At 39.2% G+C, this 144,179-nt stretch overlaps 3 protein-coding genes and 1 pseudogene across 7 annotated transcripts; 3 read left to right on the forward strand and 1 right to left on the reverse strand.

Annotated features, from left to right (window-relative positions):
• Positions 1-365: 365 nt before the first annotated feature.
• On the reverse strand, positions 366-21,936 carry ELOC (elongin C). Of its 3 annotated transcripts, none has more exons than XM_079140742.1 (4): positions 21,859-21,936; positions 8,566-8,618; positions 6,247-6,390; positions 366-783 (listed from the first exon to the last, which is right to left on the reverse strand). In XM_079140742.1, the coding sequence occupies exons 2-4, from the start codon at positions 8,567-8,569 to the stop codon at positions 593-595; spliced, it is 339 nt and encodes a 112-aa protein (XP_078996868.1). In that variant the 5' UTR covers positions 8,570-8,618; positions 21,859-21,936; the 3' UTR covers positions 366-592. The 3 variants fall into 3 exon arrangements, with proteins under 3 accessions (XP_078996868.1, XP_078996869.1, XP_078996870.1); XM_079140743.1 differs by lacking the exon at positions 21,859-21,936 and adding an exon at positions 21,691-21,785; XM_079140744.1 differs by lacking the exon at positions 21,859-21,936 and adding an exon at positions 21,656-21,709.
• Positions 21,937-27,269: 5,333 nt separating this feature from the next.
• On the forward strand, positions 27,270-33,078 carry TMEM70 (transmembrane protein 70). The gene is made up of 3 exons (XM_079140689.1): positions 27,270-27,615; positions 28,999-29,104; positions 32,449-33,078. The coding sequence occupies exons 1-3, from the start codon at positions 27,406-27,408 to the stop codon at positions 32,904-32,906; spliced, it is 774 nt and encodes a 257-aa protein (XP_078996815.1). The 5' UTR covers positions 27,270-27,405; the 3' UTR covers positions 32,907-33,078.
• Positions 33,079-37,725: 4,647 nt separating this feature from the next.
• Positions 37,726-54,733, forward strand: LY96 (lymphocyte antigen 96). Of its 2 annotated transcripts, XR_013765912.1 has the most exons (6): positions 37,726-37,972; positions 41,013-41,102; positions 44,409-44,537; positions 52,962-53,014; positions 53,338-53,419; positions 54,366-54,733. XR_013765912.1 is itself a non-coding variant. In XM_079152128.1 (5 exons), the coding sequence occupies exons 1-5, from the start codon at positions 37,861-37,863 to the stop codon at positions 54,450-54,452; spliced, it is 471 nt and encodes a 156-aa protein (XP_079008254.1). In that variant the 5' UTR covers positions 37,735-37,860; the 3' UTR covers positions 54,453-54,733. The 2 variants fall into 2 exon arrangements, 1 of the variants encoding a protein (XP_079008254.1); XM_079152128.1 differs by lacking the exon at positions 53,338-53,419 and having other exon boundaries at positions 37,735-37,972.
• Positions 54,734-129,063: 74,330 nt separating this feature from the next.
• Positions 129,064-131,320, forward strand: LOC306666441 (PEST proteolytic signal-containing nuclear protein-like; annotated as a pseudogene). Its single transcript has one exon. The product of its transcript is annotated as a PEST proteolytic signal-containing nuclear protein-like (transcript).
• Positions 131,321-144,179: the final 12,859 nt, after the last annotated feature.

A 144,179-nucleotide genomic window follows, 5' to 3' on the forward strand; every position in this document is an offset into this window, starting at 1 on the left:
CTTCCAAAATTGTTTTTAAATAAAGATCTTATAACTGTAGCAATAAACAAAACACAAGATACACTTAAATAATACTGTAGTTTATCAAAAAACACATAAGAAATTTCCACTCTCATTCTCTGAATTATAAAAATCAATTTTTGGCTAAGTTATAAACATGTTTATTATGTAATTATTTGCATAACTCTAGTAATGCTATCAGTGGCTATAGATCAGAATAAGTTTTTTTAAAAAAACCACTAAAACCAAAAATACATAGCCCCATTATTTACCTGTAGAGCATGTTTGTTTATCCCTACATTTCAACATTTATTGTTCTAATTTTAAAAGTCACATCCAAAGGATAAGCAAAAACCACCTACAAATTGGCATAATTGTTTATTTCTCAGTTTGTGAAAATGTCCTTAATTTGTTGATGTAGGAAACAAGTTTCAACTGATTGCTATGCAAAAGAACAGAAGAAAATCTGCTTTGCAATTAAATTTGTAGTTCAATTGCATACAGGCAACATGCTATATATGAAAAAATTACTAACTGAACTACAGGTATTAAATACTGAAAAAAATTAACAGTTTATTATAATTTATTTTATTTAACAATCTAGGAAGTTCGCAGCCATCAGCAGTTCCAGTGCAATTTCAGGTGCAATTGGGAATTCGGGAATCTCGGTGGAGCTGTTAGTGTAGCGAACCTTGTAGGTAAAATACATGCATACTTTTGATAGCACGTGTGAGGGAATCTCTCTAAAATTGACCTCATTGGTTTCATTTTCAGCAAACTGACCTGTAAAACAAAAGGATTGTGTATGTTACGGGCTGTGAATAGTGTCCCCCGCTCAAATTCCTATGGTAGAGTCTTAGACCTCCTAGGACTCAGAATGTGACTATATTTGGAAATAGGGTCTTTAAAGTGGTGATTAGATTAAAATTGGTGGCAATCCAATATAACTGGTATACTCACAAGAGATTAGGACATAGATACTGAGAGAAGACTATGTGAAGACATAGGGAAAAAATGACCATCTACTACAAGGCAAAGAGAGAGGTCTTAGAAGAATTCAACCCTGCCTGCTGAGACTTTAAATTTTAAGTTTTATACTCCAGAATTGTCAGAGAACTAAGTTCGGTTGTTTAAGCCATCTAGTTTGTGGTACTTTGCTATGGCAGCTCTAGCAAACTAATAATTATTTTAACATTCTGATTCTCTCTCCATGGGTTAGAGACTTAAATAGCTTTTCCTAAAATCTTGGTGGCCTGATTACTGAAGGGTGAGAAGGACAGAAAAAGCTAATTCAGGAATCAAGTCTTTACAGATCACCAGGAGTCTCCATGTAAAAATAAAGTCAGGGTAAATCACAGATTTTCTCATTTGGCTCTTTTGGCAGTGAGTGAATACATAAAGAACAAAATCATAAGATAATGCATTTTTAGTACTGGGGAATAACCCTAGTCTTGTGTATGTTCTACCACTGACCTACACCCCCAGCCTGAGAAAATACATTCTAAAAAAATCTTCAGGAAAGGAAATTTATTGTTTCCTCTTTTAGTTTTTTTTTAAAGATTATCATGGTAAGACACTTCTCTTTGTTTATTAGTACTTCATTATTGGTTTTTAGTCATTCCTCAAAAAAATTTTTGACAGTGCTGGGGACTGAATGGCTTTGTGTATGCTAGCTAGGCACTCTACCAACTGAGCTACCTTCCAGGTCCCATTCCTCAGAGAATTTTTAGCCACATAAAAGTCTTTACTCATAGGGACAAGATTTTTAACAATCTTGCACTACCACTGTATATTGTATATAAAAATCATTTCACATCTCAAAATACACTTTCTGAGAATACAGTATTTAAACAAGTTTCCAGCAGGTTTCTATTGGTTGGGAGTGAGGTAGGAAGAAAGAGTAGGACTCAGTAAAATGAATTTTGATGTGTCAAAAATTTAAATCCCCCCTTTTGAATATATGTATAAAATATTATCAATAGGCACTTTAATTCTTTGATATCAAATAACTGTTAAAGGTGAAATTCATATAACATTAAATCATTTTAAAGTGCACTATTCAGTGGCATTTAGTACATTCACAGAGTTATGCAACTATACCTTCCATCTAGTTCAAAACATTCATTCCCCATTTTCCCCAACTCCAACTTCCAGCAAACACCAATCTGCTTTCTGCCTTTGTATTTACCTAGTCTAGATATTTCATATAAATGAAATCATTATATATAATGTGACCTTTTTGTTTAGTTTCTTTCATAGAGCAAATTTTAGAGGATGTTCCCATTGTAGCATGTGTCAATACTTCATTCCTTTTTATACAAATGTTAGTTTTGTTCTAAATGTTTTCCTTCTCCCTCAAAGATTAAAACTCTTGTTTTTAGGGGTTGTGGCTCAGTGGTACAGCGCTTGCCTACCATGTGTGAGGCACTGGGTTTGAACCTCAGCACCACATTAAAAAATGAATAAAATAAAGGCATTCCATCTAGAACTAAAAAATTTTTTTTTTTTTCTTTTTTTTTTGTGCGGTACTGGGGATTGAACCCAGGGCCTTGTGCTTGCAAGGCAAGGACTCTACCAACTGAGCTATCTCCCCAGCCCTAAAAATATATTTTTTTAAAAAAGTCTTGTTTTTAAATTAAAGAAAATCAAGCTTACAAAAAGCCTGGGACGTACGATAAGCCTGGGAAATATTACAGAAAGTAATACAGCTATCTCAGACCAAGGACACATTGTCAAGAGAACACAGGAACCAGGATGGGATGTGGCTCAATGGTAGAGTGGTTGCCTAGCACATACACAGGGCCCTGGGTTTGACTGAGTCCCAGCATCGCAAAACAGAATAAACCAACAACAGCAGCAGCAGCAACAACAACAACAACAACAAAACACTGTTGTGAGCCAAAATGATGTGGCTCTTCGGGGCATAAAAATGGAGGATTTTCAGCATCAGTAAGAAAGACTGCACCAGGCAGAGTGGCATGTGTCTGTAGACTCAGCTACTCAAGAGGTTGATCAGTGGGATCATTTGGGCCCAGGCTGGGAAACATGATGAGACTTCATTACCTTCTATCCAAAAGAAAACATCAAATATAGTAAGTCCAAAGTTCATAATGATATACTGAAACCCAAAAATAAAAACAAAACACTAATTGATTTTTGGAAGGTGATGGAGAATCAATTCACTGATTAACGAAAAATTTTATATAAAGTGAAAAAAATGCAAGCATTTATCTTGCTTTTCCCATACAGACTGTATTTCAAGGTACTGAATAGTTTTCTTATAGAAGAATTCTAGCTAATAAGTGCAGAAGAAATTACAGAATTAGTAAATCACTATTTTGTAATCCCAAATGAAGTAAATTTTCAATAATAATCACAATGAATTCTAAAGCCATTATATGAAAGTCAGAGTAGGAAATTTTTCATGGATGAATCAGCTTGACAACCCTGGAACCCACTGATTTATCCTGACATGTAAAAGGTGTGATATAGCTGGTGTGGTGGGGCACAACTGTAATCCCAGCTACTCAGGAGGCTAGGGGAAGAGGATTCCAAGTTCAAAGCCAGCCTGTACAACTTCGTGTGACCTTGTCCTTATTTAAAAAAAAAAAAAAAAAAAAAAAAAGGAATGTAGCGATAAGGCATTTGCCTAGCATGTGAGAAGCCCTGGATTCAAAACCCAGCACTGCACTGAAGGAAAAAAAAGGCTAGAAGGGGACAGTTTGTGAAATGACACAATGTCAGGGAATTTCTTCAAATACTCTAAAAATAGGGATAATAAGTAAAACAAGATATGATTAGCAAATTATTAATAACTACTGAAGTCTGGCAAATGAAGGTATATTACACCATTCTATTTCTGTTTTTGCTTTAAAATTTTTCATAGTAAAAAATATAGATAAGGAACAAGGGATCCAAGCAACCAAAACAATCTTGAAATAAACAAAATTGGAAGCCTCACACTTTAATTTTAAAACTTATTATAAAGTTGTGGCGATTAAAGTAATATAAGAATAAACATATATATAAACAGAATAGAGTCAGGAAATACACATAAACACCTCTGGTTATCTAATTTTTATAAAGGGTGCCAAGAACATTCAAGAAGGAAAAGAATGGTTTCTTCAACAAATGATAGTAGATATCCACATGCAGAAGAATGAAGTTTAACTCTCACCCCACATCATATACAAATATTAATCTAAAACCAAAAACCTAAATGTTAAGAGCTAAACCCATAAAACTCCTAGAAGAAAATACAGGGGAAATCTAACATAAAATCTTTATGATGTTGGATATGGAAACACAAAGGACATTAAAAAAAAAAAATCAATTACACTTCATCAAAATTAAAAAAAAAAAATATATGCTCCAAATGACACTACAAAACAAACAAACAAACAAACAAAAAACAACAGACTTGATATATAGCTGCCTGGCATATGCAAGGCCCTGGAGAAGGAAGGAGGAAAATAAGAGGAAAGGTGGGCAGACAAGCAAGCAACCCATGGAATAGGACAAATTATTTGCAAATCCATGTATTAGATTAGGGACTAATATCAAGAATGTATAAAAAACTCTTACAAAGCTGGGCATGGTGGCACAGGCCTAAAATCCCAGCAACTCAGGATGTTGAGATAGGAGGATCATAAGTTGAGGACAGTCTCAGCACTTAGTGAGGGTATCAGCAACTTAGTAAGACCCTATCTCAAAATAAGGGCTGAGGATGTGGCTCAGTATAAAGTGCTCCTGGGTTAAATCCCCCGTACTAAACAAACAAACAGAAAAACAAAAACAAACAAAAAACCAACTCAGAGATGCTTGAGTGTGGTGCACACCTATAACCCCAGCTACTTGGCAGACTGAGGCAAAATGACTGCAAACTCAAGTTCAGGCTGGGCAACTTTAGCAAGACTCTGTCTTAGAATAAAAAGGAACTGCCACTCAGTGGTGGACAGCCCCTGGTCAAACAAAACTAAACAGAACAAAACCAATAAAAACTAAGAAAACAAAAAAACTCAACACCAAAAAACTACTCAGTCCAAAAATGGGCAAAAGGCTTGAATAGACATTGACATTCCTCCTAAGAAGATATACAAATATACGATAAGCACATAAAAAGATACTCAACAACATTAACTACTAAGGAATGCAAATCAGAACCACAGTGAAATATCACTTCACACTCACTAGAAAAGCCTATAACTAAAAAGACAGATAACAACATATATTGGCCAGGATACATAAAAACTGGAACTCTAGTACACTACTGGTAGAAATGTGAGATGATTCAGCTTCTGTGAAAGTAGTCTGGTGGTTCCTCCAAAAGTTAAATGTAGAATTACTATATGATCAAACAGTTCCACTCCTATATACACATACAAAAGAACTAAAAGAAAGTATTCAAATGACCTGTATACAAATGTTTATGGCAGCACTATTCATAGTAGCCAAAAAGCGAAACCACCCAAATATTAATCAACTGAGATTAGTGATTTAAAAAAAATTATTTATTCACACAATAGAAAATTATTCAGTCATTCAAAGGACTAAAGTACTATATATGCTATCACATGTATGAACCATGAAAGAATTAATGTCAAGTGAAAAAAGCTAAATACAAAAGGTCACATACTGTATTATTCCATTTATATGAAATGTCCAGAATAAGGAAACTAGAAAGCATATTAGTTGCCAGATTCAGGGAGGTAAGGGAGGAAAAATGGTATTTCGTGACAGCTTAATGAGTATGAGGTTTCTTTTTGGAGTGATGAAAATGTTCTGCAACTAGGTGGAGGTGATGGCTACATAACATTGTGAATGTAGTAAATAGCAATGAACTGTACACTGTAAAACAGTTAATTCTATATTGTGTAAATTTTTTTTTTTTGGTTAAATTTACTTCAAGAAAAAAGTGTTAACAGAGATCTGGGAGGTGTTAACTTCTAGAAATAACCTTAATATCAAACCAGAAAAAAATATGAGAGTCTATAGTTAAGAAGCTGACAATGGAAACTAAGTGCAGAAAAATAAACTTTCCTATTACAATATAATCAATCTGTTTTTGTTGAAATTTAGAGTAAATAAGTGAAAACAAAATGGCACAAAACCAATTTTTCCCCCAATACAACATAATCAAGAAATAACATTAGAAGATCTTCTCTGTAAATAGGCGTCATTTGATTCAACTTAAAAACACATTTATCAAACATTAAAGAAAACTTAAGGAAAAAGAACTGTACTTACCTGGGCCACTCAACATGGCTTTTATTGTTCCTGATGTTAGTGCATGCTCTCTTTTTACAATAAATTCATGACCATCAGAGGATATTAATTTGACATACATGGCATCAGGGCCCTCACAGCCACCATAGGTTTTCTCTTCTCCATCTAAAGTAAAGTAAGTAGCAAAAAGATGTTTTATTTTTTTAAATTAAAAATTTTTTAAAAAATTTATTTGTATTGAATCACCTAACACTAAAACCAAAAAGGTTTACTAAGGCTAATATTTGAGGAATTCAAGACCAGAAACATTTCTTGAAGGTAACAGCCACTGAGACTTTAAAGATTTCTTTTTTTTTCTTTCTTTTTTTCAGTGCTGGGGATTGAACCCAGGGCCTCACTCATGTGAGGCAGGAACTCTATGACTGAGCCACACCCTCAGTTCCAACTTTATAAAGTTGTTTTATCACTCTCTAAATATTTTCCACTGTCAGCATAAACTCCAGATCAAAGGATACATTAGATGAAAACTTACCAGTCTTTTTCAAGGAGGTACTGACAAATTTTTTTGTTGCCAAAGCAGCACAATCAAATGCGAAGATAAAGATAAAATATGAAATAAATGACTTAATCCTATCTTCTGAAATACTTTTTTAGAAATAAGATGCACAGTGTTTACATGCTGAGTTCCAAATTCTACAAGTTAAGCCTTCTATTACTTGGCATTTTATTCCTTATTCATTTTAAAAACAATCTTAAAAGACATTTACTGACCAATTTCAATTATTGCATGATTTAACATAATGAATTTAGACAGAAACTGTCTTTAAAAATTCAAAGCAGAGGGAATGGGGGAGTGCAGTAGCTCAGTGGTAGAGTGCCTGCCTACCATACTCAAAGCCCTGGGTTTGGTCCCACACACAGCAACAAGAAAAGAAAAACCAAAGAAAAAAAAAATTGAAGTAGAGGTTAAAAGAGAGAATGCATACTCTACTACCAGTTATCCCCACTGCTACTGTGCTGGTTTCAGTCACAGTAGTCCACTTGATGTAACTTTTTTGTGATATGGAGATCTCTCTCTCTTTCTCTCTCTCTCTCTCTGTGTGTGTGTGTGTGTGTGTGTGTGTGTGTGTGTGTATAAATAAATATATATTTTTTTGTACATCCCCTTAAGATCTTTTCTCACATACATACCTTTTACAGTTCTGTACTATCCTAGGACTTTTAACTTTTATGGTTACCAACATACCAAAATATCTGAAAGCTTACTCTAAAAATATAGGAAGCCCAAGAAAGGGGAAGGAAGAGAAAGTTTAAATTGAAATGCCATAAACATCCACTTACCGATTTGTTAATAGTTAACTCAGAAATCTCTAAAACTAAGATTAATAAATATCAAAATCACCTATTGCTGTAAAAAATATTTACTCTGAATATAATCACATGGAAACAATCAGACAAATTTAAATTGAGGAATAGTCTTTAAAAGTATTGGCCTACTCTCCAAAACAAAAATGTCATGAAATTCCTTCTCCCTGAACCTCAAAAAGTAGGGGATTGTTTTAAAGACACTAAAGAGACAATGCAATAAGTGATCCCTGACTGGATTAAAATAAGCAAACCTGCTGTGAAGAAACTGTTGGGAAATTCTGAGTATGGACTAAATTAGGAGATGCATGCTGAAGTATTTAGGTATGAATGTTACTATATAAATCTTAAGTGAGTGGGGAAAAAAGCACAGAAACATGCAAAGAAAGCAAGTGAGGAAAAAGGTTAAGCGTCCAATGAAAGCTATGGTAGTGAAAGCTATGGTAGTGAAAGCTATGGTAGTGTAATTAATTTTTCATGATAAAAGTCTGGGGGTCTTATAAAGATGTAAATAACTTCTAAATGATAGACTATTCAAGCATACAGATTTTAGCAGTTATCGTCAATATCTAAGAACAAAAATAAAAAGTTAATTCAATTTATGCTTCTACTTTTTGACAAGTTAAGCCATTTTATATTTATTGGGAAAGTTTCTAATTTCTTTTTTCTTTTTTGCAGTGTTGGGTTTTGAACTAAGGGCTTCACACATGCCAGGTAAGTGTTTTACCACTGAACTACTTCCCCAGTCCTCAAATTTCTTAAGGTACAATTACTCACTAGATATTATCAATTTGATCTAGCAAAATATTGTTACTGATCTTCTTTCAGGAACAAAACAAACAGAAACCTAAACTTAAACAACTAATTTCAGTTTAACCATTTTCTTACTTGCATTCAATGACTCTGAAAGGTCTATCTTTGAGAAGAAAAAAGTTTCTACAAACTGAAACACAAAATTATCTTTATATAACTTACCCATTACGTTCTTATAAATTCTACTTTGGTTCCACAAGAACGTTAGTAGTTTCCTGAAAAATGTAACAACATCACAATAAAATTAATGTTTTAATGGATGTCCTCACCCACTGTTATTAACCGGTTCTCACTGTTAACAGTTTAAGGACTCTCCTCCTTACGCATGGAATTGTAACTCCAACACACAGTTCTATCAGTCAACTCAAGGATATCAAAATGCTTTGTGAATTTGATCAGTTGGGAATTCTGAACTGTAGGAAGATTATTTAAAATTGAAGTATAATAAATAACCATTTTAAATTGGGGGTGAGGGTGCTAACAGGAGGTTGTAAAGAATGTGACATGCTGAGTTAATATACATGTAAGAAAGTTCAGTCCATTAAAATGCCAACACGTATCATGATGATAAAGAAAAATGCTACACTGAGATGTTCTAAGGCAGTGGTCCTTCATTCCTTTTTGGGTTAATGGTCTTTGGTCAATGATCTGAAGAAAACTATGGGTCCTGTTGTAGAGAAGGATTTGGCTGGCCTTTGTTCTTCATTTCTGGGAAGTAGCCTCTAAAGCCTTGTAATTTCCCAAGAAATAACATGTCTTTGTTATTCATCATTCACCTACTTTAAGTTAACCAAATGACTAATAGGCCTCTAGGTAGTTTAAGTTAACTAGAGGCAGGCTGGAAGAATTTGAGGACCTTGGTAACAAAACTTCAGATGGAGGGAGCTGAGTATTTGCCATGATTCCATCAATCACGCCTACATCATGAGAACTCAATAAATACCATGGACACTGAACCTTGAACATTGTTAATATGTCAATGTGCAGGGAAGGTAATTCTTCCTTACTCAACAGGGTAAGGATATCAAAAGCTCTGTATCCTATATTTATTAGATAGTAGACATTAAGCAAATATTTGTTTTGATGAATGACAACATGATGTAACCAAGAACAGGAAGAAGCATCCATAAAAATTAAAAAAAGACAAGACTTGCCTTCTAATTATATTAAGTATGTACATCTACATAATCTTACCCTTTCATTCTTTTTGTATATAGGTCACTTAAGTTCTGAAATTTAACAACAAAGTGGTAAAAATATATTACTTGAGAAATCTTAATATTTCCCAAATAACAGATTACTAAAAGAAAAGGTTGTTTCTCCCCACTAGTAATTTGTACTTTGTGTGTGTATGGTACTGGGAATTGAACCCAGGGCCTCACACATGCTAGGAAAGTACCTTACCACCAAGCTATACCCGCAGTCCTAATAATTTGTATTTTAACGACACGACAGCATCTCTTGAAAGAATCTTTTTTGTACAAATATTATTTGTCACTAACAGGAAAACAGCATATCCTGGGGCTGGATCTGTGGCTCAGTGGCAGAGTGCTTACCTAGCATGCCATGAAGCCCTGGGTTTGATCCCTAGAGGGCCCACACAAATCCTACATATGTTGTTTCTAAGAATTTGCTGAGCAATATTTCAATTCTTAATTCTAGCCTTAAGGAGTCAAGAAAATGAAACACAACATTTTAGAGCAGGAAAAGAACTAGGTGATACCCCGTCAAATACCTCAGTTTAGGAAAAAGAGTATCATTGATGTATAGAAAGTCTGAGTGACTTGTACCTGGTAGTGACAGAGCAGTAGAAATCAAATCTATTGAGTTGGTGGTGGGAGTGCATGCCTATAGTCCCAGTTACTAGGGAGGTTGAGGCAGAAGGATCACTTGAACCCAGGAGTTTGAGGCCAGTTTGGATGATGATGCAAGACCCCAGCCCCCCAATAAAACCTACCTTAGCCTCTAACACTCTAAACAGAAGGACATATTTAAAGTGCTAGTTTTAATGTGAGCTAAAACAGAGAAAAAGGACAAAACTGACATATAATATTATAACCAACAAATTGTGGGTCTCTAATAATTGGTAAACATTGTAATAAATGCCTTACAGATGTATCTTATTTAAAACCAGTTCTTCCACAGAATTATTCTTAATTTAGAGATCAGGAAACAATGAAGAGGACTGCCACTTGCCCAAAGCTTCTACAATATAAGTAACAGGATTTAAACCTAGGCAATTTGACTTCACAGCTCATATTCCTCATATTCTACTTCTTCCATTAGTCCATACCTCCAAGATAAAAACATTTTGGCTCCAGTCAAACTTATTTTCTTCTTCTCTTGGGAGCTTCTGATATAAATCCTTAGTTCTCTAAACTTTAAAAACAGTACTATGCCACTTTATAATAATTAAAATAGTTATCAATTTCACTTTCTTTTTATATTACTTTGTAACATTCTTTTAAAAAGAAAAAAAAATAGTAAAAAGGCTTGAAGGACAAGAATTTCAAGTGCCAACTTTTCTATGTGGATAATTTCCACAGTAAAACATCTAAAATGTTTATTTAACTAGCAGTAGCTAAGCAACCACGCAGTCATCTTAGAAGCCCTTTGGGTAGCAACGGTTTCTCTACAGACTTAATATAGTAAGTCAGTTTCACCATTTACACAACAGGGATTAAGAGGGGAGGGAAAAGCCCCTCATCACTAACAGAAAAGAGAAAATCAACATTAAGAATTGAAACGACCTAATTCTTAGGGAGAAATTAAAAATACTTGAAGTTAATTAAGTTTGTGACCCATGGATTACTTGTAGAAACATAAGTTTGGGGAGGAAAAAAAAAAATCTCAGTTTGAACATTTGTTGCCTGACTAAGCTGAGCTCTGGGAACACAATCTGGACAGTTAAAAGACGTTAAGTCAGGTGTGGGGATGTAGATTAGTGGTAGAGTACTTGCTTGCCTAGCATGTGTTAAGACCCTGGGTCCAATCCCCAGCACCACAACAAAATAAATGAAATAAATAAACAAGAAAGAAAAGAAAGAAAAATTGCTTGGTTTCAATAGTAATTATGGAAAATACAAATTTTAATTTTAAAACTAGCTAAAATTAAGTGGAGGTGTAGATGGATGATACTTTAAAGAAATGGCAATGCAGTCTTGGAAGGCAGAAATAGTATCAATTAAAATTTTTTGACAGTCAGGAAGTTACTTCTTGGCATTTACCTTACAGAAACACCAGCACTGTGTGCAAAGTCAAATAGAATAGTTACCATAATGTGTACACATGAAAAAAACTGAAATACTTTAAAAGATTCACCAAATAGGGAATAAGCTAAATGAAAATATTATACCCATAGTATGAAATAGTGGGGTTGTGAAAAATAAGGTAAAGTCTACATATAACACGAAAAGTCCACAAAACAAACCACCTACTGTTTAAAAAGGAAGTTAGAATGATAAGTATAGTTTGATGTCCCTTAGGTAACAGAAGTGGCTTATCTACTAATCTTTTTTTGCAGATAAATAAAAATGCGTGAATATATGTTCTAAAGTGTAAATGTCTAGAAAAAGGTCTTGAAAGATTCTCCCAAACTGATAATAATCCTTATCACTGGCATAAAGACTGGTAAAGAGAGGCATAGCCAATAGAGAATGTAGGCTTGTTTGAAATATTTTTCTAAATGGAGAATCTATTCATGTATTCCATCTATGATTTAAAATTGATTTTTAAATGTTCCCCAAAGGCTTATATGTCTTAAGTGTTTATCCCCCAGCTGGTGGCATTATTGGGAGGTTGTGGAAACTTTTGGAGATGGCTTTTCATTAAGTTTGGTTTTGTCTTCATCCTCTTGCTCTCTCTCCCTGGTTCTTGGATGATGCCATGATACTGCCTCAAAACAGGCGCAGACAGATGGGGCCAAATGACCATGGACTGAAACCATGAGCCACAATAAATTTTTCCTCCTTTAAGTTGATTTTTCTTAGGTATTTTGTCCACAGCAATGAAAAGCTGACAAATGGTTGACCTGATGATTCTTAACTTGATGTAAAAATGTAATGATTTGGAGCTACACACTTGCAATTCCATTTACTCAGGAGGCTGAAGCAAAAGGATTACAAGTTTGAGGCCAGTTTCAGCAACTTAGCAAGATCCCATCTCAAAAAATGAAAAGAGGCCAAGTATGAACCCTAAAACAGCCAATCATGGTCATGTTAAGTGGTTCTTTGATATACTGTGAATGATGGTCACTGGTTATTTTTGTTTTGGTGGTTTACAGCTGTTTCATAGCAAATTGCAAATTGTAAAAATAAGTACGGTTTTTCTGAATCCTTTTACCAGGACAAAAAAATAATAAAGTAAGTAAATCAAAGCACATGTCTATGGGAAAAAAAAAAAAACATGGCTAGAAAGGAAAATCTCCTCAATATATGAAGCTGGAACAACTGGATAGCCATCTGGAAAAGAACTGTTATTTCACAGAATACGTAAAAATCTATTTGAGATATTTCACAGTTATATGTAAAAGGCAAAATAATAAAGCTATTAGAAGAAAACAGTTTTCGTGACATTGTGTAGGCAAAGATTTATCATAAAAAAGATACAGAAAGCACAAATTTAAAAAACTGCATTCCATCAAAATAAAAAAAACTCATTTAAAAAAAAAACCCAAAATAGAAAAAGAAAAACAACAACAATCAATCAATCAAAAAACCAACATGCCAAGAAGAAATAAAAAAGCAAACCCAGGGGCTGGGGCTGTAGCTCAGTGGTAGAGCACTTGCCTAGCATGTGTGCAGCGCTGGGTTCAATCCTTAGCACCACATTAAAAAAAAAGAATGAAAAATAAAAGTATACAAAAAGTATTCTTTTATTATTTATTTATTTTGATTCATTGTACACAAATGTGGTACAACTTATTTCTCTGGTTGTACATGAAGTAGAGTCACACCATTTGTGTAATCATGTATGTACATAGGGTAATGATATTTGTCTCATTCTGTTATTTCTGTTATTAATTTAAAAAAAAAAAGCAAACTCAAAAACTGAGAGAAAATATTCACAATACAAATCTGAAAAAGGATTTTTAACCAGGTGTGATGGCCCTCATCTGTAATTCCAGCTAACTGGGAGGATAAGGCAGAAGGATGGCAAGTTCAAGGCCAGCCTGAACAATTTAAGGAGACCCTGTCTCAAAGATGTTTACCCAGATTAAAAATTCCTGAAAGTCAATAATAAAAAACAAACTACCTAATTACAATTGGACAAAAGAACCCAACAGACACATTAAGGGCTGGGGGTATAGCTCAGTGGTAGAGCACTTGCCTAACAATGGAAGCAGAGGGTTCAATCACCAGCACCACACACATAAAAGAAAAAAAAAAAAAAAAAAAAAAAAAAAGTGACCCAAATTATCAGTGAAATGAAAATTAAAACCACAATGAAACACGAGTATACACCCACCAGTACAGTTAAAATTAAAAAGACTGAAAAGTTAAAGATGTCTATCTTATAACATCGATTCTATTCCTAGATCTAAGTCCAAAAAATTAGTTTGTCCACAAAAATCTTGTACAAAATGCCCACAGTATCTTTACTCATGGAAAAAAAAAAAAAAAAAAAAAGAAGAAACTACCTAAATGTCCATCACAACAGAAGAATGTATAAATAAGCTGCAATATAATCATACAGAATACCATTCACAGCAAAAAGCATAACTTACTGACACACATAGCATGGATGAACACCAAAAATATTACACTAAGTAGAAAAAGTCAAACCCAAAAGAACTTACAGTAATAGATCAGTAGTTCTTTTTTTGGAAGGAGGGGTGATTAGAAAGAAGCATTAGGCAATTTTCTGGACTGAAAAAAAAAAAAAGTTTTCTAGACATCTGTCACAACTAAATGGTATAATGTAGATTACACTTCAATTTTAAAAAAATAAGGCAAAAGTAAGCATTTAAAAATTATTGATGGCTTTTCTGAAGCTGCAGTCTCTTAACTCCAATGATGTCTTTAATCCAGGAAGGTTTTCTGATTAACCTTTCCAACGACACTCTGACATTAACCCAGATTTAATGGAAACATAGATTTTAACAAAGTCCTCAGGAGGAAGGTTTGTTCCAGAGCAAGTAATTCTGAGGTTACAAGGCTGCAACAGAAAATCTGTTAAGTGAACAGCCATAAAAGGAAAATAGCTTTTGATATAAGTCTCAATGGATGGAGATGTTTTCATTAGGCTAGATTAAGGGGAGGGTGATCCAGGCAAAGTAAACAGTATGAGCAAAGTCTGACAGCTTGGATGGAGGGTATACAGCGTAACTCAGTTTTGTTGGAAACCATTTTACCAATTCATTCCTTCAACAAATATTATTTTTCTCTTTGCTATATTGGGGATTGAACCCAGGAATGCGCTACCACTGAGCTTTATCCCCAGCCCTTTTTATTTTGAGACACTAAGTTGCCCAGGCTAGGCTTGAACTTGCAATCCTCCTGCCTCAGTCTCCCCAGTAGCCTGGATTATAGATGTGTGCCACTCTATGAGGCAAGAGGATTTCTTTTGAAACCTTATGGTACAAATTGGATCCCACTCTTGTGCTCACCTGGGTCCACTCTTCTGCCATTAGTTAAGGGAGACCAGATGGTTCAGATCCCACAGTGCCACTCAGTAGACTTAAGTGTTCCACTTTCTTTAAGTTTTTTCTTTTAAAGAATGAGAATATTAATACTTACCATGTGGGATTGGTAGGAGCATTTAATGAGAATACTGCATTGAGAGATGTCTAGGTTAAGTTGTCTGAGGTTGATTGAACTGCACCTTAGAATCTACTATCTTAATAACTAGATACCCATTACCTTTACTAATAAGTAGTACTTTTTAAAATTAAAGATCTTTGAAGCAGACTCTCCAAACATTCTCCATTTAACCTATTACAACTCATAATTCGATGGTTAAGAAATTATTCCATTGAGCTAAAAATGAACAAGTCTCTTCTACAACAACTCAGGGTTTATACTTTGTTTTGTTTCCCTGAGAACTGGAAAATTATGTTACTTTTAACTACAAAACTCTCAAATATTTACCCTTATCTGGATGCTCCCTGGGACCTTCAGAGTCTAGACATTTTGTTAAAGTTTTCCATAGCTCAGTGTAAGGAGACACTATCCTGTCAAAGAAAATATCGCCAGCTCCCCATTTCTATTTTCATCTGTGATGCCTAATATAACTTTTATGCTTGATTTAAATTAAGACTCATTAATGTGGCCCCAGATCATGTGTGTGGACTGGGTGGGGAAGACAGGTCCTGGGAACTTTTGTGGTACAGAACAGCACAAGTACTAGCCTGGGTGTCAAAGATGAACCCTACTGAACTCTTATTTAAGGGTTCTTAGGCTCATACAAATGCTCGTTCAATTTATGTAATTTTTTTCTTTTCTTTCCTTTTCTTTCTTTTGCAGTGCTACATATAGAACCCAGGACCTCATGCATGCTAGGGACCATTCTAAATATTTTTTACTTTCTACCACTAAGCTATACCCCACCCCCCTTTTTGGTGGTACAGGAGACTGAACCCAGAGGCACTTTACCCCTGAGCTACATCTCCAGCTCATTTTATTTTATTATTTTTTTAATAAGAGTATTTTATTTAAAATTTGCTGTTAGAGAACTTTGCTTTTATTTACCACGAAAAAAAAAGGTTTAAGAAATTATTTTTGAGACAGGGTCTAAGTTTCTGAGCCTGGTCTCAGACTTGGGATCCTCCTGCCTCAGCCTCTGAGGTCACTAGGATTATAGGTATGCACCACCACGCCTAGCTCCTTTAACAAATATTTACTGAGGGTTAGTATGCCAAGTGCTATCCTAGGCACTGGGGACATAGAGAACATAAAAGAAGATTCTCATGGGAAGAAAGGTGGGGACAGAAGACCAAAATAACATGAGATGTAAGAAGAGGAATTAGGAAAAGTAAAGCAGGGTAAGGTAGAGAATGGGCAGAGGGGAGATGAGGCTGCTACTGCACTCAGGGTGAAGACAGGCTTCACCTACACTTGACAGAGACCTGTATAAAGTAAGGGAGTGTGTATGGATATCTGGGGCCTGAAAGTAGGGATCTCTGAAAGAGAGAACAGCAAGAGACCAGTTTGGCCAGAGGAATAAGTCAAGGACAGAATGTAGGACAAGAGGTCAGAAATTGTGGAGTTGGGCCTTATGAAACAAAAGAGTGACTGATAAGGAACACAGGCTGAGATGTGGATTTTCAATGCCTAATTTAAGAAAGAGTACAGGAGAAGACAGTCCTTTGCAACACTATCCTTTCATCTCTCCTACCTAACTATTACGGTGCTGTTTTCTATTATTTCTGAAGAACTGATCTTAGCCCTCCACATAAAATAGAGCTTAAAAGCAATCAACCTTTGCAAATTCCTAGCTATGTCACCTTGGGGGAAATTATATAACCTTGTTATGCTTAGGTTCCTGTAAAATGGGAATAAAGTGTCTACCCCAGAATCTTAAAGAATGAGTTTATATAAAAAGCACTTAGAATGGTGCCTAGCACATAGTAAACACACTGAAACACTAATTTCTTAGATTCTACTTCCAAACCAGAGGTTCACTCATCTGTACCTATTTATACATGAATGAACACACACACACACTTCTAGGTGCTTAAGATAATCTGTGACAAAATAGACTGCCCCCTGCTCCAGTCTGGAAATTACATTTTAGTGTGGGAGACAGCAATCTTTTTCTGTAAAGGAATGGATAAGTAAATATTTAATGCTTAGCAGGCCAGGCAATAAGGTCTCTGTCACAACAACTCCAACTCTGTGAGTAGAGGGCAAAAGCAGAGAGACAAAATGTAAACAAATGAGTGTGACTGTGTTTCCACAAAGTTTTAATTATAGCAGAGGAATTTGAATTTCACATAATTTTTATGTGTTACAAAAATTTTTCTTTGAATTTTTGTTTAACCATTAAAAAATGTAACAACCATTCTTAGTTTTTAATCTTAAGTTCTACAGGCTTGCGGTTGGGGAGATAGCTTAGCTGGTAGAGTGCTTGCCTCGCAAGCACAAGGCCCTGAGTTCGATTCCCAGTACAACAAAAAAAAAAAGTTCTACAGGTTCATGGATAAGAAACATAAGAATCCTAAACTCTTGAATTTCTATCTTGAGACCCAGATAGGTTAAGGGACAGGATTTCTGATTCTTCATCTCCCAAATTAAGGAAATAAACAAGATGTGTGTCTACAAATCTCTTCGAGCTCTACCATTGTAATGCCTGAGTCCATCTTAAGCTCACCCTCCCCCTACAACTGCCTGTAACTCAATTTCCCATCTTTATCAAGCAGTTACCCCCACACGACCCAGAATTTAAGGGCTCCAAAGCACTGCTTGCTCCCACTGAGTGTATGCTTCACCCTATGAACTGCCTAATCCCCCCTTTAAACATCTCCAAGTTCCTGTTTCGGTTTGCAAAAAGTATGAGCAGTTATTTCCAATATATTGTGCATATCTAATTAGATTCTATACATTATAAAATAATTTAGAAGAACCTTTAGAATAATGGGCTAAAAATACACAGAAACAAATCACTTCAATTAAGCTGTCTTCCTACCTGCAGTTTACCTCCATCTATACATTATACAATGTTCACATTTTTGCTTTAAAAGTTGAAAAAACAAACAAAAAAACCCATCCTTCTTGTCCACAGTCAGCTCTTCCATTAAGCACTGAATCCTATACCTTTTCCCCTAAAGACTTGCTCTTGATGTTATTCACATCCTCACCCCCTCCAACCTACCATCCATTTCTTTTTTTCATTTGGTCCTGGAGACTGAACCTAGGGTCTGGAACATGTGCTCTACCACTAAAGCACACCTCTAGCATGCCATCCACTTCTTAACTGACTCCAATCTGACTTTTGGTCTACCAATTTGCTTAAGAATCTCTTCTTATCAAATTTCAACTATTTTGCATGGTCACATGGTCAATTCTTAAACATCATCTTACAAAGATTTATATCACCTATAAAATAAGATTTCCAGAGTATCTTCCTAGATTGGCTTCTCTCTTAAGTGCAAGTTGTAGACATCCAATTTGCCTTTTCACATATTCTCAGCTGTCTTAATAGTCAAACTCAATGTCCCATACAGAACTCCTCAAACTTCTCTCAGAAACCAATGGTCCCTTCCCAGTCTTCCCCATTTTGGTAAATGTTACTGAAAAGATGCTCAGGCAAAACATATGATCACTCATTTTTTTTCCTTCTTTTGTCCCAGGGTGAAAGAAAGACTGATTTTGACTTCAGTTTCAAATTACATTCCAAATCAGACCATTTCTCATTCACTTCTAACTCTATACCTCTAGTTCAAGCTACCATATCTCCAACTGAATACTACAAAAGCCTATTTAGGAGATGGTTTCCCCATTTTCCTTCCAGCAAACTACCATCTCAAGCATAAATCAGGTATCAATTTTCTGCACAAAACTCTCTAATGGCTTGGCTTCTCATTACAGACAGAGGACTATAAGGCTCCAACCTTACTTATTTCATGCTAATTTCCCTAATCTCATCTCATCTTTTTTTTTTTTTTTCCCGGTGCTGGGGATTGAACCCAGGGCCTTGTGCTTCCGAGGCAGGCACTCTACCAACTGAACTATATCCCCAGCCCGCCCCCTCATCTCATCTTGCACCACTCCTCCTTTACTAAGTTCCAGTCACATTGATCTTAGTATTCCTTGAATAGGTCAAGTTTACTCACACTTCAAGGTCTTTTTATTTGCAGTTACTATTGTCTGAAAAGTTCTTCCTTATGACTCAGCTAAAATATTAACTCCTCAGAAGAGATTTTCCCTGATTACTCTATCAAAATCAGACATTCCCATCCCAGTTACACTAATCCCTAATCTTAATATATTTCCTTCAAGCACTACCTGAAACTATTATTTGATTACTTACATATACACTCTTTCCTCAAGTTCTTTGAGGGCAGGCCTAGAACAATGCCTACAATAGAAGATTCTCAATAAATATTTCTTGAATTCTATCATTTTCCTAAATCATTAAAGGTTTAGAATTTGATGCACCACTGTATGGGCTATGTCTGACCTTATGTAATAAAGGAACAACGGAGCACTTAGGATAGCAAGTTAGGTGAAATGCATGAACACATAAGAGCATAAAATTTAAAGATATTATTTTGCAGCACTTGAACAATATACCAAAAAAGAGAGAGAGAAAAAAAAAGGCACTTAATTAATATTACTTTAGAACTCAATATATGGGGCTGACTATAACTACTGCATTACAGAAGTACCATCGTTCTCTCCTTTTGAAAGAAATGTGTAATTTTTTGAATGACAGTTATTAGACAAACCTTCACTCCTTATCCCCATGGTACTGAGACTGAAACCAGGAGTGCTCTGCTGAGCTACATCTCTAGTCCTTTTCACACTTTATTTTGAGACAGGGTCTCATTAAATTGCTTAGGGCCTCTGTAAGTTACTGAGGCTGGCCTTGAACTTACAATCTCCTGCCTCAGTCTTTGGAGTTGCTGAGATTATAGGTGTGGGCCACTGTGCCAGGCATCATCAGACCTTTTATTATTTAAGGCAGGGCCTTGCTAAATAGTGGAGGCTGGCCTCAAACTTGCAATCCTCTTGCCTCTCCCAAGATGCTGGGATTACAGGAATGTGCCACCACACCTGGTTAAACCTTCACATTTAACAAAGAGTTTTTAAAAACTTAAATAGGAGACTGGGGGTATAGTTCAGTGTAGAGCACTTGGCTTGCATGTGGGAGGCTGTGGGTTCCACCCCAATACTGCAAATAATTAAATAAAAATACATAAAAAATATGCAAGATAAAAATTAGAATCCTGAATCATCAAAACAAATATCCATGATGGCAAAAACTACAGCTGTTTCCCTGCCATCGTATCTTCAGAAAGAAGAAATCCACTTTTGACTCCTTGGTATTTATCCAAAAGAATTAAAGTCAGTACACTAAAGCAATACATGCATGCCTATGTTTATAGCACAGGAATGCAGCTCACAGTACCCAGGATCAGTGGTCTGTCAAAAGAAGAATGGATATGGCATAAGAAAATGTGGTATATATTTACTGTGTGTATACATCAAGGAGTTTTATTTAACCATAAAAAAGAAGCAAATTATGTCATTTGCTGATAAATGTATGGAACTGCAGAACATCAGGTTAAGCAAATTAACCAGACTCAGAAATTCAAGGATTGTTATTTATCTCTTATATGTTGGTCAGGGAGGGGAAAAAAAAAAAAAAAAAAAAAAAAGGAATCTCCTGAAAACAGAAGGGATACCAGTAGGATAGAGGAAGAGGACCACTGAGGGGAAAAAGGTAAGGCACGAAGTAGTACTGGGAAATGAAATTAACCAAATCATGTTATGTGCATGTACAAATATGCCACAATGAATCCCACTAATACACATAATTATTATGCCCCCATAATTTTTTTAATCCACGTGTGAACTGTGATGTTTCAACACGATTATATCGTGAGATTAGATACTTATCATTTCAGGTCACTTACAAAAAAGGAAATAACTGGGGATCAAAAAGCAAATTCGGCAGTTTAAAAAACAAGTTTTTTTTTTTTCTTAAGACTAAAGAGTTCAGTTGCTTTCTACACTGAAATTCTCAATAGAAATGTTCACACTAAATAACCCAAACTCCACAGCTAAATGGTACTAAGGAGATTTCGGTTCCGTAAGAGAAATTCAATTTGGCACTATACTTTCAGTCAAGACTGGGAGGTAGATGCACGAAAGCCCCAACCAAACAAGTCAGGCAGAGATCATCCAAGGAGTAGCTGGGATAAACTTTTTTCGGGGTCCCGTTGCTGGAAGAGTGAGGACCCACTCCTGGGACTAGAGACTGACTTCAAGACAAGAACGAATCGAACGCACATGATTAAAGCAAAAAGAAAGAACGACAGAGCTGCCATGCTCCTAACTCCACCCTCCCTGCGCTCAGCCCAGGGAAGGCCCAATGTCGCCGGCAGCCTCTCCTCATACCACATCTTTCCAAGCCCACCGAGAGGCGCCAGTAAAGGTCCCGCCGACCTCCTCTCCCCTCCCCCAAACCAAGAGCTGGGGAGGCCCGGGGAGGTTAAGAGCTTCCGTTCCTTCCCCGCCCAGATGGGAAGGGATGAGATGTGGGACTGTGAAAGCACCCAGTTCCAGCCTCCCTCGCCCTCCACGCGTACCCGCAGCATGGTTCCCGCCTCAACCCGAGACTCACTCGTCAGCCCCGCAGCCACCGCAGCCGAGTCCCCTCGTACCGCCACAGCCCCTACTCCAGGGCCGCCCCCCCACCCCCAGCTGCCTGCCCCTGTGGGTTCCGGGGCAGTCCGAGGAATTACTTCCGCCGGGTCACAGCCGCTTTCTGCGACGCGCGGGAGATTAGTACCTCGTGAGGCTGAGACGCCGGCCGCCGCCCACTGGGTCTGGAGGAAGTGCGTAGCGCCCCCTCCCTTCTCCTTCAGTAACTCAGGCCCTCCTAAGAGACGTCACTGGCAAATCTCCACCAATCCGATTCCAGATCTTTTGGATTCCCAGCATGCCCCGCCAACCTGATCCAATTTCTGCAAAGGCTCTCGGGAATCCTAGGCAGAACCGCACCTTGGGATTTGCAGTTTCTTTGGCGGGTTGCAGTTGTTTGTGTTTGGCCTGAGGCAGCGGTGCATCCTGGAACTTGTAGTTTCTCCTGCTGCACGTTAGGGTTTCGGTGGTGGTAGTGGTGGTAGAGCTTTTGTCTGCCTCTGGTTTGTGGGTACGCCTGGAAGTCGAAGATGGTGCAGAGCAAAGATTGAGATGTGGTAGTGTGTTTCCCGTGCTAATAAAATCATGCTCTTAATGAAGCAGCAGCTGCCCTTTGAAAAGTTGCAGGACATGTTGACGAGCATCTCAATGGCTCGCTTAATCTGCTAGCCTCATTTCCTTTCTTCCCGGTATTCGTTCAGTGTTTACTGAAAACTAACCACGCCCCCACTCCCTCTCTGGGGGCCATTCTCCGCCCTCAGTCTAGTTTCCTGGGTTTGCTCAACTCCCCTAGATTTTGAGCTCATTCATGGAAAGTCTTGGCGCTTTGACGCTCAACTTGGGGGACCATATTTCCCATTCCTCCCCCTGCTTCGCTCCCCCATCTCCGAACCTCCTTCTCTCACTCTCTTTCGAACACCCTATACTGTGGTTAGATATAGGCACCTTTCCAGGAAGTCTGAAACAGCTAAATTAAGTTCACTTTCTGCTGCTTTTGTGGAGTGTGGCATGAACAGGATGTTAGTACCAAGGCACTCACCTTTGCAAGTTACTCGGCCAGGCACTGTTGTACAATAATACCTACAAAAGGAAAGCAGATACGGGGGATTCAGTTTCTTGGTGAATTGATTAATGTCCTCTGCCTGAAAGACTTTTTGTTTTTTGTTTTGTTTTGTTTTGTTTTGTTTTAAGTGGCCGTGCTGGGTATCAAACGCAGGGCCTTAGGCATGCCAGGCAAGCATTATATCACTGAGCTACATCCCCAGCCCTAAAAGGCTTTTAAAAATTCACTTGGCCAGTAAAAGATATTGTATTTTAAAAATGAATTGCCAGACTAGAAATGCTGCCCTGGATTAACTTTTCAAAGCCTTTGCAGAAATAATAAAAGTTTTCGTAGTGCTGGTAGCTCAAAATGGAGTTTGATGTGTGTGTGTGTTGGGGGATGGCGGGAAGGGGAGCATTGGGGTGCAGATGAAACTGAGGGAAAACCTGAATAAACATCTCAGCTTTTAGTTACTTGCTTTTAATCATCAATTTTAGAGGTCCCATAGCTAAACAATATACTTCCATTAGCTTTGTGATAAATAACACCTCTGATATAGGAGTCTTAATGGTAATGGTTGCCTAAGTTGTTTTCCAGGAACTTGTAAGGCTGCTTTTGTCTATCTCCAAATGATTAAAATCACTGACCCTTTGCTTAGGCCTTTGCAGGTGTCCAGTGGGTGACCTTTGATAACAGAGGGGTAGCACTCTCAGATCACCTGAATGCTGCTATTTTCTGGAATGGAGAATTATGGAGTTTGATTACATGTGCATAGACCACTGATTGCTTCACTCTTCCCTGCCCCATGTCTCAGACCACCCTGTTTCTTGAGCCTATAAATACCTCTCTCGTTTGTATATGAAATGTCCCCCAAAGGACCATGTGTTGAAGACTTGGTCCCCAGTGATCAATAGTGGAGCTTTTGAGAAGTGATTGGATCATAAGAGCTCTAACATCATCATGATGGATTCATAGCTGAATGAACTTACTGGGAGGTAGTGGAACTATGAGGTAAAGTGTAGTTGGAGGAAATAGATCACTGGGGGGTGCCCTGGAAGGGTATCCGAAACCACGAACCAAGATAAATCTTTATTCCCTTAAGTTGTTTTTCTCAGGTATTTTTGTCACAGTGACACAAAACTGACTAAGTCTAGACCTTATCCTTGGGGAGGAAGATTTGAATCTAATTTTCCTCTTTCTACATGATTGGTACCTAGTGAATAAATTCTTCTGCAAAATTAATTGTTTTGTTTGCTGCTAGGGGCAAGAACCTGTGCTTGCAGGGGAAGAAGTGATAGCCCTTTAAATGACTGCTAATACTCTTTCAGGATTGTTTTTCATTTTGTTTTGTTTCAGAAAGGCCCTCCAGAGAAAACCACAAAGAACCTGCTTAAACTAGTCAAAACCACTGAGTCACTCTTCTGGATGACCTAGAGTAAGCAAAATTTGGTCATCATAATCTCATATGGTCATTATGGTCAAGTGCAGTGCCGTATGCCTGTAATCCCAGTGACTTGGGAGGCTGAGACAGGAGGATCATGAATTCAAAGCCAGCCTCAACAATTTAGTGAGGTCCTAAGCAACTCAGTGAGACCCTGTCTCTAAATAAAATATAAAAAAGGGATGGGGATGTGGCTCAGTGTTTTGTACCCCTGGGTTCAATCCTCGGTACAAAAAATATCTCATTACAATGCTCATCCAGAGTGGATGGGGGTCTGGTCTGCCATCTTTGAACATACAATGTATGAAGCATGATCTCCAACCGTGCTAGTCAGCTTTTCATGGCTGTGGCCAAAATACCTGACAAGAACAACTTAAAGCAGGAAAGGTTTATTTTGGCTCACAGTTTCAGAGGTTCAGTCCTTGGTTGGCTAACCACAAAGCAGAAACATCTTGGTGGAAGGGCACGGTGAAGGAAAGCTGCTCAGCTCATTTCAGTTTGGAAGGAGAAAGAGACAGAGACAGAGATACATAGATAAAGAAGTCAGAGCACATCCCAGTTACCTACTTCCTTCAGCCATGCCCCACCTGCCTACAGTTACTAGCTGGTAGTCCATTCAAATTATTAATCCATCAAATAGATTAATCCACTCATGAGATTAGAACTCTTGTAATACAATATTTTCACCTCTGAACATTGCTTCATTGCCTACCACATGAACTTTTCAAGGAAGATTTCTAGATCCAAACCATTACACCAACTGAGTATGCTCAGGAATGTACCTGCCTATACAGGTGAAGATAAGACATTTCAAGATCAATATGCATGAGTCTTCTCCATAAAATTCCCTTGCCCTCTATCTTAAGAGAGACACTGCTTTAGGAAGTATCCCTAGTGGTCTTCTTACTTGCTGCAAGTAATAAACCCTTCTTCCCTCTTTTATCTCTTGGTTTTGATTATTGGCTTTGAAGTCACCAAGAGGGAACCCATTGCATTTGGTTATACTGACCAGCAGGCAAAATGGGCCTGGTTCAGTAACAAGGAGAAGCCTGTGGGCTCATTTTCAGTCATGTTTCCTCCTTTAGTGTAGAAGGAAACAAGCAAACAACAATTCCACAAACATGATATACATTACATACAACAGTGGTGGTCATGCTTTCTAAAAGTTATATTCATTTTTTCAATTTTTCCATAGGCTTCCATCTTTGTTTTTTTATTCCTTTAGTGCTGAGGATTGAATCCAGAACCTCCTGCATGCTAGGTGAGAGTTCTATCACTGAATTACATCCCCAACCCTTTCAACTTTTTATTTCATGTCAGGGTCTCACTAAATTGCCGAGGTTGGCCTTGGATTTATAATCCTTCTGCCTCAGCCTCATGAGTAGCTGGGAGTAAAGGTGTGTGTGACCACATGCAGCCTACAGGTTATTTTCTTTTTAAGCAACCTTAGAATCATTCTAAAATTCCTTTCAAATAGCTTATATTCAACAAATACCTCTAATTATAAGTAGGGAAAATCTATGCAACCATAAATAACAATCCTATGTAATTGTATAGCACAGTTTTCAGAATATAATATCATTTTAGCTATTTAGGTACCTTGAGAAGTAGAACAAATATTTTCATCTACTTACAGTATCTGCAGGAAGAAAGTAAACTTGACAGATGATATAAATTCAAATTCAATAACTGATAACATTCTTTGTATGAAAAGAAAAATTTAAATATGTATCATAAGATATTGGGTAATGAATACGAATGACACTAAACTCTTTTTTTTAAAAGGTGGCAGGATTGTGGGTATAGCTCAAGTTCAGTGACAGGGTGCTCACCAAGCATGTGGGAGGCCTTGGACTTAATCCACAGCACCACCAAAAAAGATAATAATGGATAATAACTACAGGAAAATTTATTCACAAAGTAGCATCCCTTAATCCTTCTAGAGATCCTCTCCACCTCCTACCCCAAATAGTTTTTCGAGTTGTCAGTGTGATCACATTTTATTGTTGACTGTGAATTTGTTCCTCTCTTGAGCAAATAAGGTTCCAAATCAAAAACAGTTTTATTCTTTTCCCCCTGTACTGGGGAATGAAACCGAGGTCACTTTACTACTGAGCTACATTCCCAGTTCTTTTTATTTTTTGAGATGGGAACTCAGATTGCCAAGGGTCCCGCTGAATATCCGAGGCGGACCCAGAATTTACAATTCTCCTGCCTCTCAATCTCCCACACTTCTGGGATTACAGGCGGTTGCCACGCGCCTGGCTGAGAACAATCATGGTTCTGAAATAGTGGTAAACACGTATCTCTCTACCAGTCCATTCTTCAAGAAAGCTGAATGGGAAGTCGCTTTGAAGACCTTATGAGGTCAAATTTACCATGATCTCCTTTGAGTTTCTGTAGCAATTTGTATATCATATATCTCAATCATATTAAATTAAACTTTATTTTGGGGTGTTTCCCCACTGTTAGCATTGTGGATTCCTGAGTCATCCTCTGTTCCTACTTAAATCCTGGCAATAGAGGTCAAATATCACTTATTTATTTATTTGCTGTGCTGGGGATCGAATCTAGTGCCCAAGCATGGTTAGACAAGTGCTCTACCAGTGGAGCTACATCCCCAGCCCCACCCAACACCTCTTTAATGGATCATGAACAAATGTGTATATGAATGTGAACGAATACTGAAAAAAAAATTGATAACAAGTATCAATATTACATAAGCATGTCCCGTTTTTCTATCATTTCAATGGCCAAATCAGATTATTCACTTCTGTTCAAATCGCATCATATTCCTTCCGTTGAGATAGGCTAGAATCATTTCCCCAAAGCAAACAGTTTTTAGGACCTGGAAAACGATCTCCATAAGAATGAAAGACAGACTTTGTCCTTCTCACGCGACTCTCCCCTCTGTCCTTCCGCACTACTACAATGAGGGTCAAACCCTAAGATGGGGACGCCGGGCACAGATTGACTTTGTAGATCCTGGACCCCAAGAGAGTGCTCTCGGCTCTCAGCTCGGTCTGCCGGAACCCGTGTGGCAGGTAAGGTTGCAAGCCGGGCTCAAAAATTTGCGCACGCGCGGGTGCCAGTCTGCAGACGCACTGAGCAAGGCGTGCGCCCCGAACCAAAGCTGCCATCTGTAAAGAGCGGTGCCTGGCAGCCCTTCGTCTCAGCTGCAGGGCAGTCCGCCGCCAGTTCCCGTCCGCGGCATGCTGCTGCTAACGTTGGGCGGCCGGTGGGCGGCCGGGCTGAGGCCTGGCGGGAAGAGGACCGCATTGTGGGCGGCTGCCGCGCTCCGAAGTCCCAGCGTGGCGGTCTCGCGGACAATCTCCTGCAGCAGGCCTTTGGGGCCGGTGGCCGGCGGGAGCGCGGGGCTCCAGGGTGCCCATCCCCTTCTCCGGCGTCCTGGGCTAGTGCAGGTAGGCCGTCCGAGGTTCGGGTGACAGGGTGCGGCCGCAGCGTTCGGCCGGGGGTAGCCTCCGCGTCTCTCTGTGACTGCGTTCTCCTGACTGACTGTTCCTGGCTGGAGTGCGGAAGGAGCCTTCCCTGTGCGGGGCTCAGTCCCGGGGTTAACTGCCTCCTCGAGTCTGGGAGCACCAAGGGGAAGTTGAAAGTGGGTTATTTTCTTCCAAAATTCTCTACGGCGATTCCTAATCCAGTGGGTTTCTGATGACATCTTGGCCTTAGCTTCTTTTCTGCCCATAAACAGAAGCTCGGAAGAGTTAATTTGCAAAGAAACTGGATTCAGCACCTGGGAATTGAACTGCAACAACTTGAGTAACCTTAGTTCTATTTTATTAAGTAGGTTGACCCTTCCCCCAGCCCTCGAGGGGGATCGAACCCCAGGACCTTAGCTGGGGAAGGGCTCTACACTGAGCTGCATCCCCAGGCTAGATGGCTCCATTTTTAGGAATGCCTTTGGTCTCAGGGGCAAGATGAGGTGTGTACATTAATTCTTTCATTTTAATCTAAATAAATTGTGTCCTACACTTACAAAATGTCAAGATTGTCAAGCCTGTTTGAAACGTAGAACTGCTTAAGAAATTAGAATCGAATAGAATTTTAGTATAAAGAAACGGCGTGTGGGCGTTGTGTGGAGAACTCATGTTTCTGGATATTTGATATAGGATTTCCAGTACAAATGTTTTCCTTGTTAAGAGGAAGAAGAAATGCAAAGTATTTACAAGGCCTTAGGGGAAGACTTGCAGTTTTTAAAAAAATACTATTGATAGTATAGAATTTATAGAGTGTTTTACTTATTGTATTAAAATTAATTTCACTTTTTTTTTTTGGTACAGAGAATTGAACCCAGTGGTGCTTAATCACCGAGCCACTTTTATTTTTTATTTTGAGACAAGGTTTCCCTAACTTGCTGAGTCTTGCTTTGAACTTGCCATCCTCTGGCCTTAGCCTCCCAAACCTCTGGGATTACTGGCTAATTTTACTTATTTTTTTTTTTTTTTAAGTAATGCATTTAAATCGAATAAGAATGATGTTTTCATTAAGAAACTATCCCGTTTAACTTTTTTACTTATTGAAGGTCACACTAAATCTAAAAAGCTGAGGACTGGATCCAAGCCTACCAAACTCCCAATTCAGCATACTTCTTATGACTGAAATTAAGTAAAGCCATGCTGATAGCCAGTTTGATTTCTTTAGCTCTGTAGATTATTTGGGAGAATTATTCTTGTCACCTCATTGACAAATTCTCATCTCATTTTTATTAAAATAACCTTTAAAAATTAATACTTGATTTAAAATGCAATTTAGTCTGTACTCATAATGGTCTCTTGTTTCAATAGATACCTATTTGTTGGCACAGATATGTTCGATGCTTACATACACAACTTGACAAATCAGAAGATGGAAGGCTGATTTATACTGGGAATCTGGCCCGTGCAGTATTTGGTGGGTAATCAGAAATGAGGGGGTTTCCTTTTTTTTCTTTTATTATAAAAAACATTCTCACCATATGTTAGGTATTATTTTAGCATCTCTTAATTACAGGACATAAAAATTAGATAATTTTTTTCTTGATGCCTGTTGATAAGATGTAGAGGTTGAGATCTTTGCATTTTTAGGAGTTTTAAAAAATATCTTTGAAGGCTTTGTTATAATTTTGTGATATTATGACATTCACGCTTCCATTCTTTGGTCACCTCTTGGGGTATTTAACAAATAACAAGAGTGGAGAAAAGTGGAAAATTACTGCTAAGAATGTTGTTTTGGGGGGGAGTAGAACAGAGGAGCTTTCCATTTTTGCTTTGTGGCTTAATTTGTCATTTAAAATGGAAATTGGGCTGGGGTGTGTGCCTCAGTGGTAGGATGCTTACCTACCATGCTTTTGGCCCTAGGTTTGATCCCCAGCATTGCAGGTGGTAGGGGAAGCATGTAATGCTTGTATAATTCAAAATTATATAAATTATGCATTTGTTCAGGTTATCTTAGAATTTGCAACAGAGACATTTATTTAGTGGTTTCTGAAGTTAATTCATGAATAGGTCATTGAGTCTAGTGTCCTGTCTTGGGCCTGGGATACCTACATTGATGTCATTGAGATATGTTTTAACAGTGATCCCTGTCTGAATACAGATGCTATTTCTTGAAATATAGGAAGTTTTATTAATATATATGTCTTGTTCCCACTTGACTTCTTTCTGAAAAGGAGAAAATAGGAATTAATTTTGGTATGGGTAGATTGTAATATTTGTGGAAGAGATAACTATTTGTGATATTAAAATCTGAGAATTCTAACTTGAGTTCTTTTAATATTATGATTAATGGAAAGTCACTTTGAGATAAAGATAGTTCCTATATGGAAATTGAAAGAGAGACATTAAGATAGTACCATTCTTTTATTTTATTTTTTTCTTTTTTTGGTACTGGGTATTAAATCTAGGAGTGCTTTACCACTGACCTCTGTACCCAGCCCTTTTAATTTATTTTTTTTATTTTGAGACAGGGTCTCATTAAGTTACTGAGACTGACCTTGAACTTGTGATCTTCCTGCCTCCGCCTTACAAGTCACTGGGATTATAGGCATGTGTCACCATACTGGGAAGTGGTACCATTCTTGAAGATTTTCTAAATTACCAAATGTAGACCCTTGAGGAACATTTTAGTTTCAGTTATTGTTATTGGACTGGGGATGTAACTCAATGCTAAAGCTCCCCTGTGTTCTATCTCAGTTCTGCAAATGAAACAAAAGGGCTGTGGATGTAGCTCAGTGATAAGAGTGCCTGGCTTTAACCCCCAGTATCACCCCCCCCAAAAAAAAATAATAATAATAATTATAAGATAAGAGAAAGAACTTCATCAAGATGACATTCCAGTTGGGTCTTTTAAGACAAGTAGAATTTGAATATGAAGAGGTGTGAAAGGGAGGCATCCCAGGCTCAGAAGTAGTACAAACAAAGGTACAAGAGTGGGAAAGCCTGGAATATGTTTAGAAAATAGCAATTACTTCACTCCTGGCAAAATAAAGTATATGCGTGTATTAGTTTCCTTGGGTTTTCATAATTACAAAAAATCCAATGACTTAAAACAACAGGAATTTATTTTTCTAGTTCTGGAGGCTGTAAACAAAATCAAGGTATTGACTGGCCTTGCTCTCTTTAAGGCTCCAGGGAAGAATTCTTCCTTGCCTTTTCTAGCTTTTAATGTCTCCTAGCATCATAGCATTCCTTGGCTTGTTGTGTACCTCCTCTCTGCCTTGGTCCTCACGCGACAGCCTTCTCTCTGTCTCTTGTGTGTCTTTTTCTGTCCTTATAAGGACGCTGTCACTGGATTTAGGGCCCACCCTAAATCTAAATCTCATCTCAGTTTTTAAATCTACAAAGAACATTGGAGAGTTATACAGAACTTCTCATTCTGAAGTTCTGGGTGAACATGAATTTGTTGCGGGGGTGGGTGGGAGTGGAGTGGGGAAAACTATTTAATCCACTACAGTGTGACAGAAATAATAGAGAAAATATTTTGGAAGGGTTGAAGAGACTTCTATGTAGGAGGCAACTTGATTCCCCTTTCTCCCATGTGTATCCATGTCACAGCAACTATCTGTAGGAAGAGGGATGGAAATATTTTTAAATTACCAATGCACAATAATTAAGCCTCCAGCCAACAGCAGTGTTTGAGAGTATTTACTTTGTTAAAGCTTTACCAATAGTATGTTGTGAAACTTAAGGCTTTTGCCAGTTTGGTGGAAAACAGTATCTTACTGTAGGATTTTTGCTTTTGTTTTTGGCAGTACTGGGGATTGAACCCAGGGGCACTCTACACTGAGCTACTGCATCCAGCCCTTTTTATCTTGAGACAAGGTCTTACTAAATTGCTGACGATGGCCTCTTGGAAATTTTTCTGCCTTAGCCTTCCAAATAGCTGGGATTACAGGTGTGTGTTATGGTGCTCAGCCCTGTATGTTTCTCAACCCCTAGTGGTATTTATTTATTTATTTTTAGTGGGGATGATATACTGTTTTAGTGATTTACGGAGCAGTTAGCCTGATAGAATTGCCCATGTTAAACATTTTATGTGTTACTTGCTGGAAAGTTTTATTTGATAACCTGATGTCTGAATCAACTTTTATAGTATAATAACTTTTATAATATAGTAATAAGAGGAATACTAAATCTTTAATGGTTGAGGCCATTTAATCCTAAAGCAGATTTCCTACCTGGTGAGTCAATGTGTTGTAATGGCCAATGGTATGGAGTATAAAGTAAACTTGTCTGGGTTTGAATCCCAGTCCAGGTACTTAGTAGCTATATGCCATGGTACAGGTGCTTCATCTTTCTCATTTTTTATCCTATTTATTTTCTTCACAGTGCTGGGGCTCAACCCAGGGCCTTGTATGTGCTAGGCAAGTACTCTACCATGATCCGTGCCCCCAGATATAATCTTATTTTTTTGGGGGGGTGCTGGGGTCGAACCCAGGGCCTTGTGCTTACAAGGCAAGCACTCTACCGACTGAGCTATCTCCCCAGCCCCCAATCTTATTTTTTAAATGGGTTGATAATAACAATTATACATCTATCTTATAGGACTTTTCTATGAATTTCATGAATAAAAAATGTAAAATATGCAAAGTGTTTAAGACAGCCCATTGTGTAATAAGCACTTTATTTGTATTTTGATTTTGATATTATATTTTGATGATGATATAGAAAGAAGAGGTGGAAGAATTACTAGGATAGCTTGATTCTTTTAAAAAATTTAAAAGTGTTAACCCTCTCCCATTTTCTTTTCCCTTTTAGGTGTGAAATGTTTTTCTTATTCTACAAGTATGCTCAGCATTGCATTTCTACCATACATTTTTGCACAAAATAATATTATATTTGGAAGTCTGCCTTTGCAAATCTTATTTTATGGCATCATAGGAAGCTTTACAGTGATCACCCCAGTGCTGCTTCACTTTGTTACAAAAGGCTATGTTATTCGGTTGTACCATGAGGCCACAACGGACACTTACAAAGCCATCACTTACAGCGTCGTTCTTTCAGAAAAGACTACGGTATTTCACCAGAATGATGTGAAGATTCCAGACAGCACACATCCTTTTACCACATTTTATGCTAAAACAAAATCACTGTTAGTTAATCCGGGACTCTTTCCAAACCCTGAAGACTATAACCATCTAATGGGTTATGACAAACCATTCACTTTTGACACAGAAGAAACCAATGAAAAGAAACAGTTTGAGGATGAGAAATAAGCCTGTTGTTTTTATGTTTGTGTTTAATTGTGATTTTTGTTTCGATGTATAATAAGATTGTCTTTACTTTTGTATTGTTAGTGATTATTAAAAATAATTTAGAACTATGAGATTCTAATTTTCAGAGAATGATGTTCCTTTATAATAAAATAAGCTATGTTTGAAAAACAAAGCATAGTATCATTTTTGTTTTAAAAAGTGTGAATATTTGCTGTTGCGTGGTGGTGCACTCCTGTAATCCCGGAGTTATGCTGGAGGCTGAGATAGAAGAATGACAAATTGAAGCCAGCCTACGCAATTTAGTAAGATCCTTATCAAAATAAAAAAAAAATGGACTGGGGATGTAGGTCAATGGTAGAGTGCCCCTAGGTTCAATCCCCAGTACTGGGAGAAAAAAAATGTGAATATTTATGTACCTGTTGATGTATACCTGGATAATACGTGCCTCTAAATGGGATCAGATGTCAAAAACAATAAGGAGAGTTACATTTTTCTTGTGTTTGGATTTTTCTAATTATATGAATATTCTTTTCCTACTTGAAAAACATTTTGAAAAATTCACTAATGATGGGAAGCAATATTGGTCTGTTCCCTTTGGTTCAGAGTACAGGTTTTTACTTACCTCTTAATGGTTGTCCTGTCCATGTCATGAGTGTCCATGTACAGTTGAGTTTGTGATCAGCTCCAAAATGGTAACCTAAGTAGGGCTGTCTTCAGTGGTGCCATCTGTCTTTCCACATGTGCTCTCTCTTGGCACATTATCAGAATAGCAGAATCACTGATAAGAAGGCCAATACCTTCTATAAAATAACAATCTATGCTAGCTTTATGAAGAATTTGCATTTGGGGCTGGGGAGATAGCTCAGTTGGTAGAGTGTTTGCCTCTCAAGCACAAGGCTCTGAGTTCGATCCCCAGCACCACAAAAAAAAAAAAAAAAAAAAAAAAAAGAATTTGCATTTGAAGATTTTTATCTCTAATTATGAATGGAAGTTGGTTCTTGTAAAGGCTTCAAACCATGCTGTTTGGGTCATAGATGTTTAAGTGCCTAGAATGTGCCTGGTAGTTTGCTAGTTACTAGAGTAATATGAGGAAAACACCCAGTCTGTCTTCATGGAGTTGACTAACAAATGTGTGGCCAGCAATGAAGTAAATTTAACTGAGTCTTGGCCAGGTGTGGTGGCACACAACTGTAATCCCAGCGACTCAGGAGACTGAGGTAGGAGGATTGAAAGTTAGAAGCCAGCCTCAGCAACTAATGAGACCCTCTCTCAAAAAATAAGAAATGGAGATGTAGCTCAGTGGTAAAGTACACCTGGGTTTCATTTCCAGTATTGGGGGAAAAAAAAAAAACCTTTATATGCCTGGCATATATATGAGGGAGACTGTTAGAGGCAGCAGGACTAGGCATAATTAGTTCACAGAAAAAGGTCATTCAAATCTCAGGTTGCCAGAAGCTTATTCATAGAGGATAGCTTGAGGCAGAAAAGTCATCCTCTTGTGACCTAGAGCCTGCCTTCTATTAGGATTGATCAGCTCATCAGACTCAAAATCCCCCACGCCCCATTCCTCTGTGCCATCTTGTCCTCCCTTGGGCCTCTGGTTGATTGCTCTTCAATCCTTGGTTGCCCAGATAAATGATTGTTATTATCCTAGCAGAGAATGGGGTGAAGTATCTTTCTATAAAAAGTTATGCCAGGATCATATATGTTCATTGTGAATGTACTAGAAAGTCAGCAAAAACAACCACCCCCCCAATAACAAACATACAAACCCCCATTTCTACTTCCACCTAGGAAAGAATGAAAAAAAGCACTGGCTAACATTTTAAGGTTTTCTTGATTTCCTCTCATAACTTGTTTTGAGAACAAAATTTCTCAATTGGTACAAAAGTCCTTACTATAATAAACCAAATATATTTATAATTCATACAAATGTAAACATTTACATTTACCTTCAACAAAAATGCAAAGAAGCATGTTACAAGATACAAAACCAGAAAACAAATTAATTGCTGCAGTAGGAAACCAATAACACTCATCTTTGGTCAGCAGAGCCTCTTTAAATTGGTAATCTAATAAAATAAAATGTTTTCCTGGCTCATCTTGTACGTTTTCTGCCCCAGACCTGAAATGGACATTTTTTTCCAAGGAACTATGAATTCTTTTAGAAGGAAATATTTTAAGATCTCTAGGGGGTACTGGGTGTGATGATGCACACTTGTAATCCCAACGTCACTCGAGGCTGGGGCAGGATTGCAAGCTTGAGACCAGTCTCAGCAATTTAGCAAGACTGTGGCAAAAACATAAAAAACAAAAGAGTGGGGGGTGTAACTTAGTGGTAGAACACTCCTGGGTTTGAACCCCAGTACAAAAAGAAAGAAAGATCTCTAGACGTTTTTCATGGATTTTTGCTCTCCATTCCCCCATCTTTTAAATTTATTTTTAAATTTTGGTAAAAATATAATATAAAATTTGTCAACTTTTACAATGCTGGGGATAGAATCCAGGGCCTCACACATAATTTTGTATTGCTGAACTACATCCCAGCCCATAAAATTTACCTTCTTAACCAATTTTAAATGTGCAGTTCAATGGTGTTAATTATATTCACATTGTTATGCAAAAAATCTCTAGAACTTTTTCATTTTGCAAACCTGAAACCCTATGCCCATTTAACAACTTCCCATATTCCATCTCCTATGGGTTCCTTCCATGGGTTTTTCCTTTTTTGGGGGGTGGAGGGTACTAGGGATTGAACCCAGGTATGCCCAGTGACTGAGCTACATCCCTGACCTTTCTATTTTTTTTTTTAAATTTATTTTTATTGTAAACAAATGGGATACATGTTGTTTCTGTTTGTACATGGAGTAACAGCATACCATTTGCATATTCATAAATTTACATAGAGTAATGATGTTTGATTCATTCCATTATTTTTTTCCTTCCCCCCCACCCCTCCCACCTCTCTTTTCCCTCTATACAGTCCCTCCTTCCTCCATTCTTGTCCCACTCCCACCCCCCATTAATTGTCGTCATCCGCTTATCAGTGAGATCATTCCTCTTTTGGATTTTTGAGATTGGCTTATCTCACTTAACATGATATTCTCCAATTTCATCCATTTGCCTGCAAATGCCATAATTTTATTATTCTTTATGGCTGAGTAATATTCCATTGTGTATATATACCACAGTTTCTTTATCCATTCATCAATTGAAGGGCATCTAGGTTGGTTCCATAGTCTGGCTATTGTGAATTGAGCAGCTATGAACATTGATGTGGCTGTATCTCTGTAGTGTGCTGATTTTAAGTCCTTTAGGTATATATTTTTTTTATCCCGAGACAGTAAGAAGTTGCCCAGGCAGGTCTTGAACTTGCAATCTTCCTGCCTCAGTCTCCTGAGTGGCTGGGATTACAGATGTGCAGCACCACACCTAGCTGGATTTTGGCTTTTTTAAAAATGGAAAAATATACAGTTCTATAGCAAAACCTTTTACCAACATATCATTATTTTCCTCTGATATGTACAGATCTCTAAGCCACAACTCTGTTTTGAGTAATGCTACTAACCCTAAACCACTCCCTTTAAACAATTTCTTCAGCAAAGCATCTAAAAGGAACAGATGCTTTTTTTTCCCTTCCTTTATTTCTTAATTTTTTTTTTTGGTACCAGGAATTGCACCCAGGGTGCATAGTCATTGAGCCACATCCCCAGCTCTTTTAATGTTTCATTTTGAGAGAGGGTCTCCCTAAGTTGCTAAGGCTGGCTTTGAATCTGTGATCCTCCTGCCTCAACCTCTTGCGTTCCTGTGATTCCAGGTGTACCCAGCAGGAATAGCTGTTTTTCTAAAATAATGTGAGTTTTGTAATGAAATACATGATACATAAACATACTGACATTTTATTACTGGGACTCAAAATATTCTCTTGAGGACTGGGGGTAGAGGTCAGTGATAGAGCAACTTACCTAGCATGCTCAAGATCCTGGATTCAATTCCCAATACCATACTGTAGGGAGCCTAACCTAACCTAACCAAACCAATTCCCCGTGGCTCTAATTTGTTGTAGGTGAGTGTGCATACTCAAGACTGGTGAGGCCACACACAGAGCACAGACTACAGCTGGTGTCCCCTGTAGGGTGGTCATCTAGCCTGTTCTGTACTTGTGATTGAACCCGCTGCTAAGCAGAAAGAGCGTGTGTGAAACTTTTCAGTTCAGATCTGAAGGTCCAACTCTCTGAGCCATGGAAAATTGTATGAAGAGTTTGTGGGGGCTGGGGGCAGTGGCACATGCCTCGCCTGTGATGCCAGCAGCTTGGGAGACTGAGGCAGGAAGATAGCAAGTTCAAAGTCAACCGTGTAACTTAGTGAGACCCTAAGCAACTCTGTGAGACCCTGTCTCTAAATAAAATACAAATAAGGGCAGGGGATGTGGCTCAGTGGTTAAATGCCCCCGAGTTCAATCCCTGGTACAACAAATAAATAAATAAATAAAAATAAAGAGGCTGTAGGTTAGAACAGCAATGCAGATGGAAAAAGTGCATCTGTTGAGATTTAAAAGGAGCTCAACAGGTGGCTTCTTTGCTATTGTCTGGCAAGTGTCTGTTTGTTTTAAAGCTTTGGTTGCTTTCATTTGCATCAAGTGTTCAAAAAAGAGTACATTTAAATCATTTCCCTCTCTCTCTTTGCAGGAAGGGCTTAAATCTCTCTCTCTCTCTCTCTCTCTCTCTCTCTCTCTTTCTCACAGGCACGCGCACGCGCGCGCACACACACACACACACACACACACACACACACACAGTTGCACATACACAGAGAAAGAGGAAACAGTTGGATAGGAACTCAGAAATCATGTGACTGGTGACTAAGTTAAATCTTTCCTATTTACTGGAAGGAAGAGTCTGGTGATTTGTTACCGATCCTTTTTGCATTTTTAAAGTTTTGGAGCTATCAAATCATGTTGTCATTTATGCTCTTTTCTACCCTGTTTTCTTCCATACTTACTGAACCTGAGGAGCAACACTGGTCCTGCAACTCCTCTGATGCAACCATGGAATATACCTACTGTGGTAAGTAAAACAGCAACAACTAATAATTGTCCCATCAACTGTTTGAAGGAAGTTTTCACAAGAAACTCTCTGCTGCTGGGACACATGAAATGTCCTCCTATTCCAGTAGCCAGAACCGCTGCTGCCCAGAGGAAAAGCATGCATCTTCTTGACCCCTCACAGAGCTCATGAAACTCTGACCTGTTGTGCTTGACCTCCAAGTGCTTCTGTTGTTTGTTCTCTGTGGTCAGTTGTCCCTACCTTGAGCCCAGTTTCAGTTTCTTCCCAGTTTCAGGAGAACTGTTTGCTTTTGAGTTTTTTGCCTCAACCTCAAGAATAACTGTTTTTTCTTCCTGAGAAGGTAGAACAATCCTAGCTGCTTCCTGGAGGTGATTTCTGCTCGAGGGTGTGATTTTAGAGGGCTCTTAGATATCATCTTCCTAATCCAACATAAGCCTGGTCTGTCACTTTCCAGCTGTGTGACCTTGAGCAAAGTACTTAGCTTCTCTATGCCCTAGCTTTTATAGTGAAAGTGATTTTAGAGCCGACTTTAAAAAAATTGCTGTGAGGTAAAGATTTTAAAACAGGGTCACATAGAAAAAGTAATATTGACTTTTTAAAATTGGTTATATCCTGTTGCTGTTAACTGGTGTCTCATTGTTTTCCCTCCCACAATTCTCATCGGCAAGTGTTTGGGATCTGAAGGGCTTGACGGCTGTTTTGGCTTGGTGCTTTCCACTGTGCTGCTCACCATGGGTTGGCTGCCCTCTTCTACTCACTAGTGATGTCAGGATGGTTGGAAGTGATGCTTTCCAAAACACTAGTTCTTTAAAATTATTTTGGGAAAAAAGGATCTGTGACCTAATCATATTAGTCAGATTGACAAAGGCATTTTGAGTTCTGAGAAGTTCTGTAATAAAGAAGCCTATTTAAACACAGTATTTTCTTTGTATTTTAATTTGGGGGAGTGTGTCTTGCCTGTTCTGAAAAGCACTAATGGTAATGTATAAACACTTCTGGGGAATTAGGATAATTGCCCCATACAAGAATGAGATAGAGCTGGGTGTGGTGGCACACATCTGTAATCCCAGCAACTCAGGAGGCTGAAGCAGGAGGATCACAAGTTCCAGGCTGGCCTTAGCAACTTTGCAAGACTCTGTGTCAAATAATAAAGAAATAAAGGACTTGGGATGTGGCTCAGTGGTACAGTGCCTTGGGTTCGATCCCTGGTATCAGGGGGCGGGGGCAAGAAAAGAAATAAAATGAAATAATAAAATAAATAGAAGAGCACACTCTCCTTTTCTTGATCTTTTGCAATGAGATGACATAGCAAGAAGGTACTTACCAAATGCCAGCACCTTGATGTGGCTCCAGACTTCCAGACTTCCCAGGACTTCCCAGGCTCCAGAACTATGAGAAATGCATTTTTGTTCTTTATAAATTACCCCATCTTTGACAGTCTGCTATAGTGGTACAAAAGGGACTGAGACACCTGCGGATGGCTGCTGTTGCTCTGTGTCCTCAACTGGCCTTTGTTGTTTGTGAGCACACCCTGGTGTCTCTTTGTGTGTCCAAATTTCCTCTTATAAAGACATTAGTTTGATTGGATTAGGGTCACACTAATGTCCTTATTTTAACTTACTCATCTCTTTAAAGTCTCTGTCTCTAAATGTAGTCCCTTTCTGTGACATTGGGCATTAGGATTTCAACCTATGGATGCAGGGGGCTGCAACATACCATCTTCCCTGCCAAGCATGTGTGCTTGGTTTCTGGTGCGACCTCCACACCATGCATGTCAGACTCTTCACTAGCCTTTCAGTTATATGTCTATTATTCTAACCTGAAATAGCCTTACCCTCCTTTTGTTTCATGTTAACATTTTGAAGTCTATTAAAGATCCTCTTGTTGTTGCACACCTGTCATCCAAGCAAGTCAGGAGGCTGAGGTACGAGGATCACAAGTTTGAGTCCAGGTTCCACAATTTAGCAAGACCCTGTCTCTGAATAAAAAGAGCTGGGAGTGTAGCTCAATGGTAGAGAGCCCCTGGGTTCAATGCCCAGTATTCCCAAGCCCCATTCCTTTTTGCTTTCTACAGCTTGGCTGAGTCAGTTGAATAAATTTAGCTTAAGGGATCTTCTTTCTTCTTTTTCTTTCTCCTCCCCCTCCCCCCTTCTCCTCCTCTTCTTTTCTCCTGGAATGTTCAAAATTTTCTCTTTAACTTGTGACAATGATTATTATGTGTCTTGTATGAATTTTTTTTTTTAGTCCATTTAATTTGGGGGTCTTTCAGATTCTCTGGATTTTCCTTTCTCAGATTTGGGAAGTTTTTAGTCAATATTTCCTGGGGGCGGGGGTGGCATCTATGAGCTCGAGCAACCCTCACCTTCTCCCAGGTAGCTGGACTGTGCCAGACTTGCCAGATCTCTAGGACTAGTGAGACAGAATCCCCAGAGAGGTTGTGGTGCTGTTTGGTTCAACTCTTTCCCTCCCCAGGCAGAAGCTGAGAACTGGGATTTTTCATCAGCTCGTAATGTTCTGAGCGGAGGGGAGGATCAATAGTATCTACCATCCCAAGCCATGGCCTTCATTTTCTCCTAAGCCACTAGACTATGGCAGACTGATCTATGTGAGCTCCAAGAATCCAGTTATCTGGGGAGCTCCCTGGAAGAAATGGGGTGCTGGATCTGCAAGTCAATTTCTTCTCTCCCCTAGGTGGGACTGGAAGCTAGGAAGTCTCTTCCTAGTCATATAGTGCTGCACTGGGGTAAGGAACTCTGAGATAGTCTGTCCTAAATCTCCCTAATGGTTTTGGTGAGTCTGTTTTTGTGTTCTCCTGGATGCAGGAGAGTTTTAATTAGTTCGTGATTTTTTAACAAATGGAGTTTGTCTGTGAATTGTGTTTGTGGTGGTAAATCCAGGAGTTTTCTACTCTACCATGTTGCTGATGTCACTGTATAATTTTAAGGAAAAGGCATGTTTGTGGGGTATGATCATCAGAATATAAATACTTATTGGAAGTGATATATAATGCTTATTGACATTATCCTTTTTTTCTGTTTAGATGACATTAAATTCCCTATTTTAATTACACCCGAACCCTGTATATCATTGAAAGGAACTGAAGGATTTTTGCATGTTTACTACATTCCAAGTAAGTACAGTTTTTTTTGTTTGTTTGTTTCTGTAGATCAGTTAATGGTTTAAGATATATCAATGATAACTGGGTTTAGTGGCTCATGCATGTAATTCTAGCAACTTGGGAGGCTGAGACAGGAGGATTGCAAGTTTGTGGCCAGCCTCAGCAACTTAACAATACCCTAAGCAACTTAGCAGGAACCTGTCTCAAAATAAAAAATGAAAAGGACTGTTCTTTTTAATTTTTATTTTGATACAGGGTCCCAAATAAGCTTAAGGAAACACCCTCCCTTCCTCCTAATTTTAGCCCTCTAGCATCCAAGAAAAAAAGGTAGTTGAGAACTCAGGAATGATAGACAATTGTGTTTTAGTTCCCCTGAATCTAATTGTTCTACTTGTATTTTGATAGCCTTGTCTTTGCATTTTTTTAATTAAATTTTTTTTTCATTAAAACACCCCTGGGTTCCAAATATACTTGTATTAGTTGTATATTGTTATATAATAAATTACTACAATCATAGTAACATAAAAACATTAAAACAGTACATATCTACTATCTCATAGTCTTTGTGGGTCAGTAGTCTGGACATGGTTTGCCTGTGCTAGCTTCAGGGTCTCCAACAAGCGACAGTCTTCATCTTGACCAGGGCTGTGGTCTCTTCTGTGGGCTAACCAGTGAAGGAACCACTTCTAAGCTCATGTGCCTGTTGACAGTACAGTTTGTGAATCCTGGCCGTTGGCCATCCCTCGGTTCCTTGTCACATGGGCCTTTTCAGCATAGGTTCTTGTTTCATCAAAGCCAGCCAGGGGGACATTCAGGTAACAAAATGGAAGTGACAATCTAAAGTAACCTATTTATACAAGTGATACTTGCCATCTTTGCTGTATTCTGTTGTTTAGAAGCAAGTCACTAGGCCAATTCACACTCATGATTACATAAGGACACAGGGGTAGAACTGGAAATAGAACTCAGGAATGATAGACAATTGTGGTTTTTTGTTTTGGGTACCCAGGATTGAAACCACTGAGTCATATCCCAGCCCTTTTTTAAAAAAATATTTTTTTTAGTTGCCAAAGGACCTTTATTTTATTTATGTATACACAGTGCTGAAAATTCAACCCAGTGTCTCACACTCGCTAGGCAAGTGCTCTACCACTGAGCCACAACCCCAGCCCTGCATCCCAGCCCTTTTTATTTTTTATTTTGAAGCAGGGTCTTTCTAAGTTGCTTAGAGCCTCACTATATTGCTGAGACTGGCCTTGAACTTGTATCCTCCTCCCTTAGCTTCCCGAATCACTGGGATTATAGATGTGCACCACCACATCTCACAAGAATTGTGTTTTAATTTCTGAGTATCTCTCAGTGTTTAATTTCCCTGCATCTAATTGTTTCGTTGTATTTTGATTCTTTTGTCTTTGCATTCATTTTTTTCATTAAAAAATACTTAGGGCTAGTGGTTTAGCCCAGTGGTAGAGCACTTGCCTGTCATGTGTGAGTCCATGGGTTTGATCCCTAGCATCACACACACATAACAACAGGGTCAGGAAAGATACTTAGTAAATACTTGGTATATTTCAAGAATTATATAGACCTCATAAATTTATTGATAAGACATTCTCTTGATCTTCAAGAATCTCAGTGCAATAGGACAGATGGATATGCAGATAACATGACATGATAAGTGAAATGACAGCAGTAAGGCTCTCATCCTAGAGTTTTATTGGGGGAAATGCCTGAGAATAATAAAGGGAAGAGGAGGCCACAGAAAGCATGGAGAGCATTCAGACTGGAGTTCAGTTCTGATACCTTTGGGAAGTGAAAGGGGCTGGGCTGGTGCTATGTATCTGCAGTTCCAGCTACACAGGAGGCTGAGGCAGGAGGATCTCTTGAGCCTCCAAATTTGAAACTAGCCTGGGCAATACAGTGGGACCCTGTCTCAAAAAAAACAAAAAACCAGAAACACACACACACACACACACACACACACACACCCAAAGCATAAACAACAAAAAAGAAAAGTGAATGGGAAGGAAGGAGAATTAGGATGATCATCACAACAAAAGTGCGTCCTTGAGATCTCTCAGCCAGGTCAATGAGGACCCCTGAAGCAAAGGCTGCTTGCCAGAAGAGACCCAGGACAGATAGGACTTGCCTGGTTTGAGGGACTGTGTGGTATTTCAGGAGAAGCCCATAAGAGCATGGCCTATGAGTGAGTGCTAGACTGACCCAACCAGAAGGTGCGGCAGCTGTAGGCTGCTTGCCAGCTACCCTCCTTCCGGCCTTTGTTCTTATTTGTATTCCTGATGATTTCCATTCTAACTGGAGTGAGATGGAATCTCAGTATAGTATTGATATGCATTTCCCTGAGGACTAGAGACGTTGAACATCTTTTAATGTAATTATTAACCATTTGTATTTTAGAAAAGTGTCTATTCAATTGCCCATTTATTGAATGTTATTTGATGTCATGTTTTTTGAGTTCTTTATATATTCTAGATATTAATCCTTTTAATTATGTCTACAATGATTCATGGTGACCTTATTAGGAAAACACTTTCAACGAGGTAGTAGTTACAACAATCGTTTTTATTCTATAAAAGATTATACATCTTTTCCATTTGGACCAGTTGAATACTTTGTAAGAATTTAGGCAAATTTATCATTTACTGAAATTTTCCACATTAACTGGTGATAGAAAGATCATGAAGAAATTAAAAAGCCATATATTTAATTTTTAATAAAAAATTCAAATTTGTTCTACAAGAAATCTTTCATCAAAAGTACTAAAAAGTTGGTATAAGTTAATTGTCTTCACTTCCTTTCCTTCAAATTTTCTAGCAGAAGAGACTAGAACTCAAAATTTTTTGTCTTTGATAGTTTTCTATATCAAGTTGTGAAGGTTTCTCTACTTTTAGGCATGGCATACATAGTTCTTTTTATTTATTTATTTATTTTGATTCATTGTACACAAATGGGATATGACTGTTGTTTCTCTGGTTGTACACGAAGTAGAGTCACACCATTTGTGTAACCATACTTGTACATAGGGTAATGATGTTTATCTCCTTCTGTTATTTTTCCCTCATTCCCCCTCCCCCATAGTTCTTATCATGGAACATTCTACTTGACCACAGAGTTGTCCTCTTGGAACTTGGTTTGCAGAACCTGACGGTCATAATAACACCCACATCTTGGAGAGCTGTGATGATCAAATGAAATAATGTAGGAAAAGTCTAGGTCACATGCTAAGTGTGCAAAAAATGCTGTTCTGTATAGGAGAATTTCTTATTTAAGGGGCTAACAGAATTTTTTCTTTTTAAGGGAGAGATTTAAAACAATTATATTTCAATCTCTATACATCTGTCAACTCCATGAATTTGCCAAAACGCAAAGAAGTTATTTGCAAAGGATCCAATGATGAATATTCTATTTGCAGAGCTCTGAAGGGAGGTAAATATTTGGTTCATATTACTCATGGAACAGAACATAATTCTTTACAAGAATGTTGTGAAAATGAAATATACTGAAAATGTGAAGTTCCTTTTCTTTATTTCTATGTAAAGTTTTATTCTTAGCAGCCAATTGTTATTAAGATGACACTTTATGAGTGCATTTCAAGGGATGTTAAAATTTTTTACCTTGTTCAGGTAATTATCTTACATTTACCTTTGGTTATACATTGCCTTTTTCTAAGCATTACATCTATCATTTTTCATAAGATCTCACTAGATTTTGATATGTAGATACATTGGTTTCTTTAATGTCTTCGCCCTTTACTTCAACCCTGGATTTTTTATCAAAATCATTAAATTCAGAGTTTAAGGCCTTAAAGGTGACTTAATGCAAACCAACACATTTTTTTCTTAGTAAGTTTAAACTAGTATTTTAAATAACTTAAAAGACTATATACTTATAAGACTATATACAACTAATTAGAACAAATTAAAAAATTTTTTACAAAAACTGAGAATAGAGACAGTAAGTCACAATACTATTTCTAAAAACATTTTGGAGTATTTCCTTCTTGTGTTTTAAAAAACATATGCATATTGTTTATGTAGTTTTAGGTATACCATACTATGAGTTTTAATTTTCTTCTTAAAAATTATTTTATTTGGGATTTACTCCATGTATTTTAAAAAAATCAGGGTATAAGCATAATGCAGTGAAATTTCCCTCAGAGGGTCTGCCCTTGTTTACTTAACCATTTTACTAGACATTTAGTTTCCTCCTGCTATTTTTATTATTATAAGTAATATTAAAATAAATATATTTCTGTATAGGATTTTTCTTATATTTTAGATTTGAATATTCATGTACTTGGAAGAAAGAGTTATGGCTAACTCCCAGGGAGATTTCTAGGGTTAAACAGGTTGCAATATCCTTGTGGTTTTATTTACATAATGCCAAACTTATTTTCTGAATGATTGAACTGATTTATATTTATACCCCCAGCAATATATAATAGTTTAATTTCTTTCTTGTTAGCATTCAGCATAATAATTTCAAAAACAGAATTAAAGAAAATCCTTATTAGATGAAAATCTTATACTGTTTTATTAACTTTAAAAAATTATTATCAGTTTATTTTCCCACATAATTACTTACCATTAACTTGTGCCTTGTCTTATTTAAAAAGAGGATTTTTAAGCTGGGTGTGGTAGAGAATGTCAGTAATTCCAGTGACTTGGGAGGCTGAGGCAGGAGGACTGAGGCCAGTTTGAGGCCAGTCTCAGCAACATAGTGAGGACCTAAGCAACTTGTCTCAGAATAATAAATAAAAAGGTCTGGGATGTGGCTCAATGGTTAAGCACCCCTGAGTTCAATCCCTGGTACCAAAATAAACAAATAAATTATAAAATAAAATAGAAGAGGATTTCAGATAGTTTACATGCATTAGATTTAGTGATATAACATAAATTAGATGTAGATGGGAGAAAAGATAGAAAATGAGGGTAGAGAATTAATGGAATGAGAGAAATATAAAAATTCACAACAGAAAGGCCTATACTTTGCTCTGAATGGGGCAGTAATTTTCTAAAAAGTTTCTAAGTAAATTAGTGTGCTTGCTATCATATTTCCAATGTCTGCTACCCCTAAGCCATATGTAAATTATGGAGCCAGCATTATGTATGTCTAGGTTCCTGTCACATAAATCTCAGTCTGCATTTCAGCTTTCCCACCTACTAGCTCTGTGACTTGGCAAGTCTTATTTAACCTCTCTCAGCCTCACCTCATCTGTAAAGTGGAGAGTGAACTCACTTTACGTAATTTTAAGGACAGTGCTCAGAGTGGGAATTATTTTGTTCCTGATTCTACACTCCTGTCATTTGTACAGTTGAGGAAAATGAATGTCTGACATGTCCATGGTCGTTTGGAGAACTAGTTGTGAAGTAGCCCCCTGATCCTTAATGCATGACTCTTTCAATATGCCACACTTTCTCTTTGAAAATAACAATAACAACAACAACAACAACAACAAAATCCTCTTGGCAGCTACTGTTTTTGTTAAAAATTTCTCTTGCATGATTGTTTTATAATTATTTCATATAATCTCTGTGGAATTATGTTGACATTTTATCAAATTTTCCAAGTTTCACTTTCTTGATACCTAAGATGTGTCATTCAGCTTAACCTGCTGTCATTGCGCCACTGCCTCCTCCTTCTCCTTCTCCTCCTCCTCTTCCTTTTTCTCCTCCTCCTCCTCTTCCTTTTTCTCCTCCTCCTCCTCCTCCTTCTTTTCCTCCTCCTCCTCCTCCTCCTTCTTCTTCTGCTTCCCCCCCCCCCGGGGGTGTGTACTGGGAATTGAACTCAGGGCGCTCAACCACTGAGCCACATTCCCAGTCCTATCTTGTATTTTATTGAGAGACAGGGTCTCACTCATTTGCTTAGTGCCTCGCGGAGCCAGCAGGGCCTTGTTCTCTCTGAAGGCACTGGGGAAGGATCTGTTCCAGTCCTCTCTTAAGCTTCTGGTTGCCCCAGGTATTTTTTGCCTTGTAGAGGGCCATCTTCTTTCTGTGTCTCTTTAGGTAGTCTTCCCTTTATGCATGAATATCTCTATGTCCACATTTTCCATTTATGAAAAGGATACCATCATATTGGTTGGGGGCCACCTCAATCACCTTATCTTAACTTGATCATTTGCAAAGATCTTGCTTCCAAATAAAGCCAAGTTCCAGGTGCTGGGGGTCAGTATTTCCACAGATCTTTTGGTGGCGGGGACACAGTTCAACTCATAACACCATCTTAGGCTTGGGTCCTGCATCCTGCAGGTTTTCCAGGACAACTGAATAGGAACACAAGTGAGCTGCATAGATACCTTTTGGAAGAGTAGGGAAGGGACTGAAAAGGGCCTCTTTTCATTCCCCTCGTCCTTCCTGTATCCCTCTTGGCTTTTTCAATCTAGGCAGAGTCTCCAAACTAACTTCCCATTAAGAGTGGAATAGGAGATTGGTCCAAGATAGGTGCCCCAGCCCTTTTTATTTTTTATTTTGAGACATGGCCTTCCTAAGTTGTAGAGGCTGACTTTGAACTTGCAATTCTCCTGTCTCAGCCCCCTGAGCTGCTGGGATTACAGGTGTGTGCCACTGAATCTGACTGCAATATATATATATTTTTTTAATAGAAGAGGAACAGTTTATTTGAGAGCTCACAGTTTCAGAGGTCTTAGTCCATAGAAGGCCAGCTCCATTCTTTGGGGCTCGAGGTGAGGCAGAACCTCATGGTGGTAGAGTGTGGCAGAGGGAAACAGCTCACATGATGATCAGAAAGCAGAAAGAGAGGTCTCCACTTGCCAGATACAAATGTATATCCCAAAGCCACGCCCCCAGTGCTCCACCTCCTCCAGCCATATCCCACCTGCCTTCAGTTACCACTCAGTTAATCCCATCAGATGATTAATTTCTCTCATTGGGTCAAGGCTCTCACAACCCAATCATTTCTTCTCTGATTTTTCTTGCATGTCTCACATGTGAGCTTTTGGGGGACACCACATCCAAACCATAACTTCCTCCCCTGGCCTCCAAAAGTTCACATTCACCTGACAGTGCAAAATACATTTAGTCCATTCCCAAGAGTTCCCATAGTCTCAACAGTTCCAAAATTGCTCAAAGTTCAAGTCTAAAATCTTCTCTGAGGCTCAAAGCAATCTCACATTGTAAGCTCCTGTAAAATTAAAAGCAATTTACAAGTATCCAATATATAAAGGTACAGAGTAAACATTTCCAGTCACAAAAATAGGGATTTAGAAAGAAGGATGGGACCAAGCAAGACCAAAATCCTGCTGGGCAAACAAGTTCGGTAGTTCTGTGTTTGGCATCTGGAGCACATGGCATGATGCCTTTTCCAAAGGGCTTTGTAGCTCCACCCCCGTGGCCTTGGTTGCAGCCCAAGTGGCCTTTCTGTTGGCTTGTCTCTGCTCAATTCCTGCAGCTTTCCCAATGTTCCACGTTACTGGCATTTCTTAATCTCAGTGGTCTCCACTGTAGCTTTGGTTTTCTCCTCAAATCTCCACACCTTGCCTTCTCAGGGAGTGCCTACAGGGACTCTGACCCTGCTGCACTTTGCTTGGCTTCCCAAGGTCTTCTTTTGAAATCTTACTATAAGCCTCCATGACCCCCTAACTTCAGCATCCTGTATTCCTGCAGAACCAGCACCACATGGTTGATGCCAAGGTCTGTGGCCATCTTAATCTGTAGCCAAGCCTCCAGGGACCCTGGTTGCAGCAGCCTCTGAGTGTCTGGGTGGCTAAGTACATTGAAAAAACTTCCTGGGCCCCCTTGTGCAAGAAGGATTCCCCACTTATCTCTTCTCAAGAGAATTTTCACTTTTACTCCCTTGAGCCTGAGATGCGTGTCTTGCCATCTCCTAAGATGCCCTCAAGTCATCTTTCTTATTGTCTCTAGGCAAAGTCTTCAGGATTTCTTTAGTGGCAATGATGTCTTTAACAACTGCAACTTTCTTAGGCCCAGTTTCACTCTGGCCTTTGAAGTCCAAGTTTTCAAATTTTCCTGCTCTGCTTTCTGCTTCTGAATATCACAATAAACTTGACTAAGAGCCGCCAGCAATACCCATGTCACTTCCTGAATGCTATGCTGCCTAGACATTTCTTCCACCAGATTAAGCAGTCCATTGTTTTAAAAATCAGTCTCACAGAAAGTGTCAGGAAAGGGCAAAATGCAGACAACTTCTCAGCTGGAACATAACATGAATGACCTCTACTCCAAATTCCAATAGAGTCCTCATTTTCTGACTCTGTCTTCACTGTCCATGTTTCTATTGGCATTCTGATCTTCTGAGCTCCCACCAGAATTGGCCATTAAACTCTGCTTACAACAGTCTAAAGCATTTCCAGCTTGTACTGCTAAGCATCTCAAAATTCTTCATACCAATTCCAAAATGCTGAAAAGCTTCTGAACCACATGGTTGGGTTAATCACAACAACCCCACTCCTAGTACCAGTTTCTGTTTTGTCAGCTATTTCACAACTGTGACTAAGAGACCCAACCAGCACAATTATAGAGGAGGAACAGTTTATTTGAGGGCTCACTGTTTCAGAGGTCTTAGTCCATAGAAGGCTGGTTCCATTCTTTGGGGCTCAAGGTGAGGCAGAACCTCATGGCAGAAGAGTGTGGCAGAGGGAAGGAGTTCACATGATAATAAGAAATCAGAGAAAGACTGCAGTATTTAACTCTTGTGCAAACCTATACTGTTTCACTGAATCTGACTCTCTGTCTGTGCCCCAATTCAATGCTTTTCTCTCCTGATATGCAATACACAATAAATCCAGCTTATTCTATTTTCCCTTCTTGCTTTCCTTAGCAAACTCTTTCTATATGGAAAAGTTTCAGTGGATGTACCTGGAAGTATAATTTCTACTCCCTTATTCTGTTCCTTGAGCCAAAATAATATTTTCAACCTTTTGAAGGTTTTGGAAATAAAGAACAATAAGGAACATACGTTTTTTTCCTTGAGATTTCTAAAGATATCAATTCATTTTTCTAAAGATATCAATTCATCTAAAGATTCAAATTCATTTCAATTTCATGCAGTTCAACCAATATTTTTATTTGGTTTATTGTTTCCTTCATTTCAAGGATTTCCGTTTTTTTTTTTTTTTTTTTTGAGAATTTCTATCTCTTTGTTGAAATGATCTTTTGCTTCTTGCAGTTGCCCTTTCAACTGCTTATTAGTATTATCATTCATTGCCTGCATTTGCTCTCTTATTTTATCCTTTGCTTCACAAATCATTTTAATCGTGTATAATCTGAAGTCCTTTTCTGACATTTCTTCTATCATAGTGTCACTGGATTCTATTAATGTAGAATCTAGATTTGTTTGGATCATTTTCTTCCCTTGTTTTTTCATGTCATTCATGTGTCTTCCCCTCTAGCAGTGCAGATCTGGGGTATTGCAGTTTCCCCCCTATAGGCTTATAGTGACCCTATAGGTTTCCAGAATCTTTTTTTTAAGGGGGAGTTCAATATCAGCAGTGCCCAGATCAGAGAGTATACAACCCAAAACCAAATAGCCCCTATGAAGATGTTAATAATATTGTCATAATAAACAGAATGAGTTCAATTATTATCTTCAGTATAACAAATAGATTTGCAATAAGGTGTGCAGTTCCTAATGGAGGACAAAGAGGATGCAGAGGAGTGTAGGATGTAGCTGTTAATGAAAAGAATATATAGAAGTACTAGATCATAGAAAGAGTGCAAGTATAATCAAAAGAAGTTGGTTGTTAGCATGGGAAAAGGGAGAAAGAGACTCTAGGGGAACAGGTAAACAAAAGGAAAAGAGAGCGAGACAAGTAAAGAAATAAAAACTTAAAATTTTTCAATAAGGAGAAGAAAGAAAATCCACACTGTAACAGTCATATAATATTCAAACCTCCTAGTCTTCAGTAGGAGAGGTACTTGACAATGAGCTTCCAGTCTCCAGCAGGCGTCTCAGGATGGGATTGCCTCACCTAAAGATGGGAGATACAGCTTCCAGGATTATCCAAGATGGCTGCTCTAGCTTCCAAATGTGTTGGCAAATGGGGAGCTGCAGCTCGGGGTGTGGGTGTGGTTGGCTGGAGGTCCTGGAGGTGGGGTGTTGTCAATCTGGTTGCGGGATCCTGGAGGCGGGATGCATTCAGTTGGTCTGGGGTCCTGATGGTAGGGTGCAGTCAGTCAGTCTGGGGGTCCTGGTGGTGGGAAGCAGTCAGTCGATGTGGGGGCCCTGAAGGCAGGGAGTGATTGGTTGGGCTGAAGGATCTTGGATATGGGGCTCAGTCAGTTCGGCCAGGGGTCCCACAAGCCCTGGCTGTTGTCTCAAGATGGCAGCAGCCAGGTGTAACCAAACCTGTTGGTTACTGTGACAGTGAACTTCCAGGCAAGAGCAGGCAGCTGGTGCTCCACTGGCGGTCTGTGGTCAGTCTGCTGACTGCTGTCAGAAGATCGGGAGGTGAACCTCCGGCGGTGGGTGATGAATAGGTGAAAGGAAGGCGATGGACAGGCAAGCAGCAGGCAAATTGCAGATGGTAGGTGCCAGACGGTGAGCAATCTGCACTCAAAAAGTAGTCAATATTCTGGCAAACTGCAGGTGATCACAGTAGACAAATGGGGTAAACAGCCGGGAATCGATAAGCTGCAAAAACTGCCTCACCAAGAAACAGATATCTTCTGCGACAAGGAATGCAGCCTCCCTCTAATCCGCCATCTTGGATTCCTCAACCAATATTTATCCAATGACTTCTGTGTCCCCAGCACCACTTGCTGTGAGAATAAATATGGGTATCTCCTAGGAAGGTTGACAGCTTGATTAGGCAGAAAACCAGGAAAGAATCTATAACAACTTTTAGTGAACTTAATAGAAGCCAAAGCCATAGTAACAATTTAAATAAGTGTAGATAAGTGTAACTACAGGGAGCAGATGGAGCTTGATAGGCACTGAGGAGACCCCATATGTAATCCTGTCAGCCAGGCTACGCAGTGTGGTGTGGTCATGTCAGGTCACAATCCTGACTCTGAGCAATGTCCTTTGGATGTGAGGTCTTAAAGTTCAGTTCTCAAGTCATTTCTAGAAATAGCTCTAGAGTTATTTTCTTCTTGGAAGCTGAGAAATGAAATCTGTGCAACAATGACTCATGCCAGAAGACAGGGCACCTACAATTCTTCTTTCTTTTCACATGTGAGTAAGTATTTATGGTACACCATTTACAAGACAATGCAGAAAGTGAAGATGAATCAAGTAGTCCTGTCCTCCTTATGGAGCAGGGTGGAGGGAAAGAGAGGCACATACATAGGTATGCGACAATCACACAGACTTATATATCTGATCAACACTCAAGCTAACAAAGCAAGTACATTGGCCATATCATGAGAATTTAGAGGAGAACTCTTAAAGGTATAGTTTTGAGCTGGATCATGAAGGGTGGGCAGAAATTTGATATGCAAAAATAGAGAAGGGGGAGCATGTGCTCTGCAGGAATGAGAGAGCATGGGCTGTCTAGATAATGTTCTGGTGTAGCACACGAATTTTCTCTATTATATCCAGGTAAAGATGCAACAATATCTCTAATAGCTATAATTAAATATGTACATATATAACCTGACATCATGCATATTTTCATTCATTCATTCATTAATGAGACCAGTTGGGCTTAAAAGTTTAAATACCTTAAGGGAGAGCTCTGGGGAGCAGAGGTAGCCACAGGAGAATACTAGCCAGTGTGTAAGATTCATTATTTCTCTACTTTTACTTGAGACTGCCTCTGCAAATAGCCAGTGTTGTCTATAAAGGGACATTCCATACTATCAGAAAAAAAAAAAAAAAAAAAAAGGAAAGAAAGATCTCCTAATGATGATATATTTTGCATTTTGTTTGTAGAGACTGTGAATACAACAATACCATTCTCCTTCAAGGGAATACGATTCCTTAAGGTATTCTTCAAGATTTATTTTGTACTTTCTTAACCTTTTGCAGTTGCAGATATGTTAAGATTTTGAAAGAAGCAATTTAAAACCTCTAAAGATAGTGATTCAAGATTAAAATGTTTCAAAATTTTAGCTTTGTGCTGGCGATATAGCCCATCATGTAGAGTGTCTGCCTTGCATGTTCGAGGCCCGTGTTCGAGTCCCCAGCACAGTGGGAATGTGAAAATAACAAACAAATAAAAATTTTAGTTTTAGGTATTTCTTTTTTTCTGTAGAATATGGAAAAATTGCACATATCTTTAGCTCTTTTTCATCATTTTTTTCTTTAGCATACATGGCTATAAATAATGAGTGTGCTCATTATGAATCTGTTGAATGGTCTTCATATTAAGCACTGTTCAATCACTGTATGTAAGTCAGTAACACTGTATAACTACTCATGCAATATACTAATTATACAAATTATTTAGGCAAATGGAAACCACATTACTTACAGTCTTAATTTTGTTTAAAAATTTTCTTTGGAAATTAGCTTGAATATTCAGGCCTTTCTTAAAATAACTACTGCCTCAATGAATACCAATGTAATTTTTGATATTTGTATCATATAACTAGCAATGAAATTTTATATATTTCACTTCTGGCAACTATTTGAAAATAAATTTTATTAACACATATTCTTTAGTTATTTTGTTACAAATAACAGAATATCTGACAACCTCATAGGTTATTTTCTAAAAATTGTAAAAATCCTCAGTTTTTTCTTTTTTTATACTAGGGATTGAACCCAGATGTGTTTTACCACTGAGCTACATCTCCATTCCATTAAATATTTTTTTAAAAAAAATTTTACGCAAGGTATCCCTAAGTTGCCAACGCTGGCCTGGAACTTGCAATCCTCCTGCCTCAGACTCCTGAGTTGCTAGGATTTACAGGCAAGTGCCACCACTCACAACTCCTCATCTTTTAATTGGGAAAGAAATAGAATGTATAGTGGCTGATTTCAAAGGTATGTAATATTCCATGTCATTTGAAAACTGAGAAAGTGATAACGGGGTTGGGGTGTAGCTCAGTGGTGGAATACTTGCCTAGCATGCATGAGGCCTAGGTTCGATTCCCACCACCAGAAGAAAATATAAGCAATTTAATTATGTGACATGAAGGAAATTCTTTTTAAAGCCAGGTGCTGTGACACATGCCTGTAATCCCAGCTACTCAAGAGGCTGATGCAGGAGAATCACAATTTCGAGGCCATTCTTAGCCTTGGCTTCAAATGCAGTTTTGAAAAAAAAAAATTCTTTAGAAAGTGCAGCATTTAACATTTTATGTAACTTGTATTTCTTTTTCTTTGTTTTAGGGCCAATACAGATGTATTGCAGAAGCCATTGCTGGGCATACTGAAGAAAAACTCTTTTGTTTGAATTTTACCATCACACACCACTGATACCACCGTTTACCTGTGACAAGTTCTGCTCCCTCTAATGTTGAAGTTTGAGCACTAGAAAAGCATGCCAAGGCAGGAATATTAAACAGGTTTTATTTAAAAGTAATAATACAGTCTTCTCCCGGGAGGGAGAAGGTGGCCATGGCTGATGTTCTAAAGTCCCAAGAAGTGAGCGCACCCTATATGTTTTATAGGTTAAGGTCTCATTTGTTCTCCAGTTCTCTCCCCCCATCTCTCCTTCCTGCCTCCCTGATTAGGCCCAGTTTTGCAGAGGGAGGGCCAAGGTGATTCAGGCAGATAAGGGCCCACGGGGCATTAATTATCATCTCCTTGATGCAGTCCTTGATAAAGGCAGGTAAATTTGGTAATCAATGGGCTCCAGAGATCTTTGACATTCCATTTTCCCAGGGGCAGTCTCCAACTTCCAGAGGCAGATGACTTTCATGACCTTGTTTCCTCGGGATTTGACCCGATCCCCTATTTCTACACTAACTGCCTGTCCCCAATTCTGGCTTCACCACCCTCATTTCAATTAAAATAAATTGAGTATATTTCTATTTTTCAAAAGTAGTGTCCTTATTTTAAGAGTACCTGGAATCTGTTAGTCAGGTGTGGGAAGATGAGGATACAGGAATGACTGTCATGAAGGAAGACTTTTTATTCTTATGGAGCTCTAGAAACAGATGGTACAATGTGCTGCCCAGAGCTACCAGGGCACCCAGAGAAGCCCTGGGCTGGTCTGGAGGTTGACAGAGAGGAGAAACAAGAGCTTTTATTTTGTTTTCTATGAAAAGGACAGGCAAGGTAGGGTCAGGAGATTTAGGATTAGCTGGTTTGAATAATTTCAGCAGGCTCAGGGGCATAGGGGCTGCTCCTGGCTGTCCTGTACTTGGTCTCTGACAAGTGGTCCAGAGTGTGAGAATCTTACTGAGGAGGTGGTTGCCAGTGCACGTGCTCTGGATCAGCTGGTTTGCATGTGAAAGGTGTTCTCACAAGTGATTTATTGCTGTCTCTAAGGATGAGCTAGCCCTGGAAAGAACAGTTCCTTCAGGGGTAACAAGACCCCTAATGTCAAAGCATCAGAAATACAGAAGATAAAAAAAGGCATGGGTAATATTATTGGCCACTGAATATTTTTTACCCCCTTGGCAGTGGAAACTTCTTGAATCCCTTGACTCCATCTCCCCATCTGTCTGCCACTACTCTGGGGCAGATCCCCAGTGATGCTGCCCTGGATAACTCCACAACCTCCTTGTTGGCCTTCCTGCATCTGCTCAGGGACCTCCTCCAGCTTTTCTCTACAAAGGCAGTCTCAGTGATATTTTCAAAATACAGGTCCTAGTCATGTGACTGCAACACAAATGAAACAAAAGAAAGCAAAACAAAGCAAAAAGAGACAAACAGGCCTCCCCATGGCTTCTTATTCCTTTTGGGATAAAGTTGGAAGCGGTTGGAAGGCTTGCCAGTCATGTCTACTATTTCACTTTCAATTCCTTCTCCCAGTACCCTCCCTCATTCTCCGTTCTAGAGTGCACCATCCTCTCTCTCTCTTGAGGACCTTGGCCTGTACAGTCCCCTATGCCTCAGCTCTACTCCATTTCTCTGTAACTGATGTTGGATGTTTCTCAGTTCAGGTGCTACTTCCTTTTCACCCCTTAAGGGAAAGAGTGTGGGCTTGGGGCTTACTGGTTATTGTACATTGCTTTCCCCAAAAATATCCTCCACAAATTGTCTCCTTTAAGATGATTCTCCCCTACATCAAAAGGTCCCTTGATTTTTTTTTTTTTTTTTTTTGTTACACTGTAGATTGAACCCAGGGTTGCTCTACCACTAAGTTACATCCCCACCCCCTTTTTATTTTTAATTTTGCGATAGTCTTTTTGAGGCTGGATTCCAATTTATCCTCCTGCCTTAGCCTCCCAAGTTGCTGGGATTACAGACATGTGCCATCATACCCAGCCCTGTTACCTTATTATACACATGAAGTGGTGAGGTCAGGAGTTGTGGAATGAGTTATTAGACATGTCCTGTTCCCTGATTTCGTTCTGCTGTATACCACATCCCTACTCTAGGGTGGAGTTTGGTTTGCTAGGATAGCCAGTGTGAGGTATTCCCAAGGGACTGTTATTGTCCAGGTTAGGTATATAACTGAAGTTGACCGATCAGAAGGGAAGGACTAAAATTCCTGGACTGTCTCACTGGATGTAAACAAGGAGGGATGCTGTGCTGTTTCTGCTGATACTCAACCGATGACCACAAAGGGAGTTAGCCTCCGCAAGAAGCTGATGCTGTAGAGGGAGGAATGGCGGGTCCAGAAGAACAAGACCCGAATTGCAGATTCTGTGGAGTTATTGAATCAACCAAGCCTGGATCCTGTCCTGTACTCTGGACTTTCCATTTGTTGGTTTAATGAATTGGAGTCAGAGCTTTATTTTTTTTGCAATAGAGTTGTTTCACAGCTACATTGCCGCCCTATCCCACAAGTCAGGTTAATTTCAGATTGTAGCCCTTTCCCCATTCCCTTTTTGTGTTCCTCGTTGCTTTGAATTCTCCCAAAACCCCACTTTTTTTTTTTTTTCCAATGTTGGGATTGAATCCAGGGCCTCCTGTGCACTGAACCATTGAGCTATGCCCTAATTTTAACCCTTTTATTACTGATGCTTACAGGTCAATTTATCCAGTAGGAACAGAAGTTTCAGTGCCTAAGGCTCTCAAAAATGTTTTAATTTTAATTTCTCTTAACAATCACAATATAAAAAACATAAGCCAGGTACAGAGGCACAAATCTGTAATCCCAATCTCTTGGGAGGCTGAGGTGGGAGGACCATTTAAACCCAGGAGTCCAAGAGCAGCCTGGACAACATATAGCAAGAGCAAGACCCCATCTGAAAACACACACACACACTGAATATAGAATAATATATTCAGTCTGGATTATATTCATCATTTTACCAAGGTAGTTATAAAATATAATTTAAAAAATTTCCAATGGAGGAAAAGTGTCTACGAAGGCAAAATTTGGTCCATAAAATTATAATGTAGCCCTGGGCTTGGTCACTAGCTTCTCTACCTTGTGGAATTTCACCAACATCAGAAGATTACTAGATAAATAGACTTCAACATGTATTTAGTGCCTACTTTTTTCTATGCTTAGCTTTGAAGAAATGGGGGTGAAAAGATAAACAAGTACAGTTCCTACCTTCATAGAGTTTTTAATCTAGAGGGAAACACAAACAACAAGTGACTATTGTGAAATATGATGGGGTCACTACTGGAGGGGAAGTCTTGAGTGGTGCAGAGATGAGATGTCATCGTAGGGAATTGGAAAGGTCTGCTGGAGGAGTGACATTGGGGCTGAGAATTGGGAGATGTGCTTGGAACTAATTTAACAAAGTATTTTTCTGGCATAGGAAAGAGCTGGTGTCAAGGACTAGAGCTGAGACAATTAACGCATAGTCCGGATGTTGAAAATGCCTAGTAATGATACTACTAGGTAGCAGTTAATAATGCTGATCACATCAGTTACTGGGTACTTTTCTAGGCATTTTGCATTTAATTCTCACAACAATCTAAGATGTAGATATTAGTATGATCATTTTATAGATGGAGAAGATGAAGCACAGAAAAAGTATTAAATTAAAATTCCAAGTTATATATCCAGTGTTTTTAGCTTTCTGGTACTGTGACAAATACCTGAGAAAATTAACTTAGAGGAGGAAAGATTTATTTTGGCTCAAGTTTCAGTCCACGTTTGGCTGGTTCCATTGCTTTGGACCTGAGGTGAGTCAAAACATAATGGCAGCAGGAGCAACTGGTGGAGATTGCTCAGCCAGGAAACAGAGAGAGGGAATGAGGGGAGGAGGGTTCAGTTAAAACATACTCTTCAAAGTCACACCCTAGTGGCCTACTTTCTCCAAGTAGGTTCTATCTTCCAATAGCCCATTCAGCTATGATCCAATCATTTCTCCAAAGTCCCACCTTTGAACATTTCTACATTGGGTCACAAACCTTCAACACATGAACTTTTGGGGGAATTCTAGATCCAAACCATAGTACATACTGAGTGTCAGAGCTGGGGTTGGGTCTAACAGTCTGACTCCAGGCTGATTTCTCAACTAGCTTTACAAGTATACCTGGAAGATAGAAGGTGATGGGGAGAGTCATTGGAGGTGAGGCAGGGGACAGTGCTGCCTTGCTGGGCAGTTCTTCTTTTGACCTTAGCCCTGGGCTTGAGTCCTGTTTCTCTTTGGGCTCTATGTATCTCATCACAACCTCTAACCCATACCATACCCTCATCACTGTGACTAAAATAATGGACAGGAAAAACCTAAACAAGGAAAGATTCATTTTGCTTCATGATTTCTGGGGTCTCAGTCCATGGTTGGCTAGTTTCACTTCAGAAACATCATGGTGTGTGGCGGCGGAACCCAAGGCCCAGGGTTATGCCACGTGCATTCAAAGATGGCGACTGGCAGAGAGCAAACGGCGTTCTGCATATGCATGGAGAACGGCAGGAAGCGTTTACAATTGGCTGCATGATAATCAGTTCAGCTGCCTAGCACGTGGACAGATATACTTTGTATGTATGCTCGAGGGAGTGACTGCTTGACCTTTAACAGGATTGGATGGACATATCTGGTTACAATTGCTTATGCATGAGACTGCTTATATATTGAGGGTGTTATTGGAATAAAGGGGAAGCTGCTTCATGAACTTCTAAAGAGTACGTGTCTTCTGTCCCGCTGGTCGGGCCGAAAGCGCGAGAAGTGGCTTTCCATAAGCAGAGTCGCTTAGAGCCGCCAGGCAAAGAAGCTGCGGTCTTTCGTAAGAGCAGTAAGAGCAGCGCGAGCCTCTTGAAGTAGCCCATCGGCAAGCAGCCGCGGTTTTCCGCAATGGTGGGAGGGCCTGGTGGAGGAAAGCTGTTCAACTCATGGCAGCCAGGAAGCAGAGAGGGCAGTGGGGAAGGGACGAGGGTCATATATAGTCTCCCAGGCCATACCTCTAGTGACCTACTGATATGGCTCCCAGGCCACCAAGCCATGCAGCCAGCCTACTGGTTCCTCCCAAGAGGTGTGTGTGTGAGGGAGCTGCGAAGAGGCAGAGTGTGGCCACAGCAAGTTGGGGAGCCCATCATGCTGCTGTGGGTCTGAACCCTGAAGTGAGCCGGGGCAAGCCGACTTGTCACCCAACCTCAACCAGGCCTGCACACCGAGTAGATGCCTGCCACAGAAAAGCACTCCATGTAGTGCGCAGCGCAACACCTCACTGAGCATGCACAATTCAATGACTTCAACCTCCCACTTCCAATCTGGGAGAAAACGGAACCAAGGCAAATTTGAATGGGATTCAGAGCTAACTGTTATAGGGTGCGACTTAAGAACAGACCGATCACCACTGAGAAGTCCAAATTTGAGAGTGTTTATTAAGCCAGCCGACTGACTGTCTCACACAATGCCCCAAAAAATGGCTATTGGGAGAATAGCCCCGACCACAGGGTTGTAGGGGTTCTTATACCAAAAATCACATTAATCATAAGTGTCTGTTGCTATGATTCGAAATTACACATTAACATCAGGAGATCATTGACAGAGGTAGGTACAAACTAAAGAATGATTACTAACATCCACAAAATCACTGTTCACATGGTACATAGGAGCAATAGGAATCAAAAGAGAGCAATTCTTTACTACATAGGAGTTGCCATTGTATATTATTAAACATGTCACACCAAGTAACTGATGATGGGCACAGAGACGGGGTGTTCCCATGGGAGAAGCTTATTTCCTACATAACATGGAATCTCAGAGCAAAATGGAGTCTGTTTAGTCATTTCCCTTAGAGTCTGGCCTATAACATTTTCATGGAGTCAGATCTGTCAGCCCATCACATAGCCAATAGTGTTATTACTTTTCCAAACCCCAATTAGCATAAGTTTGGATCAATAGTAGTGACCCATGTGCTATGTTAACCCCCAGACTAGTCCACTTGGTGGGTGAAAACCTGCTGTTGTGTCCCCTTGCATTACAAGAAGTCTTTTCCTGTTTCTAATCCTCAAGAAATCCTACTTTGACACTCACTCATTCTGGTTGGTAGATTTCATCCTTTGAATTCTGGAGATAAGAACCCAGAAAGAGGGGCTGGGGATATAGCTCAGTTGGTAGAGTGCTTGCCTTGTAAGCACAAGGCCCTGGGTTCAAATCCCCAGCAGGGCAAAAAAACAAAAAACACACACACACACACACACACACACACACACACACACAAAACCCAGAAAGAAGAAGAAATTGATGGTGAGCTGCTGGGGTCTGCTGCAATACTGGGGGCCATAGCCTGCCATTAAGAGCTGCAACACTTCTGGCTGCAGAGGCCTGCGACCTTAGGCAGACCCCACCTGCCAGCAGAAGTGGAGAAACTCCAGTCTCACCTGTCAATAGAAGTGGAGAATCCAGTTTCACCTCAAGACTTCCATTTTGCTGCTTCCTCCAGCCACATACCACCTGCCTACAGTTACCACCTAGTAGTCCATTCAAATTATTAATTCATCAAATGGAGTAATCAACTGATGAGGTCAGAGCCCTCAAAATCAAATCATTTCACCTCAGAACATTGCTGCATTCCTTTAACATGAGCTTTCTGGAGGACGTTCTAGATCCAAACCATGATGTCTTTGCTGACATCTGCTCTTTTCCCCTTGCCTGTTCACTTCCCAAACCTTCCAGTGATATATTCCAGCATCCTTAGAATTAAATCTCTCAATCTGGCCCACAAAACTGGACATCATCTACTCACAAAAGTTTACCTTTGTAACTTTGTGACCTATTTCTCTCAGCATCTTTCATTTGGTTCTAGTGATACAATCTTCTTTCCCTTCTCTAATGTTTAGCCTATTCTTCTCAGACCTTTACAGTCATCTTTCCCTGAGCATGGAATGTACTCCCCAACCCCCGCCCCCCATATCTGCACAATATATCCCTTTCATTTGATTTTCTGCTCAAATATAACTTCATCAAAGAGTCCATCCTTGACCAGTGTTGTAAGATCCTATGCAAGAGATGCTTTCATCAGATACAAGCTTGTTTATTTCATCTAGGACTGATGTGGTAATTTGAGGATACAGGCATGTCTCTCTGGCCCCAGTTTGAATGATCCAAAATGGCTCCTCACTGAATCTGTGACTCAGATATCATCTTTCCATTACTAACACTACTCCAAAGATATTTATAAAGTAATCAGGCATCATTGTTTTATGTTTTGTTTATTTCTGGTCTTTTATTATTTATAAAGGGTTAAGGACTTACAAAAATATTGCTTAGATATTGGCTTTGTAAGCTTTCTTTTGGTGTTAGCTTAGATTTTTCAGCATAATTGCTCTTTGAATTTATTCACTGTATTTTGTAGTATTCTAAATGACTTAGTTGATTTCAGATTTCACTTCATCCCCTATGTCCTACTTAAAAAGGAAAAGTTTACAGAACTGAACTTCTTACACTGGAATAATTTCACGATCTCAATTCTGCTCCCTCCCCTTCAAATTCACCTTCCAATGAATCCCTTTGTTGAACTTTATAAGAATTCCTGGGGATTTCCATGTTGCCCATGGAAGAGTACATTTTCTTGTGAAGTTATAAAGTGATTAGTGACAACTACTTTGTGCTGACTTTCCAAAGTCATTTTAAAGTCATATCCTTTATTCTTCTTAGTTATTGTCTCTTCTCTAGTGAATAAGTCAAATTGACATGAAGAACTTCTGCTTGATCTACAAACAAAATTCACCCATATCTTGAAAACAGCAACTCTGATATTTTGGTCAGTTTATGGCACCATCCCAACAATATCATGGGAAACCCTGTGGTTTGTGGCAATAGCTTGTTCTCTCATCATTGATTTCCTTTAGGAATTAAGAAAAGACTACAGTTATAATTGTTTACTTGTGTGACCCTGGGCAGCTGAGACTGAGAGATTTATATGGATTGCTGTTCTGCAAAAAGAAAGTTGAAGTGGTCAATTTTTAAAAGAACCAGAAGGTCCAAAGGAAAAAAGCCAGGGGAGATCTAGAAGGTTATTCTAAGGCAATTAATCCCTTGAGTCCAGAAGGTTCAGATCAATCTCACAAATCCTTCAGAGCTGCAGTAATGTGGACCTGTCTTAACATGGGCACAATTGGAAGGTTTCAAATGGCCTATTTTTTAAAAAAATTTAAGTTTGAAATTGCTCTTTGGTGGATGTTGTCAAGTTTCAAGGCTTCATAAAACAGTTCTGTAATTTTAAAAAAAATTTATTTTTACAGACTACATTTTGATTCATTGTACACAAATGGGGTACACCATTTCTTTACTATAGTTGTGCATGATGTAGATTCATACCATTCTTGTAATCATATATGTACATAGGGTAATCATGTTGGTCTCATTCTACCATTTTTCATACCCCCACTCCCTCTCATTTCCCTCTACATAATCTAAAGTTTCTCCATTCTTCTCTCAGTCCCCACCTCGCTACCCCCATTATATATCATCATCCACTTATTAGGGAAAACATTTGGCCTTTGGTTTTTTGGGCTTGGCTTATTTCACTTAGCATGATATTCTCCAATTCCATCCATTTATCTGCAAATGCAATAATATTATTCTTTATGGCTGAATAATATTCCATTGTGTATATATACCACAGTTCTGTAATTTAAATTTTTTTCTTTTTAAAATTAGAATTTTCTTGAGATGGAAAAAGACCCTGCTAGCTTTTTAAAAAATTACAAAATAATTTATTTCATTGTAACACATTCACACAGGGCATAAATGAAAAGGATAAGTGAAACTCCCTTCGTTTCTTTTTCTTCAGAAACCATTCTTAACATTTTGGCATGTGACCTTCTAGACTTTTGTTATATCTGTTTATCTATCTATCTATCTATCTATCTATCTATCTATCCATCCACCCATCCATCATATTGTACTAGTTCTTTTATATACATGTATATATGCACATGCACATTTTAAAACGAAATTAGTGCATATTATTTTTAATTCGTATCTGGGAAATATTTCTAAGTTAGTGCATATAGATTTACCTCATTATTTTTAGTGGCTGCATAAATTTCCATTGATTGAATATACCATAATTTAGTTGCTGATTTCTCTAGAGAAACTAAGTATAAGATATATTCATTTTGTTACAGAATCTATAGTATACAATATAGTATAGATGTATAGTATAGTGCTAAACACTCAATTCTTAAGCATTATATCTTAATTTTCAGAAAAACTCCCAAAGGAGGATATTATGTCCTCATTTTATAGGTGATGAAACTAAGCTTAGAGAAGCTGAGTAATTTGCCTGTGGTCACCACAATGAATGGATCTAGAATTTAAGCTCTGTATCATAAGTCCTCAAACTGTCTCACAGTGCATATCATTTTGGCAAGATTATTTGTGTTTAACATCTTTTGTTCTTATATTTTTCTGCACCAACTTGCCTATGATATGTATGTGTTGATTTTTATTTTCAGCTAAAATGAGTTAAAGACCATTTAATTATTATTCACTTAGTACCTTGACTTTCTTAAAATTGAAGGAATATTTAAGCTATCTCAATCAAAAGTAGTCAAAATTAGGAACAATATAAATGGTAATCATTCTGGAAAAAAATATATATCAATATCAGCAATTTATGTATTTCTTTATTTATTCATTCTGAGTATTGAACCCAGGACATTACATATGCTAGGCCTGTGATCTACTATTTAGCTACATGCCCAGCCCTTTTATTATTTTTTTAATATTGAGACAGGGTCTTACTAAAATTCTCAGGCTGGCCCAGAATTTGTGAGCCTCCTGCCTCAGTCTCCTGAGTAGTCGGGATTACAGGTGTGTGGCATCACTTCCAGCTATACAACAATTTAAAAGAAAGAGGTAGATGTCCTGTACTAATGTGGATAAATCCCCAAGGAATGTTGGCAAGTGAAAAAAATTAAGCTGCAGGCTAGGAGTGTAACTCAGCGCTAGAGTGTGTGCTTAGTATGTATGAAGTTCTAGATTCAATACCCAGTATAAATAAATAAATAGCACAAACAAGATTTTGAAAAAGAACAAAGTTGGAGGACTCATATTTCCTAATTTAAAAAGATATTACAGAGTTATAATAACCAAAACAGAGTGGGAGGGGCTGGGGATATAGCTCAGTTGCAAGGCAAGCACAAGGCCTTGGGTTCAAATCCCCAGCACCACAAAAAACAAAAAACAAAAAAACAAACAAACAAAACAACAACAACAACATCAACAAAAACAAAAAAAACAGTGTGGTACTGGCATAAAGATAGACAAATCAATAAAATAAAATAGCCCAGAAATAATCCCTTGTGTATATATTATGTATATGCACATGATCTTTGACAAAGGTACCGATAACACTCAATAGGAAAATAACAGTCTCTTCAACAAATGATGCTGCTGGGAAAACTGGGTATCCACATGAAAAATAATGAAGTTAGACCCTTACCTTGTACCATATGCAAACATTAATTCTGGCTAGGGATATAGTTCAGTGGTAGGGTGTGTGCAAACATGTACAAGGCCCTGGGATAATTCCCTAGCACCAATCCCCTCCCTCCCTGCACTGAAAATAACTAAAAATGGACTAAAGATGTACATTTAAGAGCTAAAACTAGAATAAGATTGCTAGACAAAATAAGGAAAAATCTTCATGACATCGAATTTGGTAGTGATTTTTCAATATGATACCAAAAGCACAACTAACAAAAACAACATAGATGAATGAGCCTACATCAAAGTTAAGCACTTCTGTGCATCATACATCATCAGCAGAGTGCAAAGGCAACCTGTGGAATAATAGAAAATATTTGCAAACTATTTATCTGATAAGGGGTCAATATCCAGAATATATACAGAATGTCTACAGTTGAACAACAACAACAAAAAAATCAAATAGCAAGATTAAAAAATGGGCAAAAGGTTTGCATAGACATTTCTATAAAGATGATATACAAGTAGCCAGAAGCATAAGAAAAGATGCTTAACATCACTAGTAATCAGAGAAACATGAATCAAAACCACAATGAGATATCACTTCACACCCATTAGTGTGGCTAGTATAAAACCCAGAAAATAACAAGCATTGACAATGATGTAGTGAAATTGGATGCCTTGTGCACTGAGGAGGACTGTAAAATGGTGGACACCATTGGAAAATAGTACAAGGTTTCCTCCAAAAATTAAAAATATGGGCTGGGGAATAGATCAGTGAACAGATAGTTGCCTGGCATGTGTGAGGCCCTGGGTTCAATCTTCAGCAACATGAAAAGATAATTAAAATAAATAAATAAAAGTAAAAATACCATACAATTAATCAACCCCATGTTTGTGTATATTTTCAAAAATATTAAATGAGCACCTCAAAGAAATATTTGCATACCTATGTTCATAGAAGCACTTTTTGTAATAGACAAAGGTGGAAGAAAATGTCCATTAATGGATGAATGGATAAACAAAATGTGAATTATACATTGTTTTAGTCAGCTTTTTTGCCACTGTGATCAAGAGACCTGGAGACCTGATAAGAACAATTTTAAAGAAGGAAAATTTTATTTGGGGCTCATGGTTTCAGAGGTCTCAGTCCATAGACGGCCGACTGCATTCCTTGGGGCCTGAGGTAAGGCAGAACATTGTGCAGAAGTGTGGGGGGCAGAGGAAAGCAGCTGGCAACATGGCACCAGGAAGGGAAGAGAGCTGGGAGAGAGAGAGAGAGAGAGAAAGAGAGAGAAAGAACTCCCTCACCATGTACGAAATATATACCCCAAAGTCACACCCCCCAATGACCCACTTCCTCCAGCCACACCCTACCTGTCTACAGTTACCATCCAATTAATCCATATCAGGGGATGAATGCACTGATTAGATTAAAGTTCCTATAACTCAATCATTTTTACCTCTAAGCTCTTTTGTGAGACACCTAATATCTAAACCATAACATGCATTCAATGGAATTATTTCTTCCTCCTCCTTCCCTTCTTCTTCTCCTCCTCCTCCCCCTCCTCCTCCTCCTTCTTCTCTTTCCTCTTCCTCTTCTTCCTCCTCCTCCTCCTCGTCCTCTTCCTCCTCCGCATCTTTCTCCTTTCTTATTCTTCTTTTTTTTTTTTTTTTGTGGTGCTGGAAATTAAACTCAGGGCCTTATGTATTTAAGCACTCTACCACTGAGTTGCATCCCCAGTCTAATACCATGGGATATTATTCAACCCTGAAAAAAATCATGCCACGTGCTACATCATGGATGTAACTGGAGGGCTTTTGCTATATGAAACAAATCAGTCACGGAAAGACAAGGGCATATTGCTTTCTGGAAAGATGAACTAATTCACATTGCTTCCTGCACTGCATTAATGCTCCACTTTTCTTTTAGCTAGTTGGCACACTGCATGTTCTAAACTGTCTTTAACAAAACGTAATGGAGATAATAGAAATGGTTTATTTTCTAATTTGAGGAGAATATTTAGGCATATGAAATTAAAAACTAAAGCTATACCATTTGAATGTTTAAAACAAAGACCAATTGCCTGAGTAAACATAAGACAAGGAAGCTGCACAATAAACAAGATGGATGTGTATGTCTGGGGAGGTGGCAGAGCAAACAGAGCTTGGCTAAGGGCAGTGAATGCTGGATAGCTTGGAGATGTACGACATCTTATAATTCTCTTTTCCTTCAAAAATTCAAAGATGAGCGATTTTTTTTTCTCTGAGCTAATCATCCTATTTAAACATTCATGAATTAACCACATTAACTTACTTTCAATGCACAGAAGAAAAATGGTTTCTATCTTCTATGTTTCAACAGACTTGTCAGCAAGCTGTCAAGCTGAAGGATTCTTTCTCTCTTCCTACTAATCTGCTATTCTCTATTTTTTTTTTTTTTTCGGTGCTGGGGATTGAACCCAGGTCCTTGTGCATGCGAGGCAAGCACTCTACCAACTGAGCTATATCCCTAGCCCTTAATCTGCTATTCTCTATGAACAGAAATTTACTTCGAAATGGAAACTGAGGGCTTGGCTTCATTTCTAATTTTTGATTTGCATGATACAAACTGACTAAGCTGTAAGAGCATTTTGCATCCCTGGCAGTCATTGCTGGGGTTTCAGTGTGAAGGGGCAGTGCCTAGGTGGGCAGAGCACCGTGTGATGATCTTTGTTCCCTGAAAACTGGGTTCCATGATAGACATTATTCTCCATTCACTCAGAAGGTTCCATTCTGTGCCTACCTCTGTGCTGGATGCAGAGGATACAAACAGGAAAATATTTGGGCCCTGTCTTTGGGGCCACTCACAAGCTCATGAGTTCAGAACTTAGAGGTCCCACTAGATTGTAATCTTCACAGAGCAGGGACTATGTGTTTTTGCTCACCATTTTTCTGTGTCATCTATCCCAGAGCCTGGTACATAACACAGCCTTCATCAATAATTGCTGAGTACAGGAACCAGCGGATCTGATTTCTGAATACCTCCTGTTATTCCCTCCCTGTTAGACTTGACTAAACCACTATGACTGCCTACTAATGCATTCATTTCATGATATTATGAAAAAACGCTTTGCTAATCTGAAGGCAAAAATAATTATTTAGGGCCGGGGTGTAGCTCAGTGGTAGAGTAAGTTTGTGTGCTAGTACCACGGTGGGGGTTGGAGGAAGAAAAGGAAAAGAAAGAAAGTCATCTCACTGTTGCTTAAATTTCTTTGGTGACTTTTTCAAGTTGTATGTATTATTATATATATTTTCATTTATACTTCTTGTTTTGAGATTTGATATGACCGATTCTAACAGCATCCCTTGAGGTACATAAAGAGCTTAACTCAGTGGATTTCAGTCCAAAAATAAGAACCAAGCAGGGAGTGGTGGTGCATGCCTCTATCCCAGTGATTCAGGAGGCTGAGGCAGGAGGATCTCAAGTTTGAGGCCAACCTCGGCAACCTAACAAGACCTTGTCTCAAAATAAAATTAAAAGGGCTGGGGATCTAGCTCAGTGGTAGAGTGCTTGCCTAGTATGTGGGAGGCTCTGGGTTTAATAATCAGCACCACAAAAAATAAAGATAAAATTAAAAAAGGACCAACATAAGATGAACACTCAGGCACTTGCCTGATAAGAAGTAAAATATGCAGTAATATTTGTAATTCTTCAAATTCTTCAAATCCGAGATTTCTATAAGAGTTGGGAAGTAAAGAGTTAAAGGTTATATTCTCTGTTTAGAATCTAGAGGAACAGTATTTTAAGCTTTTAATTCATGCACTTTGCTAAAGGTTATATTCCATGTTTAGAATCTTGAGGAAAGGTATTTAAAGTTTCTAATCCATGCATTTTATCAGTCAATACAGACATTAACATTGTATTAATAAACAAATAAGTCTAATTAAGACTTGATGTGAAAGTCTTGGGAATATGGCTCAGTGGTAGAGTGCTCGCCTAGCATGCATCAGACCCTGGGTTCAATCACCAGTGCTGCAAAAAGCAAAAGGCAAACGATGTGAATGATGGCTACCTTGCCAAGAATTACCCACTCACAACAAGGTACTGACGTTTTGCTTGTCACATCGTATTATGATAAAAAGATCATACAAGTATATAATAATATATTTAATATGAACACCCAGTGAAGATAAATGAGAAAAAATGGAAATAGTGTGGGAGGGTGGTAGGATTTTGATTTTTTTGCTATTATTTTAACATTTTTCTTTAATTTGTCATGTTGTTGTTAATTCAGTTAAGCACAGCACCATGACCACTTCCAAAACATAAGCACCACTGTCAATTCTGTTAACATTCCTCTTTTTTTCAAAGCTATGAACCATAGATATCATTGGTAGTAGAGAAGAGGGGGATGTTCTAAATATAGGCACAAACGTGGCTAATGTGCGGAAGACACATTTTCCTGTATAAGATTCAATTATAATTCTGAAAGCTAAGAGAGGAAGCAGTAATTCAAGGCAAAGGAAGTGAAGAGCTTCTGCATCCTTAGTGTTCATTAGCCTGATGTGAACAGGCTATAGTGAGAACAGCATGCTTCTATATTTCTATATCAGAAATATAGAAGTATAGAAAAACAAGGATCTGCAAACAGAAACTCAACTCAATTATTAATCTAGATAATCTGGACTCCAGATTAAAAAGACTGAGAGAAGCTTCTTGATTAATTGTCCAGGGGCTCTTCTGAAATGTGTTTTACTGTACGCCCTTCAATGCACATAGACTTGGTATTCATCATTTAGTTTGGCAAACCCCTCTTTCATGTGACTAAAACACATACTAGGTACAACTGATTGAATGTTTGTGTCCTCCCAACAATTTTAATTTGAACTCCTAATCCCCTGCGAGGGCGAGGCTCTTACAAATGGGATCAGGGCTCCCTTTTTATTTTTGCCATGTGAGGACCTGCAAGAAGATGGATTTATTTATTTATTTATTTATTTATTTATTTATTTATTTAGAGATGAAGTATTGCTATGTTGCCCAGGCTGGCCTCAAACTCCTTGGCTCAAGTGATCCTCCCACTTCGGCCTCCCGAGTAGCTGGGACTACAGGTGTGCCACTGTCCTTGGCATGATTGTCTTATAGTGGCCCTCATGGACTAATACAGCAGGGTTCAGTTTTGCTCACTTCAGATTCTCAATTCAAATGATTGACATTTCAAGTTCTGTGTGCATGAAGTTTATTCCTACAGAAGTTTTAGTGCAGCTGAATGTACAAAAAAAAAGAAGAAAAGGAAAAGGAAAGAAAAAGAAAAATCTTTGGCAATAATGATGGGGAGAGAGGAGGTGACTCTGGAGAAGGGGAGGAGGTTGGCTGGATGGGAAGTCCAGTAGGAGGGTACTTGCTTGGCAAGCACGTGCTGTGGGTGTGTGTGCGTGTGCATGTTGTGTAGGAGGCCGACAGGGATGGGTGGAGGTGGCAGATAACAGAGGCTAAGAAAAGAAAGTAGGAGTGTGACATAACAGCCTGCGTCTTGGTTTAGTTAGTGTGCTGGAGGCAGCCCTGTGTGAGCTCATGTACCTGGCAGGCTGGAACTTCTACCGTCTCCCTGTTTAGCCCAGCTGGCCCTGTCTAGGCTGATCTTTTCTAACCTTTCCTGGTGTGACACAGGCTTACCTCTCTCATATTAGAAGGACGAAGAGGGAAAAAAGACAAGCAAGGAGAAACACACTGCATGGGAACTCAGAGGTTAAAGGAAGTGAGCTTTGGGAACTGTCTACTCCTGCTGGGGAAAGGTGGTAGCAGCAAGCCCAACTACAGAAGGAGAATTGTGGTCAGGTGGTGCAGCAGGGTAACCAGAGAGTTCGGAGTTGGTAGGCTGATGGCAAGGCCTCCAGTGCAATACATGGCAGTATGAGAGCTTGATTCAGGGGTGATACTCCCAGGGTATCAGTTACATAAATAACGAAGGGCACAAATGCAGGCCTAAGGGAGTCAGATAGGAGAGACTGCATGTAAGATAATAGGGAATTGTGTGATTATGGTGAATGAAAGGGAACTGGCACACTTTAAATTTGCCATTCAGGAGCACTGGCTGGATATGGTCAGATATTATTGTGATTTTTCAAGAGAAGGAATAACTTTTTTTTTTTTTTAATCAGAGATTGAACCCAGGGGCACTTAACCACCGAGTCACATCCCCAGTTATATAAAATGTATATTATTTTGAGACAGGGTCTTGCTAAGTTGTTGAGGTTGCTCTTGAAGTTGTGATCCTCCTACCTCAGCCTCCCAAGTTGCTGGGATTACAGGTCTGCATCCTTGTACCTGGTGATAAATTGGATTTTTATGTGAATGATTTAATCATCAAATATTGGCAATCGATTTTAAAAGTTTGATGACTCTCCAGCAGCCCATTGGGCGTTGCTCATCTCAAAGTCAACAGGTGCCTGGTGCTCCTACTGCAACAGGAGGCCAGTAGACACTCACTTCACTGCCAGAGTTGAGAGACAGTTGGCTTTCTTTATTTTCCTTGGTGGTGCTGGGGATTGAACCCAGGGCCTTGTGCTTACGAAGCAAGCACTCTACCAACTGAGCTATATCCCCAGCCCTAGCCATTATTTTATCTGCAGGGGTTAGAACACCAGAACTCACATTTCTGACAACACTGTCAAACTCAGCTTTACAAATGGCAGGACTGCCAAATGGCAGTAGAAATTCTGTTAATTAACCCCCATCTAACTATTTCACTAGATTATGGTGACTCTGTCCAAAACCTTTATAAAAGAAACTGACAGATATGCAGTGCATTCTGGACACTCACAGTACATCAGCTTCTCTCCAGCACACCCATACTCTTTTGCTTCCCCTCACAACTCAGCTGGATATTTACCAAAAACCACTTGTGTTCATTCCCAAACCTGCTTATGCTTCATATTCCGAGTGGTGATTGTGGTAGTAGGCATAAAAATGCCCCCAAAGATATTCATATCCTTATCTCCAGAATTTGTGGATACATCAAGCTTACAGGAACTGCAAGTGTGCTTAAGGTTAAGGACCTTGAGATGCATTATTCAGGTGGCCCAATCGAATCCCATGAATCTTTAAAAGGTGAGAACCTTTCCTGGGTGAGACAAACAAACGTGAGAGAAAACCTGTCTGAGAGTTGCTCGTTTTGAGGATGGAGAAAGGAGGCCAGGAGCCTAGGAATGCACACAGTCTCACTGAGCTTGATGGTGCACATGTGTAATCCCAGCTACTTGGGAACTGAGGCAAGAGGATTTGCAAGTTTGAGGTTGAGGTCAACCTCAGCAACTTGAGACTTGGTCTCAAAATAAAAATTAAAAAGGACTGGGAGTGTTGCTCAATGGTAAGGTATTCATGGGTTCAATCCCCAGTATCAAACAACAACAAAAACGAAACCCCAAACACCTTGATGTTAGCCCAGTGAGCCCCAGGTGGCACTTCTGACTTGCAGGCTGCATGTTAATAAAAATGTGCCCCCACCAAATAGTTAAATAGTCTAAAAGCACCATGTGGGACATTATTACACCCACCAAACAACCCTTGCACATCCCACAGACCCTGAAATTCAACATGTCAAAAAAAAAGAGAACTCCATCTGTATTCCCTATGTCTGCAAATGGTGCTGCAGGACCGTGAGGAACCAAGCTAGAAAGGTGGGCGGAGCCCTGACTCCTCACTCTCCTTTGCCCCTCATGTTTTACCGCTAACTTAGCCATGTGGATTTAGCCTCCTGAAATCTCTCTCTCTTCATTTTAACCCATTCTCTACATCCACCCACTTCAATGTGTTTCAGGTTTTCACGCTTCTTTCCTGGCACAAGCCGTCAGTCTCACCCATGTCTAATCTCACAGTGACCTGTCTGAAATACAAATCAAAGCAAGGCATGGTCCTGCTCCCCATTTCCACATTACCCCAGTACCTGGAGGATAAAGGCAGTGTGTTTCAGCTTGTCACAATGCAGCTCTGTGTTCTGACTCCCACTCACATCTCCAGCCTCCCTCCTCCTCTCCTGAGCTCCAGATGCTAAACTGCATGCAGTTTTCTTCCTGTCTACCTTTGTTCTCCCTGCTTCTCATACTAGATCAAATGCCCTTTCCTTTCTGTTCCTTTCCTTGAACACAACCAAACTGATGTGTTCAGTTGTGAAAAACACAAACCCCAACCTTAACTGGTTTAATTAATAAACTAAATTATTGAAGTATGTTAATGGCACGGCAGACTTCAGAGTTGGTCCAGTTAAGCCTCTCTGTCACCCTGGGCCCAGATTCCTCCTTTTCTGTCTCCTAGGGTGGCATCCTCATCCTGACTCCCTCTTATGTTATGAGGTGGTTGGTGATAATACCTGGGCTACCTGCCTCCTTTCCTCATGGGGTGGGGGTGGGAGTGGTGATATGATGGGGAGAGAAGATGGTTTCCAGAAAGTCCTCAAAAGATCATGCAAGTATCTTTTTTAGAATTCCTCAGTCAGTGTTGTCCTAATCTTATTGGCTGAAATTGAGTGGCAGTACAGTGGGCAGAAGATAGGATTATGTGGTTTAATTAGGTAGCCAGAGCTGCCTATTCCAGCACAGAGAGAGGAACTGGATTTCCTGGAAGTACTAGGGTTTTGCAGTGCAGGTGTGGACGCTCAGCCTGAAATGCCGGTGGTTTCCAACAGAAGGGATCAAAGGGTGTTAAAGGCACAATTATGTTGTCCTCCCTATTTTCTTTTAAGTCTTCCCTTGATTTATTCAACGAATATTTATTGAATACCCACCATGTGCTGCACACTCTTTCTAGGCACTGGGGATTTGATAGTGCCAAAGGATAAGATTACAACTTAGCTGGGTGTGATGGCACACACCTGTAATCCCAGCTAATTGGGAGGCTGAGGCAGGAGGATCAGAATTTTGATGCCCCTCTCAGCAACTCAGCTGGACCCTGTCTAAAATAAAAATAAAGAAGGGGGACTGTCTGTCCCTCTGGAGATAGCCTACATTCTCACTTGAATGTGTATTCCTTGCTTTACCCCCAAAGATATCTCTCTCAAGTTTACCCCATTTTCTCTTGAATTTGTATCTTCTTTCCTAAATAAACCTTTGTCTATGCTTTTGAAAAAAAAATAAATAAAAATGGAACGAGATATAACTTGGTGTTAGAGTGCCCCTGATTCAATCCCTAGTAACACACACACAAACACAACAATAACAACAACAATTTACTGTGATCCTTCTCGGCATTATAGTCCATTGGAGAACTGGACAACATTTTATTCCATGAAAGAAAATAAGTGTTCTGAGGAACTGAGCAAAGAATATTGATTTTTTTTTTTTTTTTTTTTTTATAGTCAGAGAAGTGTTGAAGAAAGCAGAAACACAAAAGCAAAAAACGAATTGGTTATTTCCAAAGTTACTTTCCTTAGATTGGAAGTAGTGGCACATTCCTGTAGTATCAGTTACTTGAGAGGCTGGGGCAGGAGGATCATTTGAGCTGATGAGTTCCAAACCAGTTTGGGTGACATGGCAAGATCCCATCTCAAAGAAAAAACTGTTGAGGATGGTGGTGTAGCTAAGTGGTAGAGCACTATTCTGGCATGCACACAGTCCCTGTGGTCAATCCCCAGGAATATGGTCACTTTCCTGTAGAGACAGGAACACAGAACAGTAGAAAAACATCTGGTTTCAGGATACTTTAGGTGACTTTTTTTTTTTTTGGTATAAGAATTAAGGCAGAAGGGGCTGGGGTTGTGGCTCAGTGATAAAGCGCTTGCCTAGCACGTATGAGGCCCTGGGTTTGATCCTCAGCACTACATAAAATAAACAAATAAATAAAGGTATTGTGTCCATACAACAAAAAATATTTAAAAAAAAAAAAGAATTAAGGCAGAAGGAATTTCACTATCATGCTAATTGAAATTGGCCTGTTTGAGAAATTAGCTGTTATCATCACTCTAATCCTGATTTCTCAGGTCGGAGCTGCAGCTTAGTTTATCTTGATGATGTGGAACTTTAGTGTGAATGATTTCATTTTGATTCTTAGCCTAGTCTGTTGGAGCCTAGTGCAGGAGCTTAGTCTAAAACAGTGGTGTCCTGTAATCTTTATTTAACAACAGAAGGAGAAACAAACAAGCGAACAAAAAACCCAAAGAAATTGCTACTACTGAGAACAGGTAGAAATCAGTAATTTATGAGCAATTAACTCATATATGATATTATTAGAGATTAAAGGAAGGATTTTAGTATAGCAGGGTTAGGACTTGATGTGAAGGAGATGGACTGAGTTTCCCCCGGCACAAGCTTAAGACTTCGCTGGTGTAGACTGTTTTGTTTTGCTGAGGAAGGTTGTAGAGTGGGAATGAAGAGACTATTTAGTAAACGTGGGGGACAAGTTGAGAAGATTTTATATTTTATTTTATCTTTGTGGGAATATAGGAAGAGGGGAAAACGAAGCAACTCTTTCAGAAGAAGGAACAATGTTACTTAGAGAGGATGTGTTGTGGGTGGGGTTTCTCTGTGTGCATGAAGTAGCCCACACCTTTATATCTTTAGGAAAGTGTGGGTTAAATCAGTATTGTGTGAACAGGCACTCCACACAAGATGATACCTTACAGCAAACAAGTACAAGGAGTAGTGCTCAACATGGATAGGAAAATGTAAATTGAAACCAGGATGAGGGGCTTCGGCTGTAGCTCAGTGGTAGAGCCCTTTCCTCTCACAAGTGAGGCAGTGGGTTCAATCCCCAGCACTTGTTATATATTTTGTCTCCAGTGAGCAGAGCTCTCTCTATACTTCCTGATTACCATGTCCTGAGCTGCTTTCCTCCTCTACATCCTTCTGCCATGATATTCTGCTTCACCTTAGGCTCAGAGTAATGGAGTGGAGTAGGGTGGTGATTTGAATGACAGTCTCTGATTGTCCCCTGACAGGAGCGCACCTCTGCTAGGAACTCCTTGTGCAAAAGTGGAAGTTGAGACTGCCCAGTTGCTAAGGTGAACCCTGTTCGAAGGAGGTTCTGTGTAAACCCCAGGACTATCAGTCTTGATCCTGTGTTCAGACACCAGCTGCCAGGGGTAAAGAGTTATGAGTGCAAGTTGATCATTATAATTGAACTGCCCCGAACTTCGTCTTTCATCCTGTAAAGATAGAAAGAGCCCGCATCTGTGTAAATACAAATATGAGGCTCTTCCCAAACTGCCCTCAACCCCTCATAAAAGCCGCAAAGAATTTTCGTCTCTTATCTTATCTGTAAAGGCCAGGTGACTGACCCAAAAGCAAACCTTGCTGGCACAAAAGCAAACTTAAAGATAATGATAACCCTCCTCTCGGAGGTCAGGGTGACCCAAAACTTAAAATAACATTGTATACAATTTTATATGTTAACCAATTAAAAAGAACACTGTAAAACTGCTTGCCTTTAGTTATAAAAACCCCTGCTGAACAAGGGCTCAGGGCCTCTTAGCGTCACTGGTTACCGAGTGCGCGGAGGACCAGGCTCGAGCTTGCTAATAAATGACTGTTGCTTGCATTGATCGTGGTCTCTGGTGGTCTTTGTGGGGTCTCAAGCCGCTGGGCACAACAATCCTGCATGCTTTGGAGAAACCTTCTCCCCCAAAACCCGTTTGATTTTTTTTTTTTTTTTTTCTCTTTTTTGCGGTGCTGGGGATTTGAACCCTGGGCCTTGTGCTTGTGAGGCAAATACTCTACCAACTGAGCTATATCCCCAGCCCCTGTTTGATGTTAAAACCTATACAGTAAATGTGCTGAGCTAGTTCTGGGTCATGTATCCCTCATCAGAGGTTAGAGAACCACTTGGTCTCAGTTTTCTCTCTGTGTGTCTGTTTTGTCTTTTCTAATGCCCCATTGACCCTCACTGTTTTCTGAATTAACAGCCGTGCAGGTTGCAGCAGTTGGCCGTCTATGAACTGAGACTTCTGAAACCATGAGCCCAAAATAACCTTTTCCTCCTCTAAAATTGTTCTTGTCTGGTCTTCTGGTCACAGCGTTGAAAAAGCTAATTAAAACATGAAAAAATTAGAATTTTCATCTATTTCTAATAGAAGTTGGTAGAACATATTTAAAGCTAATCATGTACAATTTATAGCCCAGAATCTCTCTTCTAGGTAGAAATGATAGTTTAGCTCACCAAAAACACATTGAAAAGAATGTTTATTGCAGCTTTATTTATGAAGCTCTTGTCAATGAAATCAAAACAAATGAAAAATGAACTCTGTTTTAAAGGAAAATAAGAAAATAGTTAATTTTAAGTCCTAAATGAGTGATTTAGGCCCAGGAACAAAGTTTCACATTTTTTCAAATGAATGGTCCAAAGAAGAAAGTAGGTGTAATAACTTTTGGGTGCAGGCCATAGAACCCAGGGCCTCAAGCATGTTCAAAGCTCTCTACCACCAAGCTGTCCCCCAGGCTGAGGTGTGAAAACTTTTGCAGACAGTGAAAAAAGGTAATTGTAAATAAACCCAGGGGGCGAATTATATTCTGCAGGTCAGTAAAGGTAAAGTGGGGAAATTATGACTATTGGACTGAGATGGTATCTTACTGCATTCCCGGAAGATTGGTGAAGTCAGGAATCTATTCTTTGTCAAGCTGTTGGTCGTTAACCAAGTCAAACGTACATCCCACAGAATTTAACTAATAGTCATGAAATTGTTAATTCAGATGCAGAAGTCAGAAGTAATGCCTTGTTTTTTAAAGACTGAAGCAGTCCTCATAAGATAAGCCCCTGCTTCTCTTATCTTAGAGGCCTCTAATAAGACTGCCTGATTCTGTATCTCCTGGTGGGAGGAAGAAGTTGTCTATCCAGAGCTTTCTTGAAGAAATCCTTTTACAATAGTTTCTTCAGGAATGTTTCATTTCATATCCTGCCCCAACTGGAAACAACCCAATTGTTCATCTGCAGCTCAAGAGAAGGTCAAATTATCATATATCTTCATGGAATGAAGAACTGCACAGCAACAGAAAATTAATTATTACTTCTTGTAGCAACATAAATGAATCTTAGTGACATAGAGGTATGTGAAAAAGGCACAAAATGGTACATTCCACTTACATGAAGTTCAAGAACAAATAAACCTACTCTGGTGATACAAGTTAGAATAATGGGTTTCTTTTTTGTGGGGGGACAATTAGCTTTTGGGGCTGCTGGAAATGTTCTGTGTTTTGTTCTGGGTAGTGACTGTGAGGGTGCAAACATTTAAAAATGTTTTGAGCTGTGCAACTGGATATATGCTCTTTATAGTTGTCAGATAAAATTATAGGAGGCCATGGTTTTGGATTAAGCTTCGGCACGAGTCTGCAGCAAGTCAGACAATCCAAGTAGAGTGGCCCATTCCAGAGTTCCAAATTGAAACTAAGTTGTTTATCTGATCTTTCAAGAAACCAGGAGAAATGAGAGGCAACAGCCAAATTCCCCAAACAGTCTGGTTTCAGTTGGCATAAAAATAAATTCCCTGTGCTTTAACTCTCTTTACAAAAGAAGTGACCTAAAGTAATCTGATGTTAACTAAGCAGTTACTTTTCTGTTGTTCAGTCTCCCTCTCCCTGCCTTCTAAAGAAAGTAATTTTAAAGTGACCAGTTTGCTCTCAGTGCTTTGTTTCTGTTTTTTTTTTAGCTTTCTCTGTATTCAAAACTAACCTCTTCCGCTCAGCCCATCAGAAGACTTATTCCACTTTTTAGCATGAAATGCTATTCAATTCTAGAATGGAAAACAAAGTTAATCAAGATCATCAGACTAAATTATTGTAATTTTCTCTTTGACAACTACCTAAGTTATAACAATAATTTTTGTCTTGTGTTTTTTTTCCCCCCCATCCCAGGGTGCTAGAGATTCGAACCCTGGTCCTTCCGCATGCTAGGCAAGCACCCTCCGAGATGGTTATATCATCAGCACTACAACAATAATTTTTTTAAAAAAATCTATATTATTCATTCCTATATTTTTTGAGGTTTTGGGTATGGAAACTAGAGGCTCAGGCATGTCAGGTAGGAGTTCTACTATTGAGCTATACCCCCAGGACCGAGGGTCTGGGCTTTACGTTAGGTAATTATGAGACTAAGAAGATGTGCTCTAAGAAGTCGCAGCTACACACACACACACACACACACACACACACACACACACACACACATTGTGGAAAGGTGACTGCCATATATATATGATATATGTAGGGAAGTACTGGAGATAATGTGGAAGGAATATATTCCAACCAATCTATATATAAAAAAATATAATCTGCATATATATATAATCTGCATATATATATATAAAATCTACATATATATGGCAAAATTACCTTTCCACAATGTGTGTGTGTGTGTATTCTTTCCACATTATCTCCAATACTTCCCTACATATATCTTAGATTTCAATCAAATCAGATTACTTATGTTTCCTTCAATAACTTATCCTTCCTCACTTTTTTGTCTTTGCTCATGTTCTTTGTACATTAATTTTTTACAAATTAAACCACATGTTAAATGAACCAAGGGAGTTTTCTTTTGCAAGGAAGAAACCTTCTTAGACTTTTTGAAAAATGAAGAATCTCAAAATCTCATTATACCCTTTATCTTTTGGAAAAACCTAGATTTTTTTATATTGAACTTGCACAAAATGAAAATCAGATCATCTAGAAATATTCACTAATAATAGCTAATCATGGTTAATAGCAAGCACAAAAATTTGAGAGGGCCCTGGGGAGGGATGTAGCTCAGTGGTAAAGCATGTGGTTAGAATGTGTAAGGCCCTGAGTTCAATCCCCAGCACTACATTAATAATAATAATTCTGAGAGACAGTGTAAATCAGAGGAATAAGTATAGATTTTGATGTCAAATGGACATGATTTTGACTTGTTTTTGTCATTTACTAGAAGTGAACTTACCTGTCAAATTGCTACAGGACCAATATCCTTATGCTCACTGCTTGAAAGTCAATACTCAGGAGATGAGAGTTGATGGAAAGAAAATTAGGTTTAGTCAAAGGCCAGCAACTGAAAAGATAGGGGTCATCATCCCCCTCCCCCTAAGACCACCTTAGGGAACTCAGGCACACAAAAAGGCTTTAATAGGAAGGGAGAGGAGGTGCAGTGTGACATGGGCAGAAGGGGCTGTTCTGTGTGGGGCCTTCGTCACCCAGGGCATGTGTCTCCTTTTATTTGGCCATAACATCACAATTGACTTTGACTTCTTTGGACTAGTTCCCATAATTCTTTAAACGAACATTGCTTTTTTTTTTTTTTTTTTTGGATACTGGGGATTGAACCCAGGAGTGCTTAACCACTGTGCCACATCCTCAGCCCTTTTTATTTTATTTTGAGACAGGGTTTTGTTAAGTTGCTTAGGGCCTCACCAAGTTGCTGAGGCTGGCTTTGAGCTTGCCATCCTCCTGCATCAGCCTCCTGAGCTGCTGAGAATGCAGTTGTGTGTCATTGTGCTCAGCCAAACATTACTTTTCTGTGTTAGTTGATGCATAGGACTAAAGAACAAGGAGGTGTGTTACATATTCTGATCTTATGTGAAGGTCCCCAGATGTTCTGGGTTCTGTAAACCTAAAGAAAGATTATTTAGCAGTTAGCATCTCAATCATTTAGGTGTGACTTTTCTCTCTTTTGTGTGTGTGTGTGTGTGTGTGTGTGTTACTAGGGATTGAACCAGGGGTGTTCTACCTCTGAGCTACATCTGTAGCTCTTTTAGAAAAGATTTTTGAGCCAGGGTCTTGCCAATTGCTAAGACTGACCTCTAACTTGCTATCCTCCTTCCATAGCCTTCCAAGTTGCTAGGATTATAGGATTGCACCACCACACTTGTCTTAGGTGTGACTTTTCTTTAGAATTTAGGATGCCAGGCACAACTTCCAAGGTAGCAGCCACTGTTACGAATTGGGTTCTTTTTGATGAATAGCTGAATCTTCAAAAATTAGTGTTAGTGATGACTGCATCTCCTCCTGTCAACTCTTTGATCAGTTTATAATGAGAGAAAGTTCAATCACATACAGAGGTTTACTAACAAGTGGACACAAAGGAGTCATCCCATTGGGTCTGTGCTCTGTGATCTTTATTCATTCAGATATTTCAACAGCAGCTTTAAAATGGAACAATGGTGTAGCGGGAGGATCTAACTCATTAGCTAGTTGGAGTCAGATGTCCACTAATCTGAATTCAGGGTAGATAAACTTGAAATTATTCAGAAATCATGCACCATTCCTAAGGTCCTGCGCTTTGCTGGATTTTCATGACCTGTTCATGCATAGATGGAAAAGCCTTTATACTCCATTCCTGAACCACTTGTTTAACCATTGAAAAAAACTGTATAACCTAATTTTGCTAGTAAGTCAAACCTCTGTAATTGATTACTATAATAGAAGTTATCATAGTGTCTACCTTTGGAGTGTATGCTTTGCTTCAGTGTTAGTTTATCACCTGGACAGTATACAGTCAGCTTCTGTATCTATAAGTTCTGCATGCACAGATTCAACCAACTGCAGATCAGAAATACTTGAAAAAAATTTTACTGAACCCGTATAATCTTTTTATTATTATTCCCTAAATGATATAGCATAACAACTATTTACATGGGATTTATGTTTTATTAGGTATTAGAAGTAATCCAGAGATGATTTGAAGTATACAGGAGGATGTGTATAGTTTAGATCAAGATGTACATGTATGATTACATGAATGGTATGAATCTACATTGTGTACAACCATAGAAACAAAATGATGTACCGCATTTGTGTACAATGAATCAAAATGCAGTCTGTGAAAAATTAAAAGCTAAATAAATAAAACAAAATTAAAAAAAAAAGATGCAATACAACATTTTTTCTTTTTCTTTTTTTTTTGGTGCTGGGAATTGAACTCAGGGCCTCCCACCTGCTAGGCAAGCACCTACTACTAAGCTACACCCTTGACCCACTTTTTTTTTTTTTTTTAAATAGGTTTTTATGTGTTGTGGTTTATATGTGAGCTATCCTCAAAAGCTCATGTGTGAGACAATGCAGGGAAGTTTAGAGGAGAAATGATTGGGTTACAAGGGCCTTAACTTAATTAGTGAATTCATTCATTCCCTCTTGGGATTGACTGAATGGTAACTGAAGGCAGGTGGGGTGTGGCTGGAGGAGGTGGGGATTTGGAGGCTTGCCTTTAGGTATATATTTGTATTTGGCAAGTGGAGATCTCTCTGTCTGCTTTCCTGAGCATCAAGTGAACAGTTTCTCTCTGCCACACTCTTCGCCATGATGTTCTGCCTCACCTCCAGGCCTGAGGAATAGAGCCAGTTGCCTATGGTCTAAGACCTCTGAAATTGTAAACCCCCAAATAAATTTTTCCTCCTTTAAAATTGTTCTTTTCAGGTCTTTTAGTCACCACAGTGAAAAAGCTGACTAAAACCTTACGGGTGGCTGTTCCCATTGAATCCTCTATTCAAAGTAGCTGTTACTAGATCACCTGGTGCTGACATGGCAAATATTCAGTTAGGAGAGAACTAGAAGATTCCAAATTATTTCACTCTCTTTTAAGTTTTCTTTAAATGATTTTGAATAGTTTATATGATAACCTTGTGAGGAAGATTTTACTTTTATCCATCAAAAGAACTGTGTGTGAGGAGTGGTTGGAGAAAGAGGCAAGGTCATCAAAGGGTACAAAGCTTCAGGAAACAGGAGGAATAAGTTCTAATGATTTATTACATAGTGTGATGACTATAGTTAACAATACTGCATTTCAAAATTGCTCAAAGAGTAGATTTCTTTTAAAAATTTCTTTCTAGTGTTCTTCCTTTCTTTCTTTCTTTCTTTCTTTCTTTCTTTCTTTCTTTCTTTCTTTCTTTCTTTCTTTCTTTCTTTCTTTCTTTCTTTCTTTCTTTTTGTGGTGCTAGGGATCAAACCTTGGGCATTGTACATCCTAGGCTTGTGTTCTACCACTGAGCTCAATCCTCAGTCCCTATATTTTACTTTTAATTGACATGTAATAATTATGCCAATTTATGGGGTACAGTGTGACATTTCAGTATATGTGTGCAATGTGAACTGATCAGATCAGGGTAATATCCACCACCTTAAATATTTATTGTTTATCTGCATTGGGAATATTGAAATCTTCTCTACTAGCTAGTTTAAAATATCCAATTAATTGTAAAGAGTAGATTTTAAAAATTCTCATCACCAAAAATAATCATGTGAGGTGATGAATGTATTAATCAGCCTGATTTAATAATTTCACAGTATATACGTACATCATGATATTAGTTTGTATCCCATAAATTATAGATAATTTTTTCTATTAAAAAAAGTACCAAGTGAACAATGAACTAGACAAAAGAGCTAAAAGAATAGAATGTGTAGAATATACAGAGATAAATCTTCATGACCTTGGATTTACCAAGATTTCTTGGATTTCTTGGATATCTCTTTGATCTGAGAACAAAAGCACAAGCATGAATGGAAGAAATAGATAAATTGGATTTCATCAAAATAAAAAGTTTTATGCTTCAAAAGACGTTATCAGGAAAGTGAAAAGGGATCCTATAGTTTGCTAGACACTATTCGTAAATCATATATGTGATCAGGATATATAGTATCCAGAATACCTTAAAAAACTGTTATAGTATACTTTAAAACCCAGAAATAACCCAGTTAAAAATAGGCAAAGAACTTGCATATCTATTTCTTCAAAGAAGACATTAGAATGACCAGTAAACACATGAAAATATGCTCAACATTACTAATTATTATGGAAATGTAAATCAAAATTGCAATAAATGGGGCTGGGAGTGTAGCCCAGTGGTATAGCTCCTGCTTAACATGTGTGAGGTCCTGAGTACAATCCTCAGAACAAAACAGAACAAAATGGAACGAAAGGATGAAAAAATCCACAACAAGATACCACTAATACCTGTTAGAATGGCTATAATTTTTTAAAAAAGAGAAAATAACAAATGTTGGTGAGGATGTGGGAGTATTAGAACCCTTGTAAATTGTTGGTAGGAATATATGAAGATGCAGAAGGTGTATTAAACTTAGTGTATCTTCGTACCAGAGCCAAACATGGAATTACCACATTACTCAGTGATTTCGTTCTTGAGTACGTTACCTAAAAAATTGAAAACAGAAGCTGGGTGAGGTGGTTACTTGGGAGGGTGAGGTGGGAGTACTACTTGAGCCCACAAGTTAATACCAGCCTGGGCAACATAGCAAGACCCCATTTCAAAAAACAAAACAAAACAAAACAAAACAACAAACAAAAACTAAAAAAATAGGAAGAAAGAAAACAGGAACTGAAGCAGAACACTTCAGTGTTCACTGAAGCATTATTAGTAATAGTCAGAAAGAAGAAACAACCCAGATATACTCTAAAGATGAGTATATAAACAAAACCTGGAACATACATGTAACAAAATACTCAGTCATAAAAAGGAATGAAGTTCTGGTTCATGCTATGGATGAGTCTTGAAAATGTTATCCTAAGTGAAATAGGCCAGATGCGAAAAGACAAATATTTCTATTCTACTTATGTGAAGTATCTAGAGTAGGCAAATTCATGGAGACGTAAAGTAGATTAAAGGTTACCATGGGCCTGTAACCCCAGAGGCTTGGGAGGCTGAGGCAGGAGGCTTGAGGGTTCAAAGCCAGGCTCAACAATTTAGTGAGGCCCTAAGCAACTTAGTGAGACCCTGTCTTAAAAGAAAATATTTAAAAAGGTTGGGGATGTGGTTCAGTGGTTAAGCACCCCTGGGATCAATTCCCTGTATACACACACACACACACACACACACACAAACAAATTACCAGGGTCGGGGGTGGAGAAAGGAAAGTTATTGTTTGATGGTTACAGTGTTTCTGACTGAGGCAATGAAAACATTTTGGAGGTAGTGGTGATGGATGCACACCACTGTAAATGTAATAAATGCCACAGACTGTGGACTTAAAATTGGCCAAAATGGTATGTTACATACACCACAGTTAAAAAAAAAATTCTTTTAAAAAAGTACTGAATTAACTGTAAGATGATCCCCTCTTCTGTCTTTGCTGGCCCAAATATAACTCATTCTCCATTCCTTTTCAGGTTTTGAGTCCTTTTAAAATTAAAGCCCTGATTACCGTTTTGTCTAGGAATTTACCTTTTCAGGCACATAGCAGAGGGCTCAGCATGCCAGGCATGTTTTACATGCTGTTCCTAAGACTGTTAGCAAGACGATCACTTCTCTTTGTTGTGTTAGGCTTTTTAAGAATATGAATGTCCAGGATCACAGGTTTTAGTGCTGTTGCTGAATGCTCCCTCCTCCCCAGACCTTAATAGCGCTGGATAGTTGTTAGAACTGGGGAAGCAGGGAACAGGGCGATGTTGGTCAAAGGGCATAACGACTCAGACAGGAGGAATAGTCTGTGAGATCCATTACATAGTTGGGTGACTGTACGTAACAATAACCTTTTGCATATTTCAGAATCACCCAGAGTTAATTTCTAATGCCTCACCACAAGAAAATGACCAGTGACACAAAGGATATTTAAAGAATACACACATCTATTATTTAATTATTCAGGTAGAACCTTTAGTTACAGTTCAGCTTTGCTAATACCATCAGATTATTCCCCCTGTCCTGTTATGTGCACCATCAAGATGTGAGATCCGATGTTCCATGCCTTTGCTAACATTTGACATGGATGGAGCATTTTCTGGAGTAAGGCAGAGGGAGGGAAAGGATTGATTCTTTGTGTGTCTTGTGTTATTATTTTAAAATTTTGACTCGACATATATCAAATGCTTCAATCAGACCTGTACATCTTGGTAAATTATCACACAATGAGCAAATAACCTCCACCACCAAAGAATTTACTCTTTTTACCAAGTTGATGGGGAACAAATTGGGTCTCACTGTGGTTTTGGCTTGTTTCTCTGATTTCTAGTGAGGTTGAACATTCAATTTTACATTCAGAGTTGCTTTTTCCTGAATTAATAACAGCAGTTAACACTTCTCGGGTGCTTCTAGTATGCCAGGTTCTCTTTCAGGTGTTCTATGGACGCAATCCACAGTGGTCCCATTTGTTATGTCACTATGATCCCCACTTTATAGAGGAGTAAACTGAAGCATTCACATGCATATTCACTGCCCATACAGTGAATCGTCAGTCAATGGTGAAACCAGAATTTGAATCTGGGTAGTCTGGTTCAGAATTTGTGCTCTTAATCACTATGCTATTAATGTATAACTTCCTGTATTATTTACCTATTACTACACATAACATGATATACCTAAACTTAGCAGCATAATAAAGCAAAATTTTGTTATCGCATAACTTCTCAGTGCCAGAAATCAGGGAGTGTCTTAGCTATGCCATTCTGTGTCAAGGTCTGTCATGAAGTTGCAGTCAAGGTATTAGCTTGACTGGGACATAGAACCTGAGACCTTTATAAAGTAATAATAAAACATACTCAATCTTAGGAGAAGCTTCAAGTATTTACTAAAGAGAAATTCTTGCACATGTGCATGAAGAGCCATTTGAAGAATTTTATAGTTTCTTTTGTTTATAGCCAAGAAAAGAAAGAATAAACAGTCAAAAACAACAAAAATAAAACAAAAACAAAAACAAGAAGCAAAAAGATAATAATGGTGACAATGTTTATCAATAAGAAAGTGAAAGAAAAAACTTTGTAGTCATTAATGGAAACTTATACAGCAGTAAAAATCATGTCTAATATTATGGAAGGGAAAAATGCAAATTGCAGAGGCATATATACAGTAGAATACTAATGTGTTAAAAATGTGAAATAATACTTCATATTGTATTCTATACAAGAGTGTGAATGATAAGAACCTACTAGGGTTGGAGATCTAGGGAAGGAAATGTTATTGGGACTTCAGTGTACTTGTATTTTATTACCTGTAACTAATGCCTTGCTACAAGGCATTAGCTTGTGGTGTACTATTCTTATACCTTTTTAAAAGACGTCACATGAGGAAGAGAAAAAAAAATGGTTTTACAAATTGTAAGGAACTATGCAAACACGAGTAGTTGTCAAAGTACAAAGGTAGGTTAAATGGGCTCTGCGGTTCTGTTGCTTTCCCACTTATTATATGACCTTGACCACCTCTGTAACTTCTCCATGTCTTGGTTTCCTCATCTATAAAATTAAAATTAATAAATGACTCTTTTATAGGACAATTGTCCTATGCTAAAGAAGGAATAATGTGCATTAGTCATTAAATCCAGTTTTATCTATGAATAACCATATCTAAACAACCTGCACTTCTGTGACTTTTGAAGCAAGAGGCAATGTTTAGCCATGCTCTGGTGTGGGAGGAAGGCCCTTGGTGTGGGTTGGAAGTCCCTGGATTTTATTGGTGAGTACAGAAATAGTATGGTTAACATAATATATGTGTTATACTTCAGACATGCAGGACAATTCGAACGTATCTGGACATTCTGTGGTTTTACTTGCTAAATCTGGCAGCCCTACCTGTGAGGGAAGGTTAGGTACTATCTCAGTTGCTTCATGCTGCTCTAAAGAAGTATCTGAGAGTGGGTAACTAAAACACAGTAGAAATTAATTTTTTCACAATTCTGGAGCCTGGGAAGTCTGAGATTAAGGTGCCAATGGATTTAATGTCAGGTGGAAACTTGCTCTCTGCTCCACAGACAATTCCTTCTGCTGCATCCTTTTACGTTGAAAGAGGGGTGAAAGGCAGAAGGGACCAACAGTTTTTTTTTTTTTTTTTTTTAAGTCCCTTTATAAGAACACTAGTCTTACTTACAAAGTTGGTGCTCTCATGACATAATCCCTTCCTGTTGTGGTTTAGATATGAGGTGTCCCCCAAAAGCTCATGTGTGAGACAATGTGAGAAAGTTTAGAGTTGAAATGATGAGTTATGAGAGCCTTAAATTAATCAATGACTTAATCCCCTGATAGGGATCAACTAGGTGGTAACTACAGGCAGGTAGGGCTTGACTGGAGGAGGTGGATATTGCAGCTGTAACTTTTATATTTTGTCCTGGGTGAGTGAAACTTTCTGCTTCCTGGCAGCCATGTCCTGAGCTGCTCTCCTTTATCATATTCTTTTGCCATGATGTCCTGCCTCACTTTGAACCCAGAGCAATGGAGCCAGCTATCATAAACTGAGACCTCTGAACTGTGAGCCCCCCAAATCCTTTTTTCCTTCTCAAATTGTTCTTGTCAGGTATTTTGGTCACAGCAGTGAAAAAGCTGACTAAAACACCCCCTAAAGGACCCATTTCTCAATACTATTGTATCAGGGATTCAGTTTTAACGTGAACTTTGGAGAAACACAAACCTTCACAACACAGCAGGCACATACATGAAGTTTGAAGGCACAAAAAGAAAGGTGTCTTTTGGGAGGATCTGAGTTCAGTATGTCTATTGCATAGGGTGGGGTGGGGTAAGCAGGCTGGGCAGGGAAAAAACAGGCATGAACTAAAGCTGAAAATACAGGTAGAGTTCATGTTTTTGAAGTCTTGTATGTTATATTAAGGTTCTGTGCTTTAACCTGTTGCCATTGGAGAAACACTGATGGATTGAAGCAGGACAGTAGTATGGACAGATTCATGCTTTAAAAGATCCCCCCTGGGGCAAGATGAACTGAAGGCAAAAGACTGGAGGCAGGTGGGCCAGCGGAGCAGGTAGTCTAGAAGAGAATGAAGGCTGAAACTGCAGCGTGGGATGGGAGTAGAGCAGCAGAATTATCAGAACTTGACACCATTTAGATAAGGTGGTGGTGAGGGAGATGCAGCCATTGAGGTGGATTCTGAGGTTGAAGCCTTGGCATTCTGGTAAGTAGTGTTATTGTTAATAGTGAGCCCCAGAAAAGGAAGAGGTTTGGTAAGAGAGGCAAGACATTCCTTTCTGAGCGTGCTGAGGTAGTATCATCCAGGACCAGAAACAGGAGCCTAGAGCTCAGGAGAAAGGTGGGGTTTGGTTGTGGGAGCCATCATTGTCTGATGGTGGTTGCAGCCTGGGTGGGCCTGAATTTCCCTTTGGGAGAGAGGACACTGTGTTCAAAGAGGCAGGAAGAGTCCTAGGAAAGACAAATATCACAACAGTTAAGAGAGGGGTAACAAAGGAGTGATAATCATGAAATATCCTAGAGGTTAGGCTGCAAAGAGGCCACTGGCCAATTAGGGTGCCACTGTGACTTTATTGTAGGAGCAGTTTCTTCTGAGTGCTGGAGGGCAGAAGCCAGAAGGACAGGCAGATAAGTATAAGATGACTGGAGCCCTGGAATTAAGTTATTCTAATAGAGAAAGAGACTCGAAGGATAGAGATGCTGAAACAATTGACAAGATTATTTACGAAATATGGAAACTGGCAATTTCCTTTAGTTTTTAGTGGTACTCTCATATGAGGTTGACTTATATGTAGCCCATTTCTCCCAGGCTTTATTGAAAAAAATCAACTGACCTTTGCTTTTCCCTTTACCATTGTTCTTCTGAGAAAATAATTTTGTAGGTCTTTATTAATAATTTATTTGATACCCTAAATCAGAAATAAGACATTTCTTTCTTTGGCTGTGAAATTTCCCAGTCCTTAATCAATTTTTGAATTTTTCATGAGTCTATGATTTGAGGAAAACTTATTCAAGAATATAATTTTTAAATGATAAGAATTGTAGAAAATAAAACATAATTAAGGAGACAATTTTACCTTTCTTTTATGACAAATTAAATCCTTGGAACATGATAGGATTTCATAAAAGAAAAAAAGCTTCCTGTTTTGCTGTTGCACCTCAGATCCAATCATAGTGCTTGCATTCAATAAAGTTTGTGAATGAATTAGACACCAACCATTTGGTATTAATCACACATTACTTCTTACTTCTTATTTAAATGAGTGTGTTTAAATTTCACTTCAAATTTATATATGTTTACTTAATGCTTATGCTTAAAACTTCATAACCATAGTTTGGTGTTCCTGAGTTCAGGATTTATAAATTTATTTTTTTGCAGCCAAGGCCTGTAATTTCGTGGGTCCAAACACATCTGGAATTGTACAGCAAGCTACATTAGCTATGCAACGACTGCATCCATGTGTGTATATAACTAATACTAACTAAAAACTTCCTGCAAATTTTTTTGCAGATCTAATCCCCTTTAAGGATGTCCTAAATTGCTAATTTTTTTGGAAAATTTATGAATTACTGCTGAATTTTATCAAACGATCTTTTTTCAAATGATCTTTCTAAGAATGATAGAAGAGAGAACTTTAATTTTTGTTTAATTATGTGTTCACCTCATGCTAAACCAGTCTTTTTTCACAGAATTAAACTAACTTGCTTGTGGGAGTTTTTCATTTGTATAATAGGCTTTTTTATATTTTAGCACTACATTCAATTTGCTAATATTTTTAATATATGGTGGGTTTGCAGTGGTGTCTCATTGCGACTAATTTTCAGTGAATGATACTACGCATTTTTTCATGTGCTTATTGGTCATCCATATATTTTCTTTTTGTGGAGGGTGTGTTCAAATCTTTTCCTTGCTTAAAAAATTGACAAAATATTGTAGGATTCTTATTACTATCCCTGCTTTAAAGATGATGAAAATGAGACTGAGGAAATAAGTAATTTGTCCCATCACATAGCTAGAAAGTGGTAAGGTGGCATTGGCGCCAGGAAGGTGGACTTAAAACATGGGCTTATTACCACAACCCTTACTACAACAATCTCTTCACTCGCTCAGAAACATTGTTCATTGGAGGCTTAGCAGGAAGTAACTCACATGAGTTGTCTTGCAAGGATATTCCTTCTCAAAAAAAGGACTTGTGACATATGTAGAAATAGAGTTAGAAGAAATGACAGGTGTTTTTCTTACATACAGCAAATGCACAAATCATAAGCATATAGGACAGTAAATCTTTATGAAGTTAACATAACTATAGCACAAACACTCATGAAGGAAAAAAGCATTACTAGTACATATTTAAAAGAAAATTTTTATCTTCTCATCTATAGATACTTCAGTATGTTTATTTTATAGATAAAAACATAACCATAATGCCATAACTATGCCCAATAAAATTAACAATAATTAAAATATTAAATATGTAGTGTTCAATTTTTTGATATCTGGTTCATGCTCATTTTTCTTTGCTTATCTCAAAAATATCTATTTGGATTTGGTTAGTTGGACTTATTTTCCAAAAAGGTCCACACATTTCATATAATGATTTTTCTCATGCATCCTTTTTATTCTATAACTTTTCCTTCCCGTTATTGTTAATGCTCTTTCATTGTCTTTGAAGAAGTGATCATTCATCTTGTAGAATTTTTCACATTCTGGATCTAGCTGATTGGAAGATCCTCTGCTGTCTTTTAACATGTTCTTTCCACACTGCATTTCTTTTTAAAGTATCTAGTCTTTATTTTTTATTTATTTACTTATGTTTATGTGATGCTGAGGATTGAACCCAGTGCCTCACCTGTGGTAGGCAAGCACTCTACCACTGAAATACAACCCCAGCCACCACTGCATTTTTTGTAAACTCATTTGAGAGACTCAAAATGCTTTTCCAAGTTGGTAATTACAAAAGCACTATGATCCACTATATTTGGGAAATACTATATACTTTTGAGAACCAGTGCATGGAGTTTCACAAATAGAGACCTGGAAAGTAAAGCAAAAAAATGTATTGCAGAATCAGAAAATAGAGGCTGGGGATGTAGCTCAGTAGTTGTGCTTGCATAGCGTGTGCAAACCCTGGAATCAAGCTTCAGCACACACACACACACACACACACACACACACAGTCAGAAAACAAAGTCCCAACTACTCCTTCCAGTCTTATATTGCTAACAGAGTTGCCCCTTGGGGGTGTGAGACACTCCCACCAACCCGCCTCCTGATTCCAGAGTGTTTGTTGTATTAAACAAATGTACATGCAAAATTACCTGTAACATGAATATTAGTTAGTAAACATAATAATCTAATGAATAGTGTGACCCGACTTGCCCAACCCACGAACTAGAATATTAGCAAAATTTTATGTCCACCAGTGAGTCCTTTTCCTATCCCAATCTCCTGCCTCCCATCTCCACACCTACCTAAGAGGTTGTCTACCTAAGGCAGGTCGTCAAGGGTGGGAGGTAGGGACTGGGATTGTGGCTCAGTGGTAGATCGTTTGCCTTGTACGTGTGAGCCACTGGGTTTGATCCTTAGCACTATATAAAATGAATAAAATAAAGGTATTGTGTCCATCTACAACTAAAAAAAAAATAAGAAAAAGATCAAGCTTTAAAAAAAAAAAAAAAGAATGGGAGATAGGGGAGATTAGGATAGGCAGGAACCCACAAGCATGAACCAAACCCACAAGAATGGTTCTTGTTGCATCTGACCTGGAGAGTGCGAGTGTCCTGTAGAAGTCTAGGTTCTTCGTCAGGAACCTGAACACACACACCTGGCCCAGGAGAAGGAACACCATAAGAGGGAAGGAGAGTCCGGAGTCTTGGTGCCTGCCTATAATGCTAGCACTTTGGAAGGCTGAGGCAGGAAGATCTTGAGTTCAAAACCAGCTTCAGCAACAGCAAGGCACTAAGCAACTCACTACCACAGGTGAGTCACTAAATAAAATACAAAATAGGGCTGGGGATGTGGCTCAGTGGTTAAGTGCCTCTGAGTTCAATCCCCAGTACTTAAAAAAAAAAAGAAAAAAAGAGAGGGAAGGGGAAGGTGGAGCAGGTAACAGGTCCTGCTGCTGCTTCCCACCCACCAAGCGAGGCTGCAGATCAATACAAGTGTGTGAGAGAAGGAGGAAAGGATCTACAGCTCTGGGCATCTCCCAGCAGAAAAGTTGATCTCTCAGAAATTATCTCATCTAATCCTTCACTACAGTCTTGTGAAGTTGGAAGTATAATCCTTTCTAATTGACAGGTGAGAAAAATGGAATTTTAGGCAGAAAATGGCTTGCTCACATTGTTTGAGCAGGGAGATGGAGTTGGACTGCTAAATTTTTCATTTATGTCATCAAGTACACTTGTCAGGTTTTATATTCTAGATCAGGCAGTTTTCCAACAACCTGTGTGTTGATCAAGTTGGCTTTCTTTGTTCTTTTGGTGCTGGGAATGAAACCCAGGACTTTGGGCATGATAGGTACTCTACCACTGAACTGCTTCCCCAACCCTCAAGTTGGCCTTTGATTCACTAGAGGCAAAGAAGGAGATTAATGTGTTTATATTAATCTAAACATGCAATGCTTTTTAAAGAGGAATCTAGACTTTTGCAAGGCCTGTTGGTGCAGGTCTATCATCCTAGCTACGTGGAAGGCTGAGGCAAGAGGTCACAAGTTCAATCCCAGCATGGGCAACTTAGTAAGATCCTGGCTCAATAAAGAAAAAAAAAAAAAAGTTTATTCTGGGCATGGTAGAGTGATAGAGTGCTTGCCTAGCATGTACCAGGCCTTATATTCAACCCCCTGTACTGAAAAAAAAAAAAAAGAAAAGAAAAAAGAAAGAAAGAAAACAAAAGAAAAAACCGATTGCAAATTAAATTATATTTGCTGGAAGCAGATGTTGAGACATAGTTTGGGTGAAAGATGATTAATACTAAGGAGCAACACCTGTGAATGAAAGGTGCTGGAAGCAGAGGGAGAAGTCTTATTGTGACACAGGTCTGGCAAAGCCTGTGCCAACCCTAGTGGCTCTCTGGAGCGAATATTGTCCTTCAGAATTATTCTGCATCAGGACCAAAGGCTGGGCAGACATTTATACCCCTGTCCTCTGGATCACAGAAGGAGGGCTGCGTGACCTCAGATGAAACATCTCTTAGCAGCTGATGTAGATCTCAAAGAAGTTGAGAACTGCAGCCTGTCTGCTGATCTCACATCCCAAAGCTGGGCTGCAAGTTCTCCTTGAAAGGGATCTGGGTGGTGTAACTCCATGTTAAGACTTAAGAAAGACTTAAGAGACATCAACCAAATGTGGAGGATTCTGGATTCCAACAACCATAATAAGACACTTTGAGACAATTGGGGGAATGACTATAGACTGGTTATCAAATGATAGGGATTATTATTAATTTTATTAGGGATTGAGAAAATATGCTGTTTTACTACATTGACACAGCACTCCTGACACCAGATTTGTGGGTTTGTTTTTCTCTCCACTCTAAGTAATCCTCTAATTCATCCAACTAGGTGTACTACCATTTAATACCATGCTGATACTATCTATCTGGAGTTAGCATCACATACCACAAATCAAAGGATTCCAGTTTCAGAAGACTGCCCTTACTTTAATTGCTAATCAGAGGTTGAACCTCCTGTACTTCTAACTGACCAAATCTAAATCAGGGGTTCCCATACTCCCTCCTCGAGTTTGATAGTTTGCTAGATGGCTCCAGGAAACACAACTTATGTTTACCTGTTTATTTAAAGGCTACAACTTAGAAACAGACAGATGGAAGATATATAGAGAGTCATGTATATGGGGTAGGAAAGTAGTCTAAGATCTTCCTTGCTCTCTCTAGGCATGCTATCCTCCCAGCATGGTGATGGGTTCACCACCTGGAAGCTTATCAGGTCTCAAGAGTTTTCATAGTGCTTAATTTCCAGTCTGCACCCTCACTGCAATTACTTCATTAGCATAAACTTAGGTGTGATTCACAGAGGCACTTTGTGAATAACAAAGGATATTACTTCTCACTCAGGAAATTCCAAGGATTTTAGAAGGTCTGGGTCAGGAACAGAGAGCATAGATCGGATTATTTTCTTATTGTGCCACAGGCGTGGTAATGGTATTGTGGTTATGTTAGAGAATGTTCTTATCTGTGAATGCTATATTCTAAAGTATATGGTAGTACAATAAGATATCCCGGGTTTGCTCCAGCAAAACAAAGGCAGTAACGAAAGTGGAGGGAAGATGCATGAAGCAGGAATGCTAAATGGTTCATAAATATTAAAGCTAGATATGGACCCACTTGGGTTCTGTTTGGTATTCTCTCTGTTTCAATGGGTATTTGAAAATTTAAAATGATAAAAATATACATGTATGACCTAAATATATAATGAATATATGATGTATAAATATGTAAACATATATGAAAACATAACGTTTCTAAAAACTCATCAAAAGTCATTTTAGAATAAGCATTTCTCTTTTAGTAAAAGAATTATCTATTGTAATAAATATTATTGGGTGTCTTTCACATGCTAGAGCTTGATGAATGGATCCAGAATAAATTGCATTTTGAGTACCATGCTCATCTACCCTGTTCAGCATGCAAAGCATTCTGCAGTGTCAGCCAATAGCTTTCATTGAATCTTGAAGATTTTCCTGTTGAGTGAGGCCAAACAAATAACTAGGAAAAGAGGTACTGGAAGAAGAGGATGGTAGTAATGCAGGGGAGAAGGAAAACTACTGAATTTTGAGAGTATCTTTTTTATTTCTTACAATAGCCACAACATGCTATTATTTAATTTTTTTAGGATTCAGTTTGTTGGTTAGGATATTAAGAGGCCCTGGGTGTTGATTCCCAGCAATACCACACCTGCAACCCATCCTCAATAAGAAAAAACACACAAAAATAAACCAGTCAAACCAACCAACCACCCCTCCCCCCCAACAAACAAACAAACAAAACCTTGGAAGGCAGCCAAGACTTCCCAAGCAGAAGTGCCAGCTGTGCATTTGTCTGGGCAATAAGCAGGGCTGGAAGCAAGCTGCAGAAAATCTGTGAATAAGTGGCTTTGTGTTCAGCCTGATGGACAGTGGAATAGTCCCAAGCCCTGAGTGTTACACCAGAAGCTCTTTCTGCTGCTCAAGGTCATGACTGAAGAAAGCATCAAGGAATCCGGGGTGATGAACATCAGTCATAAGCTGACAGTTAAGCACTCTCAGACAATTTTGCTTTGCAGCTGAGTATGAAGGTGCTTTGAGCTGTAAGTAGATGGCTATGTGCTTGCACTGAGGAAAACATTGCAGAGGGATCTGTAACAGGTTCTGGTAAGTGCAAATTTTCAAGATGTGTATATGATAAACTGTCCATATGATATACTTACCTTCTACAATATCTGGTTGTCACAGTAGTGTTTATTTTTTTGCACACTGATTCCCTGCTTCCCTTTCTTCCTCCAACAAGTTCTGTATGCCCTTTTTCTGCCCTGGTGAGGGAGGTCAACAGTGATGCAAAGGATGGACATTCCCAGCATGCAGTGCAGCATCCCCACTTTGTGGGTATGACTTCAGCTTCCCTAGGGCCACCAGTTCTTTGTTGGCCCCTTGGGCATGGAGGCTAGGTTTCCTTTGAGGCTCTACAGTTAGACTCACTTGGGGATAACTGACTTGTGCAGAAGAGAGACTAAATCAGCTGAAAGGTGCAAAACACATCCTCCTGGCTACAGACCATTCCTAGTTCCTTTCTTCTCTTCTTGTGTGTGTGTGTGTGTGTGTGTGTGTGTTGGTTACTATTTTGGCTTCAGGTAGATCAGGTGAAGATCTTTTACCTTCACTGTTCCCTGGCAAGTCCAGCAGACTGACTTCAGCTTCCTGCTCCCTCTTTCAGATATCAGAATCTCACCCTTCACCCTCTCTCTGTAGTTTCATTTTTTTTCCGATTTTTTCCCATCCATTCATCCACGATACTCTTTTCCAGGCTTATGCTAGGATCTGGGAATTGATTGAAAAGTAAAACCCAGCCCCTTGGTCTTCAGCAGCTGAGGGTGGACTTGGGGAGATAGAAATTCAAGGGACTCATAATGAGTGTCTCCTTCCTTCTTTTTCTGTTTTTCAAATATAGACAAATTTTTAAAATAAATATCTATTAGCTGTACATATTAATGGGGTTCGGTGTCATATTTTCATACAGACATACAGTTTGTGCTGATCAAATTCAACTGCTCTTCAACTTTCCCCCACTCCCTAGTCATCACTGTTTTACTTTCAAGTCAACTAATTTTTTAGTTTCTGCATATGAGAGAGAACACATGGTATTTGTGTTTCTATGTCTGGCTTGTTTCACTTAACATAAATGTCCTCCAGTTTCATCAGTTTTGCTGCAAATGTCAAGATTTCATTATTGATGGCTGGATAATACTCCATTGTGTGTGTGAATCTATGTCTCACATTTTCTTTACCCATTTATTTTCTCATGGGCATCTAGCTTGATTGCATATCTTAGTCATTGTGAATAGTGTTGCAAGAAACATGCGCATGCAGGTTTCTTTTTGGTATGCTGTTAGTTTCCTTTGGATATATACCCTGAAATAGGATAGGTAGATCATATGGTAGTTCTATTTTTAGTTTTTGAAAGAACCTCCATATTGCTCTCCATACTTGCTATAAAATATTACATTCCCATCAACAGTGTATGAGTACCTTTTTCTCTATATCCTTCTGAGCATTTTTTAAAAATAATAGTCATTCTAACTGGAGTAGATGGTATCTCATGGTAGCTTGGATTTGCATTTCCCTGATGGTTGATGACATTGAGTATTTTTTTCATGTTATTGGCGATTTGTATTTCTTTTTTCAGAAATATCTATTCAGGTCATTTGTTCATTGTTAAACTGAGTTACTTGCTTTTTGTTACGTTTATTGAATTCTTTATATACTCTGGATATTAACCCTCTGGCAGAGGAATATTTGGCAAACACTTTCTCCCATTCTATAGGTTGTCTCTTCAGTCTGTTGAGTGTTTCCTCTGTTGTACAGAAGTTTTTTTAGTTTCATGTAATCCCATTTGTCAGTTTTTGCCTTGGATTCCTATGTTTTGGGGTTCCATTCAGAAAATCATGCAAGTACCAATGTTTTCAAGTGTTTTTCTTATGTTTTATTCTGGTTTTCAGTTTCAGGTCTTGTATTTAAGTCTTAAATCCATTCTGATGTGGGGTGTGTGTGTGTGTGTGTGTGTGTGTGTGTGTGTGTGCTGGGGATTGAACCCAGGGCCTTGAACACAGTAGTCAGGTGCTCTCCCACTGAGATACATCCCAGGCTGTTGATTTTTTTATAGGGTGAGAAATGGGAACAAGTTTCAATAATCTGCATGTGGATATATAATTTTCCCAGAACCATTTACTGAAGAGACTGTCCTTTTTTCCAATTTATGTTTTGGAAGTTTTGTGGAGAATCAGTAGGCTATAGATGTGTGGATTTATTTCTGGGATCTCTCACTGGACTGCTTTTATGATAACACCACATGGTTTTGGTTATTGTGACTCTGTGGTATGTCTTCAAATCAGGTATTGTGATACCTCCAGCTATTTCTTTCTCTTTTTGGTCAGGATTGCTTTGGTTATTTGGAGTGTTTTGCACTTACATATGAATTTCAGGATTTTTTCTAGTTCTGTGAAGAATATCATTGGTATTTTGATGGGTATTGCCTTGAATTCGTAGATCACTTTGGGTGCAATGACCATTTTTTTAGTGTGTGCTGATCAAATCCAACCACCCTTTATCCCCTTCCCCAATCTCTAGTAATCACTTTTCAGTTTCAGGTCAAATTTTTATTTTTTTAGGTTTCCACATATGAGAGAGAACATGTGGTACTTCTCAGATGATATTTTCTAAAGAGCCTTTAAAGAGCTGTTCTGCCTGAATCAGGAACTTTTCATAAGTCCATTGGAAGAATATCCAATCCATGAACAAGGGAGGTCTTTCCATTTTTTGTGTCTTCTTGAATTTCTTTCATAAATGTTTTGCAAATTTTCATCGTAGAGGTCTTTATTGGTTAAGTTTATTCCTAGGTTTTTTTTGGGAGGCTATTGTGAATGTGTTGCTTTTATGATTTCTTTCTCATAAGATTCATTATTGGTGTGTAGAAAAAATACTGATTTTTATATGTTGATTTTGTATCCTGCTACTTTATTAAATTGTTTTTATCAGTTTTAATAGTCTTTTGGTAGAGTCTTTAGGTTTTTGTACATATAGAATCATGTCATCTGCAAACAGGGATGATTTGACTTCTTTCTTTACTTCTTTTTTTTTTTTTTGGTGCTGGGGATCGAACCCAGGGCCTTGTGCTGGCAAGGCAAGCACTCTGCTGACTGAGCTCTCTCCCCAGCCCTTCTTTACTTCTTGTAAGCCTTTTATTTCTTTCTTTTGCCTAATTGCTCTGGCTCAAACTTCTGGTACCACATCAAATAAAAATCATGAGAGTCGAAAACTTTGTCTTGTTTCTGATCTTAGAGGAAATGCTTTCAGCTTTACCCCATTCACTGTGGTGTTGGCTGTGGGTTTATCTGTTTTTTCTTATTTTTTATTTTTTTCCTTATAGTGCAGTGGTGCCAGTTTTCTTCTGGTTTAGCATTTTCCTAGTCTGACAGTCAAATTGCATATGTTATCAATAAATGTTAGTCATTTTTATTGTTATCATGTGCATCTTTTAAACGCCTCAAGCTCATGGAGCCCTTGGTTGCCAGTGAAATGTGTGTAGAAATCATAACTTTAAGGAAAATTATAAAGTTATTCAAAAATATTTATGATTTTATTTTAGTTTTTTATGATTGTTTAATTATTTCTTAAAAGTGCAAAGACTTCTGCAAAGGAGGAAATATTCTTTTTCTCATGCATCCTAGCTAGGTTCTGAACTGAGGCTCTTAACAGGAGAAAAGAAGGTAAATTTATTTAATGTAAGTTTGTGTGCGTGCACGTGTGTATATGTGGGGCTGGGGATCAAACCCAGGGCTTCATGAATGCCATGCATGTGCTGTACCATTGAGTGACACTCCCAGCCCTACTTAATATGTTTTATGTGCCTCAAGAACATTCATAATGAAATGAAGACCCAAAGAAATGGGTAAACCCATGTATTTTTTTTTTTTTTTTGCGATACTGGGGATTGAACTCAGGGCTTTGTGCTTGCGAGGTGAGTACTCTACCAGCTGAGCTATCTCCCCAGCCCCCATGTATTTTTATGCTAAGAGTTGATGATGAGTGGAAGGTTATAGAGAAATAGGCTGGACAAAAGGTTATGATCTAATGTTAATAAAGTCAGGGGAACTTAGCAAGGCCTGTTTGTTCAAATTCTATCTGATCCTGTGTCTTCCAAAATAAGACTTTTCCTTTCCTCTGTTCAGAGGGATGACATCTTTCGAATGAATGTCTTAAGGCCTGATTCAGGAGGGAAGACGGAGGGGAAGGTGAGAGTGGATTTCCTGCTTCTGCTATTTTCTTCAATGTTCAGGTGTCATATTTTGGGGTACCATGTCCTGAACCCCATCTCTCCACTGTATTATTTGAATCAAGTCTAGATATTAAATATATTTTCATATATATGTACATGTGAAATATATATTTATAAATATCTATAAATATAGATATATGTAATATGTAAACATTCCAGTTTATATCTCAAAAAGATAAGGACTCTTTAAAAATAATACCATTGTTGCACTTAGAAATTTATTAGCAATTCCTTGAAGCTATCAAATATCCAGTAAAATTTCACTGGTTTTATCATAATCTTTTATAGTTGGTTTATCTGAATCAGGATATTTTTATAGGTCCGTATGTAGATGATATTGGTTGGGGTACTGCTTAAATATTTTTTAAATCTACAGGTTTCCTCTCATTCTCTCTCTTTCTCCCACTCCATATATATATATATATATATATGTATATATATACACATACACACATATATACATATACATACATATATATATATATATTTTTTTTTTTTCAATTTGTTTTTTGAAGAAACTAAGTGAATTCTCCAATAGAGTTTCCCACCATCTGGATTTCACTGATTGCTTCCCTTTCTGATGCTTATAATGTTTCTCCTTTCTTTGTATTTTCTTGAAACTGGTAGTTAGGTTAAACATTTAGGCTTGAGGGACTGGGGATGACTCAGTGATACAACACTTGTTTAGCCTGTGAAAGACCCTGAGTTTGATCCCTAACTTAAAAAAAAAAAAAAAATTAGGCTTGAATTTAGAGCAAAAATAACTAAGAGATGGTAGTGTGTATACTTTTATCAACTTTCTCTTTGTGATATGAGCAGCCTTGATGATCATTACCTCAGCCCACTAATTCATTGAGGTTGCTAAATGGTGTGACTCCAAATCTGTCTTTGCTTCTGATGGGTTAGCCAGAATCCTTCTTTGGAAGAGAAACTGTAATGCTGTTTGTATAGGAAAGGCAGGTTAAATACAGGCTTCTTTCTTTTATTAAGAGTTTTGAAAAAACTTGAACACTGAAGATTTTAGAGACTTCTTTCCTCTTTGGAGTCCTTTCTTCTCTGGTTTTCTCCTCTTTCCTTTGTTCTTTCTCTCCTTTTAAATCAAACTTTGTATAGCTTTGGAAAAACAATTATAGATTCATTAATTCACACTAAAATACAAATGGCTAATAACAGCTTACAGTGTGACTACTCCAGAGACATTTTTCATTTTTTTTTTTTTTTTCTAGTACTGGGGATTAAACCCAGGGACACACTGTCACTGAGCTATATCCCCAACACTCTTTAATTTTTTATTTTGAGACAGGGTCTTGCTAAATTGCTGAGGCTAGCCTTAAACTTGGGATCCTCTAGCCTCAGGTTCCCAAGTCACTGGGATTACAAGTGTGCACCCCAGCACCTGGCCAGAGATATTTTCTATTTAACGTCTATCAACTTTAAAATTAGATAAATTAAAGTTATTGGATAAGTATGGCATTTATATTCATTTAATATTATGTGCTCACTGCTGTTAAAATAATTTACGTTTTCTCATATAATGTCCACAACAGCACTATGAGTAAGATATTCTGTTATTCCCTTTATACAGATGTGGAACAGATGTGGCTTAAGTTGTTTCAATAAGTTGCCAAAAAGGTGAAATTAAACCTGGGGTTGTCAAACTTCAAAGTCAGATACCTATTCATAATCACATCCCCCCTGCCTCCTTCTCAATGTACTTGCAGGAATCTTGAACAAGGAGGGAAAAGTTTGGGAGCTTCCCAAACTTGAAATCATCTACCAGAGTGTTGGGATAAGCACTAGTAAATGCCTGGGGAAGCTCATTGTTCAGGCAGTAGATAAGAAGGACTCTAAAGAATGTGATAATGAGGGAAATGAAGAGGGAAAACTAGCCACTTCCCTTCTCTCCAGTCTTCATGTGAGAATTAGAGTGACCTTAGCTATAAAGTAAAAGAAGGTATTCATACAACAAATGAAGAAATCCACCTGCTCAGGGGCATGCAGCCTCCCTATATATTCCCCCTGCTTGTAGATGTGGTATGGTCCTCCATTGTATCCTGATCTGCTGCCACAGAGGTGCACGTGAGTAATAAAATATCGAAACCCTGTTTGTCAAACTGTTGCGACCAGTGCAACCAAACTCTGGGGTCCGGTGAGGGGTAAAGGGGGATTTAAAAATAAAGATTCACAGACACAGATTTTGAAGGTTAAGCTGGGATCAGGTGTAGCTCTGCTCTCTGATGGAGATGCAGATTTGAAGAGTTAAGCCAGCAATGTTTATTTATATATGTCATATTATCAGGTTAAAGACTATGTAACCATTATTCTTTGTATTCAAGAAAGTTACAGAAATTAGGACATCCTATGTAGCTTTTGGGTAGTTGCAATCCACAGTTACAAAGTGCAATGTTAGGAGCTTTGTGTAGCTCTCAAGAAAATCCTTTGTTAAAAGTTACCATAAGGCAGGCAGGAACTGGAGAAGCGAAGCTGGTGAAACATTTGTAGTTGTCTAGCATGAGTTCCTTCCTTCCTGGGAGCTATGTGTCTGAGATGAAGGTCAGAGCTGATAGGGCGCTTGCACGGAGCCTCCTCATACAGGGCATTGCCACAGCAGCTAAGCATCCTGTGCCCTCGCATAGAAACATTCCCAGGCATCGGGCATGCCAGAGCCATGAGGTCATCAGAGACCCCCAATCTCAGTCACTGCTCTCCCATCCTACCACTGTGCTCCACATCAAATCCTTTAAGTTCTTTCTTTGGGATCAGTCCACAGTAGACCTGGGCATTTTTAGCCTTGGGGTTAAATACAGAGAATCTACTAGAGATTATATAACTGTCAGTGTGTAAGGCATCATCTGGCAGTAACCCACAAAACCAAAGGTTTGTCACTGGGAGTTAGTTAACATGTCTATCAGCTCACTGAGTTACTTTTTTTGGTGGCAAGAACATTAATGATCTACTTTATACAACTCATGGGTGGCCAAGGTTAACTCTTCACTTAAAAATCGTGTGTAAGTTTAGTTTTATTAACCAGAGTTACCATACTGTATCTCCAGATCTTATTCATCTTACAACTGAAAGTTTGTAGCTTTGATAATATTACCCTCACTTCCCTTACCACCTAGCTCCTGGTGACCACTGTTCTCTTTTCTATGAATTTGACACTTTTAGATTCTACATGTAAGTGAAACTTCCCCTGGATCCTCACATGCCTGTCTCCTCCTTGACTTTCAGTTCTTGGTTGGAATGTTGCCCTCACGGAGAGTTTTCCCTTACCATCCTACCTACAGTAGGTACTCTTACCTTCATCACTCTTTCCCAATTGTTTCTTTTTTAGCTTATTCCCATTTGAAAGTATCTTCTGTCTTTCCCTACTAGAATGTGGGGAGGATAGGAATCAGTTTTGTTCATTGCTGGGATTCTGGTGCCTGGCACCAAGTAGGTACTCAGCCTTTGTTGAATGAATGAATCAGTTCAGACATCCTTGGTTCCTTTCAACCCACATGGAGCCCTGTCTCACTACATTACATCCATTACTGTTGGTTTCAGTTCGCCTTGAGAATGACTGTGGCCCCTTACCACTTGATCTTCCACTTGTGAAAGTTAGGGAGTCTTGCCTCATGCATTTAAAAGCCAAAGCTTACGGAAATGGTCAGATTCAGTTTCAGTTAGATATTAGGCTGAGGTCCAAGATGATTTATGTTCTAGCTCAAACTTGTTTGCTCAAGGTAGGTCTGAATGTTTGCATCACCCCATTCCCATTCATATGTTACGATTTTAGGAGGTGTGACAGTGGGAGGTGACTCGGTCCTGAGGGCACAGCTCTTTTGAATGGGATTAGTGTTCTAATCTGTTATAAAAAAGGCCTTAGAGGTCGGGAATGTAGTTCAGTGGTACGATGCATGATTAGCATGCATGGATCCTATGTTCAATCCCTAGCACTGGAAAAAAAAAAAAAAAAGCAAACCCCAGAGAACCACTTTGTCCCTTCTGCCATGTGAGGGTACAATCGGAAGGGGCCATCTATCTATGAACAAGAAAGTGGGATCCTTACCATCCAATCTTCTGGCAACTTCATCTTGGACTTCCTAGCCTACAGAACTATGAGTAATAGACTTCTTTATTTATTAGCCACCCAATTTCTAGTATTTTATTATAGTAGCCCAAAAAGACTAAGACAGGGCATCTTTCAAATCCTCCCTCTCAATGTGAGTATTGAATGCTTCTGAATGAAAGAGAATCATGACAGGACTGAAAGCATCAGAGCTACTCTTTCAAAGTTGGGTGGCACAAGCTTCTGAAGTCCTGGGAGATTGAATCTCATGCCTAGGGGTTTGCATTAGAGTTAGCCCATGGCTCAGGAAACAGTTTATAGGTCAAGGTGGCCTATGGTCCAGAATTGTCCATATAAGGATCCTCTGGGTTAAGGGAGGGAGTTGTTTAAAATGCACATTACTAAACCATAATCAGACCTGCTGAATCAATATCTTGGGAGATGAACTCTATTGTTTACACTCAAAAACACTCAGCTGTATCTTAAGCTCCCTAATGTGTGAGAATCACTGTTGTGAAGAAAGCAAACTGTAGTTTATCACAACTACTTTCCCTAAGGAGCCTGAGGTAAGCCATCACAAATAGCTACCAGCATTCATGGACTCCCCGGGTCCCATCCTCCAGAGACTGATGTCCTGAGTTGTGTTTTATAGTTGTGTGTGTGTGTGTGTGTGTGTGTGTGTATGGTGCTGAGTCAAACCCAGAGTCTCACAAATGGTAGCAAAGCTCTACCACTGAGCCCCAGCTCAGATGTCCTGAGTCTTGATGTGGTCTGGATGAGGGGAGTTTTACAAACTCATGGGTGGCCAAGGTTAACTCTTCACTGAAAGGACCTTAATCAGATTACCACTTCCCTTGGGGGATTTTTTATTTTTGCCTCCTGCCTGCCTACTCTCTATTTCTCAGACGTGTGAAAAGTGAGACTTCCTGACCAACCTGTCTACCTTTAAGGTGCCTCCTCTTGTCTTCAGAACTTCTTTGTGTTTTAGATTTTGCCTTCATTTATTTATTTTTCTCAAGGAAAGACATTGTCCTCACTTAGCCATCAACATTATTTAGCATTCGGAATATTAGTTGGTTTCAAATTCTTCTCTATTCTTCTCTCTAAGGGTCTTTGAAAGCTCTTTTCTTCCACCTCAATTTCTCCTTTTACCCTTTCACCCTTACTCATCTGAATCCTTCCTGTCCTTCAAGAATAATCTTCATCCAGTAAACACCAACTGAGTCAGGCTGTTTTCTTCCCTTGAATTACCAAATCAGTTGTACCTTAGAGTTTAGTATTTAGTTGTGTTAAAAGAAGTAGGGTTGAATGTGTTGGTTACTACATCTTACCATTCCTGGCTCCCTTGCTATTTATCCATCATTTTGGAAAAACCCATGAGACCTTGCCAGACTGTGCTCACAGGACACTTCCTGCAGGAGCCAGCAGAGGGCAGCCTAGTACTCATGGGTCTCCTCTTCACCTTCTTGCTCCTCTATGACCAGGAGAGCCCAAGGAGCCATTTCTGGGCCCCCAGCTGAGGGAGTGCTGTTGTTGAATCTTCAGAGATGTTTACATTCCTTCTTCACCTTCCTGCTCTGCTGCCTGCTTTATACCACATACCCTTAAACATCCACTCTCTCCTGGGTTCTGTCCCCTCTCTTCCCTCCCATCAACATCTAAGCTAAAACTAAAGACTGTCTTCGTTTCCTACTAGAATGGAGTGCTCCTGTCTATTTTGAATTTAAGCTAGTCTGGAGTATCTAATTTCACAGTTTTATTTATGTGTGCTATTGCTTCTGTCTTGGCATACGCTGATACTGACACAGTGGTGGGGAATTCCAGCCTGGCCTGGTGAGAGGGGAGAGGTGGAGGAAGGGGAGGGAGAAGAAGGCTGATGAAAGAACTGCTGCGAATGATCCCGTGACTCACTCTAAGGTCAGTGAACCTGACGACCTCCTGGTCTGAACAGGGAAAACCCTTGACAAACTCCATACCTTAGATTATTAATGATGGGATAGCTGGTAACAAAAGTGTCATACACCATAGGAACTGTCCATCTTCCAGGGATGTTCTCAGAGGACTGTTTACTCACACACATCTCTTACCTCAAATCCTCAAAACAGGTCTGGCTACATAAAATTTGGGGCCCAGAGTAAGATGGAAACACAGGTCTTTTTTTTTTTAAATAAAAAATTATTGGGGGCTGGGGAGATAGCTCAGTCGGTAGAGTGCTTGCCTTGTAAGCATAAGGCCCTGGGTTCAATCCCCAGCACCCCCCCAAAAAATTATTAAAATTTTGAATTGACGACTAAATACCTCCAACCAAAATCAGGGCCCTTGTGAGCACGGAGCATATCCATCAAGCCAGCTCTGCCCCAAAACACACGTAGGACTAGCTCTTTGTTATAGACCAGGCAATTGGTATGAGGGCTTCCTGTACTTGGTTCCTTTTCTGTCCTCAGGAATCAGGGTCCTTGGTGTGGGGGAGAGAGAGAAAAAGAGGTGGCAAGTGTCCCGAGCGGCAGAGAGGCGAGTGACTAGAATTTGGTTCCAAACAAATTGGCTTTATTTTATACACTCGGGATAACACAAACCTTAATATTCCTAATATCACACATCAATCAAATCGGATGGCAAATAAATACACCTCAATCAAATAGTCCAAAGTTCTCTCTGCCTTGTTGGTTCCGAAGACCCCGAATGCGGCGTTATCTTAGTTGGAGGGAAGACGACGGCTGCTCGGAACTTCCTGGGGCGATGGTCTGGGAATCTAGGACAGGCAGGCTCCGCTGGCCATGAAGCCGTCAGAGCAGCGGAGTCTCGGCAGTCTCATCGGATGGGTGATCGGTGGGGCTCGCGAACCTGGCTGACGTGGATTCGTCAGGAGATCTGGGCTGAGCCGAGGAGCTGTCTGAGAGGGGAGTTTATATACCCTTCTTCTTGGCTTATTTCCAGTTTTGGAGATGGTGTCTTATCTCCTTGGTGCAGCACTCTCGTGACACTTATGTCTTTTTGGCTTGCCGTCCACTAGGGGCTTGTTATTTATTCGTCAGACATCCAAGTCTGCTCCTTTCAGCAAGGGATACATAGGGCTAGTGAGTGAGATTTTATTTGGGAGATAGGTGACTCTCACTTTTTAGGCTCTGGAGATTACAAAGTAATCAAAGTCCCTGACTTCACTTGTACTTCAGTTGGAAAAGATAATAATAAGCGAAGAGGCAAATATTTGCCAACAGTGTGCCAGATGGTGATATATGCCCTGGAGAAAAGGAAAGCAGGTCAGGAAGGACAGGAGTGCAAGGTGGGGTGAGGGTGGCTAATTTTATGGCAGGAGTTACAAAGGCCCTGTGGATAAAATGTTATGTGAGCAAAGACTTGGAGAGAGGGAATGAGTCATGTAGGTATTTGAAGGATAAAGATCCAGGTAGATGGAATAACAAGTGTAGAGGCTCTGAGTCTTTTCAAGTTTGAGGAAGATCAGTGAGGCCAGAATGGTTGGTGTGGGTTATTGGGGGCTGAGGGAGTGAATAGGTTGGGGACTGGAGGCCAGATTCCATATAGTAAGGACCTCGAATTTTACTCTGGATTAGGGTTTAGAGTGGAGGAATCTCCTGATGTGACTTAAACTTTAAAGGACTCCCTTTATGTTCCATTGGGAAGAGAATTTAGAGGCATAAAGATGAAAGCAGGTGACCAGTCAGGAGGGTGTCACAATAATGCAAATGACTTTGACTAAGTTGTTCACGGTGGAAGTGGTCAGACTCCAGAAGCTCTAAAAGGGTCAGGGGTTAGATCAGTTTTATTTACCACTGTAATCCTATTGTCAGACACATGCTCTAGCTTATATAGTTGCTTAGTAATTGGCATTTAATGGATCAGCAAGTGAATACAAATATATAACAATAGGCTTTCTTGTAATAGATTTGTAAGATATACAACATTAAAAGAATGGAGGTAGAATACCTTGCAAAAGTTTAATAGTGTTTATCTTTACTGTGCTTCTACTAAATCCATCAAAATATTAAAGGTCAGTTCATATGAAGTCAATTATGTGTCTCAAGGACATGAACCTGAATATGCTGGACCTCATACTGTATTTTTAGTGTATGGTCAATAGGTGGCGCTGCATCTTTTAAGGGTTTTGTCCCCACTAGCTTTGTGTGAGATTTACTGATGTAGATCAAAGGATTTTAACTGGAGTATATGATTGGTCTACTGAAAATTAGATTAGTTTCTCCGGCAATTTGGTAGGACTCTCTTGGAATTATAATGTATGAAATAACACTTGAAAATGTCATTCTTCCTTAAGTGGAACATTTAGATATTATTTAAATGATTAAAAAAAAAAAAAAAAAAAAAAAAAAAAAGACCCAGTATTGGAAACAGAGCGGTACTCACATGCTGCAGATGCTTTCAACGCATGATGACAATTTTACTTTATTTCCTTCTCCATGCAATTCTGGCATATATATGTTAGTTTCAATACGTGCATTTTGGCTGCTATTTGCAAAAAGACCACAAGCAGTATCATTAAAATTTTTTTCCTTTATCAAATTTGTGTAGGGAGGTGGAAGTACTGGCAGGAGTCATGTAGGAGGAGAAGTAAGTGTGCAAGGAGGAAATGGGCTGCAGTAAAATTAAGGAGGCTGAGAGTTTTCCTAGGAAGTTCTGGGAACACTTTTCAGATGGAAGTGCCTTCTGCCAATGGCTTTCTCCAGCTTCCAGAAAGCTTCTCCAAGCAGTACCACCTTGGGCAAGATTGCATCCTTTGGAACACTGAAATGGCTGGTTCTTTCTTGTCCAGGGCCCAACTTCAATTCTTATCGATTAAATCCAGACATGGTTAGTCCTGAAGAAGCAGAAGATCCAAGATTTTGTTGTGGAGCCATGGCTGCCTTCTGAGTTGGACTGAGTAAACTCTGTCTCACAAGATTTTTTGTGCTGGGTATGGCAGCACATGCCTGTAATCCCAGTCACTGAGGAGGCTGAGGCAGGAGGATCACAAGCTTGAGACCAGCCTCAGCAACTTAGTAAGGTCCTAAGCAGCTTGGTGACATCCTGTCTCAAAATAAAAAATAAAAAGGGATAGAGATAGCTCAGAGGTTGAGAGCCCCTGGGTTCAATTTCCGGTACTAAAAAACAAAACAAAACAAAAAATAAAGATGGTTTGTGTCCTCTACGTAGAATTTATGGCTGTGGGTTTCTGAGGACAAAACTGTTCTTTCACTGTCTTGATGGTATAGTTAGAACTCCTGAAATATAAGGCCTTGACTACACCTCTGCCAGTGGACCTGCAAAGGACCCAGGGAATATATTGACTTCAGATTGTTTCCTCTCCAAGAAAGCAGTCTTTCTGCCTTTTTTTTTGCCTGGAGCCTGGAGCCTGTAGCTGCAGGAAGCAGTTAGCCTGCCTATCCCTCCACCCCTTCAGCTAGCAGTCCCTTCCCACATTGCTGTGGTCAGAGACTCCTGAGGACAAACTCTTCTAACTGACCAGCCTGCTCTGTTTCCATCTGGCTCAGTTCTGTCCACCCTGCTCTTTTGGCTTTTCTTCAAGTCCTTCCACTAATCCACACTCGATATTTGTTGATTAGGAAATGCATGGTGTTTGCCTACTCCATATCAGGCATCAAGCTGGGGGAAATAGCCAGGCACATTTCCTGTTCTCATCCTTTCCTTAGAATAAGCTCCCTTCCTCTGGATTCATTTAAAGCCTGATTTCCCTCTAACATTACTACCATTTTGTGGGCCCAGTCTAAAAGCTGCTTATAGCCTCAAGTGGGAAAGTGGAGTTTTCTCTTTGTACCTTCTGTCACCATGTATGTATTAGCTTTTGGTTACCTCGTTGGTGACAAGCTGGCTCAAAGAACATTAAGTCATCATTTTCTCATTTAAGGAGAGTAGAAGGAGGATGCACCAACTATGTTCCTTTTATCAGAGAAGAACTTGTTTTCCCACAGGCTTCCAACAGAGCCCCTGTATTATCATGGTGCCCTCTAGCTAAAGGCAACACTGGAAAAAGAGTATCTGGCTTTAGGGAGAAAGGGCCTGGAATTGCTCATCCCAAAACATCTACCCCCGAGGTGCACTCAATCCAGTTGGATTATGCTGTTCCATACAAGCTGCCATACATGTTGACATCCAGGTCTCTCTGTCACATCCACTGACTCCTCGGGCTGTCATTTCTCTTCTGACTGTCTCCTGTAAGCATCAGGCTGACTTCAACTTCAGCATCGATGGCTCTTGGCTTAAGAGCCCCTGTCTTCTACTCTCCTAGACAAGCCACTAAATAGTGAATGATGAGCTTGCTTCTTCACTGAACCTGCATTCCCATTACTCGATCATGAGCATCCATCTCACCTGTCACTGAATTCCTTGTGTGCTCCTCCCTCTTTTTCACATCTGGAACCAAAGGTCCTGGAGTCCCGCTCGTATCATTTCTGGAATAGCTATTACCTCCTTCTCTCTACTGCTACAGCTCGACTTGAAGTTCTCATTTGCTCAGCCTGTTTCAGTTCATCCCCCAAACTCTGCCATGATAATTATATAATTTGATTTGATTGCTCTTCCTTGGTTAAAAGTCATTCATGGTTTCTTATTGCCTTAGTGTCAAGTACAAGCATGGCATTCAGAACCCCTCCCACCCCATCTGTCATTCATCTCAGTTGCCTCTGTATTCTTTCTCTTTTCATCCTAGGTTTTCAGTTTCCTAGATAGGTCTCAGTGCTTTGGTGTGTCTAGAACATTTTTCTGCCCTTTTTGCTCAGTGAATCCCTCAGTGGGCCCGGCCCAGATGCAAACTCAGCCTTTCTTCATCTCCAGGTAGAAGGAGTACACTGCCTTCTTTTCTCCCATTTTTCCCTTCTTTTCTCCACTGTTTGCATTATATTTGTGACATTATTTTTTACATACATGCCAATCTCATTTAAGAGAGGACCATGGACTAGGGATATAGCCCAGTGTTGGAGCACTTGCCTAGCACATACGAAGTCCTGGGTTCAAGTCTCAGAATACATGTGCATGCATTTATTTATTACAATTATAAAATGATATAGAAAAGGCCAAAATATATAAAAATGATGTATGTATATCTATATCTATTCATCTCTCTCTGTCTATTGAGAGTGTGTGTGTGTGTCTGATTCAGCTTTACATCTTAAATATCTGCCACAGTGCCTGAGGCATAGCAGGTGCTCAATAGAGTTTTGTTGAGCAAATATTTTTGAACTATTGTGGATAGTAATGGAGGGAATTTTCTGAATGTTGTGCATTTGGTACATTGTTAACATGTGGTAAATATGAATCCTAAAAGTTTAGTGAAGAAAACTTCAGAGAACAAATGTTTACCACAGTGTAGAGTTCTTCAGTTTCCAGGATCGGAGGTGGTGTGTGTGTGTGGTTGATGTTTTTAGAACAAGGCAATGGCTCAGCCCCGTGGGAGCAGATTGCATGAGACAAGCACCCAGAATGGGGGAGATAATGCCAGCCAATCTGTCAGATTTCATCATCTGCTGGTCCTGGGCTGGTAAGAGTCTTAATATATGCCTCTCATGCTTATATCTTGTGAGGAGTTGCCTTCAAATTTCATCTTCAGCAGGTTGCTTATACAACCCAAAGTCTAAAAATAATATTTTAAGAAAGCATATTATTTATTTTGAGTTTTGTAAATGAATCTTGGTGTATGTTTTTTAAGCACAGATTCTGATCATTTCTTCTCTGTGATGAAATTTGCCGGCATGGGGAAGAGGCAGATCTCTTTTATAGGTTACTTAGTCAAGCAAGAACTATTTTTTTCCTTTTAATTTTATACTGCTAAAATTATAATTATATAATTATGAAAAAACAGTTTGGGGAGTAGTCCATTTATGACTCACATTTAGAGGAAGTTGTTGTTGTGGACCAAAAGAAAGGACCAAGGATTTTTTTTTTTTTTTTAAATCTGGGAAATCTACTTGCTGGTGGGATGTGGGTGTTGGCAAATAAAATGTGTGGGATGGTTAATTGTTTATATATACTGGTGTGACTGCAGGTGAATGTGTGTGTGTGTGTGTGTGTGTGTGTGTGTGTGTGTGTGTGTGTAGTTCTGCAGTAACAACAAAATCTCTTAAGTTTGGAGAACTGGTGGAAAGGACTTAGTGAACTCATGAGCTTCCTCCCTCATGCTTAAATACAAACACCACCATTCTGTGCGAATAGCCCCGTAGATGGCTCTCCTTTAACAAATGGATAATATTTGAAACACTTTTAAGTTGTTTAAATATCTTTCCTTAACATTATACATTTTCTTCACAATGCTCCCTTTTCAACATGCTACAGAGGTGATTTGCAAGGTTGAATTATTGTTATTTTTAAAATTGAAGAAGCTTAAACCATAAGGTTTTTCTGAAAACTTTCTATATTCTAGCCATGGGAGTCAATAATCGTTCTTTCGATTGAGCTGAAACAAAGCAGAAGGTCACCCATATAAGTATAAAGTCTTAGGCATGTCCCTAAAATACATTTTATCTTCTAGTTTAATTGGGGAAAATATAACTGGTAACTGCTAATGAGTTATATGGTACTGTTCAGGAATTTTTGAGGCAGACCTTCCGTTTTTGAGGTAAAAAAGAATTTATTTGGATGGGTTTAAGTATATCATCTCTTTTGCATTCACATATGGCTTTGTGTGAAAAAGAAAGAGACAGTTCTAAATGGGTAACTTGGCAGGAATGCTGGTGATAGGAGATGATTTTACGGGAGACGAAGTGTGTGATGATAGAAAGAGCAAGTTTGTCCTTGACCACAGAAGTCTGGCCCCCTTGGGTTGAATACTGAGAAACAAACACTGTGCATTTCCCAATATTATTCTTCCAAAGGTGTGGCAGCAACATCAAAACCAAAAATCCATTGTTGGAACAATGAATTTCAAATTGAAGAGGATTGTGGTAAGCATCCCTTTCATGTAGTGAATTGAGTCCAGGTTTCGAGGGAGTGATGGCTTAATTGCTGGTAGGTGACCTTTTATTTTTTTCTCCCACTTAAAAGATTAAGCTTGATTCAGGACAGAGTTGAAGAGAGAACAAAGAGTAAGTTAGCAGCATAATCTGTTGAGTCATGAGAAAATGAAGGCTTACGCACGCACAGGAACATCTCAGCTTGGCATACACAAGTGTGTCCCTTAAATGCCAAAGGCACTGTTACTTCTTCCTCTTTTCTTCCCTAAACCTTGAAGGCCAGGCACTATGTCCCTTTTCTCTTTTGATCGTTGATGCTTTCTTATTCTTCCTGTAGGTTTAAAAAAAAAAAAAAAATCTCTGAAGGTGGTCCATGGTCGCTACCTTCCTAAATCCAACAGACAGATCTGTCTTTGTGTTCCAGATCTTTGAGCAGTAACAACACAGTTGCTGTCTCTCTCCTCCAGCAAACACTTTCTTCTCTTGATTTCCAAGACCCCACACTTTCCTGTTTTCTTCCTTCCTCATTGGCCACATCTTCCCAGACGTGTCCTTCTCTTTTCACTGACATATCTAGGGCTTAGCCACGAGAGCACTTCTGTTTCTTAACCTTACCCAGTCCTTTGGGGATCCCATCTGGTCATATGGTGGCATGTACTGACAATGTCCACATGTCCATGTCCAGCTTGCACCTGTGCCTGAATTCCAGACTCGTTGAGCCAACCATTGTTTCCATGTCCAACATTTGCAGTTTCACATGTCCAAAACTGAACCTGGGGTCTTTCCTCCAAGTGGGTTATCCTTATATTCTTCTGCACCTCAGTTAAAGACAACCTCATTTTTCTAAATGTTTAAGCCAAATGCCATAGAAACATCCTGACTCTTCTCTTTCACTCACATTCCACATTTACTCCTCCAAGAAATTCTTCTCTTTGGAGTCTTCCTACCACTTCTGTCTCCATTGTTACTACCATAGTCTAATTCACCAACATCCCAACTTGGATGGTTGCAATTGCCTTTAGCTAGTTTCCAAATTCCTATCCTTGTTCTCCATTCAGTTGCCAGAAGGGTTTTTAAAATACATCGATCAGATAACTTCTCTGCTACAAACCCTCCAGTAACTCCATTTCCCTGAGTAAAGGCAAAGCTTAATATTACTAAGTGTGAAAGGACAATATGAGCTGTTCCTTTCCCTTACCCTTTACCTCTCTGACTTCCTCCCCCCACATCACTCTCCCCATCACTCATACACTCCAGATACAGTGGCCTCTTTGCTGTTCCTCAAACATTCCAGACGTGTTTCCATTTTAGGGCCTTAGCACCTGGTGTTCTGTCTGCCTGGAATGTTCTTCCCCAGACATGTGTGTAATTAATTCCCTCACTTCCTAACCCTTTCTCTAGTGTCATTCCTTGCTGGAGGCCACCTTGGTGACCTTAACCTAACATTGCAATCTCTTCCCCTCCCCCAGCACTCCTGATCCCACTTATCTAGTACAACACTATATAATATGCATTTTTAATGCTTTTAAAAAATTGCCAGTCTGCCCCACTTAAATATAATCTTCACGGGAGCAGGGGCTGTTGTGTGTTTTATATCCCAATGCCTAGCGTGGTATGCAGCATACAGTGAGCTCTCGATGCATGTTTGTTGGATGAACGAAAGAAAGCTGTGGATGTGGCAAGCGGCCAGCTGTCTTGCTCCTCCGAACTGACTTATTTTCTATCAAACTTTCATCCCATCAAGACCTCCCTTTCTAAAATGTTTGTTGTTGGGGTAAAGGTGATGGCGAAGATTCCCTTGGGGGCAGTTTCTGTGAAAAGATGGGGGTAGGGAGGAAGAGCCCACCTTTCCCATGACTGCAGGCATGAGTACACCAGTTCCTACTTGAGTGGTGGAGCTGGGTAATCCGAGGGCCTGGCCTGACCTGGCCTGATGTATTTTGTATTCTGATATTTTTGTTTAAAATAGTTTTCATGATCATTATTTGAATGGCGGCATACTTAAAGTACAGTCTTAATGACCCAGCCTTGAAAGTGGATATGTGTAAGCCTGGAGATTATCATGGATTGCTTTTAAGAACTTAAGGGTAAGGTAATAGTTAAGAGCACAGGCTAAGAGTTAGTCTATCTGGGTGCAAATCCTGGAACTGGCCCTTCCTAGCTGTGTGACCTGAGGCAAGTCACTTAATTTTCCTGTGCCTTAGTTTCCTCCTCTGTAAAATTAGGGTAACCATAGTCCTGTATCTGTGATAGGGTTATTTTGGAAAATAAAAGATATAGTATTTATAAAGTACTTGGACACCTGCTACTCACAGTGCCGTCTTCAGACCATCATCATCAAAGTTCCTGGGGGCTTGTAGAAATGCAGAATTTCAGGCCTGGCCCCAACGTATGATATCAGAAGCTACATTTTGATAAGATCCTTACATGCTTCCTGTGCACATTAATGTCTGAGAAACAGACTTTCAACAGTGCCAGGGACATGTCAAGTACTGTAAAATCATTACATTTTAGAGTAGTTATGATTTTTTCTTAAAAACCTCTAAAACTCATTTCTTACTTGTGTCCAGTGAGCTTTCTCTCAGTGAGCTCTGTGGTGCCAGGCCAGTCAGTTAGTGTTTACCTCTGGCTTTGGTTTCTTTATCTGTGATGTGAGACAGTTGGAATGAATGATTTTTTTTTTTTTTTTTTTTTTTGCCAACTCTGGCTCTTTGGGATTCAGTCCTGCTTATCAATTCACATTTTACTGAACAGAGTTAAAAAAAAAAAAAAAAAAAAAAAAAAAAAACCAGAAGAACAAAATTTCTTTTGGAAACTCGATTATAAATAAGCCTTCAGAAAAATGTCCCCAGATACCCTTTGTGTTGCAAACCAACCAGGGCAGAAGCATAGGAAATTTTTCCTTGATCTCACAGATACATCTTATTTTGTTTCAATATTAAGTTGACAATGCTGCTTAAGAACTAGTAGGGTCTTAGGGCTCTTGGTGGAAGCTGCTCTATTTAACTAACTCTTTTAGAATTAAAAAACCAATGATCCTTACAAATATGCTCTCTTTTGGTGGCGTTACATCATAGGCTTTATCTCAGATAGAATAAGAAATTCTAAGACAGTAATCTTCTAAAATGTAGCCAGTAATCATCCACTATTAGTCTGAAAAGGCTCCTAGAAAATAGTCCTTATTTTATAGACAAGAAGAATTAAAATGATATTTCCCTTGAAAAATATTTTCATATCCACTATTGGAATATCTAATATCTTCCTTCCATTGACAGTTGAACAGTAGATGTTCATCTCCTTTACTTATTTATTTTTTTCAGTGCTGGGGTTGAACCCTGGGTGTTCTATCACTGAGCCACATCCCCAGCCCTTTTATTTTTTATTTTGAGACAGGGTCTCTCTAAGTTGCTGAGGCTGGCCTTGAATTTACAATCCCTTTGTCTCAGCCTCTCAAATTGCTGGGATTACTGGAATGTACCACCATGCCTGGCTAGTTAGTATTCTTGACTCATCTTAATTTGGCCTCATTTTCATCTCTTAGGGACTGAATTGTGGTCTCCCCTCAAATTTATAGGTTAAACTGTAACCCCTTGATGTGATTGTATTTGGAACTTAGTGAGGTAATTAAAGTGAAATGAAGTTATGAAGATGGGACCCTTATTCTGATAGGACTCATTAAGACAAGGAGAAGCCACCAGAGCTTACTCTCTTTTTCCCTGTGCCTACAGACAAGAAGCCATGTTGAAAACACAGCAAGAAGGTATCATTTACAACCCAGGAAGTGAAAAGCCTGGTCAGAAACCTGAATGGCCCTCGATCCTGGCTCCAGCCTCCAGAGCTGTGAGAACATGTGCCTGTTGTTTATGCCCCTTGGTTTGCTGCACTTTGTTGCATGAGCCCAGGGAATTGAGCACTATCTTCCCAACTTTCTAACTGCTCCCCTCCCCTTGGTCTTCTCTCCCGTGTACCCTGGATTTGTCTGTTTCTGCATCTTCACTCCTGAGTCCTCTTAGAATGGCTCCCTTCTCTATTGCTGATGTCAGAATCAAGTGTTTTTCCCCCCTCCCCAACCCCAGGCTCTGTTCAAATGACATCTCTTCTGGCAAGCAGTGGTGGTTAATTGGTTTGGAGAGTTGGTAAAACATGCTTCTGGGTGTCTCTGTGTAGGTGTTTTCAAGAGAAAATTAATGTGTGGGTCAGCAAACTGAGTGGGGAAGACCCAACCTGAACAGGGATGCACCATCCAATGGGCTGGGAGCCCAGATGAAACCAAAAAGCAGGAGGGGGAACTCATGCTGTGCTCTCTTCCAGCAGCTGCAGTTTTCTACTGCTGCCCTGGATGGACAGCAGGGTCTTCAGCCTTTGAATGTTAATGGACTTGTATTTCCAGGAGGCTTTTGGGCTTTTGGGCTGGGGATGGGGGTGCATACTGGTCTATTTTGTTCTGAGTCTTCTGGTTTCTTGGACTGAGCAGCCCCCAATTCTTCTGGCTCTCCATGTTGGTGAAGATTTTGTAAGATTTTCAACTTTTGTGATCCTGTGATTGAGACAAATCTATCTATATCTAATCTAAATCATCTTTATCTATTTTTCCCTATTGGTTCTATTTCTCTGGAGAACCTTGAATCATACAGAATCCTCTGCAGTAGTCTGGGTAGTGTCCCACCCAACATTCATGGTTACTGGAATCTCTGGAACCTCAGATTGTGACCTTATTTGAAAATAGGGTCTCGGGATCAATGATTGGAGTCCTTATGAGGAGAGGACACAAAGATGCAGGAAAGATGGTCATGTCACCAGAGTATCAGAGACTGGAGTAACTCTTCCACAAACCAAGGGGCACCAGGAGCTGGAAATATTCTCCCTGAGAGCCTTTGGAGGGAGGATGGTCCTGCTGACTCTGATTTTGGATTTTTGACCCAGAACTATAAGAGGAAAATTTCGGGCTGTTTTAAGTTGTTTGTGGTGATTTGTTAGGGCATCCCCAGGAGCTAATAGACCTTCTCTGATCCTCCCAGGGGAGAGTTCTCAGGAGACCCTGTGCCTTGTCCCTGGGCTTTCCACCTTCTAGTTTATTTACTTGAGTGCTTGCTGTCATTCCACCAAGATTGTGACTCCTGGCTGGGAGGTTCCTAGAGACAACAAACTTTTCATTACAGAGCTTTGGATAGTGCAATATTGTGGTACTCAAAAGTCTTAAATGGCAAATATTTTCTAAGGGAAATAATATGAAATTCTGTCCAGGACAAAAATGCTGGAGTCATGATATGTGCCTGTGATACTTCTGGATTAATTTATGGAGAAGCATGTAGTAGAGAGTGAGATTTCTTAAACAATCCATGTAGTAACTATCTACTAAAACTTTATGAGAAATATTATTATATAGTAGAAAGAACATAAGACTGGGAATTAAAAACTTTGGGGTTTGGGGTGTGAGTCTAGGTCTTGCTTAGTACTGGATATGTATTTTGGACAAGTAACTCTCTGGGCTCAGAATTAACAAAATGAGGATAATACTGTCAGTGTTGCCTGCCTCTTAGGTGGGTTATGAAACTTCGGTGAGGGAGGTTATGAAAGAGGATCTGGAGGCTGCATAACCTCTTAGTGTGAGCTGGGTGGATCACTATTGGGGGCAGCTTATGGAGTCACAGCCATAGTTACAGAACCTGTGGCAATCAGTTTTCTGTTACCGTTAACAAATTCCTGAGATAATCAACTTATAAAGAGGGAAAGTTTATTTTGGCTTACAGTTTTGGAGGTTTTAGTCCATGATCAATTGGCCCCATTGGTTTGTGGTGAGGCAGTAAGTATATCATAGAACTAGTGTGTGGCAGAACTGCTCACCTCCTGACTGGGATGTGTTTTCATGCCTTTATTTTTTTGTGGTACTGAGGATCAAACCTAGGGCCTTATGCATGCTAGGCAAGTTCGCTACCACTGCATTAGGCTCTGGGCCTCCATGGCCCAGATGTAAAGAGAAAAAGAAGAGGGGTGAGGGTTCCAGGATCCCTTTCAAGGGGATACCCCCAGTGGCCAGAAGACCCCTCACTAGGCTCCACCACCTAAAATCTCCGAACAGCAGTCCGCAGGGACAAAGCTTTTACATATGGGCCTTTGGATGATATTCTTTATCCAGACTCTAGGAGGGCCATAAGATTTAGACCCATGGCAGTGTTTGGAGATTATTTAGTAAGCTTTCTTATTTTACAGAGAAAACCAAGGACAAAAGAGACTGTGACTCATCTGTCTAGTTTGAGTCAGGTAGACCCACGTTGGGAACCTGTGTCTCTCCTTACAAACTAAGATTCTGTATGGAGTAAGCAGGAAACTGGCAAAGATTCTGCCTTTGCAGCAACTAACAAAACTGAGCTTACCTGATAGAACAGATAGAACAAATGCAGGACAATTCCCAGAAACACAATAAGAACGTTATAAATCATGCTGAACTCATTTTATAACATGATTCTCTGGAGTTCATGTTGAAGAATGTGATAGAAATTTAGCAATCACAGTCTGGTGAGGATACAATTTGCAAAGGCATTTATTCAGGGCTTGGCCAGAGAGTAATATTATGTGCTAAAATATTTGATAAAAGGGGGGTGGATTTTTAAGGCAAAAGGATTCGGTGGAGATACCCAGGAAGACATTGGCAAGTTGGTAACTTTCAATGGAAGGAAGAATTGCACCTTGATGTGATGTAGAGATTGACAGTCTCACTCTTGGACATGAAGCTATTAAAATGTCGATTCTGGTCATCTAGGCTGCTTGCTAAGGAAGGAGAGGATAGAAACCTGTTACAAGGCACTGTAGATAAAACTGTTCCATTAATTTAAAAACCCCTTTACTATGACTAAGAAATCATGGTGGGTTGCATGGAAAAAATGCTCTATTTGTAAAGGAAAGGAAGATAAATAAGAAACCTGCTGACAGAATTTTCAGAGGGGAACTTATTTTCTAGTAAAGGACACTTTGTAAAGAGGTTTTGTGATTGTGACGGGAGGAGGCTCTTAAATTAAGGTTACGCTTTGCTAGATATATGAAGAGCTGCATCTTTAAATGACTTAACGGGACATTTTCAAGCAACTCAGCACTTGGCAGTTTTGATTTTGACAAGCAGGAGCAGGTGGGTGGCTCAGGCTTCTCAACCTTGAAGAGATGACCCCAAATGACTTTGTGTTTTCCTAATTGCTACAAGATAAAATAAGGGTTAATTAAGGAATTTGGGAATGGTGAATCTGTTGTTCAGGTGAAGGAGAGAGGAAGGTGCGACATATAAGTAGAAAGAGCCAGCTGTCATGGAAGCACAGAATGGCGTGAGTTCTGGGAAGTACAGAGGCAAGGAAGGAGTCCTGGGGTGTCGGGGTAATCCCCTGAGTAAGGTTTTGGGTTATTACAGAGGGACTAAACCCAACAGTCACTGGTGCTTACATGAGCATGCATACTTCTGTGACTCCTGGGTGAGAGATCTCTTTTGTGTGTTCCAGGTGAGAGACCTGCTATGCAGAGAGAGTGCACCGCCATGCAGGCTTATCGTGCCTTTTCTGAGCTTTGAGAGGTGTTTAATGCTTTGAAAAACATCAAAGTTTCTGAGTTTCAAATTGGAATCATTTTGACGCCATCTTTCACATTTTCTACAGAATCTATTTTCTTCATTAGTGTCCCTCCCTCCTCTGCTTCCTCTAATCTCTGTCCCTGCCAGTCTGGGTAAAGTTTCTGGCACCTGACTTGTTTGCCAGGAAAAAGACAACTGCTGCTGAAGGAGAAACACTTCCCTGCTTGCTCGGCTGCCTGAGGACTCTACTCTCTCAGTTGCTGTGGGCTGTGCAAGTGGTCCCTGCGTTTTCAGAAAGGGGGACGCTCCACCTCATGTCCATCTGTTTACAATGTGGGGCAGGTTCAAGGGTTTCAAGAAAGATTTTGAAAATTTTGAAGTTTGTTGTCTATCTTTTTAAATAATTCTTTGGTAGGTTAATTATTAACATTTGGTGGGGAGAACAGGATGAGCAATGGAGCATACTCAGTTGTGTGGTTTCTTAGAGAGAAAACTTTATGGGTTGTAATGAGCAAACTTAGGCAAAATTTCCTCAACAAATATTGAGAGAATACAAAATGTTGAATGGGGGTAGGGTTAGAGTAAGATATTTGATTTGGTTTTTATTTGCTTGGAATAAAAACTCTCACAGATTCTTTTATGTTCAAATCTCTCACTGAATTTATAAAAGTTTTGCAAACCAGGATAAAGGTAAGTACATTAATAAATGTCCGTACATATTTGTTTTAAAAGATCACGAATCCAATTTAACTTGTATGGTTCTCTCTTTTCTTTCACAATATCACCTCCCACTATTACTATCTTCTTACACATTTCTATGAGTTTGTTTACACCCATGAAATGGAAAAACAATAGTACACAGTCTCCCCTGATCCATGGGGGATATATTACAAGACTTCCAGTACATGCCTGAAACCCCAGATAGCTTCAAAACTTTTATTTCCTATGCTTTTTCCTTTACATATATACTTGTAATAAAATTTCAATTTTTTTTTAAAAGAAGCACTTTATGGCTTCTCTTGGGCATATCTAAATCACCAGCATCACTATCCTTGTCCTTTGGGGCCATATTAAATATAATAAGTGTTATTTTTGAACTCAAGCACTGAGATACTGAAAACCATGACGGCTACTAAGCGACTAACTGGTGTGTAGGTTATACATTGTGGATACACTGGACAAAGGGATAATTCATATCTTAGATGAGTTGCAGCAGGATGACACAAGATTTCATTGTGACTCAGAATGTTATGCAATTTAAAATTTATGAATTGATTTTTCCTGGAATTTTTGCACTTTATATTTTTGGACCATTATTGTCTGCAGGTAACTGTAACTGCAGAAAGCAAATCAAAGAAAAGGGGGGACTCCTATATTATTTATGTAGTACGAATCCTCAAAAGACATATACCTGACAATGTCAGATGATGGTTTAAAAATTGTTACATTAGATCCTTCCTTCCTTCCTTCCTTCCTTCCTTCCTTCCTTCCTTCCTTCCTTCCTTCCTTCCTTCCTTCCTTCCTTCCTTCCTTCCTTCCTTCCTCAGGAATCAAACCCAGGGGCACTTAACCACTGAACCATATCCCTAGCTCTTTTTATTTTTTATTTTGAGATAGGGTCTTGCTAAATTGCTTAGGGCCTCGCTAAATTGCTGAGGTTGACTTTGAACTTGAGATTCTCCTGCCTCAGGTTCCTGAACCACTGGAATTACAGGCTTGTACCACTGCCTGGCTATGGTAATTAGGTCTTTCAATCTTTAATTCCACTTCTATTTTGCTTCTGTCTCACTTATATTGCGTATAATATTTTTCTAAATCTGGATCATTTGTTTTAGGTGGTATTTTCCAGCTTTTCTATTAAAAAGGTAATTTACAAAGATATTTTTCTTTGGAATTAGTAAACAACCTATGAAGGGATGCTTTACTATTATGTAAATATCCTTTTTTTGTCATCAAATATTCACACACCTGTTATTATGCACTACTAATTTCCTACCAACATCGTGGCAAGTAATAAATGTAGAAGGATTGGTGGAGTTAGAAAATTAAAACTATGTTTTTATAAAAAAAATTATCTGCAACACTTTCTTTTCTATTCTGGAATGTATACTGTTGGTGATAAACCTGTTTGCAAATAATTTCAACTGTGATCTAAAGGAGAAATGAAAGGATAGCAATTTATAGCATAAAGACATGTACTTCATTCGGTATGTAGAATGTCTCAGCACTTCTACATGAGATCGTCCATCGGGCATCAAACACATGCACATATGTGAGAAATCATGGTAATGGGGCAACTGCTATTGAGGCTCAGAAAACAATACCCCAGAGACCAGAGACTGGAGCTTTGACATTCTGAGAGGACTTGAAGTGTTGTTACTGGAGCCCTAGGGCAGAGGCCTGACTCTGGGGGTCTCAACAGACCAGATTAGATCACCCACCACCTTGAGAGTTCAATCCTAGAGACCAGTGGTGGTGAAGTAGGAAAAGAATTTATTCAGTGTGGCCATACTGAGAAAAAAACTTATGTAGGGGAATCGAAGTCCTAATCAATGACCTGTCTTTGGAGTATTAGCAATAGCTTCAGGATTATAAAGGGGAAGAAAAAAGTGGGAGAGGCCAGTATGTATCTCAGATATATTCAAGCATTCTTGGTCTAACTCTGCTCTGGTTGGTCATTATCTCAGGAGATCTGGTTTTGTGGGGTCCTCTTGGCACCAGGGAAATAAATCATTGTTTCTTGAGGGAACAATTCAGTTCCTGTCATGAGGTGATCTTCCCATAAGACTTGTTGTTTTGTGGAACTGAGGTAAGCTGAGAAGAAATGACTCAGAACAGGTCAGAAGAGCAAAATGGAGTCAGTCAGGACAATGACTGGATCTTCCTTTAAATCCCCAATTTTAAAGGAAACTCCATTACAGAATCACCTGAGAATCCAGGCCTCTCTGATCGTCCCTTGTTTCTTCTCCTCCCAGTGTAGGGAGAGGCTTTCCGTAAAGTCCCCTATCTATCTGACAGAATCCACCAGACTTCATAATTGAAGTTTCATCAATCCAGAGATGGCTAAATACATACCACCAGAAAAAGACCGAAGTCTGTCAACACACCTGGAAACACACCTGGACAGGCTTTTGTCACACAGTATTGTTTCCCATTTCAGTTCCATTCAGTATCCCAAAGAGAATCATTTACAAACCACCATTTGTTCTAAAGGCCTAACAGACTTTGCCCCAGGCCATTGTCTCTTCTCCAACACTACTGAATTCCCCCAAAAATGATCTGCTATCCCCCTAACAATTGTCTATACTCCAATTTCTGCTGCTCCAATGAAAAAAATATTTAAGCTCATCTATGTGACCTTTCTTTTGAGTCTTGTACTTCATGTTTGACTCTCATGCTGTGAGTTTTTTCCACCCTGGGTATGATAATAAATTTGTATCTTTTCTCCTCATCTGCCTATTTCTGGTTTATTCCTGCAAAAACTTTCTCTTTGCCCCGACATTACACATACCGAGGTGACCAGCTTTTAGTTCTGAGTCCATCAGTGGCAAGATGTCCACAATGTGATTTTTGAAACTGTAACCCAAGTCCTAGGCCAGAGGTGCAGTTCTGGGGGGTCCCAATGCATCGGGTCTGACTATTCACCTCAGAAAACAAGTAAAAACTAATGGTGAAATTCAAGAAAGAAATTGAATATAATTAATTCAGACCCGATTGAATAGAATTAATATAGTTCTATTGGAATGTCAAAGGGAATCAAACATCCTCAGCCTTGTCTGTGGGGATACTGACCTGAGTTTCAGGAAGGAAATAAAGGAAGAATAGGGGCATGGAGTAAGAAGTATGTATCATGAAGCGTTCTTCTGGTTGATCATTATCCCAGGTCTGGTTCTGCTAGGCTCCGGGAAGTCTCTTGTTTGAGGGGGCAGTTTGGTTCTTGTGAGTTGATTGCTCCTGCTCAGGAGGGCAGCCTCAGTTCCCATCATGATGTCATTGCCGCCAGGTAGGGGGACAGTCTCATCCTGGGGTGATCTGCCTGCAAGTCTCGCTGTTCCTGGCAGGTTTAGAGTGAGGACTGGAGACTTTTATTACATACCAGGTGCTGCTCCCTGGGATCTGGAACAGGATGTTGTCAAAGTTGGTTGACGATCTGTTGATTGTTATGTCATTGTGAACCTTGTAAATACTCTTATCTTAGTGTCTTCAACCTTGAAGGGGGGACGATTACCAGCTTTAGATGAACACTCTTTAAGTGATTAACATGCCAATGTGCAGAGTTGAGCAGGAGTCTGACCCAAAGTTTTAAGGTCTTAATGGAGACAGAAAATGAAGGCAGAGATGCCAAACTTTTTATTTTGCTTTTAGTTTTCCCATTGGGCATCTGCAGGCTCAAGTGAAGAGTCAGTGCTTTTAGCACAAATTGCCTCTAAGTCCTTGTCACAAAACCAGTGACCAATTCTTGGTAAAGTTTGGAACAACGTAGCTACCAAATGTTCCCTCAAAAATTTTTTTTCTCCCCTGCACTGGGGATCTAACCCAGGGCCTGTGCATGCTAGGCAACTGATCTACCACTGAGCTACACCGACAGCTCAATATTCCTTTAATTTGTCCCATGTTAACAATCTTGAAAAATTTGGCATACATTAAAATAGTGCAAAACCGAAGACACACATATAAAGTTTAAATAATTATAATTAGGTTTTTCATTTACATGGCTGCTGGGCAGGACATTTGATGAACTCTAGAAGAGGTGAATAATGATTTTCCCCCTAGCCTGCCCATTTTAGGACATGTGACACTCTGGTCTGACCCACTAAATGTACTTTGTGTCCTCCAATCATCAGACAATGAAGTAACCCTCAGAAGTGTCCGAAAAGGAGTCCTGAAAGTGGCAACCTGATGGAGAATGTAGTTCTAAGTTTCTTCCTGAGTGTGGATTCCTGCCCATTCCCGGTGCCCTATCCTGCAACAGTAACAACACACATACTGGTTTTCTCTGGGTGTTTCTAAGTAACTTTCTAATCCCTCGCCTATTTGCTTTGTACCTCTTTTGCACCTTATAGGACTTGGGCACTCAACTTTTCTATTTTCACTGATGCATAGTGTGTTAATTTGAGGGTTAGAAGTGAGAGAAAGTAGAGTATCCTACCCCAAATATATATAGTTTTGGCATGTTATTCAGAGAAATAGCAGACCTCTATAGACATAAGAACAGATCTTTTGTAATAGAAATTGTAGTTACAAGGGAAACCTGTGTTAGTGAATTAAACAGCTAGACGATGCAGGCTTTTCTATCAGCTATCCCCTTTCTGCCTAGAAAGATTTTTTCACAGGAAGAAAAGATTGGGGTCTGTCACCTGACCCAGAGAGAGATGACCACAGGTGGCAATTACCTGGGAGACTTCATCTTAAAAAGAAAGAAAGAAAAAAGTGGGCATCCATCTCAAAAAGAAAAAAAAAAGAATTTTGACAAAGAATGGCCTGGCTTACCTGATTTGTTAATCTGCTTTTTTTTGTTTTGTATTTTGTTACCCTGGAGTGAACCCAGGGTCACTTAGCCACTGAGTCACATCTCCAGCCCTTTAAAAATTATTTTTTTATTTTGAGACAGGGTCTCACTAAGTTGCTGGGTCTGGCTTTGAACTCGTGATCCTCCTGCCTCAGCCCCCGAGTCACTGGGATTATAGGTGTGCATCACTTTGCCCAGCACTTGACTTTTTTTTTTTAATTCATTTTTATTGTAAACAAATGGGATACATCTTGTTTCTCTGTACATGAAGTAGAGGCATACCATTTATGTAATCATACATTTACCTAGGGTAAGAGTTTTTGATACATTCTGTTATTTTTTTCTCCCCTCCCCCCTTCCCCCTCTTATCCCTCTATAGAGTCCCTCCTTCCTCCATTCTTGCCCCCTTCCCACCCCCTATGTATCATCATCTGCTTGTCAGTGAGATCATTTGTCCTTTGGTTTTTTGAGATTGGCTTATCTCACGTAGCATGATATTCTTCAATGTCATCCATTTGCCGGCAAATGCCATAATTTTCTTATTCTTTATGGCTGAGTAATATTCCATGGTATATATATACCACAGTTTCTTTATCCATTCATCAATTGAGGGGCATCTAGGTTGGTTCCACAATCTGGCTATTGTGAATTGAGCAGCTATGAACATTGATGTGGCTGCATCATTGTACTATGCTGATTTTAAGTCCTTTGGGTATAGGCTGAGGAGTGGGATAGCTGGGTCAAATGGTGGTTCCATTCCAAGTTTTCTAAGGAATCTCCACACTGCTTTTCCAGAGTGGCTACACTAATTTGCAACCCCACCAGCAATGTATGAGTGTACCTTTTTCCCCACATCCTCGCCAACACCTATTGTTGCTTATATTCTTGATAATCGCCATTCTAATTGGGTGAGATGGAATCTTGGGGTAGTTTTGATTTGTATTTCTCTTATTACTAAAGGACTTCTTTTTTATCATGTAAATTTATTTTTATTATTATTTTCTAATTTTATTTTTCTGTTTTTTAAATTGGCTCATTATAATTACACATAATAGTGGGATTTATTGTTAAATATGCATACATGCACACAATTGTTAATCTGTTATAAGTAATGTAAAGTAGGCAAACGAATCTTATGGAAGGAGAGTTGTATTTGAGCTGAGGGTTTTGCTGGCTGAGTTTGGATAGACACATTAATGGAAACATGCCAGATTTCCATTCTGGGGTACTTATTAAGTTGATTTCTCTCTGACTTTTCATCTTCCTGTTTTCTCCAATCTCCCATTGTTTTGCCTTCTTTCCTGCTTTTGTGTCCAGCATTGATGAGTCTGAATTCTATGTGAGCTAATCATCCGACTTCATTACCATTTTTTTTTTTTCACACCAAATCAAACTTTTATTTTCTGGTTGAGGTATACTTTTTCAGTTTTTTAAAATCTCTGACGGGAAAAAGAGAGATCATTTTAGAATTGTTGTAACAGCTGGTTTATTAGAATTAAATGCCTCCTTCAAAATAACTTAAATTCTTAGCCTGACATAATGAATAATCTATACAGAAAACCCTTAACAATGGCTTGAGTGAAGCCAGATTTAAACCTGGATCTCCTTCTTTAGCATTGCTCTTTGTCAGTCAACTTCCTATTGTTCTTTACTTGCAAATATATAAATTACCTTAATAACCTGATACTCTTAGCTTAGTAATTTATTAATATTATTATAATTTTATTTGGTTTGAATATTTTAGCTCTGCTTGATTAACGAAACAGGCACACATGCTATAGCTGAGAAATCTATTTTCTGGTTCTTTTTTTTATTTAAACAAATGGGACACATGTTGTTTCTCTATTTGTACATGGAGTCAAGGCATACCATTTGTGTAATCATAAATTTACATAGGGCAATGTTGTTTGATTCATTCTGTTATTTTTTTCCCTTCCCCCCCACCCCTCCCACCCCTCTTTTCCCTCCATACAGTCCTTCCTTCCTCCATTCTTACCACCCTCCTTATCCCTAACCCTAAACCTAACCCTAACCATAACCCTAACGCTAACCCCTCCTACTCCCCATTATATGTCCTCATCCGCTTATCAGTGAGATCATGCATCCTTTAGTTTTTTGAGATTGGCTTATCTCACTTAGCATGATATTCTCCAATTTCATCCATTTGCCTGCAAATGCCATAATTTTATCATTCTTCATGGCACAGTAATATTCCATTGTATATATATGCCACAGTTTCTTTATCCATTCATCAACTGAAGGGCATCTAGGTTGGTTCCACAATCTGGCTATGGTGAATTGAGGAGCTGTGAACATTGATGTGGCTGTATCTCTGTAGTATGCTGATTTTAAGTCCTTTGGGTATAGGCCAAGGAGTGGGATAGCTGGGTCAAATGGTGGATCCATTCCAAGCTTTCTGAGGAATCTCCATACTGCTTTCCAGAGTGGCTGCACTAATCTGCAGCCCCACTAGCAATGTATGAGTGTACCTTTTTCCTCACATCCTCGCCAACACCTATTGTTGCTTGTGTTCTTGATAATCGCCATTCTAATTGGGGTGAGATGAAATCTTAGGGTAGTTTTGATTTGCATTTCTCTTATTACTAGAGATGTTGAACATGTTTTCATGTATCTGTTGATTGCTTGTACATCTTCAGTGAAGTGTCTGTTCATTTCCTTAGCCCATTTGTTGATTGGATTATTTGTATTCTTGGTGTAGATTTTTGGAGTTCTTTATAGATTCTGGAAATTAGCACTCTATCTGAAGTATGAGTGGCAAAGATATTCTCCCACTTTGTAGGCTCTCTCTTCACATTACTGATAGTTTCCTTTGCTGAGAGAAAGCTTTTTAGTTTGAATCTATCCCAGTTGTTGATTCTTGCTTTTATTTCTTGTGCTATAGGAGTCCTTTAAGGAGTCTGATCCTAAGCCAACAAGTTGAAGGTTTGGACCTACTTTTTCTTCTATAAGATGCAGGGTCTCGGTGACGTCCTTGGCGTAGCTGCAGGGGAGGCCGTGGCGGGGAAAATGGCAGCTGGGAAGGCGGGAGAGGAGAAGCCTGAAAAGCCGCAGGGAGCTGGAGCCGCCGGAGTAATGGAGGGGAAAGTTCTAGTCGCAGCGCTGAGAAACGATCAGCTGAAGAAGAAGCTGCAGACCTCCCAACAAAGCCTACAAAGATCTCCAAGTTTGGATTTGCCATAGGTAGTCAGACAACAAAGAAAGCATCAGCCATATCCATCAAACTTGGATCAAGTAAGCCTAAAGAAACTGTTCCAACTCTTGCTCCAAAAACCCTTTCAGTAGCAGCAGCTTTTAATGAAGATGAAGATAGTGAACCAGAGGAAATGCCTCCAGAAACAAAGATGAGGATGAAGAATATTGGGAGGGATACACCAACATCAGCTGGACCAAACTCCTTCAATAAAGGAAAGCATGGGTTTTCTGATAACCAGAAGCTATGGGAAAGAAATATAAAATCTCATCTTGGAAATGTCCATGACCAAGACAATTAAATGATGTGTTTTGAAATTGGGGTGTGGGGTGGGTGTAAAGTTAAAAGGAACAGTTTCCTTTTTTAAAGAATGGTATAAGACTATCTTTGGAGCCGCTTTTTTTTTTTTTTTTTTTTTTTCCTTTTTTTCCTTTTTTTTAAAGATTGAGTGGTACACTAATAAATGAGAGTTTGAAATTAGAGGTAATTTATGTTTTATATACAGATTTCAAGACATTTGCTAATTTTGTAGTTTCATGTGATTAGTTTCCAAAGGTTACAGATAATAAATCAGAAATGGTACCTTTTTAAGAATTGCATATTTTTTTAGGCACAACTATTAGCACATTAAGAGGGAAACAAAAAGTTACTATCTTTTTAAAACTGCAAGCAGTTACTCTCCTAACTTAACTCCCTCATTACCTAAACTGTCTGGCTCCCAGGAACAGCCTTATAGAGAGAGGGAGTATTGTACTGAGAGGAAAATGTTACTGGACTATTGACTGATAATAAATTTAGATAAAATACAGCTTTTTTCCTTATGGGCGTTTGTTTTGTTTTTAAGTCATCATATAATAGGTATTGGCATTGCTATCAGTGGATACAGATGCTTAGCTCTTAAAAAAAATTTTTTTTTAAAAATTTTTATGTGAAGTATCGAGTATTTGAAATAGCCCACTCACCTTAATGGGTCTTGTCTACCTTCATTAGTCTTCAAAGAACAACCATTTGTTACCAAAGTAAATCAGTATGCTGAATGTGCTTCTCTTGGTTTTTGTTTATAACTAGTTCCTGTAAGCATTTCCACCAGAACTTGAGGCAAATCATAAGGAAGCTGTTTCTTTTAAAATACAAACCACCACCAAAAATTTAAATGTACATACTACTTAAGCATTTGGCTGGGTTTTATTTTTTAAAATGAATAAACACCAAAAGAAAAAAGAGAGAAATTTAACATTGTATGAAGACAATATGAGAAGATGCACTTTCCGTAACTTTGTCTAAGCATTTAAGTTTCTAACTTGTTAAATCCAATTTTAATTGAACTCACTGCAGGATTTCTTATTAGTCCAATTCTGTGGTTTATTGGAAGTATGTACATACTGACTAGTGTCTTTTCAAAAGCACATTTTAGGTACTAAAAATAGAAGGAAAGAAAATGCATCTTCAGACACATTTTATGAAATCTCCCACCACATATACTGTTAGATTTGTGTATCGCAGGGTGTTTGTTTTGTATTTTTGTATTGTATATGGACATTATTTTTTAATGTGACAGTTAAACACATCTTTAAAAGCATAGTCACAGACAACAGAAACATGGTAAATGATTTCCTTGGAAAACTCTTACAATGTTAAATTTGGAGGCAGCTTCAGACTATTTTATTGGTGGTAATTACTCACTGAGCTCTTTTAATAGGTAATAACTCCAGAGAAGCAGCCTGTGTATAATTCCTAACACTTGTTCACTTGCATTTAAGTTTAGAAAAAGCCCCAAGTAAAACAATGGAAATGTATATAGAACTATTAGTTTTTACATGATTTAATTATATCAAGATACATGAATTTAACTTACTTTTATGTAGGCAAACTATCTGTTTTGTCCATTTTACTGTTTGTTAAAATAACATCCCTCTCCTACATACTCTTTTCTTGACCCAAGTGAAATATTAACCGAAGGTCAAGATGAGGAGAGAGAAACGACTGAGATGAATGTCTTTACTAAAATACCAATAAATTTTGTCAAAGTAAAAAAAAAAAAAAAAAAAAAAAAAGATGCAGGGTCTCTGGTTTGATTCCGAGGTTTTTGATCCATTTTGAGTTGAGTTTTGTGCAGGGTGAGAGATAGGGGTTTAATTTCATTCTGTTGCATATGGTTTTCCAGTTTTCCCAGCACCATTTGTTGAAGAGGCTATCTTTTCTCCATTGCATATTTTTGGCCCCTTTGTTCAGTGTGAGAAAATTGTATTTATTTTGGTTTATGTCCATGTCCTCTATTCTGTACCATTGATCTACCTGTCTATTTTGGTACCAATTCCATGCTGTTTTTGTTACTATTGCTTTATAATAGAGTTGAAGATCTGGTATTGTGATACCCCCTGCTTCGCTCTTTCTGCTGAAGATTGCTTTAGCTATTCTGGGTTTCTTATTCTTCCAGATGAATTTCATAATTGCTTGCTCTATTTCTGTAAAGTACGTCATTGGGATTTTCATTGGAATTGCATTGAATCTATATAGTACTTTAGGTAGTATGGCCATTTTGACAATATTAATTCTGCCTATCCAAGAACATGGGAGATCTTTCCATCTTCTAAGGTTTTCTTTAATTTCTTTCTTTAGGGTTCTGTAGTTCTCATTGTAGAGGTCTTTCACCTCTTTTGTGAGATTGATTCCCAAGTATTTTATTTTTTTGGATGCTATTGTGAATGGGGTAGTTTTCCTAATTTCTCTTTCTGAAGATTCATCACTGATGTATAAAAATGCATTGGATTTATGAGCATTGAACTTGTAACCTGCTACTTTACTGAATTCATTTATGAGTTCTAAGAGTTTTCTGGTGGAATTTCCAGGTTCCTCTAAATATATAATCATGTCATCAGTGAACAGGGATAGTTTGAGTTCTTCTTTTCCAATTCGTATCCCTTTAATTTCTTTGGTTTGTCTAATTGCTCTGGCTAGAGTTTCAAGAACGATGTTGAATAGAAGTGGTGAAAGAGGGCATCCCTGCCTTGTTCCAGTTTTTAGAGGGAATGCTTTCAGTTTTTCACCATTTAGAATGATATTGGCCATGGGCTTAGCGTAGATGGCCTTTACAATGTTAAGGAATGTTCCCAGTACCCCAATTTTTTCTAGTGTTTTGAGCATGAAGGGATACTGTATTTTATTGAATGCTTTTTCTGCATCTATTGAAATAATCATGTGATTCTTAGCTTTTAGTCTGTTGATATGGTGAATGACATTATTGATTTCTGGATGTTGAACCAACCTTGCATCCCTGGGATATTTTGATTGATGAGTTCAGGCCATTAACATTCAGGGTTATTATTGTGATATGATTTGTATTCCCAGTCATTTGACTCATTTTTGTTTTTTGACATGATTTGGTTTCTCCTTTATTTGGCTATTCCTTTATGCTAGTTATTCCTGTTGCTGATTTGCATCATTGTTTTTCATCTCTTCCTCATGGAATATTTTGCTAAGAATGTTCTGTAATGCCGGCTTTCTTTTTGTAAATTCCTTTGGCTTTTGTTTATCATGGAAGGATCTTATTTCATCGTCAAATCTGAAAGTAAGTTTTGCTGGGTATAAGATTCTTGGTTGGCATCCATTTTCTTTCAGGGCTTGGTAAATGTTTTTCCAGGCCCTTCTAGCTTTTAGGGTATGGATTGAAAAATCTGCTGATATTCTTATTGGTTTCCCCATGAATGTAATTTGATTCTTTTCTCTCGCGGCCTTTAAAATTCTGTCTTTATTTTGTATGTTAGGTATTTTCATAATAATGTGCCTTGGTGTGGGTCTGTTGTAATTTTGTATATTTGGAGTCCTATAAGCCTCTTGTACTTGATTTTCCATTTCATTCTTCAGATTTGGGAAATTTTCTGATATTATTTCATTGAATAGATGGTTCATTCCTTTGATTTGTTTCTCTAAGCCTTCCTTAATCCCAATAATTCTTAAATTTGGCCTATTCATGATATCCCATAGTTTTTGCAGATTCTGTTCATGATTTCTTACCATCTTTTCTGTTTGGTCAACTTTGTTTTCAAGATTAAGTATTTTTCTCCAATATCTGAGGTTCTGTCTTCCAGGTGTTCTATCCTATTGGTTATGCTTTCTATGGAGTTTTTAACTCGGTTTATTGTTTCCTTCATTTCAAGGATTTCTGTTTGTTTTTTTCTCAGTATCTCTAACTCTTTATTGAAATGATCTCTGCTTCCCATATTAGCTCCTTTAACTGTTGATTGGTGTGATCATTTAATGCCTGCATTTGCTCTTTCATCTCCTCCTTCAATGCCTGCATTTGCTCTTTTATTTCCTCATTTGCTTCTCTGATTGTTTTAATTATGTACATTCTGAACTCCCTTTCTGACATTTCTTCTGCTGTTTTGTCATTGGGTTTTATTGATATAGTATCTAGGTTTGTTTGGGACATTTTCTTCCCTTGTTTTCTCATATTGGTCAGATGTCAGTGAGACTCTATGATATTGCAGATTTCCTCTATTGGCTTATAGTGTCCCTGTAGATTTCCAGTGTATCACCTCCCAGCCTTCAGTAGCCTGAAGTCTTGGAGTAACTTGATAATGCAGTGCTTCTGAAGAAAGCTGCCCCTAGCCCGCTACTGGTTCCAGGGCTTGGAGCTGGCTCTCTGTGGAAAGGCTCTCACTGGGGGGCCTGCTCCAAGAAGCTGGCCGTGTGGGAGGAGCCCACCACGGGATTGCGCAGGGCTGCCTGGAGAAGACTCTAGCTGCTCTGCCCTACTCTAATAAGCCGCCCGAATCCAGGCCTGCCGCCTGGGCTGAGCTTCACTGGGTGGGGGAGACTCACCCCGTGGTTCTTTTTTAGTCCGAGTCTCTCAATACCTCCCCTTCTTGAATCCTGGGTTCTGAAGTGACTGGAGATGCAGTCACCCTCTAGTCCGCCATTTTGGATCGCTCCGTGGAAAAAGCCTGTGGCTGGAGGAGGCATGGCTGCCTGGAGAGGTCTCTGGCTGCCCTGCCCTGGACCCAGAGGCTGCTTGCAGGTCGGAGGTCTCCGTTGGCTTGGGGACTTGTGGCTGGCTCTGTGTAGAAAGGCTTTCACTGGGTGGTCTGCTTCGAGCAGCTAGCCTAGAAAGGCGCTTCCCGCCGGAGGGAGCTGGGCTGCTTGGGGAAGTCCCTGGCTGCCCTGTCCTGGTCCCTGAAGCTACCTGGGGGCTGAAGCCTGCTGCGCTGGCTCAGGGAGTTGGAGCTGGTTCTGTGCAGAAAGGCCTATTTTGTGGTTCTATGTAAAGTAACATCTAAAGCAGCAGAGAGAGGAAACAGTTTATATTTTCAAAAATAGTTAAGCCAGACTTTTTTCCAGGCTGGGGAGATAGCTTAATTGGTAGAGTGCTTGCTTTGCAAGCACAAGGCCCTGGGTTCTATCCCCAGCACCACACACACACAAAAGAATACTTCATTACCTTTGAGTTCTAAAATCACATTTACAGATTTTCATGGATCTGCCGTAGAAATCAACTGGAAGCACCCACTGGACAAAGATGAGGCCCATAAATTTTGTGGCTTTTTGTTTGTTCTTTCAGATTATTTTGTGAGACCCTCCCCCATGGAGACTCTTTCCTAGAATGTTCTGGGTGCCTTGACCTGGATTGATTACTGCTTTAGCTTGTGGCAATGTGACAGACAGTCATGACAGGACAAAGTGAGTTGGCTGCTTTGGCTAAATTTCCTGGGTGTTTCATTCACAGTAAGAGAGCGGCAGGATGAGTGGAAAATGGGATGTGAGCTTCTCATAGTCCCATTGTTGTATCATCCAGTCAGCCCATGTTTACAGAATTCCCTTTAGTCCTAGCAGCAGGAGACCATGAATGAGAGTGACAGGTTCCCATGGCTACCACAGAGGTCCTGAGGTAGTACAAAGGATCCCAGGTGAGCAGTTAGATGGCCTGAGTTCCCCTTCAGGTGCTACCTCTTTCCAGCTACCACGTGAGGACCTTGAAGTCTTTGTAAACACAATTCCAGTCTTGTTTACAGTATAGTGTGATTGTAAGGGTGAAACAGGATCAAGTAGAACAAAACTCCAAATACACACACACACACACACACACACACACACACACACACACAGAGCACATATTATCTTTTTTTAATGAATATTTACACCAGCACAAAGCTTCTCTTTTCTTTTTTTAGTAAGGAATATAGTGAGCTTTTAATCCACTTATTTGCCAATTAATAAGGAAAGAAATATACCAATACACTATTTTGCTATACAAGATGACAATCTTGAGAAAAATTTGTACATGTATCATGTGGAACATTTTTAGTCCTAGTTTATACTTTGTAAGATGCTTGAAAATGTACAAAGAATACCCAGTTGTAGGTGGTGAATGTTTTGTATTGCTTTATTTATAAAATTTCAGCACATACTAAGAAGTGCCTTAAAAAAATGGGCATTGGTCCTATAAAAGTCATTAGGATATGTTCTTAAGACTACAAAAGATGTCTTCGTGCCACTGTTCCTAGGCCTATCATTGTTAATGAAAATCTGACTCCAAAGCCCGAATGTAGTTTCTGGTTCTAATTATACATAGTCATTCCGAAGCGCAACAATCTATTTAGAATGGCAGGGGACAGTGAAGACTCGAGCAGTCTTACAGACCTCTATGAGAGGTAGCACAGAGTTGACTTTCTGGGACCACATAGATGAGAATTAAGGTGTGGGAGTCTGAGGTATAAGTCTTTCAGTCAACCAGGAAGTAGTCTGCTCTGCGCCTCCTAGGGCAGCTGAGGACTGCTCGTGACAGAGCAAACCCTTTGAATAGGGCAGGGTGGGCAGGAGCGAGCCAGCCGTCCCATTGTCTCTTCAGCCTCAAAATGTCAACATCGAATTCATCACATCTTGACCTTGGCTTTAGGCCACCACTTGCCCTCTGTGTTCCTCTCTCTGGCCCTAATACCCCAGCCTTTTGAAGTTAACAGCATGGTAGGCTGCTCTGTCCTCCCACATTGTGGTCCTTGGCTGCACTGTCAGGGACAGACACCAGGCCAGAGTGGACATGGCTCTGGTTTCTTAGGCGTCTCCCTGTTATATGCTCATTATTTTATGTGTCAAGTCTGCCAAGGATGGGGACCACCAAGAGTAGGTTTTCACTTAAATAATTCAGAGTATTGTCGAACTCAGTTCAATGGCAAATGGTTAAATTGGAGAAAAAGAACTGGATTTGGGGAGCTTGGCTTGTATTTTGGGCTCTCTTTCATGAAGCTTTGGAAAACTTATTCTCTTGTTAGCTTCTCAGTTTCCTAACTTAAAAACGGGGTCTGTTTATAGCTGCAAAGGTCATGTTACAGGGCTGCTCTGAGAGCCGTGCAGGCGTGTTGGGTTTGTCCCGGGCTGTGGTGCTTCCTGTGGTACAGTGAACACAGAGCAGGTTTGGGTTTTCTTTTTTTCTTTTTTCTTTTTTTTTTGTTGTTGTTGTTAAGGAAAGGCAGTTGAAAGGAAATTTGAGTTTACTGAGCATTTATTATGAACTTGACCTCATAGTACATGTATAACCATATTTAATCTTCACAGCGGCATCCTGTGAGATAGGTATGATTATCTCCATTTTTCTCAGAGAGGTTGAAGAACTCGTCCCACATGACATGCTGTCAGGTGGCCTTGCCGGAATTCAAGACCAGGTCAGCTTGACTCCCAAACTCTGGTGCTTTGCATGACATCTGCTGTCTCAGTAGTAGGACAAATGTTTATTTGGATTGTGAGGCAGTGCATTAGTGATTTTCTGCTTGGATATACAGAGATAAAACAAAAAAGCAAACCCCAAAATCCAATCTTTGTAATTTCCTGTCTTAATCCATGTAGGACTTTTGTATTTGAGAAAGGCCAGACTAAATGCATATATCAGATTCAAAGATGAAGGTTCTTTAGACGCCACACCTAAGTGGGTGTTTAATCTGGGAGTATTAGGAGAATGCTATTTGATGGGACTGCCATGAGATTCCATAGGGACAGTAAGTATCCATTCTGATAGTCAGAAGCCAAAGCACATGCCACCGGCAGACAGGCAGGCACAGAACCCATAAATCCAGTTGCATCTGGCTGTTGGAAAACATTTCACGTCTCCTTCACTGACCAGAGCCAAAACTGTCTAGATTTAAATGAAAAGTATTAGCAGGAAATGCAGAGAACTCAGGAAGGAATGTGTTAGGTAGAAATTCAGATGCAAACCTCTAAGTGTTTTGTTTCTAGAGAGCTCCGAGAAGGCTTAAGAATCTGGGTATTTTAGCTATGCTTACTACGTGGACAATTTGTGGCCTTATGTTTAAAGTCACATTTAAAAAACTGGCCCCTGAATTGCAAGAAGATAGAAAAACAATATAACCATTTGGTATGACTTGCTATAAAACTTAGCTAGTGCTTTTTAAAAATAGTTCCAAACCAAATTAGCTCTGGGCACCTGCTAGAGCTTAGTATGTTTTCAGATAGACTTGTTTGCTGTCAGAGAGGGGGAAAAAGCCAATCTAACAAAACCTTCCACCCACATGATTTGTTATAAAATCTGACATTCCTAATACTTTTCCAAACCACTTCTTCTTAAACTAAATCATTCAAATAAATAAAAATGATATTTGACATCTTAAAAGAACAGGGCAAATTATTTGTTAGATATACTCTCAGAATTAGGAAGAAGAAAGGAGATGTTAAATAATGTGATATACTAATAACTTTGTGAACATTTTTCTAATTCTGCATGTGAAGTCATTCCAACACTGATATTATAATATAGCTGGAATTTGGAGAGTTATGGTTTTATTAGATATTATATTGTTTATGCAAGATATGTGGGTAGCAGTTTCAAGTGGTTTGAATGTTTTGTTTATATCACAGAAGAGAGATAGATAATTAAATGAACAAGGGTAACAATGATAACAACAAAAATGGCAAAAATAATTTTATGAAGATTCTATTTTTTGGAGATATTGAAAGCTGTCAATTGCTTGTAGAGGATGCTAAGACCTGAATCAACATGACCATATGAAAAACTAATTTCCACAGTGTTTTGTGAGTGATTTGAGTTTCCTGGACATCACCTCAACCCACCTGCTCTGGTTCTCTGACTAAAATTGGGAAAGAATCTTGTTTCCTTAACTATGCATATGTTTGATGTAGTAAAATGTCTTAGGGCTATCTTACCATCACTAGTATACATATTATTGAATAAGATACAACTGACTCACCAGTGATTCACCCTGCCTTCATGAATAATTTTGAATAATTTAACTTCCTAACTGCTGCAGGTTCTTGAAATCAAATTGGTATCTTAGAAGTCTTGATGGGTGCACTTGTAGCAATAACAACAAGGATAATGATGACTACTGCTGCTTTCACTTATTAAATTGCTGGTACTGAAATAGATACTTGATATGCAGTTTTGAGATACCTAATAACAATCCTGTAAAATAGCTATTATTAGCCCAATTTTATAAATGGGTAAATGTGAACCTAAGTCAGCCTGACTCAAAACAATGCTCTTTCCATTATAAAAGGGGAAAAAGAGATAGAATATCCAAGGGAAGGTTGATGGAGGCATGTTCTCCAGGAAGTGACACATAAAATAGCAAACATTCATTGCTCCCCCTTTGTAGGGTGCTGAAACCTGATACCTAAATATGATATGGAAAAAACTCTCATTAACTCTAAATGAAGAGATGCAGGCCAAAACTTGCATAAATTCTCTAGACATCCTTCTAAACAGGTGTGGTTTATATTAAGGTGTAGCAGAGTAAGATAAGTAAGCCTTATTTGTTTGCCAAAAGGTCTTGTCAGATATAACCATTTTTAGTATGTGAGTTCTCTATTGAGTAACCCACTCTTGCCATGGAAATCTTAAAATAAACTCTTTTTATGAATGTGAAGGCCCACTAAATCTCCTTTCACTAAACCCCAAACCCTATAATTTTTACTAAACACCCCAGAGTCTTCACAAATGCTATTACTGCAGCATTTTAGTCTATTACAAATAATTTGTTTGAATTATCATTGAAAAATAGGATTCAACATTTCCTACAAATAATTGAAATGAAATTAGATTTACCAAATAAAGAAAAGCATTTTAGTGAAATTAATCCTTGATCTGTCCTATTGACAGCAATTTTTGGTTAAGCCTTGGTATTATTTATCTACACTGTTATTTAAGGTTATCAGATGGGATTGAAGCATAGCATTATTATGTATTTAATTGTCTATCTCAGAACAGAGTCATGCATCACTTAATGATGGGGATACATTCAGGGAAATGTGTTAAATGGTTTTGTCTTGTGTGAACATTCTGGAGTATACTTACACAAAATAAGGTGGCTACAACATCACTCGTGATAGAATTTTGTGAGACTGTTATCATAACTGCAGTCCATCATTGAGGAAAATACCACAATGCAATACATTATTATATTTAGGCTTTTTTTTTTTTTTTTTTTTTTAAGAAAGGACTAAACCTTTGTGCTAGTCTTTGTACACTTGTAGCCAAATCTGAACATCTGAAAATTTGGTCAGCTTCATTTTCTACCAATTATTTATACAGCTGAGTCATGTGTTAAGTATTTTAGAAGCATCTCCCACTATGGCTTGTGTAGTCTAAATTAGCCTTCAGCTAATTGGCCCAGGGTTGAAAAGAATCCTATTATGATTTGTCTGAAGTTATGTTGGTTTGGCTAAAAATACCCTATCTCATCCTTGTAGTATATTAAAAAATTGTAAAGATGATAAATACTTGAATAGCAATGCATTTACCTCATGATAGATATCATCAGGAGTTCTCTTATAGCTGAAGTCTCTCTTTAATGTCCCAAAGCTGATAAAACGTTTTCTCTTTTAAATCTTATGCTCCCAAAGTAGTTAGGTTATATCTGTTTCTTATGTAAGATCCTGGGCTACAGCATACCACTGCTTCATGCATATTAATGAAGGGCACCAAGCTGGTTGGACCAATTACACAAAGGCACCCTTGCTCTGGGTCTGGGTTAAGGCAGCTCTGTGCACATTAGATTTAGCCCTACTGGTCTTTCCTTGCTGTTTGTGGTAGCGTGTTTGTACTCTGCTTATATTCTCTCTTGTATTGCAGATATTTGTATTTTTTTAGTCATTCATTCGTGCAGCCATTCATTCAACAAATATTGATTGAACACCTGTTTAGTATCAGGTACACTCTACCTCTAGTGAATGAAACAATAAGTAAGGCCCTGCCCTCTGGGAGCTTGTGTTTTGGTGAGGAAGATGGATGCATGTGTCTAGTTGGTGTCCTAGCAGTCAGATGAAAGAGTCATGGGATAAATTGGAGGGAATGTTATAACAGGACTATTCCTAGGGCAGGATGTAGGGAACTCACAAAGGAGAATGCAGGATCTAGGAGCTACTAAGGCATGGCTTTAGAAGGGTGGATGGGAGGAAGGCTTTCTGGAACCTATAGTTAGAGGGTAGAGCAGGTCTCTGATCAGAGCTAAACTCTTAGAGGCAGAGATGCAGATAGGAACTGTGGGACTCTGCAGTGAGGGCAGTGGGGGTAAGTGCCCCATCCTCACTCCATCGTCCTTAGATCTTCTTATTGCTCAGAGGTGTTCTTCATTGCTGAACCCAACCAGAGTTCAAAGGGTGAGAGGGAGGAAGGGGAAGTAAATAACTTATCAATATAAAAAGTACCCATTACATTTTCTGTGTTTACAGCTCTTCATGAGATTTAATTTGTAATCATAATTGCCTTTATTCAGCAGCTATTTCCCTTATTCTCTAACATCTCTCCTAGTGATATGGTCTGAGTGCCCCCCTCCCCTGCAATTTATATGTTGACTCCCTATCCGCCCCCCACTATCCACTGTGATGGTATTGGGAGGTGGGGTGTCTTTGGGAAGTAATTAGGATTAGATGAGGGCATGAGAGTGGAGACCTTCAGATTGGTATTAGTGACATTATGAGTCATGAAAGAGCTTACTTAAGTTGTCAGCTTTCTGCGCTATGTGGAAACAACTAGAAGTCAGCCTCTACCTGGAAGAAGGCCTCCACCAGATCCTAACCATGCTGACTCCCTGATCTCAGACCTCTGGCCTCTAGCACTGAAAGTATTAAACTTCTGTTTATAAGCAACCCAGTTTACTATATTCTATTAAATCAGCCTGGTAGCTAAGATACCAGCTAGAGTGCTTTACCTGGTGGAGTTATCCGAACTTTCATTCCCACAGGATCTGAGTCCTTGGATGTTTTATTCTAATAGAGTTGTTGTAGTGTTGTAGTCCTGTCTTTCAGTCATAGTCTGTCATATTCTCATTGTGTAGCAGCAATCTAATTTCCTCCTGGTAATTGAGATCAATCACCCTGGCCAGTAGATTGACCTTCTTCCTTTGTTAATTCATGGACACGAGAATTTAAAAGACCTGAGGACAGCCTCAGAATTCATCAGAATGGTGACTATATTTCCTGGTAGAAGCATCCTTCCCTAGAATTCATCAGAACAGTGACTGTATTTCCTGGTAGAAGCATCCTTCCCTTGGGCACTAAGATGTCTAGACCCACTTAGTTCAAAGTCACGTTGACAGTACACAAAATTTCTTTGAGTTGTGGGTACAAGATGAAAAAATTCACTAAATATAATAGTGAGAGGGAGTATTTCTACCTTCTCTTCCTGTTTCCTGGACCCATGTGTTCCGGATCCAGAGGAGATAGGACCAGAGTGGAAATTGGTTTGAGACATATGCTGTGTCCTGTAGGATAGCACCCCAGTCTCACTGCACATGTGGTCTACCAGCTGGTGCAGCAACTGATCTTTTGGCAAATCATTCTACATCCCCTCTCCCTTTGCTGTGCTTGGGATTGAACACAGGTCCTCTCTTGTACTAGGTAAGTGCTCCACTATTGAGTTATACTTCCAGCTTACTCCACCTTTCTATCAAGCCAGTTATTTTTGGACAAGACCAGTGAATGACATGCAGCTCATTGTCTTTCTTCCTTAGCCTGGAAATATTTCCTCTGGATGGAGAACTTGTGTAGGACATTAATGACAGTAATTAAAGCATTTTGCAAATCCATTTATGGAAAGCATTTCAGGCAGGGAAGACAAGTCTGCACCAAGAATATGATTCTTCACACATGAGGACAAAGTCATACCCTTTCCATCATGAAGAAGGTCATGGTAAATTTATGTACCTCTAGGTGACCAATGAGGCCTCTGGAGTTTGGTGTTGACTTTGTTATTGGCTGACTGGGCACTCAGCAAATGTGTAGCTTGGTAAGCTTTGGGAGGCCAGGCACAGTCTTCATCCCTGCTACCATGGTCACTTTTACCTTCCATTGAACAAACACCGAGGAGGTGAAAGAAAGAGGCAACCTGACAAATTGAATAGATCATTTTGTCCACCTGGTTTTCGAGAGCTTCTATTGAAGTGATCCTTCTGGTGAATATCATCATACTTTATGTCCTTTCTAGGAGTATAATATAATATAAAGCTGCTCCCCCCGCCCTTTATGCTGCAGTCATTTCCCTGCCTCCCAATGTCAGTCTGTGAACATCCTAGCTAGCTATTGGTTCATCAGTCAGCTTGCAAGTATCCTTCTCCGTTATTGGTCCCCTGTGAGCCCACAGAATTCGACTGCTTAAGAATAGCTCGCCTGCCATTTTCTCTCTCTCTCCTCCTTGCTTTCATGCTCTCTCCTCCATTTCACTCTCTTTCTTGTGTGCACTCTCTCTCTCTCTTTTCCTCTCATTTTCTCTCTTACCCTGCAGGGAGACACTCTGCCTGTTTGCTTAATAAACTCTTTTGTGAGTTCCTGTGACCAGAGTGGTTTCTGGGTTCTTACATTGATGCCGTGACTTGGATGGGCTCTTCCACTGTCTCTTAAGCAAGTGTCTCTTAAGTGTCCCCATCTGATGCCCCAGTGCCCCCAGACCCGGCCTCACCTTCCATTCACCCAGATGCTCTGCTCTGCATCCATCATTGGACTTCAGATTGGTGAACTCCCTAGGTGGGTTCCCCAGGCCGACTCAAACACTCCTCCACCAACCTGAGAAGCGACCGTTGGGTGTCCAGGGCCTTCGAGGCGGCTGAGGGGTGGGGTACCTCCAGCCACAACTTTTATAGTTACGGCTGGCCCCCTTAGTCGGTCTTATCTGCCAGGTGGGTTCCTGATTTAATGGTGGAGATTCTCTCAGGGTTGAGGCCCCTCCTCGTGCTCCCTCTCTCTCGAAAATCCTGATGTCAGGTCCTCAATTCTCTCGACTTTTGCCTGGCACACAGACTGATGCTTGGTGATGACCCCTTCTCTGTGCTGCCTTCTCGTCTCCAGTTGACTACTATGACCTCGGGATGCCCTGGATACTGACTCGGCTGTATCATCTCCACCATGGGATCTGGGTCCTCCATTCTGGCAGATTCACCCCTGGGATGTCTATCAGACAATTTTAGAGCCCTTCGCCTGACCCCTGGCTTAAAGCCATCAAAACTTATTCATTTGTGTAATGATATTTGGCTACAGTACCCTTTAGATAATCAATCCAACATGGTCACGTAATGGCACATAGCTTCTGTGAGCAAGCGGACAGATGGAAAGGGAGTCCTTGTCTTCAAGTCTTTTCTTTCTTGCACTTCTTTGCTCTTTCTGCAAACTCGAATGCCTCCTTTTGGCTTCTTCTCCCCCTCTTAATCCCTCCTCCTCCTCTGACTTCGACTCAGCTAAAAAACTACCCCCATACCAGTCCGCTACAGCAGAGGACCCTCCGGCCCAGCCCACCCAGCCCTCCTGCCACGAGGTCCTGCGCACATATTCTAGCCCCCCATGGGAGGTGGCTGGTGTGGAGGAAGTAACCCTAACCAGCCCAACAGTCAGGGGTATGTCACAGTGAGGAGTATGATATACATTCCTCACAAGTAGTGGG

Source organism: Sciurus vulgaris (assembly GCF_902686455.1).
Source record: "Sciurus vulgaris genome assembly, chromosome: 1".
Lineage (NCBI taxonomy): Eukaryota > Metazoa > Chordata > Mammalia > Rodentia > Sciuridae > Sciurus > Sciurus vulgaris.

Coding starts and splice junctions, on each gene's coding strand:
- ELOC (XM_079140742.1), bottom strand. Junction 784..6,246: donor AGCCATGTTGAGTGGCCCAG/GTAAGTACAGTT, acceptor TTTGTTTTACAG/GTCAGTTTGCTGAAAATGAA.
- TMEM70 (XM_079140689.1), top strand. CDS start 27,406: ATGCTGCTGCTAACGTTGGGCGGCCGGTGGGCGGCCGGGCTGAGGCCT. Junction 27,616..28,998: donor GGCGTCCTGGGCTAGTGCAG/GTAGGCCGTCCG, acceptor TTGTTTCAATAG/ATACCTATTTGTTGGCACAG. Junction 29,105..32,448: donor TCTGGCCCGTGCAGTATTTG/GTGGGTAATCAG, acceptor TTTCCCTTTTAG/GTGTGAAATGTTTTTCTTAT.
- LY96 (XM_079152128.1), top strand. CDS start 37,861: ATGTTGTCATTTATGCTCTTTTCTACCCTGTTTTCTTCCATACTTACT. Junction 37,973..41,012: donor CATGGAATATACCTACTGTG/GTAAGTAAAACA, acceptor TTTTCTGTTTAG/ATGACATTAAATTCCCTATT. Junction 53,015..54,365: donor AGGGAATACGATTCCTTAAG/GTATTCTTCAAG, acceptor TCTTTGTTTTAG/GGCCAATACAGATGTATTGC.